Here is a 144,179-nt window from a genome sequence, read left to right as displayed (position 1 = left end):
AAATCCTGATCGCAGTCTAGGCCCCCCATAGAACAGCAGGGCCCCCACCTCCACCTCAGCCCCGTGGAAGAGGGGGACGTCTATGGTCATTCACGGACCAGGAGGGAGGACAGAGCCTCACACACTGAGATCTAGGTGGGGGTGTCTCAAAAGTTCAGGATGTACCCCAAACCAGGCTTAGGCTGGGAAAATGAGCAAGCGGAGAAAAAAGAGGAACATGATTGAGAGATACTTTGCCTGTGACCCCCAAGAAGGATCAAAATGCTTAATCTGAAGATGAGGAGGTACAAGCTCCTGCATCTAAAGACTCCAAGAAAAACAGAAATTGTTCTCAGGCCATGACAGAGCTCAAAAAAGACTGAAAAGCAAGTGAGGGAGATAGAGGAAAAATTGGGGGGAAAAATCGGGAAAAGAAATGAAAGAGATGCAGGAAAAAATGCTGAAGAAAATAACATGTTAAAAACCAGCATAGGTCAAATGGATAAAACAGTTCAAAAAGTTATTGAGGAGAAGAATGCTTTAAAAAGCAGAATTGGAGGGGTGGCTAGTTGGCGTAGTGGATAAAGCACCAGCCCTGGAGTCAGGAGTACCTGGGTTCATATCCGGTCTCAGACACTTAATAATTACCTAGCTGTGTGGCCTTGGGCAAGCCACTTAACCCCATTTGCCTTGCAAAAACCTAAAAAATAAAAAAAGCAGAATTGGCCAAATGGAAAAGGAGATAAGAAAGCTCTCTGAGGAAAACAAATCCTTAAGACAAAGAATAGAACTCAGGGAGATTGATGATTTTACTAGAAATCAGGAATCAATACTTCAAAACCAAAAGAATGAAAAATTAGAAGAAAATGTGAAACATCTCATTGAAAAAACAACTGACATGGAAAACAGATTTAGAAAAGATAATTTAAAAATTATTGGAATACCTGAAAGTCATGACCAGGAAAAGAGCCTTGACATCATTTTCAAAGAATTATTACAGGAAAATTGCCCTGATATCCTAGAAGCAGAGGGCAAAATAGAAATGGAGAGAATCCACCAAGATTCCCGAGAAAGAGATCCAAAAAAAAAAACCTCAGGAATATTATAGCCAAGTTCCAGAACTACGAAGTCAAACAGAAAATATTACAAGCAGCCAGAAGGACACAATTCAAATATCATGTAGCTGTGGTCACGATCACACAGGGCTTAGCAGCAACTACATTAAAAGCTTGTAGGGCTTGGAATATAATATACTGGAAGGCAAAAGAGCTTAGAATGCAACCAAGAATCAACTACCCAGCAAAAATGAAGATCCTCTTCCAGGGAAAAAGATGGACTTTCAATGAACCAGGGGAATTTCAAATGTTCCTGTTGGAATGGCCAGAGCTGAACAGAAGGTTTGGTCTTCAAATACAGGACTCAGGTGAAGCATAGAGATTGGAGGAGAAGGAGAGGGACTTAATGATGATGAACTGCATGTATTCCTGTATAGAAAAATGATACTGATAATACTCATATGAACCTTCTCATTTAAAAGAGCAGGTAGAAGGAGCTTTTATAGATGAAGCACAGGAGAAAACTGAATTTGAAGACATATTGTGGTATAAAAATGGAGTCAATAGAAAAAAGGGAAATGTAATGGGAGAAAGAAAAAGGAGAGGAGGAATAGGCTAGGATATTTCATATAATAAGATTTTTCTTTATTACAATGAGTTATTGCAATTACATGGAAGGGGGAAGGCAAGGGGGACTGAGGGAATCTCTGCCTTCATCAGAGGTGGCTTGCAGAGGAAACAGCATATATACTTAATGGGGTATAGACATCTGCAGTAAGAAGGAGAGAAGGGGGACAGGGGAAGGGGGGCATATGTGAGTGATGGAGGAGAGGATGGACCATGGTGGGAGAGTGGTCAGATATAACACATTTTCTTTTTTACTTCTTGCAAGGGGCTGGGATTGGATGGCCTGTCCAGGACCATAGAGCCAGGTGGATGCTGGGTAAGGGGTGGTATGTGGGTTCAGGGCCTCTTGGCCCCAGGGCTGGGGATCTGTCTGCTGCACCACTCAGCTACCCTACAGCAGAGACAAAGTGAAAGGAGAGAGAAAATATAGTTCATGGTAGTAGAGAAGTATAAATGGAAGGAGTTGCAATCAGCAATACAACAGTGAAAAAATATGGAAGTAACTTTTGTGATGGACTTATCCTAAAAAATGCGATCCACCCGCAACAGAGCTGGTAGTGTTGGAACACAGACTGTAGCACATTTTTTATTATTATTATTTTATGGGGTGTGTTGCAGGGCAAATAGGACCGGTGGCTTGCCTGGGACTGCACAGCTGGGTGATTGTTGGGTGTCTGAGGCCGGATTTGGACCCAGATGCTCCTGGCTCAAGGGTGATCTGTCTGCCACCCAGCCACCCCTACTATTATTATTACTATTTTATTTCATTTTGGATCTTTTTTTTTTGGTTTTTGTAGGGCAATGGGGTTGGGGTAGCTTGCACGGGGTCACACAGCTGGGTGATTGTTGGGTGTCTGGGGCTGGATTTGGGCTTGGATGCTCCTGGCTCAAGGGCCGGTGCTCCATCCACTGTGCCACCTGGCCATACCTACAATCATTATTATTGTTGTTGTTGTTGTTGTTATTGGTATTATTATTTTAATGTTTTTCTCTCCCCTTTATTGCATATGCAGGTCTATATTTTCTTGGGGGGAGGGAGTATTATGTTTACTCGTAAACAAGAATATTTTGATATTGTATAAAAAACATTATGTGTACAAAATAAGAATAAATAAATAAATAGATAAATAAAAAGAAATGTACATGGCTACTGATTTTGTTTATAATAAAAATGAAAAAAGTTAAAATAAAATTTAAAAAAGCTCTGTGAAGAATATAACTCCTTCAAATGTAGAATGGAGCTAAAGGAAACTGATGACTTTGTGAGAAATCAAGAAATAATAATAAAATACCAAAAGAACAAAAAATTAGAAGAAAATGCAAAATTGGAAAAATCTCATTGGAAAAACAACTGACCTAGAAAATAGATTCAGAGAGATAATTTAAAAATTATTGGGCTACCTGAAATTCATGATCAGGAAAAGAGTCTAGACTTCATTTTTCAAGAAATAATGCAGCAAAATTGCCCTGAGATCCTAGAAGCAGAGGGTAAAATAGAAATTGAGGGAATTCACTAATTATCTCCTGAAAGAGATCCAAAGAAAACTTCCAGGAATATTATAACCAAATTCCAAAACTCCCAAGTCTAAGAGAAAATACTAAAACCTGCCAGAAACAAAAATTCAACGACTGTGGCTCTATAGTCAGGATTACACAGGATTTGGCAGCGCCTACATTAAGGGCTTGTAGAGCTTGGAAGATAATATTCTAGAAGGCAAAAGAACTTGGTTTACAACTACCCAACAAAGTGAACATCCTCTTTCAGGGTAAAAGATGAATTTTAAATGAAATAGAGGACTTTCAAACTTTTCTGTTGAAACAATCAGAGCTGAACAGAAAGTTTGATCTCCAAGTACAGGACTGAGGTGAAGCATAGAGGAAGTGGATGAGAAGAACTAATTATGAGGGATTTAAGGATACTGAACTGTGTGTATTCCTGCATGGGAAGAAGATACTGATAATTCATCTGAACTTTCTCATTTATAAGAGCAGTTAGAAGGAGCATTTATAGACAAGCCATAGGAAGGAGCTGAATATAATGATATAATATAGTATAAAGATCGAGTCAATGGGTGATAAAGGAAAGTACTGGGAGGAAGGGAAAGAGAAGGAAGAAGGGTTTAAAATATTTCACATAAAAGAATCAAGAAAAAGCATTTACAATGGAGTGCAATGGGGGATGATGAAGGGGAATGAGTGAGCTTCATTCTCATTGGAAATGGCTCAGAGAGGAAATAACATACACACTTAATAGGGTATAGAAATCTATTTTATCTTAGAGAAAAATGAGAAGAAAGGGATGGGATAAGGGGAAGGGGGAGGGGAGAGGGAATAGGTGATAGAAGAGAGGGAAGATTGTGGGAGAGGGTACTCAGATACAACACACTTTTGAGCAGGGACAGGGTAAAAGGAGAGAGAGAATAGAATAAATGAGAGTGGGGAGGAATAGAGTGGAGGGAAATACAGCTAGTGATAGCAATTGTGGGAAACAATATCAAAGCAACTTCTCTGTGGACTTATGATAAAGAAGGCAACTCATCCCAGACACAGAGTCAATGGAATCTGAACACAGACTAAAGTACACTATTTTTTCCTTCTCTTACTGTTCTTGAAGTTTCTCTATCTTTTTTTTTGGCTGGGGGGGAGGGTATGTTTACTTTCACAACAAGATTATTGTAATAATATAAAATAAATAAACAAAAAACCAAAAACAATGAAACTAGTCTTTGAGCAAACCTCAATTGTAAAAGATGAATCTTATGTTTAAGAAATGAGGGCTCACCAGCTTGTCTTACAACTTACATCAAAATAGTGGCTATGACTTGGAAGAGAGAAGATTTCTTTTGCTTTATAAATGTCTTTGGAATAACACATAGGGTAGCCTTTTTTTTTTTTTAGTTTTTGCAAGGCAATGGGGTTAAGTGGCTTGCCCAAGGTCACACAGCTAGGTAATTATTAAATGTCTGAGGCTGGCTTTGAATTCAGGTACTCCTGACTCCAGGGCCGGTGCTCTATCCACTACACCACCTAGCTGCCACCTAGCCACCCCCTAGGGTAGCCCTTTTACAACAATATCTGAAGTCCAACTCCTCCACCCCATTCTAAGTTGCCTCTACTTTTTCTGGAGTTGCTCCCACCTCATCCTAAATTGGGGGCTACTCCCTTCTTTGATTGGACAAGCCAGAGGTGACTTTTCAGATCCTGCCTTTTGATAGTCAAAACTATAAAAATCTGAGTTGCATCTCTATTTGGGGGGTCTGACTCTCTGGTCAAGGTCCCCCACACATGCCTTTGTAATCAGTAAACATAAAACATACTAATAAATGTATATGTCAGCTTCATTACTGTTTTGCTCTTTCTTGAAGTCAAACTCTGGAGGTTAACATTCTCCCTTATTAGAACAAACTCTAATGAAGGTTAACAAATATTATTTTTATGGCCAAAACTCACTTCCTAATCCCTCAATTTACTAATTTCACATTGTTGTAGATGAAATTTGGGGGTAACCAGATAAATATAGAGAACAAAAGTAACTGAACAATTAAGGAATTTATATACTCCCTGGGGTTTTAAAACTGCTCGGGATTTATTACAAAGTATCCAGGTTAAAACTCTGAGAAAAGCAGTAAGCACTCAGGATGGGCTAGGTGAAGATATGAGAGAGAGAGAGAGAGAGAGAGAGAGAGAGAGAGAGAGAGAGAGAGAGAGAGAGAGAGAGAGGACAAGCAGCCATGAGGGCTGGTTTAGTCCTGCCATTATGGCATGGGGGGGGGGGGGGGCGGTGGGGGGGGGGGGGAAGAGGGTCCAATAGTGTTCCAGAGGGCCTAAGTTGGGAGCACGTTACCTAAGAGAGTGAGAGCATGGCATTCTGCAAGGTAGAAGGTAGAGTCATGAAGCAGCAAAAAGGGGCAACACTTCTTAAATACACTTCTGTAGTGGATTGGAGTGGGGGCGGTCTAGCACCTGGGTCAGGTATCCTCCAATGGTAAGCTATGTACAGGTCCTTTCTGTCCCAGGGTCCGACCTCTAAGTTAAGCCAGTAGCTTGGGTGAAAGGGGAATGAGGATAAAGTACAAATTTTACATTTAACAATGAAACAATAGGGATCAGTTTACATCTCAGGAGCAAACAGCCTTCCACAATTAACAAATTTAACAGCATAAAAGATTAAAGAATGTGTTTCTAATTATAAAATTCCTATATTCATAGTTCTCTGCATCAATGTGACCTACTCCTCCACACACAAAGTTGGTCATACCTTGATCTTGCCCTCACTTTGAAATGAATTTCTTTCATGTTCAAAAATTCCCTTCTCTATTCACAAGCTGTTGTCATTACATTTCTCCTTTTGCCTTGCAACCCAAATATTGTTCTTTATCCATTTTATGACTTCCAATCTCTCTACCCTTCAGTTCTTCCCTAGACCATCCCTGTCTAAACTCTCCTCTGTTCCTAATGTCATCACTTTAGTAAACTCATTTAACTCTACATTGTCTTCTTCTCTCAAGTCCCTTATCCCATATTCTATTGCCACTCTTGCTCTGCCAAGTCTCACTTAGATAACTTTCATCATTCACCATTCTTGCTACTATCCATTGCTTGAGAAAAAAAAATCATGAAACTGTCTGGAACTACTTCAGATTTACCATATCTCCCATGTATAAGATGCACCTTAATTTTGGGGTCTGAAATTTGAAAAAAAAATATTACATGAAGTTATTGAACTCAAGTTTTATTCGTCATAAAATTCATACTACTCCTCGTCACTGTCAAAACTCCCATAAAAAAAAAAAACTCCCATCCATAAGCTCATCCTCCTCTATGTTTGATGATGAATCACTGTCTTAGGAGAAGCTCTACTGCTCTCCTGCCCATGCTCTGATCTGGGGTTGACCACAAGCACTGCCTGGGCTGGTCTGGATGTATACTTAGTCCATTCCCTTTCATGAACCCGAAGCACCAATTGTGTCCTCCTTTGAAATCAGTCACTTCTTTTTCATCAGCAATTCTTCTTGCCTCCTGCTGAACCATCTTTGTGGACACAGGAATTCCAATGGCCCTTTGCTTTTCAGTCCATTTCTTCATTTCCCTCTCTAACTCAGGCCACTTAGCTGCCTTGCCTCTCCTGGCCTTCTTCTGCTGGGGAGTTTTCAGTAGGGTTTCTTCTTCCTGTAGCTAGTCTCAGATTTTTTTCTCAGTTGGAGGAGGACCAAACCAACATTCAGAAGTACAATTTCCATTCACTTTTACAAACTGGATTACTTTGAACTTGAATTCAGCACTGTACGAAAATCTTTTCTGAGCCATTTCTAGGCAGAAGGTGGCAAAATGTAATCTAATTTACTGGTAACAAATGTGAAACAATGAGTACAAAAGACAACAAGAGCAAAAAAAGCAGGAAATGCAAGTAAAAAAATCTATAACCACTGTATAAGATGCTCCCAGTTTTTTAGACCCCCCAAATTTTTCAAAAAAGAGTATGTCTTATAATGGGGAAACATGATAGGGTATATGGGAAAACTTTACAGAAAGGGAAGGAGAAGGAAGAGAAAGGAAGGAAAGAGAAAGAAATGCCAAATTGATACAAGTGATTTATTATATAACATGAATTGGAAATGCATTCAATTGAACTAATGCTATTTCACTGGCAAAAAATACTTGTGTTATGTTTTTAAAATTCATAATTTTTTTATGTTATTGTTAGGCTTCTATTTTTTTCTTGGCTTGTAATTGTGCCAAGTGAAATTCTGAGTATGATTTATTAGTTAGCCTAGTAATAACCAATAAATTAAGGTCATATTTACCGAAGACCATAATTGAATGTCACAGGGCCCTTAAAATCCAAGTGTTTCTTCTTTCTCATTGGCATGACAATCCTTCCTTTGCAAATGAAAGACAGACCTGATTGTGGATCGGTTGGCCTTCAGGTATGGCTAATTATGCCTTTCTCTGACTCCATGTTGCTCCATGAAAAACAGCTGCCCCTAGCAATCTTGGCAAGGAAAAACCATAAACCATCTCAATCAGGTTTTTACTGGCTGGGTCTCTCCTTTTTAATTTAGACCACTACCCCATACTTTGATTAGGAGAGGAAAAGACACAAGAGTTCTTTTACTGTGGGGGCCTTAGCTCAAGCTGGCTTCTCTTTATAAAGTAAACAAAAGCAATACCACTCTGCCTTCGAAACTGGGAGTAATTACCTTGTTCAATGATGCCCCTCAGAAGCTGCCTAACCTGCAGATGTGGGGTCTGAAAAAAAAATGAATGGATTTACTGAGAAGTATCAGAAACAGTTCATAATTATATAAGAAATGCTGTTAATTTGAAAAATGATTTCCAGAGGGTGTATCATTAGAAAAATTAACTCTACTTTAGATCAAGATTGTTGGCCCTTTTGGTTAAAAAAGAAGTCAAGAATCTAATTGAGAGAATTATGCTTTAAAATGAATAATAATAATAATTGCCTAGACTTTGGGAAAACACTTCAGACTCTGTAAATAACTGAGAAGTTCTTTAAGAACTTACCAGATTTGGACTTCTGGCCAAGATGGCAGAGAGAAGACAGGCACAGTTCTAAACTCTCCTGATCTTTCCCCATCTATCCTATGAAACAAACCTCTTAACAAAAATATGACCCACAAAATCCAGAAAGAAAAGCCAGGAGAAAGAACATGTACCTCAGGATTTGTCTTCTGTAGCTTTGGGCACAGGTGTGTGAGCAGAAGAACTAGCCCAGCTAACAATAGGAAGAAGGATGACCTCTCCCCAGGGTAAAGCCCACAATTGATTGAAGGCAAAAGAATTCAATAGCTCCAACCCCTCCCTTCAAGCTAAGGGAGAAGGACTCAATCAAGGTCATAGCCATGCCATAAAAAGCAACAAGCATCTCCTACTGACCAGCCATAGAAGTTGAACTCAGTGAGTAAAGCCTCTAGCAAGCCCAACACCAAACCCCTGTGAACCAGCCCCTCCTCAACTCAAAGGTCTTAGCAAAATGAAGAAGGGTCATTGGAAAGGTGTATCCATAGAAAAATTCTTGGAAGGAAAAGACCCTAACTCAGAGAGACCTAGAACCTTTGAGGAGAATATGATCTGGTCTCCAGTACAGAAAAACTCCCTGGAAGAATTAAGGAAGGAGTTTAAAAATCAACTGGAAAATCTGGCAAAAGAAACCCAAGAGAAGATTAATACCTTGCAACAAAAAAATAAATCCTTAGAAAATACAATTGGACAAATACAAAATGAGAATAAATCTCTCAGATCCTCAATTGGTCAAATGCAAAAAAGAAAATAATTCTCTCAAAACCTCAATTGGTCAAATGGAAAGCTCTTTCAAAAGTAGAATTGAGGGGTGGCTAGGTGACACAGTGCATAAAGCACCGGCCTTGGAGTCAGGAGTACCTGGGTTCAAATCTGGTCTCAGACACTTAATAATTACCTAGCTGTGTGGCCTTGGGAAAGCCACTTAACCCCATTTGCCTTGCAAAAAACTAAAAAAAAAGTAGAATTGACCAATTGGAAAAGGAATTGCAAAAGATTAATGAAGAAAACTCCTCCCTAAAAAAAAGAATGGAGTCTGCAGAAACTAATGACTTCATGAGACAGCAAAAGCCTGTCAAACAAAATCAAAAAATAGAAAAAAAAAAGAAGAAAATATAAAATACCTCATCAGCAAAACCACTGACCTCAAGAATAGGTCAAGAAAGGGCAACCTAAAAATTATTGGACTTCCTGAAAACATTGAAGAGAAAAAAAAAAAGCCTGGACTTAATATTACAGGATCTAGTGATGGAAAATTGCCCTGATATCATGGAACCAGAGGGCAAAGTAGTTATTGAAAGAATACATCAATCCCCTCCAGAAAGAGATCCTAAAATGAAAATACCAAGGAATGTTGTGGCCAAATTCCAGAACTATCAGATAAAAGAGAAAATCCTGCAAGCAGCTAGAAAGAAACAATTTAAATAAAAAGGAGCCACAGTAAGGATTACACAGGACCTGGATGCATCAACATTAAGGGATCCAAGGGCCTGGAATGAGATATTTTGAAAAGCAAGGGAGCTTGGAATGCAGCCAAGAATCCATTATCCCACAAAGCTGAGTCTTCTCTTCCAAGGAAAAAGATGGACATTTAACGAAATGGAAGAATTTGAAAAATTCCTGATGAAAAGAGCAGAGCTAAATAGACATCAAACAGGAGGTTCAAGAGATAACATGAAAAGGAACAAAAAGGGGGGAAGCAGTAAAAGTAAAAGAAAAAAATTGCTATCCAACAAGTTTAAATCGACTATATCCCAGCACGGGGACAAAGATTCTCATAAATCTTGAGAATTGTAACTCTAACAGAGAGAATATACCTATCCAGAAGTGATGGGCATTCGTGACCTATCCATGAGACTGCTATCCAATGGGATGTAACTGGCTTTAACCCCACTTGGGAGAAAGACCCTAATAACTCTCAAGATTTTTAACTCTATTAGATAGAATGTACTTAGCTAGAAGTGATGATACTCAGAATTTTCTATGACTCAGATAGAATGATTTTTAAAAACACTACCTCCTTAAAAAGGGGGACAGGAAGGAGACAGGAGGAGGGAGGGGATTGAATGGGGTAAATCTCATTACATTAAGAGGTACAAAATACCTAAGGTAATAGAGGAGAAGAGCGGAGGAGATGAGAAACACCTGAATCTTCTTCTCATCAGACTTGGCTTAAAGTCAACTTACACATACTTAGTTAACTCAAAAAACATCTAACCTTTCAAGTATTAAAGGGGGAAAAGTCAAGGGAGGGATGGAGAAAGGGAGGGGGAGTGGGGAAAAAAAGGGGAACTAACAAAAGGAAGGGAAGGGAAAAGGGGAAAGAAAGGTGAGGGGTGATATAGGAGGGCAAACACGCTGAAGGGGTGGTATTCAGAAACAAAATACCAGGGAATACAGATAAAGGGGGGGAGGGGGAAAAATACAGAGGGAAGAAGCATGGAAAGCAATAAAGAATTAGTAATCATAACCTTGAATGTGAATGGGATGAACTCTCCCTTAAAATGTAAGCGAATAGCAGAGTGGATTAAAAAACAGAACCCTACAATATGATTTCTCTCTCAACACACTCAGTTTGGATCAATGTACAACATGGAAACAAAATAAAGACTGACAGATTGCTTTTCATGGGGGTTAGGGGGAGGGAGGGAGGTAAGATTGGGAGAAAAATTGTAAAACTCAAATAAAATCTTTAAAAATAAAAAATAAAAAAGAACTTACCAGATTTTCAGTTCCCTGACCTTGAGCCTTATTGAAGTCATAAATTCTATTAACTCTGTGAGAAAAGTTTTTGAAAGATGATTCTGAAGTTCCAAAATAATAAAGTAGTTTAATGAGATACTAGGATCTCTCACAGTTGAAGTAAAGGGGTTTACAAGATTATTTTATAAAAATGATTTTCATCTGATAGATTATTTAGCCATTACTTATGAAAATTATTGAAATAACATGTACTGAAATTATCCAACTTAATATCAACAAGTCTCAGATTTTAAGATTTTATCCTAGGGTTAATATATAATACTTTCTTTTTTTGGGGGGGGGTGCAAGACAATGGAGTTAAGTGACTTGTCCAAGGTCACATAGCCAGGTAATTATTAAGTGTCTGAGGTCATATTTGAATTCAGGTCCTCCTGACTCCAGGGAGTCTATCCTCTGCACTACCTAGTTACTCTGCATATAATACTTTCAGATATGGATTTATGTCAGCCTGAAGGTTTTCAAATGGTGAATGTTTTTCTTGGTTTTTAAGTGAATTACCATGCATTCAGTTTATGTCTATAATCCTAGAATGGTGATGTTATTCTTAATTTATAATGGCTGCTATCTATTCCAGCATGATTTGAACTAGAAAGGATTGATAATATACAAATGTATTGTTAACTGTCATTATAACATGAGAAAAAAATTATAATAATAGCTATACCTAGACTGTGATTAGTGATTTTAGAAAAATCTCTTGGAACTATAATTTGATATTCTTTTGAGTTTTTATTTCTTGTAAGATAATTGAAATTATCATTGAGCCAATAATCTACCAAGAAAAGGAAATGCAAATGTTTCTCAAAGAGAGTACAATCTGAAAACTGATTCAGGTGGATATCTGGACCTGAAAAGATTGAGAGGATGACCTTGCAAATGTGATGATAAGTTCCTCTTGATTCGGTTTTTCTATTGTACTCTTTCCTTCTCAACTGGAAATTTTTTCACCTTATTAATTATAAGCCTGGCCATGGTACCATGTGAATGATGTGGAACCTTGCTACATGTAAAATTGCTTGCAGGTAAGCCTAAGACCTTATAGTGCCCTTAAAGAGATAGCCTTTATATACCTATGTTCCTCCTTCTGCCTTTCATAGCAAATTTCTATAACAAGGGCTAATGAATTTTTGTATATATATATATATATATATATGTATGTATGTATGTGTGTGTGTGTGTCTGTTGCTGCAATACTCACCATCTCTGAGTTACTATAATAGTACACACGTATGAAAGATCTTAGTCTTTTTAATTTTACTATTCTGAATTTGTGGCCACTAATAGTTATATTTATTCATGTATAAGATTAAGGTCCTTGAAATATCTCATTCTTTCTGAATAATTTCAAGAGAGTTTATTCAAAGAGGTGATAAGATAATAAGGATGAAAATGTGATGTGACAAAAATGTAAAAGTTTTACATTTTAGTGAAATAGAGCTAAGATATACATATAAATATATGATGAGTACATATCTACATATATGTTTGTGTTTACATATGCATAGATAATTAGCTTTCAACTGTTTCCATTACAAATTTAACTTCACAAGGTTTGAACAAATTTTCATTGCATGAACTAGTTGTTAAAAAAAACAAGTTTCAAAGCTGCCTTGGGAATGAGACCTATCCTAGAATTTCCAAGGGAAAATGGATAACAAAGTTTAGCTAAGATAAAAGATGAAATAAATTGATTAAATATAGTTTAATTTGTAATCTGACTTTATTTACCTATAGTGCCTATTTAACCAGATTTATTTCCTTAAGAGATATATGATAATATGACTCTACTTAATTAAGTTTGTTTAACTTTTGACAATGAAGAAAACTTAAGACTGTGAATTTTTATTTTAACTTCTTGTGATATTTGTGACTATATATGTTCTTTCAAGATCTGGGAAATCTCCCTATACTGTGTGTAGTGCATTTATTTCTTGATACCAATCTAAGTCCCCTAACTTATAACCCTTGATGCTTACCCAATCTGATATCCCTGACTAAAAGTCTGCCACCAATCTGCTTCCTATCATTTCTTAAAAGAATTCTATTGACCCAGGTTATTTTAAACCATAACCTAACTATAATTGTGCTTCCATTAGTATAGGAATGTTGGGCTTAAATCCAAAAAAGAGAGGAAACTGTGGGAAAACTTTATGGCATTGTTTGAACCCAACCCTGCTTGAGAAACCAGACCTGTTGCTTAGAAACCAGATTTATTTAATGCTTAACTCATGACCTAGGTTTTGCTGACCAACAATCCAATCAGATCCAAAGAAGAATGTGAGGAGTTTTCTTCCATTATATATCTCAAGACCTTTGGCCAATCATCTATTGTTTCCTTGTTTCTTTGTTTGAATCCTATATAATATGTAAACTAAAGGCACTTGTGAGGAGTGGATCACCCTTTTTTTTTTCAATTCTCCCCTCTGCTGAATGACTTAATAAACTTATTCAGAAATTATTTCAACTCGGTCATCAGTTGCACAATATGGGATCTTACTGTGACAAGGCAATATTTTTATACTTCTCTAACTGCCTCATTCTCCTACTCACCAGAGCAGCTTTTCCAAAGATCTCCACCTCTCTTCAAACCTCTCAATCTCCCTCTTTCCTCATATTTTTCAGCTGAGAATCTTGTCCATTTTTCATTGAAAAAAACTGAGAATATTTATTCATCAAGGTCATTCACTTCTTTCCTTTCCCCCATCTCATATCATTCAGATTTCTCCTGTCAACTATTTCCTGTTAAAAGAAACCTAAGGGCATTAGCAGCTATAAGTCACAATGGATAGAGCACTGGCCTGTGGAGTCAGGAAGACCTGAGTTCAAATATGATTTCCTAGCTGTGTCAAGTCACATAACCTATGTCTACCTTAGTTTCCTCAGCTATAAAATGGTGACCATACTAGTACCTAACTCTTAGGGTTGTTTGTGAGGATCAAATGAAATAATATCTGTGAAGTGTTTAGCACAGTGCTTGGCCCATAGTAGGCACTTAATAAACGTATGTTTTCACTAATTGTTCTCCATGCCTGAAGGGCTCTCTTTCCTCCTTTCTGCCTCCAGGCATAGCTGGTTTCCTTCAAAGCTCAAGTAAAATTCCAGTTTTTACAAAAAAACCTTTCCTGATCTCCTTTAATATTAATACCTGCCTCTGTTGATAATAATACTATATATTATTTGTATTTAGTTGTTTACATGTTGTTTCCTCCTTAGACTGTAAGGTCTTTGAGAATACAAATTGCTATCTTTTGCCTTTCCTTGTATCCCCAGTATTTGACATACATTTTAATAAATGCTTCACTATTCCTATCTCAAAATCCTATGGCAACAGACAAGTGACAAAGCAGTAAATGTGGATACACTGAGTGCTGTAGTCACAACCCTGTGCACAGACTGTAGGGTTATTCTCCACTGAAAGCAGCAGTGAGATTTGGCAGTCCCCTGGGTGTGTGAGTAGCCCTTTTAAGAATCGAACTGCTCACCTCCTGGTGTGAAGAAGGAGACTAGGAAAAGTGCCCTAAAAATTATCTGCTTACCCAACCCAAACCCTGATTGCTGAGGCAGGTAGGATCCCACCCTATGGTGGAAACACAAAAAAAAGATACAAAAACTTCTTCAAGGAAGATTCCACTCACCATCAGTGCACACTCATAGACAACACAAGATTCAATAGACCTGAAAGACAAACAACTTTTATTGCAAAGGAACTCAACAGATATCATATCCAAATAGCAATCCTGAGTGAAATAAGGCTGTCAAATGAAAGCCAGCTCAGTCAGAGCTGGATACATGTTTTTTCTGGATTAGCCACAGTAAAGGAGAGTGCTGGGGTTGTGAAGCTGGGGTTGGTTTTGCAATCAAAAGTACTCTATATTTGTATGCCTACAAAAAGGAGTGAACAGCATTTCCACTTGCAGAAAAAACCATGCTATCATCATCATTGCCTATGTTCCTACCATGAGGGATCTTGATGAAATCAAAGAAAAATTTTATGAATACCTAGAGACCCTTATCATCATTGTACCAAAAGAGGACAAATTTATAATTCTGGGTGACTTTAATGCTAGAGTAAGCTCAGATTACCAGAAATGGCAGGACCTTCTCATCACAAACACTGTCTTCCATTTACCTAAATGCAATAAAATTTCCTGGATACCCCCTTGCAGCAAATATGTCATCTAATAGACTATGTGATTATTAGGAGAAAAGACAGACAGGATAAGAGTGTGACAGAGGCAATGTGTGGTGCAGAATGCTGAACTGATCCCAGACTCATCCTTTCCAAGAGACAGCCCAAGGCAAAATGACTACTAGTAGAATTTAGGTTAAGAGATTGGTGTGTGTCTCTCTGAGCAGGAAGAGTTCATTACTGACTTGGAGGGAAAACTGAACCAACACAAAGTCGACAACAGTGGAGCAAAAAGAGTGGGCAGCTTTTAGAGATTTGCACTGCATCTGCTCATCTGGGTCAGAACGCTCACAAATATCAAGACTGGTTTGATGAAAATGATGGGGAGATGCAGAAACTGGTAAATGAAAAATGAGAACAGGTAATTTACCATTTCTAATAAGGGAGAATTTAATTCCATCAAAAGTAAAATACCTGTGAATCTTAGAGAGATAAAGAACTCTTGACTCAGTAAGAAGGCAAATGAAATTCAGTTTTATGGAGATAGTAACAATCCAAAGAGCTGATGGAGTCACATTGATTAATGATAAGGACATGATCCTAGGGAGATGGGATTAACATGAAGTAGTTTTTTTTTTTCCCACACAAAGGCCTGTATTGACTTAAAAAACTACAAATTAATTTTGTCTATATTTAATTATATCTTCATTTATGTTGGTAAATATTTCACAATTACATTTTAATCTGATTCAGATTACACAGACCAACACCTCTGGCGTAGTGGAGAGCTGGCCTCTGAGCCAGGTAGCCTTGGATCCGACCTCAAACATACTGGCTATGTGGCTGAAGGGAAGTCACCTGACCATTTCATTCTCTGTCAGACTACCAGTGTAGGGCAGGAGGCTCAGCTGCATGGGTTGAAGAAGCTTCCTCTACTAGGGAGATCACTGAACCTAGACCTAGAGAGGTCTAGGCTGTGAGTGAAGATCAAAAGAGATAACAATGCCTGTAAAGTGTGGTATGTGTTTCAACTATTTTTGTAATCAAATTCTGGGATTTAGAATCTGGAAAGGACCTCAGAAGTCATCAAGTCAAACCCCCTAATTTTACAAATGAAGAAAATGAGGCAAACAATGGTAAGTGTATTGCCTAGGGTCACACAGCCAGTGAATGTCCTAGGCAGAATTTAAATTCATATCTTCCTCACTCTAGCCATTCACACTTTTTCCTCCAGTATTATTTCTCCCCGCCCCCTTTAAACACTAAGTGTTCTTAACAGACCTTCATCAATCAGTGCAGAAGTCATTGATCATTTATCTCACGTTGAAGTTAATCCGTCCCTAGCTGAAGTTCCAACTGAAGAAGAGGTTTTGAATGTCATTAGACTCTTTTCATGTGACAAAGCACCTGGTGCTGATTCTATTCCAGCTGAGATTTACAAGGTGGGGGGTCCATTGTTCATCCAAAAGCTGATTGAAATTTTCCAGGTTATATGGCATGAAGTGGTTATATCCCCAGGAATTCAAAGATGCCTCCATCATCCATCTCTATAAAGGTAAAGAGAATAAAATGTCCTGTTACAATCACAGAGGTGTTTCTCTCTTAGTCATTTTTTGATAAGATTTTTGCTAGAGTCCTTTATCAGTAGACTGATCCTTCACCTAGAAAATAGTCACCTCCCTGAGAGTCAGTGTGGCTTCAGAAAAGGTCAAGGTATTTGCTGGACGACAACTCCAGAAACAATGCCAGGATCAGAACAGAGGTCTGTATGCAATATTTGTAGATCTGACCAAGACCTTTGATACTGTCAGTCATGAGAGCTTATGTAAAATTATGTCAAAATTTGGTTGCTTAGAAAAGTTCATCAGTATTGTACATCAATTTCATGACAACATGCTCGCCTGGGTTCTCGATAGGGGACAATTCTCTCAAGATTTCCCAGTCACCAATGGAGTGAAACAAAGATGTGCCCTGTTCTCCCAGAGCTGACATCTGACCTGACTCTAGGAGAATGAAAAAGATGTACAGTATTAGGTTTACAAAGAATGGCAGTAACTTCTATCATTATTTAAACTGGGGTCTAAGCACAAGCCCAGGAGTCAATTGTATGTCCCTGATGGAGAAGGGGGTGCTAAATGAATTTTTTAAGTATCAGGTTTCTCTGATTTTAATCATATTGCTTTTACCTTGTTGAGGTTCTCTCTTCTTTGTTCTGCAGATTCAGCTGTAACTGTTCATCTGGAACATAATTCCTCCTTTTTAGAGGTTTCTAGAGTTAATAAATTCTGAGGAAAGTATTCGTGTTGTTTGACTTAATGATCCAGAAGTCTCTCAAATAAGTTTTCTATTTGTAAAGTCTAGCAGAATATTGGACAAGTATTCTAAGACTAAATTCCCTGTAGGTAGAGACTAAATTCTGAACACTGGTACTTGTAGTTTTTAAAATCTGGAAGAGACTAGATGATTAAGAAGAGAAGGGTGGGGATGGGAGGAGAGGAACTTCTTTAGTAGTTAGAGCTTCTGTTCTTTAACAGGGCAGAACAAGACATTCTGAATCTGTCTGTGACCAAGGAGAGAGAAAACTGGGGGCGGGGGGGTGCTGAGCTGTAGCAGAGAAAAACAGCAACAAGGCTATGGCCCTTGAATCTCTGAGGGCAACTTGAAATATGTGCTCTGGGATTGGGAGCTAAGAATAGAAAGCTGACTTCAGCAGCCAGTCTCTGCTTTATGGAACAAAGACCTCTGAGAGTCTCTTTAAGAAGAGAACAGGCTATAGAAAGGTTTTACTGTCTCCAACTTCCTTTTATCCCAGACCTGTCTAGTAACAGGTACTCAAGGGTTTTTTTTCCTCACTATTCCATTGTAACTTTCCCCCCTGGTTTTTGTTGTATATAAAAATTAACAGTCAGTGCTTTTGTATTAAAACCTTTTTCTTTCTCACTTGATCCCTCTTCTGGCACACACTGAAACCTGGTCCCTTCCTGATGATACTGTATCACTAATCACTGTTTCTAATACTAGCTGCTCCTTGTTCTTCCCTGACATTCTGCCATAATCATTCAACAACCTTTCTTCTTGGAAAATTCACAATATCGAAATTCATTACTTACTCCAGATATGGTAATTATTATCTATAGACCCCATTCCTCAATGAGTTTAGTATCTGATTCAGTCTTTCTCTCCACCTGTGCACCTGACCTCTTAATAAAGGACTTCACCATACATAGTAAGAAGCCTTCAAATGTTCCAGTTTCCCAGTTCTTCAAGTTTCTCAGTTCCTATCTTGATCTTGCCATGATTCACATCTTCCTTGTTAATGAATTCTGAAAATACTCATAATCATTTATCATGCAACTTTCCCTTTGCCTTATGACCTCTGACCTTATTTTTCATTCTCACTGTGATCTCCAATTCTTTCCCTTAGTTTTTCCTAGGTCATTACCCCTGCATTGGATCCATTCTCCTCCACTCACTATATCAACTCCTGTCTAATCTGATTTTAAATTTTTTTTAATTTATTTAAGGCAATGGGGCTAAGTGACTTGCCCAAGGTCACACAAAGAGGCAAAAGTATCTGAGGCTGGATTTAAACTCCAATCTTCTAGACCCCAGGGCACCACCTAGCTACCCCTAATCTAACAGTCTTTAAATTGGAATTAATACTTCTGATCTACATATTTCTAATTAGAAATTAGCCTCTTAACCTTTAACTAGTTATAAAATGTCAGTCTACTATGTAGGACCCAACTTGGAACCAATAAATTCCTTACCTGATCAACAAACCTCAAGAAAAGAGAGGTCTTGGATGAGGAGAGAGAAAATGCTATTGTTATTTATAACAATGTTTATAAATATAGCCTAAGTGGGATTCTTGTCAATAGGAATTTTAAGCAAATATTATAGGATTTGAGAGAATCATATCATAAAACCATGCTATCTATGTGAAATCTCATTGGTTACTTAACTCAATTTTTACGTTTGTCTTTTCTGTATAAAATACCCCCAAAATTTTGTATCAGCATTGGCATTCAGAAGTATCCCATCCATCCATCCATGAGTTTTTGATAAGACCCTAGAGAATAAAACTTCATTTATAAAGCTAACTTTGTCATTTCATCTTTAGCCAAAGAAAAATTATGGTTAACACCCCTTAGTGAATCAGTTTGTTGGGGGGGGGGGGGCGGAAATGTAGTTTGGGTGGAGCATAAAAGAATTCCTATAAAAGACAAACTCTGACCCAGAAGAAATTTTAGGGACAAAAAAATTTATTTAAGAAATGCTGTAGGTTCTACCAAAACTAAACTACTTGTTTAGTGCCCTACCAATCAAAATTCCAAAAAAAGAATATTTTAATGCATTAGAAAAAATATAAGTAAATTCATATGGGGAGATAAAAAGTCAAGAATTTCCAGGGATTCAATGAAAAAAACGCAAAAAAAGGTGGCTTAGCCTTACCAGATCTAAAATTACATTATAAAGCATCAGTCATCAAAACTGTCTGGTATTGGCTAAGAAATAGAGTGGTGGATCGGAGGAATAGACTAGGTGCAATAGCAGGAAATGATTATAGTAATCTACTGTTTGATAAACCCAAAGAGTCCAGCTATTGGGATAAAAACACTCTCTTTGATAAAAAAAAAAAAAAACTGCTGGGAAAATTGGAAGTTAGTATGGAAGAAACTTAGATTAGACCAACACCTCACACCCTATACCAAGATAAGATCCAAATGGATACAGGATTTAGACATAAAAAACAATGCTATAAGCAAATTAGAAGATCAAGGACTAGTTTACCTGTCAGATCTATGGAAAGGGAAGCAGTTTATGACTAAGGAAGAGATGGAGAACATCACTAAAAACAAACTAGATGATTTTGATTACATTAAATTAAAAAGCTTTTGCACAGACAAAACCACTATAACCAAGATCAAAAGAAATGTAGTAAACTGGGAAACAATCTTTACAACTAATGTTTCTGACAAAGGACTCATTTCTAAAATATACAGAGAACTGAGTCATATTTTTAAAAAAAGCCATTATCCAATTGACAAATGGTCAAAGGATATGCAAAGGCAATTTACAGATGAGATCAAAGCAATCCATAGTCATATGAAAAATTACTCCAAATCATTACTTATTAGAGAAATGCAAATGAAAGCATCTCTGAGATACCACCTCACACCTCTCAGACTGGCCAATATGACCAGAAAGGACAATGATCATTGTTGGAAGGGTTGTGGAAATCTGGGACACTAATACATTGTTGGTGGAGCTGTGAACTCATCCAACCTTTTCTGGAGAGCAATTTGGGATTATACCCAAAGGGCAACAAAAATGTGCATACCCTTTGATCCAGCAATACCACTACTGGGTCTATACCCTGAAGAGATGATTTTAAAAAGGGTAAAAACATCACTTGTACAAAAATATTCATAGCAGCCCTGTTTGTAGTGACAAAAAATTGGAAATTAAGTGAATGTCCTTCAATTGGGGAATAACTTAACAAACTGTGGTATATGTATGTCATGGAACACTATTGTTCTATTAGAAACCAGGAGGGTGGGGTGGCTAGGCGGTATAGTGGATAAAGCACCAGCCTTGGAGTCAGGAATGCCTGGGTTCAAATCCGGTCTCAGACACTTAATAATTACCTAGCTGTGTGGCCTTGGGCGAGCCACTTAACCCCCCTTTGCCTTGCAAAAAAAAAAAAAAACCTAAAGAAAAAAACCCAGGAGGGATGGGAGCTCAGAGAAGCCTGGAAAGATTTGCATGAACTGATGATGAGAGAGATGAGCAGAACCAGAAAAATATTGTACACCCTAACAGCAACATGGGGGTAATGATCAACCCTGATGGACTTGCTCATCCCTTAGGTGCAACAACCAGGGACAATTTTGAGCTATCTGCAATGGAGAATACCATCTGTATCCAGAGAAAGAATTATGGACTTTGAACAAAGACCAAAGACTATTACTGTCAAATTAGAAAAAACCATTATATTATTATGTAATTTTACTGTCTCATACTTTATTTTTCTTCCTTAAGGATATGATTTCTCTGTCATCACATTCAGCTGAAATCAATATATAACATGGAACCAATGTAAACACTAACAGAATGCCTTCTGTGGGGGTGGAGGGAGGGAAGCAAAAATGGGGGGAAAATTGTAAAACTCAAAATAAATAAAAATCTTTCTTTAAAAAAAAAGAATTGCTGTAGGTTCTACCAAAGTTAAACTACTTGTTTAGTGCCCTACCAATCAAAATTCCAGAAAAATTACTTTAATAAGTTAGAAAGGGCGGCTAGGTGGCGTAGTAGATAAAGCACTGGCCCTGGAGTCAGGAGTACCTGGGTTCAAATGCGGTCTCAGACACTTAATAATTACCTAGTTGTGTGGCCTTGGACAAGCCACTTAACCCCATTTGCCTTGCAAAAACCTTAAAAAAAATAAGTTAGAAAAAATTATAAGTAAATTCATTTGGAGAAATAAAAAGTCAAGAATTTCCAGGGATTCAATTAAAAAAATGTAAAAAAGTGGTTTAGCCTTACCAGATCTAAAATTATATTATGAAGCATCAGTCATCCAAACTGTCTGGTATTGGCTAAGAAATAGAGTTGTGGGCCAGTGGAAAAGACTGAGTAGAATAGCAGGAAATGATTATAGTAATCTGCTGTTTGATAAACCCAGAGTCCAGCTACTGGGGATAAAAAACTCTCTCTTCAATAAAAAAGCTGTTGGGAAAATTGGAAGTTTGTATGGAATAAATGTTGATTAGACCAATACCTCACACTCTATACCAAGATAAGATCAAAATGGATACAGTAGGGGCAGCTAGGTGGCGTAGTAGATAAAGCACTGGCCTTGGAGTCAGGAGTACCTGGGTTCAAATCCGGTCTCAGACACTTAATGTGGCCTTGGGCAAGCCACTTAACCCCATTGCCTTGCAAAAAAAAAAAAAAATGGATACAGGATTTAGACATAAAAACAATACTATAAGCAAACTTGAAGATCAAGGAGTAGCTTATCTGTCAGATCTATGGAAATGGAAGCAGTTTATGACAAGGAAGAGATGGAGAACATCAATAAAAACAAACTAGATGATTTTGATTACATTAAATTAAAAATGTTTGGCACAGATAAAACCACTGTATATTTCAAAAGAAATATAGTAAAATATAGTAATATAGTAAGAAATATAGTAAATTGGGAAACAAGTTTTACAACTAGTATTTCTGACAAAGAACTCATTTCTAAAATATACAGAGAACTGAGTCAAATTTTTTTTAAAAAGCCATTCCTCAATTGAAAAATGGTCAAAGGATATGCAAAGATAATTTACAGATGAGGAGATCAAAGCAATCTGTAGCCATAAGAAAAAATTGCTCTAAATCGATACTTATTAGAGAAATGGAAATTAAAGCATCTCTGAGATACCACCTCACACCTCTCAGACTGGCCAATATGACTAGAAAGGACAATGATCAGTGTTGGAAGGGATGCAGGAAATCTGGAACACTAATGCATTGTTGATGGAGTTGTGAATTCATCCAACTTTTTTGGAGAGCAATTTGGAATTACCCGCAGAGAGAAACAAAAAATGTGCATAATTTGATCTAGCAATACCACTACTGGGTCCATACCCTGAAGAGATGATGAAAAAGGGTAAAAACATCACTTGTACAAAAATATTCATAGCAGCCCTGTTTGTGGTAGCAAAAAATTAGAAATTAAGTGAATGTCCTTCAATTGGGGAATGGCTTAACAAACTGTGGTATATGTATGTCATGGAACACTATTGTTCTATTAGAAACCGGATGGGAATTCAGAGAAGCCTGGAGGGATTTGCAGGAATTGATGCTGAGTGAAATGAGCAGAACCAAAAAAACACTGTACACCCTAACAGCAACATGGGGGTGATGATCAACCCTGATGGACTTGCTCATCCCTTCAATGCAACAACCAGAGACAATTTTGAGCTATCTGCAATGGAGAATACCATCTGTATCCAGAGAAAGAATTGTGGGATTTGAACAAAGACTATTACCTTTAATTTAAAAAAAAAAAACGTTATCTTATTATGTAATCTCACTATCTCTTATACTTTATTTTTCTTCCTTAAGGATACGATCTCTCATCACATTCAGCTTAGATCAATGTATACCATGGAAACAATGTAAAGACTAACAGACTGTCTTCTGTGGGGGATGGGGGAGGGAATCAAGAATTAGGGGGAAAATTGTAAAATTCAAAATAAATAGAATCTTTATAAAGGTAAAAAAAAGACTTCTACCACTTTCAGACTCTCTTTGTGGGTTTCCAGTTTGCCTCATTATTACTTCATCTTCCATCAATTCCTCCCCATCACCACCTTTTCTCTCTTCAACTGATAGCAACAACAAAAAAGGATATTACAATTGCTCCTTCTTTCTTAAAATCCAGAAGATATTTCTGCTTTTATTGGTAGGCATGTATAGAGGGATGATATAGAGAGGAAGAAATTATAGACTATCCTGTGGTCTATAACAAAATAATATAATTATTTTGTAAATAATTCATTGTAAATAAATGATTAATTATTATACAGTATAGAAAAATGTTATATTCAGGAAATTTTAACTATATATATATATATTTTTTTAATTGCTGTAGGGGCAGCTAGATGGTGGAGAGGATAGAGCACTGGTCCTGGAGTCAAGAGAATCTGAGTTCAAAGCCAGTGTCAGACACTTAATAATTACCTAATTATATGAGTTGATGAGGGGCAGTAGCTCAAAGATGTGATCCTTTCAGACTAGGGGAGGGATCCGTTGTTTTGTTGTTGGGGTTTCAGGAATCAGATACTTTCCTAAAAACTGACTGATCTCACCTCAGTAGCTTGAACAATGGGATGGAGGTAGGGGCATATAGTGAGTGCCTTGAGCAATATTAAATGTAAGATACAAGCTCAATGCAGAAGGAACAGATTAATTATATAAAACATATTTCTTTGTGTAATATTTCTTCTATTCTAACTTGAATCATTTGCCCCCTTTACCTTTTTCTGATAATATCTTGCCAAATCCCAATTTTGGATTATTCCCACCATCTACTTCCTTTATTCTTCTTCTTCTTCTTGTTGTACAACAGAACAGAGCTAGAGTAAACTTACCTCCACTAAGTGAAACCACAACAAATTTGTGTTATATAATCTCAGTGGGGTTCTCACTGCAGCAAAGCAATTCTTTGACACTTTCTTAATTGATTTATAGTAGATGAGATGTAGGGTCTCCAATAGAGATTGAGGATTATTTGAAAAGTGAATGAATTCACAGAACCCCTGGAATTTTAACTGCTTAGGATTTATTATAAATGGCTGCAAAATAGACAGGTTAAAACTTTTTCTCCTCCCTGAGGAAGTGTCAGACACTTTGAGAACAGAAGTAAATAACAAAAGGCTAGGCTAGGTTGTTTGGGAGAGTCATTCAGAGAAAGATAAGGAGAGAGAGAGAGATAGTCAGGAAGAATTGACTGGATCCAGTAGTGGGGTGGCCCTTAGGGGAGCCCAAGTCAGGTTTTTATAGCTTTGTCCATTATCTGGGCACTGAGGACAAAGGGGAAATCCTCCCCACCCCCACATGACCAAAACTAGTAGAAGGTTGGAAGCTAGGGGTTAGGAATGAGGAGATGTATACAGATTTTACATTGAACAATAGAGCAATAGGAATCAATTTACATTTCTGGAGCAGATAGCATTCTACACTTAAACAAAATTTAACAGCATAAAAGACTACACTATCTATAACCTACCACAAATCTCCCACATGCACAATTCTCTGCTTGAGATTCACTCTCCCATTCACTACAACAGCTTTTCCAAATCTTTTCATTCTTCCCCTGGCAACTCCCAGTCAACTTGCACTTCAATTTAAAAAAAAAATTGAAGCTACTCTCTCAGAGCTACTTTTTTTCTCCTATCCATTCATCCCATTCTGATGTCTTCCTCAACTATGTCCTTCCTCACTCCATCTCACATGGAGATGGAGTAAAGAAGAATTGGGCATTCTCCTTTACAATATACCCTTAATACTATACCATTATTGGGGACAGCTAGGTGGCATAGTGGATAAAGCACCGGCCTTGGAGTCAGGAGTACCTGGGTTCAAATCTAGTCTCAGACACTTAATAATTACTTAGCTGTGTGGCCTTGGGCAAGCCACTTAACCCCATCAGCCTTGCAAAAAAAACCTAAAAAAAATACTATCCCATTATGTCTTCCTTAGCAGATTTCTGCTTCTAATATTCCCACTATCTTTACAATCTTCACTCTCTCCCTATATCCACTATCTCCTTCCCAGTTTTCTACCAAAAAAACTCTCTTATCTTAAAAAAAACTGACTAGATCCTACCATTCTCTTCTCTCCTTTAGGGTAAAGTCCTTGAGAAATCATTTCATTCACCACCTTCATTTCCTCTTCTTCAATGGCTTCTAAATATTCTCTTCATTCTGGCTTCCAATTTCATCATTAATTTGAAACTGGTATCTCCAAAGTTAGCAGTAATCTCTTGTCGATTTTTTTTTCTTTTATCAGCCCTCATCCTTCTTGACCTATCTATAGTCTTTCTCACTGTCAATAATCTTCTTCTACTGTTAGGGTCTGAGAATTCCCTCATCTCCGAACAGAGACACAATGGAGATGCAATAGCAAGGGTTTATTAAACTAGCTCAAGCTAGGGTCCATCCTAGGGCAGGGCTAGGATCCTGGAACCCCAAGTAAAGTGAGGAGAGTCCTTATATATGGTTCAGTAGGGGATTTCCAAGCATCTGCTGGTTGTCTTGAGATGGTGCGGTGTGTTCTCATTGGATGCAGGTCCTCGGGGATCTGGTTTATAGGAAATGAACAGGCTCTTAGGAAACAGAAACTTAGGAGGGATATTTAAGCAAGAGGTTGGAATTTAGGCAAGAGTTCATAGGTTTCGACACTCAGGGTCCTCCTCTTCTTCTTCAATCCAGGAGCACTCATGCTCCTCAAAGGGATGCACAGAACCCACAGGTAGACAGTTATAAGACTGCCTGAGTACCATTAGTTGGATAGTGTTGAACCTGTTCTTAATGAAAGCAACCAATTGTTTTAATATGCAGGGCCCGAAGGTGAGGAGTAAAAGCAGTATCAGGGGGCCAATCAAGGTAGCAATCAATGTGGTGAGCCACAGGGATTGGTTGAACCATGCTTCAAATCATCCTTCTTGATGTTCTCTTCTTGTTCTCTTCTTGCTGTGCTCACTCTTCTCCCAGAGCAGCGCACAAACCCCCCCCACCCCCCCACCCCCCTGCTGTAGGAAGATCAAGTCTAAGCCTCTCCTGTTCTTGTAACTACTTCCGAAAGAGAGGTAAGGGACTTCTCCAGGTGTGAGATTGATTCTTCTATTCTGCTAATATCCTCATCTACTGCTGCTCTGAGGGAGTCGAATCCTTTCTGATGGAGGGTGAGAGAGGAAATCCCTGTACCTGCTCCCACCAGTCCTATTCCAAACAGGGTGGCTATGGTTAGGGTGGTGAGGGGCTCCCTTCTTATTCTGGAAAGGGGTGTTCTCATTATCAAGGGGAGGTTACAAAAACAGATCCCTGGACTATACAATGTAAACATTGGTGAGAAATAGTAGAGATGAACTGGTCTAGTGTCTCTTCTTTCTTCTCTTCTCTCCTGGAGACCTCCAATGTCCTTCTGCATCTTCTGAATCTGTTCCAAAAAGTCCTCTCCAGCTCAGGTGACTAGTTGAAACTTTGTCTTCTGGTAAAGAATCTGCTTAACATTTTACTTAGATCAAAACATGTGTTTTCTTCACAAGACAATGAGATTTTGGGGCTTATTGCAATTTATATTTTGCCTTATTTCCATATTGATGCACATACTTAATTTTAACACAATAAACTTTCATTAGTGTTTTACTATATGAGCAAACTCCCAATGAGAATTGTCATACTGTCTTAAACTTGCAACATACATTCAACAATCATCTTAGTTCAGAGTACCCAGCATATGGTTTAAAAATAAAACAATCTTAGCTTTTGCTCTTATTACAATAATGTCTCAAACATCCTTAACCAAAATGAAATTTTTCAAAATATTCTCAAATATACCATTGATTTTCCTTTTCCTGATATACTTATCTGACTCACTTTCCTTAAGCTAGACCTTAAAACTATAATTATCCTAAGAATTTCCCATTCTTCTTCTTACCTAAATATCCCTTCTAAAAATTAAAGAAACTTAATTCCTATCTTAACATGTAGCTGTTAGCAGGTGTCAGAGCCACACACCTAACACACATAACCTATCTCTGGTTATTAGATCCAATTCACCTAAAATTTTTTTATTCTAGTTTGCTTAGTAACTATAAAGATCCAGGACATTAAAGGAAAATTCCTTTTATAGATATAAGTATTGCATGTCAGTGTCCAGGCAGAGGTCATGTGGGTAAGTCAAATGTCTTAGGTCAGATTTATTCTTCCAGGTGAGATATTATCCAAATGTCATTTTGGGGAAATTAAGTCAAAGGGGTCCAACCTCAGCCATACTGAGAAGTCGCCCCTTTGGCTTCCCAACACAGTCACTTGACATCTAGGCTCCCATGACTGCAAGAACATGACATTTACCCAGTGGCATTTCCTTTTAGTTGACGATCCTGGTATCTGACATAAGAGAAAAATTAATTAAAAGTCCCGTGATCTAAAATGGTTGTTTTACCTAGTTAGAACTTCCAGTGAATACAATTTACTAAATTCCAATTATAATCTTAATGGGGTCCCAATTAATGAAACCCCCTACCTAAAGCTCAAATTATCCTTCCTGGGTCTTTGCCTAAAACCAAGTATTCTAACTATGACTGGCCCTACAGGCCTATCCCCTACCTCTTACTAGAGACATCCCTTTGTCTGAAATCATATCTACTCTTTATGTATATAAAGATGGTATATCAGATTCCCCTTGGCTAGAGAAACTTCCTTCTAGCCTGTTGTATCTTACCTCCTTTGTCCAGGAGATTGCACAGAGAAATATCAAACTATCTTGTGTTTATCTTTCCTATATTATATAGTGCTTATTTAAACATCTCATTTCCCTTAGAACAAAGGCAAAATGAATATCCCATGTCCTTTACATTTTTGTCTCTACCCAAATTCTCAGAATCCAATCTCATACATATGACACATTTAAAACCCCAATGTAATTACAATTCAACTAACTTCCCAACAGCTTAGTTTGATAAAAACTTTAGAGTACCTTATACAGAGAATCCAGCACTCACATTCCAAAAGCTCTAACCAAAATAAAAATACAATTGTTAGCATTATTAAACTTAACATTAAAACCAATTAAAGCTTTTCCCCAAAAGATATCAGTAAACATCCCTGATAACCTAGGTATTTCTCTTCTTAGTAACCCAATACCACTTTTCTTTAACCCAAAGGTGTTATAATAGTTTAAAATCCCAAACCACATAACTCCTTGCAAAAGTTACAATAGTGTTAAAATAGCTTAATCCCAAACTAATCTAACAATCTAGGTAATTTAATTCCTCCCATTCTGTACAATCTTTGTCAGAATGTTTCAACACTAGTATCCCTCTTTTAAAACCCTCAGTGTGCTTCCCAAAACTCTAGTTCACAAATTTTAGAAACAACGAGAGTCATTACTCAGGCCACATGGCCAGCAGATAGTCATTAAACGTGATCAGTGGACAGATCATGGGCCCTTCGCTTGACCTCCTTAAAGTGGTCTAGGAGGAGGCTCAGAGGAGTGGTCTGGGTCTGTCCCATCTCAGCTGGAATTTTGATTAAATGATTAAGAGAAATAAACAAAGCAGAAGCAAAGCAAAAGAAGCAGAGGTGATAACCAGTCAACATCCGGCCCTTTCAGCGGGACTAAGTATTGCTTGCCAGGTCCTAAAGGAAAATTAGGTTAATCTTGTTCCCTTCTATCATTCCCAAACCGACCTTCAGAAGGATTGGGGAACATCTTCCACCACACCCAGCCAGCAACCCACCGGTGTGTCCACCTAGGTCCTAAGCTGGCTAGTCCGAATACAGAGCTGCGTGGGCTTGGTTAGTTCAGATCCCCTCCAAGTACATCTTGCGACCTCTGGTCAGAGACACTGGGGATCCCAAACAAGCTCCCAAATGTTACTGTCTGAGAATTCCCCAATCTCCCAACAGAGACACTCAACACAATGGAGATGCAATAGCAAGGGTTTATTAAACTAGCTCAAGCTAGGGTTCCATCCTAGGGCAGGGCTAGGATCCTGGAAACCCAAGTAAAGCAAGGAGAGTCCTTATATATGGTTCAGTAGGGGATTTCTAAGCATCTGCTGGTTGTCTTGAGATGGTGCGGCATGTTCTCATTGGATGCAGGTCCTCAGGGAGGTTCTTCTGTCGCATGGTTTACAGGAAATGAACAGGCTCTTAGGAAACAGAAAGTTAGGAGGGAAATTTAAGCAAGAGGTTGGAATTCAGGCAAGAGTTCATAGGTTTCAACACTCAGGGTCTTACACTACTTACTCTCTCCTCTCTCACTCCTTAGCTCCATTCTCACATTCACTTTTATTCATCATTGGAAACTAAATATCCCAGAGCCAAATTCTGCAGGTCCAAAACAGAATTCATTATCTTTCCTAATAAGCTCGACTCTCTTCCAAATTTATTTATTCATTTCCAAGAAACCTCCAGCCTTTCAAGATCTCAGTTTTGCTGAAGAAATTGGTGTTGCCAATTGAGGACTTTTGTGAAAGTAAAAGAATTCACTACTAGACCCAGAGTTGAAATAGCTCAGGATTTATTTCCTAAGCCTGCAAAATTTGCAAATTAAAACAAAGGACTAGGTGAGGTGACTGAGGGAAAGAGTAAAAAGGAAGCAGTCAGGAGAGTTGGCTGGGTTGAGAATCAAGTGAGACCTGCACCATGTATATGCACACTATAAGGGTGGTTCTCCAAGGAGTGGCCAAGTACTCACTGCACATGGGTGACCCATGAGTGACAGTCTATGCATTAGCCTTTCCTATCCCAAAAGGCATGATCTTTAGGTCAAAAATGAAAGTCAAAAGGAAGTGTTTTTAACAGTATAGAGCATACAAAAATCCGCAAGATTACAGGACTTTAATAGTGCAAAAAGAATACAAAATTTATTTCCAGTATTTCCTATGCCCACAATTCCCTGCTTCATCAGGTTAACAATTTTAATTTCATCTTCCACTCACTTCATATTTTGTTGCTATGATTCAGTTGATTTCATTAACATCCTATCACCCCATTTGAGATTTTCCTGGCAAAGTGATTTGCCAATTCATTTTCTAGCTCAATTTATAGATGAGGACCTGAGGCAAACAGGGTCATACAGTTAGTAAGTGTCCTAGTGGGACAGTGGGAAAGGCACCCTTCCTAGTCCTTGAACTCAGAAAGATGAATCTTGCATTCAATCCATTATGCCACACTGTAGAGGGAGAAATATCTATCTGGTTTTTAATATTAAAAATGTTATTTGTGCCTTTCAGATGTAAATTCTCTCCTATTGTTCAATGTAACTTCATTGTTAATGTAAATTCACTAAGCTATGAGTAATCTCAGTTCATTCCTTTACCCCTCCTCCAACTTTCTGCCTTTCAGAATGGGTTCCTGACTTCAATCATATAGAGGGGTAGGATTTCCTTTTGCCCACCTTTTTCCTGACTTTTGCTCACTTTTTCCAGACTCTTCCCTGCACAGGAAGTGGGCAAAACCATAAAAGTCTGACCTAAACTCTCCTCATGGCCAGACATTGGAGTTTTAACCAAGCCAACTCTTTTTTTTCTTATATTTTATGATTTAGCTATTTTATATTACAATAATCTTGTTGTGAAAGTAAACATAAGCCCCCTCCCCTGAAAAAAGATGAGAAACCTCAAGAATAGTGAGAGAGAAAAAAAAATGTACTTCAGTCTGTGTTCAGATTCCATAGGTTCTGTACTTGGGATGAGTTGCCTTCTTTATCATAAGTCCACCAGAAAAGTTGCTTCTATATCTTTTCCTGCAGTCACTATTACTAACCATATTTCCTTCGTTCTATTCCTTCCCTCTCATTTATTCTGTTCTCTCTCTCTCTCTTTTCACCTGTGCCTGCTCAGAAGTGTGCTGTATCTTAGTACCCACTCCTACTCTCTTCCCTCTCTTCTATCACCTATTCCTCCTCCCCTCCCCCATCATCTTATCCCATTCCATCTCATTTTTGTCTAGGTTAAGATAGATTTCTATACCCTATTAAGTGTGTATGTTATTTCTTCACTCAGCCATTTCTGATGAGAATGAAGGCTCACTCATTCCCCCTCATCTTCCCCTGTTCCACTCCATTACAAAACCTTTTTCTTGACTCTTTTATGTGAAATATTTTAAACCCTTCTTCCTCTCCTTTCCCTTCCTCCCAGTACTTTCCTTTATCACCCATTGACTCCATCTTTATACTATATTATACCATTATATTCAATTCCCTCCTCTGCCTTATATATGCTCCTTCTAACTGCTCTTAATAAATGAGAAAGTTCATATGAGTTATCAGTATCTTCTTCCCATGCAGAAATACACACAGTTCAGCATCCTTAACTCCTTTATAATTAGTCCTTCTCATCCACTTTCTCTATGCTTCACCTAAGTCCTATACTTGGAGATCAAACTTTCTGTTCAGCTCTGATTGTTTCAACAGGAAAGTTTGAAAGTCCTCTATTTCATTTAAAATTCATCTTTTCCCCTGAAAGAGGATGTTCACTTTTGTTGGGTAGTTGATTCTTGACAGTAAACCAAGCTCTTTTGCCTTCTAGAATATCATATTCCAAACCCTACAAGTCCTTAATGTAGGCACTGCCAAATCCTGTGTGATCCTGACTATAGAGTCACAGTGGTTGAACTGTTTGTTTCTGGCAGGCTTTAATATTTTCTCTTACACTTGGGAGTTTTGGAATTTGGCTAAAATATTCCTGGAAGTTTTTCTTTGGATCTCTTTCAGGAGGTGATCAGTGAATCCCTTCAATTTCTATTTTACCCTCTGCTTCTAGGATCTCAGGGCAATTTTACTGCTGCATTATTCCTTGCAAAATGAAGTCTAGGCTCTTTTCCTGGTCATGACTTTTAGGTAGCCTAATAATTTTTAAATTATTCCCTTCTATATCTGTTTTCTAGGTCAGTTGTTTTTCCAATGAGATTTTTCCAATTTCACATTTTCTTCTAATGTTTCATTCTTTTAGTATTGTTTTATTGTTTCTTGACTTCTCACAAAGTCATCAGCTTCCTTTAGCTCCATTCTACATTTGAAGGAGTTATTTTGTTCAGAGAGTTTTTTTAATCTCCTTTTCCAGATGACTAATTCTACTTTATAAGGCATTCTTCTCCTCATTTGCTTTTGGGGTTGTTTTTTTCTATTTGCCCTAAACTTGTTTTTAACATGTTATTTTCTTTCTTTTTTTTTTAGTTTTTTTTTTGTAAGGCAATGGGGTTAAGTGGCTTGCCCAAGGCCACACAGCTAAGTAATTATTAAGTGTCTGAAGTGTCTGAGGCTGGATTTGAACTCAGGTACTCCTGACTCCAAGGCCAGTGCTCTATCCACTGCGCCACCTAGCCACCCTAACATGTTATTTTCTTCAGTATTTTTTGTATTTCTTTCACCAAGCTGCTGACTTGGTTTTCATGATTTACCTGCATCGCTCTCATTTCTCTTCCCAATTTTTCCTCTATCTCCCTTACTTGTTTTTCAAAGTCTTTTTTTGAGTTCTTCTATTGCCTAAGCCCATTTCCTATTTCTCTTGGAGGCTTTGGATACAGAAGCTTTGACTTTGTCATCTGAGTGTGTTTTGATCCTCCATGGGACCAAAGTAATTTTCTATGGTCAGATTCTTATTTTTCTGTTTTTTACTCATTTCCCCAACCTATGACTGATTAACCACACTTCTAAGGCTTTGGGGGGTTCTGGGGACACCCCACAAGGACCTTAATTCCTCCAAGGTCTTATGAGAGGCTCTGACTGTTCTCTTGACTGTACTCTGGTGTGGGGATGACCACAGGCTCTCCCCTCTGCCCTGGAACTGTGAGGAGGATCCTTGCTCAGCTAAGGTAGTATGGGGACTCAAACTACAACCTGAATATGAGCGTGGGCAAACAGCAGAGTCCTGCCCCAGGGAGAGCAAAGGGAACTCTTCATTCCCCCCCAACCCCCTTACCATCTGTGGGCTGGGAGCTCTTAAAATGTTGGGTGGCTCTGCCAATTCCCACTACAGGTTCCTACCACAGAGCAGTGCTGAGGTTAGCTCTCTGCACTTACTCTGGTGCTGCAGAGTTTTCCTCCCACCCCTACAAACTGTTCCCAGTGATCCCTGGGCCAAGAATCTGGAAAGCAGCCCCTCTCCCACAGACCCAGGAGCCCCCAGAGACCCAGGGCTGTTCTTCATGGACTGGAACAGGTTTGCTCCAGCCCTGCTGCAATGCTGCTGCAGTGTGACTCTTTCTAACCCTGGCCCCGGTGAAACAGACCTTTCCAGCAGATCTTCCAAGTTATCTTGGACCAGGAAATTGTATCACTCAGTCTTTCTGTGGGGTCTGCCCTTTTAAATTTTGGCTAGAGTCATAATTTGATGGCTTTTATAGTCTTTTGAGAGTATGAGTTTACAGGAATTCCTACCTTCACACCATCTTGGCTCTGCCCCCAACCAACTTTTATGATTGCTTTTCTTTCTCTCTTTCCCTCAGGTACTCTCATCTAAAACTTTGTTATTCAGCCTGTCCTCAAGCAGCTTATTGCCTCTCCAGGAAAAGGTTTGATCTGTGAAATTTGCAGACTGGTGAAATAGAAATCCTGAACTTTTCCACCTCCAGGGCAACTCTGTGAGTTTTCATTTTAAGGCCTCTTAAGTTTATGATGACACCACCAATTTCTCCCATATCAGTAACACCTAGCTACCCTTTCATTTCACATCTCTATTGTTAGATCTTATCATTTTTACCTTCATAATTTCCCTCATATAATTGCTTTCTCTCCTCTTATATAGTTACCCCACTACCATAAATTCTAATAATCTCATACACAGATTATTAGTATAATCTTCAACTTTAAGTCTCTCACCCCTCCAACCCAAACTGTATTCAGCTATCAAAGTTATTTTCCTAAAATGCAGATCATCCCCCTAACTCAGTCACAATGACACCTTATTAACTCTAAGATCAAGCATAACAACCTAGTCCTTTCTTAACTTTCTGATCCTTTAAATCCCCTTGATCTATTCTGGAAGTCAACAATACTGTACTTCTGTTCTTCTCACATGACGCACTACCTCCCAATTCTCTTATTCCTGGAATGTTCTCCTGGCTTCTCTAGTTTCCTTTAAGATTTAACTCAGTTTCCACTTTCTGCAGCCTGGTCTTTCCGAGTTTTTCTCCCTCTCAACCTTTTCCTCTGAAATTACCTTCCATTTGCACTTATATTTTTTCCTCTACAAGACAGTAAAAATAGATTTGAGCTGCATAGAATTCTGGGATTTTGAACTTATTGTTCAACTTTTGAGGCAAGGAAATATTACATAGTAAATTTCTGAATGGATCTAAAAGCAGAAGAAGAGACTCATCAAGATGGGAATGGAAAAGACAAAATTACTAGAGCACAATGTTATGTCAAATATTATTTCCTTCCCACTGTTATCTAAATAGCTCAACTTGTGGGCCATCTGGAGCCTGATAGCTCTCCTTTCCTGAACTCACCCCAAGAGCTATCCCAATAAAAGGGTCCTGAGATATAAATATCTCAACTCCTTCCCCAAACTCATCCTAAAGGCAATCCCATTAAAAGAGATACTGAGATGTAAATCCACTGAAATATAAGTTACCTTAACTCATTTCCCTAACTTTTTCTTTACCTCTTTCTTATCATATACACTATCAGCCCAATTTCAGTGTCCTTGTAATTATTCTTAATTTCTCTCCTATGCTGTTGTGGTTAATGCTTATGCCCTGATGGTTACTGCTGATCTTCTCTATTTGCTTAACTAAATTTCCATTACTGTTTAATATCTCTACTTCATTTTTTTTAACAAAATAAACCTTTTTTCCCCCCTAAATATTTCTGGGTCAAGACTTTCTTTCATGAATTCATTCAGTCATTCTTGAACTTGAAACTTAACCACACCCCCCAAAATAGATAGATAGATAGATAGATAGATAGATAGATAGATAGATAGATATAGATGTATAGATATATATTATATAGTTATTAACAATTCAAGGGCAAGGTCTGTCTTTTGACCTCATTTGTATCCCCAATGTTTTGCACATTAACTAGCACACAGTAAGTTTTTAATAAACTGATGCCTAACCTCTATTTTTCTATTGGTAGCATATGAAAGGAGCTTTTGAAAGATGAAAGTAGTTATTGGAAATACTCAAAGCTAAAAATTAGTCCAGGGAACTAAACTCTCTTGTGGGCATTTGTCAGCTATGGGTGGGGGAAGATTTTCTGATGTTTTTTTTTAATAACTTGTATCTATCAGCTCCCTAAAACTGGGATGGGAAACATCTAACCTACAGGCCATATAAGCCTGAGATCTAGAGGGACCACAGGTAGGGATTGGAAATTCAGTAAATCTAGAGGTTTTTTAGGGTCAAATTGATTAAATGTTTAACCAAATTTAGCTGGCAAATGATGTTAGAAATATCCAAATGGTCCTTGGCAGAAAAAAGGTTTCCTACCTAAAAGAACAGAGAGGTCCAGGTGGATGCAGGCAAATTTACCCCACCTAGGCAAAAGCTTCCAGAGACATCTGTAGGAGCCAGAGCCAGGTTGCTATGATCTTGGAGAACAAACCAGATTCAAAACTATAGTGGAGGGAAGAGTTAGAACTAGGGCACCCTATGCACTCCAATAGGAAGAAAATGATGTTAAAGTACTAATAGAAAGTATTGAGTTTTTTTTTTTCTGAGGGAGAGGGTAGTAAAATGAGCAAGAGCCAGTTCAAAACTCTGCCTCCACAGCAACATCTGCTGGCTACAAAAATATATGCAACATATCAAATGTCGGCTTTCTGTAGTTCTGTATGGTTTCTATAGTATAATTGTATTTCCTTTTCTAGGTCTCAGATATCAAATCTTTGCATATCTTGGCAAAATGGTCAAAAAACATTTCAAATGCTTCCTCTCCTTTCAGGACAATATTTCCCAAGAATCATAGCAGCTTCCTACCAGGTCTTTCCCAAGTACCCCACATGATACTCTAGTGCAGGTCCCCAAATTGTTGTGTGTTCACTGATATGCACCAGTTTTCTAGGAACTGAGAAGTCATTTATGCAGTCCCACTTTATACATTGTAGTAATATAATGCCCACTAAACTTTAGTATTGGAAGAGGTATCTTAGAGGCAAATATATATGATTCATTGGATAATCCTAATGAATCCCTAAAATACTATCCCTGTGTTATTCTGTAGTGATCTGAAACATCTGGATACATTCAGGGGATTCTCCCATTTTCTTAACACATAGCCCCCATCAAAGGAATATGAGTCAATATATGCATGTTATTTCCCCAGTATAATGAAACTAATTTGACTCAGCAGTCCTAAGAATCTCCTAGAGAAATTCTTCCTACCTTGACCCATATGACTGGATATTACTCAATCAAAAGACAAGTCTAGAAGATGAAAACTTTAAGTAGCATCAGCTTAAAAGTATTTGCCTAGTGGATAGCAATTCCAAGAAACAAAGGGAGATACACACATATATTGAATTTTACACAGGTTTAGGGTTATGTGGCGGCAAAAGAAGCATATCAAATGAAACTGCTCAACCACTTTTCTTATTTGTGAGTTGAGTGATAAAAACAGGTTATCAAGTGATTTGGCAGAGAATCTTGTTAACCTTTGCATCTCAGGAGTTGCTACATTTGTTCCATTGTGGATGTTTTCACTATAGTTAATCCTAGAAGAACCTCCAGGTAGAGCCTGGGATTTCTATTTAATCTCATAAAAATATCCTGGTAGGCTACAAGTAGAGCTCTCTAAGATATCTCCAAGAAAGAAGCAGGAGGCTTATCCGGTTATTGAATAAAATATAGACTACGGTTCTTTCTCTATTTAAACAATCTTATAAGTTACTTTTTTCCTGGATAGAAAATGTCTCTTCCCTTTCCCTCTACCCTCCCCCCTCCAACCCCCATCCCAGTCATAGTATTTCTTCCACAGAGCATCAAAGTTTTTATATTGCAGAATTTTTTTTCAAAAGGAAGAAAACAAAACAGAAATTTTAAATGAATCATTTATCATATATATAATGCATGTATGTATGTATATATGTATGTGTATATGTATTTATGTATGTTTGCACAATTATTTACAATCCCCACTAAGATGACTTCTTTTGTGAAAATTTTTCCCATACCTCTAAGAGCTCACTTGGCCAATTCATTCCTGTCATTCAAAGGATAAGAATAGTGTTTCTCTCTCATTCTTTGTCTCTCCCTCTCCCCTTTCTATCACCCTTCTCCACCTATCACCATCCCTAATTTTTTATTTGACAAATATTTTTCTAGCCTTTTGTGGGAAAACTGTTAATTACTTGAAGAAAATCTAGCTTTGGCTAATGTTACAGTTGAGATAATAAGCCTGGAAATATCATTGAAATGTTCTCCTTAGCTGAATGGAGAAAAAAACTTTACCTGTAAAATTAAATTTAAATTTGTTATTGTTGTCTTTTGTTTTTACTCCATTTTTCCTTAGCTGCCCACTTTACCCTAAGAACCTGCTGCTATAGAACTCTTCCTTATATCAAAGGAAAATGTTTAAACAAAGTCAACCAAATGTAGTAATACAGACTGGCAATATATTTTTTATTCTACATTCATAGTCCCCCCATTTCTACTAGAGAGAAAAAACTCTTTCCTTTTCATTCCTATAAGATTGAGATTGTTCATTATACAATTCATCACATTCTACTTATTTTTAATATTTTCATTTATATTACCATATTCATTATAACTTTTGTTCTCCTGGCTTTGTTGGATCATTCTGTTGCATTTCATGCAAGACTTTCCTCTTCTTTGAAATTCTGTTTGTCATTTCTTGCAATGAAAGGATTTTTTCATTACATTCATTTCACACTCTCCAAAAAAATGGGTGTTCATTTTGTTTCCAGTTTTTCCTACCACAAAGGATATTACAGTTTGTTTCATATAAGACTTTTATTTCTTTCATTGATCTCCTTTGGGATATGTCCAGTAGTCAGATTTGAGACTAATGAGAAGTCCAAGAACCTTGGGTGATTAATAATCAATTTATTAATTAGGCTAGCAAATAATGAAGTAAAGGTCAGTGTGAGGCTGGGAGAAATGGGGTTTTGGAAAGGGGCTTAAAGATTGATGTAGGTTTATTTGATAAAGAATTCACTAGTCCATCTGACTCAAGGAGGTGAGAAAAGACTTAAATTTTAATTCACAGGTTGCTCAAAAGTTTATAGGTTACTACAAAAAGTTCATAAGTTAAGTTCTTTGGAGAAACAGCATGACAGTGAGTTTCAGTAGAAGTAGTGAGGAGGATGGAAGAGTTTAGAATTGCTATGAACTAAGGGGCAGCTAGGTGGTGCAGTGGATAAAGCATTAGTCCTGGAGTCAGGAGACACTTGGGTTCAAATCTGGTCTCAGACACTTAATAATTACCTAGCTGTGTGGCCTTGGGCAAGCCACTTAACCCCATTTGCCTTGCAAAAAAAAAAAAGAATTGCTGTGAACTAAAGGGAAAAAGACAGGAAACCATTGATTCCTAAATAACCCAAATATCCAAAGCCATCTTGAAAGGTTGAGCAGTAAGAAAGCAAGAAAGGGATGAGTAGTAGAGAAAAATAAATGAGCAGGGGATCATGCTCTCTGTAGTGGACTCCTCCAAAGGAGGACAAGCAGCTCAACTAAGGAGAGAGCTGAACTTTTAAGGAGGAGATAGGGAGACATAGGTGGATGGGAGTAAATATATTGATGAAGAGCAGTAATTCAAAAAGCAGAGATGAGGTATTTAGTACTTTGCAAATAAGAAATAGTTCAAAAACTTAATCCCTTCAGGCTAAGGAGGGATACACAGTTTTGTTGATGGGGGTTCTTAGATCTGGGGGCAGGGATTTACCAGGATTTCTTGCCTGTGAGGGTCAAGGTATTATAACTAAAAGTTCATTAAACTCACCTCATCATCACTTGGATAATGGGATGGGGGGGGTGGAAGGGGGGGCGGAATCAGTGTTAATGAAAGATACATGGTCAGTGCAGAGGGAGTAGATAAGTTATAAAACATTTTTTGCCCAATTTTTCCTCTACTTTAAGTTTCTCAGGAAACAAAGACAAAACCAAGGAACTTCCTGAATGCTTAAATACCTTTGGGAAAGGATGTACCCCTGACAGGTGAAAACCAACCCTGATTGCTGAACAATTAATGAGGGTGTATTACTAATGAGGTGGTGGGCTAAAAGTCTTTAGATCCTTCAGATCCACCAATCCAATGAAAAAATTTAATGGAGTTTTTCTTTAATAAAAGACAAACAGGGCCATGTTAACCACATATGTTTATTATTCATCCAGGTCTGAAGTCAATCATGCATGAAAAGAGAGCTCAGTGAAACTGAACTCCTTGAAGTTTAGTTATAAACTGGCACAATCAGAAGGCTGGGTCTTCAGTAGGTGGGATTTTGGATACTTGTCCATCAAAGCAATTCCCAAAGGTATTTCCAGTCATGACCACAAAATACTGAAGAATTGTTACCAATAATTTCACTAATTCAGGAAAGCCCTCTCCTCACTCCAGACCTTGGAGCTTAATTAGTTATTCTAAAAGACCTTCACAAAACATAGATAGAAATCTTTCACCTTCCAAGGTGGAGGTCTTATCTTGATGGGATCTAGAGAGACAAAAAGGCTAGCTTAAAGACAAGCTTCACCTTTTACAATTGAGGTTTTCTGAAGGACAAGTTTCACCTTTTACAATTGCTAATCTTATCTGATTAAAAGGAGACTTTATAAGAAACCACTTCTGTTCTTAAAGGCACAGAAAAATAAGTCATATATATATATATATGACACTTTACAAGAAAGTGAGGTCTTTTGGCTGGGTGGAGTCTTGCCCAGGATTTAGGAGCATGTACCCCAAGAATTTGAAAATCTCATCTATCAACAATGTCCATCAGAGACTCACTGATTGATCTGAAAGTCTGGTCCCTAAATGAGAAAATAGAAAGGAACAACCTCAATCCTAATTGAATAGTTGACTATTGATATAATAGAAAAATAATCATTTCTCTCAGATCTTTTGGTAAGGAGTGAAGTAGAGGAAATTTTAAGAGAAATATGTTCTAAAACTAATCTTTTCCCTCTGCACTGACCTCCATCCCATTGCTCAAGGTCATTGACTCACTTATACACCCCTACTCCCATCCCATTGTCCAAGCTATGGATATGAACTTTTTACTAAAATACCTTGTCCCTCCCTGGCAAGGACTTGGCACAAGACAAGCCCCTATCAACAGGATCCCTGCTCTAGACTGAAAGGATTAAGTCTTTTGAGCTATTTACTGTCTCCCATCTATATAACTCCATTATCTCACTGAGCTATCCATCTTTAATACCTCATTTTCTCTAACCCTTTAAAAATTATATTACAGTTGAGCTGAGGTTTCCCTTTGGGAAACCAGCTGCCCTTGCCCAGTGTGATTCTCCCAAATAAACTCTCAAACTCCTATTCCCTCTTTATGCTTATTCCCTAATGGCTGCTGCTACTGCTAATCCCCTATTCTCACTCTCTTAATTTATGCTAACTACAGTAATACATAAATAAACTTTTTTGTCCCTAAACACTTCCCAGTCAGAGTCAAGTCTTTTGTGAATTCATCACACATTTGAACCTGAAACTACAGTAAAATCTTTTTACCCTTCATTAAGGGTATGAAAAGTTTAATGACTTTACTCAAATAATTCCAAATACTTTCCCACAGTGGTTGTTTAATTTTCACATTTCTCCTATTGATGATTTGAAGCAATTATTCACCTAGTTGGTGATCATTTGCATTTTTTCTACTTTAATCTACTGGGGATAACCTTTGGTCTAATATACCAGAGTCAATTTCTCTGACATTGAATATCAGATTTTTGGCAAAGATATTTAATGCAAAGACTTTTTCCTCACTTGATACTTTATCTTTGTATTCTCCCTCCATTGATTTTTTGTTTTTGCAAAAAACTTTTTAATATTATGTTACAATTATTGTCAACTTTATCTTTTATGATCATCTCTATCCCTTGAATTTATTTGTATTGCCGATGCTTAGCAAAGTTCCTGACACATATTAAGTGCTTGTTGGCTTACTGACTAAAAATTTTCCTCCCAACTTTAGTTCCAAAAGGTTCTTCCTTCTATTTCATATATAAACATATATGTGTGTGTATATGTGTATTCTAAACTTAATTTCTGCCAAATTCTCTTAGTTTTTTCCAGAAGTTTTTGTTTCATAGGGAGTTCTTTCCATCATACTTTGCAGTACAAAGCAAAAAGTCATCAATCTTTTTGGTCTTTCTAACCAGCCCAGTCCAAATGATTTCCATAGAACTGAAGCACATGAAAGGGAGAGATTAAAAAAGTTACTTTATCATAGTTGCACCTTAACCTTTTTCCATTTCAGGAAGTGTAGCCCTGGAATGTTACACTTGTCCAGGCAGGAGAATAAGAACCAAAGTGAAATTTTCTAAATTCAGCAAGTCAGCTGTAAATTGAATTGGAGGCATCAGAGGAAAGAATAGTTCAAAGAATAGATGCTTTCTTTGCCTGGGCACTCTCTTTATTCTGGGAGTCATTGGCTGAGAGAATTCCTTGAGAATTTTAACCAATCCCCTCCCTTGGTCTACAATGGACAAAGTATCTGGGTAGAAGAATAACAATTAAAACTGAGATGTGAGACCCAACAAGAAGCAGAAGAAACATGATGACACTAAATAAGACGGTTTAGCATATAGAGATGCAATGACACTACCAGAAGATATAGGCAGTTTTCCAGCATCAGAGGCATGAGTATTCCTTCAACATCTGTGCCTTAACTACAAATGTTTGATGTATGAATGATACTTCTTATAGGTGCCCTGGCTGTATTTTTATATATTTAATCTCCTATTTCTTCTTTACATAGTAGTGTAATGTAAGCTCATAGGATTAGAGTATTATGGATCTAGGACTGGGAGTGTCTTAAAAACCATCTAGTATAACCCCCTCCCATTTTATAGATGAGGAAACTGAGGAATAGGGAAATAAAATTACTTGCACAAGGACACACAACTAATCAGTGTTAAAGGGAAGTTTGAACTCTTATGATTCTAGAATAGATACTCTTTCCCCTTATCAGTTCAAGATTTAAGAGAGTCATTTCAAGATTTAAAATGTACAACTCACTGTTATTACTATATATTACTGTTCTACTTTCATCAGATATTCCATTAAGTCCTACTCTGTTATCTCTACATAGTATGGAAGTCATCTTGGATTCTCCAAGGTTTTTCCGGTCAACACAATAGGTTGTATGATGCAGGTAAAGTTTTGAATACGGTCACTTAATATAGAGAGGCTATTCACCAGTGGGCTGGCCACTAGGAAACAAATTTTTTGTCCATGGTAGCCCAAGAAAGAATAAAAAAAAATGATACTCAGTCCTATGAGACCTCTTTTTGTTTCTTGTAGTGAGTAGGTCAGAATGACAGAAAAAACATGTAGAAGACAGGAAAAAAAAAGCAGTAAAATGTCAAATGACAATATTTTAGATTATCTATAAACTTAAATTTGAATTTAAATGCAAGATCCTCATCCAGTGACTGACATACATACTACTGGAAGAGCTATATCTCATGAGTCTTGATCTTACTATATATTGTTACTGTTTTGTTTTGTTTTTTAGGCTTTTTTTTTGCAAGGCAAATGGGGTTAAGTGGCTTGCCCAAGGCCACACAGCTAGGTAATTATTAGGTGTCTGAGATCAGATTTGAACCCAGGTACTTCTGACTCCAGGGCCGGTGCTTTATCCACCATGCCACCTAGCCACCCCCTATATTGTTATTGTTGTCCTTTATTCTGAAAGAAGACCATGACATCAGGAAGGTGATGCCATGACATGCAAGTGAATTGATTTAAGTGAGAGGGTGTTCTGCAAAGTGTCAGACCCCATAATAAGATTTTCACAACTATATCCCTGGATAAAGGTTGATTTTCTTAACTATTTGTGAGAAATAGAATGTATCTTCCTCTCCACTTAAAAAAGAATACTTGTTCTGCCATGTTTGTTCTTCAATCCAGGAAAGGAATTGTTCTTCAGTCCTCTCTTAGACAATATAGTATTTATATGGATGGTGAAGTTAAAAGAATAACCTCCAGGGAGATTTAACCATTTGTCTGTTGTTTGTCCTTCCTTGTCAAAGATTATGACATCAGGGATGGCTAGGTGGTGCAGTGGATAGAGCACCAGCCCTGGAGTCAGGAGTATCTGAGTTCAAATCCAGCCTCAGACACCTAATAATTACCTAGCTTTGTGGCCCTGGGCAAGCCACTTAACCCCATTGCCTTACAAAAAAAAAAATTTTAATTAAAAAAAAGATTATGACATCAGGTAGGTGATGTCATAACAAGCACATGAATTGGATTTGAGTGAGAGAGGGTTGTGCTAAATCACCAACCTCACCTTCTCTTCCAGAGTCATCTGAGTTCAATGGCCAGATATGAAGCAGGACAACTGGAGGTTGTCCTGGTTGTGAGGCAATTGGGGTTAAATGCCCAAGATCACATAGCTAATTAAATATCAATGTTGGATTTGAACTTTCCTTGTGCTCTATCCATCAAGTTATCTATTTCTGTTTATGTACTGTATTTCCCTATGTATAAGACACACCCTTTGTCAAAAAATTTGGAGTCTAAAAACTGGGAGCATCTTATACAGTGGTTATAGATTTTTTACTTGCATTTCCTATGTTTTTGTCCTTGTTGTCTTTGCATTCATTGTTTTGCATTTGTTAACGATATAATAGGTTACATTTTGCCACGTTCTGCACAGAAATGACTCAGAAAAGATTTTTGTACAGTGCTGAATTCAAGTTCAAAGTGATCCAGTTTGCAAAAGTGAATGAAAATTGTGCTGCTGAACATCAGTTTGGTCCTCCTCCAACTGAGAAAACAATCTGAGACTGACTACAGGAAGAAGAAACTACTGAAAATTCCCTAGCAGCAGAAGGCCAAGAGAGGTAAGTCAGCCAAATGAACTGAGTTAGAGAGGAATTGAAGAGATAGATTGAAGATTAAAGGGCAAGTGGAATCCCTGTGTCCACAAAGAAGGTTCTGCTGGAGGCCAGAAGAATTGCTGATGAAAAAGAAGATACAATTGGTGCTTCAAGTTCATGAAAGGGAATGGACTAAGCATGCATCCATGCACCAGACTCACCCAGGGAGTGCTTGTGGTCAACCACAGACCAGAGCACAGGCAGAAGAGCAGTCAGAACCTCTCCTAATTGATTTGTCATCAAACACAGATGAGGACGAGCTCATGGATGGGAGTTTTGACAGTGATGAGTTGTATGAATTTTATGATGAAAAAAACTTGAGTTCAATAACTTTCTGTAGTTTTTTTTTTTCAAATCTCAGGCCCCAAAATTAAGGTACATCTTACACTTGGGAGCATACAGCATATCCTAGTTCTCCACCCCCACCTCCCTTTGCTGCTATATAAATATCCTGATCTCCCTCTGTTCATTGTGGTCATTACCAAAATGGCCTCTAACTATAGGTTTATGATAATTCCCACAAAATAAAATGTCTAACCTATATTTTCTGTCATTTTATTTTAGCTCTATATTATTAAAGTTTACAGTTTTTGTGCCCCAGATATGGGTGGCAATTTGGAGTCCTCCTTTTCACCCAGTCATGGGTCTTTCCTCAGAAGGAAAGAGGTCTAGAACTTTTCAAATTCCCAACTCTGTTCTGAATCCATTTTGTAGTTAACAGATATGAAATTTTGACTTGGAAAGGGGGTGGACTCCCTTTTAACAATGTTGAATATGGGATCCATATTTTGGATATCCATATGGGATCCAGATTTTGAACCTAGCCAAAGCTGGCCTTGTAATGAGTTAAGCCCATCACTTTTTTGACTCATTCCATTTTTGAATGCTTGCTTTGTTTGAAATTGAAATATTCTCTGGAATTTACCTCAGAGTATAATGGGAATGCTTGCTTCTTTTGGGGGGTAGGAATTTTCTCTGTTTTGATTTTGGGGTACCCAAAGAGCTTCAGGCACCCCTCTAAAGTGAGAATTTATTTAGGAATACTATTTGTGTGTCTTCAGGGGCCCGCAAGGGTGAAAGAGTTTTCTCTTGTCTTTTGTTGTTTTGAAGGTTGTGCCTTTGGCCCCCAATACGTGAGACTTTGTTTGGATAACCCTCCCTTTTGTTTGTGTCTATGTCTGTTCAGGTACATATGTGTTTTTATTCATACTGGAATTTCTGCTATTAACTAATTTTAAGTAAATTTAGATAAGATGTTAGAGATGGAATTTCTTCACATGGATTTCAGATACTTGCCTCCCTTTTCCCTTCACCTCGGGCAAACTTTAATTCATACCAACCTTAACAAGGCAGGGAGCCCCTAGGAAAGCTCAAAGGAACTCTAACTTTTTTTCCCTTGGTGATATTTATTTTTTTTAAATGTTTTCTGTGCTTTCTTAAAAATCTGTTTTTATCTGTGTTTTTCCTGTGCCTTGATAGCTTATATTAGTTGTTTATTGCATTTACTCTGTCCTGATTGGCCAAATCTCCTCCCCTGCCAGAAAAGTAGCTGCTAGTCACCTGTTATTTCTCTCTCCTATGATTTTTTCAGCTGGAAAAAAAAGGAGAAATTGGAATTCATCTCTCAAAATTGCAATTTTGGCATGCCCTGGAAAATTTTTAATCCTAAATTTCAGTTTGGGGGAGGGAAAGGTTGTTTTTCCTATTTCTAACTCCTGAAATTTGGGTCAAACTCTCCTGGCTCATTAATTTCTTACACCTTGCTCTAGAAGTCCAGCTATGCAACACTCTCTTTATCTTACTTCATCTGTGTTGGAGGCTTTTCTCCTCACTCCCTCACCTCTATCTCTCTGTAAATTAAAAAAAAAAAAGGAAAAACTAGCTACTATTTTGAAACTTTGAAGTTTGTTTTAAGAAAATGGGCTAAAAAATAGGAATGTATTTGATTTTAGTGGGGTATTTTAAAGATTATACAAGTTAAATTAATATAAAATGAAAAGACATAGTTAGGAAATTTGGAATTTTGTCTTCTATCCACTTTAAAAATTGTATCTTGGGTAGTAGCTAGGTGGTACTGTAGGTAGAGCACCAACCCTGTAGTTGTGTGACCTTGGGCAAGTCATTTAACCCCATTGCTTTACCAAAAAAAGTCACCAATAACTGCATTTTAGAAAATGTTTTGGTTCTCATCAAACAAGACAAGAAGTGCCTTGAAAATGTTGTGTTGCTGTTTTTATAAATAATTTGAATAAATTCTGAAAGCCTTTATAATTTGATTTTTAAGGTAACTTCTTGTATGTGTAGGCATATGTGGATTAGAATTATAAATCAGAAGATAAATTATGAAATCTTTCTGAAACTATGGAACCCAGATTTGAAGTAGTTTAGATTAAATAGTAGTTTAGTGCTCATATTTGAAGTAAATTGAATCCTAATGTCATGAAAGTGAGCATAGTGTAGGAAACTTAAAATGTTAAATTATTCATCTAAGATTTTTTTTTATAACAATAGAGGAAAAATAAGATCCATGGACAACTGACTTCATTTCTAGCCCATCTAAGTGAAATAAAAGTTCTAAAATAATGAATTATTCCTTTTATTTGTTTGAGTTTGGGATTTAATTGTTTACAAAAGACTAATTTAAAATTAATAAGCAATAGTAGATTATCATCTAATTTGGATTGCCATCATTTTCAAGATTTCAGGGTCTAGCTCCTTGCTAGAGTATTTTAATATTATAAGTGATTTGGATTCAGCTAAAAATTGCAAAGATAAGATTTCCCTTTAGAAAGTTGTTTATTGGGTAGCTAGGTGGCACAGTGGATAGAGCACCAGCTCTGGAGTCAGGAGGACCTGAGTTCAGATAAGGCCTCAGACATTTAATAATTGCCTAGCTATGTGACCTTGGACAAGTCACTCTTAATCCCATTGTCTCAAATTAAAAAAAATAGAAATTAGTTCATAAATTGGGTTTAAACTAGGAGCAAGGGTTCAGGATAAATATCTATAGGAAGTTTTTTGAAGTTAGTCACACCTTGCTAGGAGCAAAGCAACTTCCTAGTTTGCCGTGTACTATCAAACCAGAGTTGGTTTGATTTCAGAAAGTACAAAAGTGTAGTCCTGAATGAAAAAGGAACAGGAAGAAATTTTTAATTTTAAGATACTTAATTGTGATTGGGATATTTTGAGAATCCTAAATGTTCTAATATTAAAAAAAATATTGGTAAATATAACAGAATTATTAGCAAAGACAGATTTTCTCATAAACTAAACATTTGAAAATGGAATTGTTATAGACCACAGACTGAATCACTTACAGAATACTTGCAATGTTGTATGTTTTTTGTGATCCCATTGTAACTAGGGTGGTGACTATACCTGGTTCTGAAGTTGTGGCCCTTGTTGGTTTTTTCTAGCTGGTCCTAATTGGCTTGTTCTCAAAGGAGTTTAAACTATGGACATCTAGTTCCTCATGGTGGCCACCCAAGTGTTTCTGCAGTAGCATAGACCACTTCATGTCTCCTGGAGGTTTTTATAATTACTGAAAATGGGGGGAATCAGGGATCTGGATTTCTTTGAAGGGAAAATCCCCTGGGTTTTTAAAAAAAATAGATATTTAGTAAAACAATGTTTTGAAAAAGTAGAGTGTGGAATTCTTCCATTAAAAATGCGAATAAGGGGCAGCTAGGTGGCACAGTAGATAGAGCACTGGCCTAGGAGTCAGGCACACCTGAGCTCAAATCCAACCTCAGACACTTAATATTTACCTAGCTGTGTAGCCTTTGGCAAGCCACTTAACCCCATTTGCCTCAAAAAACCTAAAAAAAAAGTGCAAATAAGAAAAGTCAAAATAATGAAATCAGCTTGTAAACTGGTAAGTCACCCCATAGAGACAGGAGCCCAGCATTTTAAGAATTCATAGTGGAGGTCACCACTGGAGACAGGATCTTAGAGTTAAGGAGGTAAAACGGAGGTAGCCAAGTGTTCAAACTCTTGCTATAGTCATTCAAATAACTCTTGTGCAAAAAAGAAAATACTAAATAATTGAAATTATAATACCTGTGAAATCTAGGAGTAATTTATTTTGGTTTTATTTTTAGTATGGAAGGAAACATCCCAGTTTTTAAGTGGTTTTAAGTCAAATCTGATTTGTAAAAAAGAAATCAGGAGAACCATCCTTCTGGTGTTAGTGAAGGTCACTTGACCTGTAACACTTACTTCTTATAAGGCAAATGCTATTTTTTTAATTAAATAAAATTACTTATAACTCCACTTGGTTTGGTTTTGTTTTTTTAATGAAAAATGATTTTGGGGGTGGCTAGGTGGTACAGTGGATAAAGCACTGACCCTGGAGTCAGGAGGACCTGAGTTCAAACCCAGTCTTAATTTCTACACTTAATAATTACCTAGCTGTGTGGCCTTGGGCAAGCCAGTTAACCCCATTTGCCTTGCAAAAAATACTAAAAAAAAAAAGTTTTTGAGACAATTTTCTGTAAGGACATTTAAAAATATTTAAGCCACTTAATTTGAAAATTTTAAGTAATGTAAATGTTAATGAATGGGTTAAACATGTGATTTATCTCTCTTAAAGTCTATAATTGAAAGAAATTTGAATTAAGTTTTATTTGTCTATTATAAAAATTATGAAACTGTTATTTATTAGGGAATATAGTATAAATATTGGACAGGAAAGTATTTTTATAATTATTTAAATTGTTCCCTCATTGGAAAAGGTTGGGAAAGCAATTGTTCAACAAATTCTGAGATTGGGTTTTCCTAACTCAGTTTTCCAAACATGACAATTTGGAAATGTTTCACCTGGCAGATTTAAAATCTGGCTTGAGGTATTTGGTTATCCACAAAACCTTACCTGGAAACTGACATCTAAATAAAAAAGGAAAGTTTCCTTTCTTATATCCCTGGTTCTTGTGGCAATTCCTATAATCAAGACAAGCGATCAGTATAAAAATAACATTATTAATTCCATTTTTATTTACAGTTATCTAATTCTAATAGCCAACTAGGCTAGTATATAGCTTTGACATCTGTTATTGCCTATGTTCCTGTGGGAACTAAGATCCCTATAGTTTTTCAAATGCTAAGGAGATATTTAAGAAAAGATATGATTCTCTATCATAACTATCTTAAGGGACATCTAGGTGGTACAGTGAATGAGCACTGGCCCTGGAATCAGGAGGACCTGAATTCAAACTCTGCCTCAGACACTTAATAATTACCATGTGACCTTGAGCAAGTCACTTAACCCCATTGCCTTGCAAAAAACCTCACAAAAAATAAATAACCATCTCAAGTTCTGGTTTAAGGAAGGGATGTTAGTCCAATAAATATATCAGAGGAAGCAAGACATTGTATTCTATTTGGGGGGGGGGGGCTTTTGTGAGGCAATTGGGTTATGTGACTTGCCCAAGGTCATGCAGCTGTTCAGTATCAAATGTCTGAGACCAGGTTGAATTCAGGTCCTCCTAACTCCAGTTGCTGCATTATTCACTGCACCGCCTGTGGTCTATTTTTTTAAAATTTGTTTCAAGAAATCCATTTTCTGGGATTTCAGAGAAGCCTGGAAAGACTTGCAGGAACTGATGTTGGGCAAAAGGAGCAGAGCCAGAAGAATATTGTACACCCTAAAAGCAACATGGGGGTGATGATCATTCTTAATAGACTTGCTCGTTTCATCAGTGCAATAAGCAGGGGTAATTTTAGACTACTTTGTGACAGAGAATACCATCTATATCCAGAGAAAGAACTGTGGAGTTTAAACAAAGACCAAAGTCTATTACCTTCAATTAAAAAAAAAAAGTCTTATGTACTACATAATTTTGCTATCTCTAATATTTTATTTTTCTCCTCAGAGATATGATTTCAGTCTCAACACATTCAATTTAGATCAATGTATAGCATGGAAACAATGTAAAGATTATCAGACATCTTCTGTGGGGAGGGGTGAGAGGTGGGGGGAGTGTAAAATTCAAAACCTTACAAAAAATGATAGGTAGAAACTACTACTGTATAGTATATAATTAGAAAACATAATAATTTTTTTCTTTTTTTTTGCAAGGCAAATGGGGTTAAATGGCTTGCCCAAGGCCATACGGCTAGGTAATTATTAAGTGTCTGAGATCGGATTTGAACCCAGGTACTCCTGACTCCAGGGCCGGTGCTTTATCCATCATGCCACCTAGCCGCCCCCATAATATTTTTTAAAAAAGGAAAGCAATCCATTTTCGATCAAGACTCTTTGATTCTTTTTAAACATTGGAAAAAAATTAAAACTATTTTATTGATAAATCCCTTTCTGTATATGTATATATATATATGTATATATATGTATATATATACTGTTCTAAAATGATTATCAAATGTATATGTCACAAACTCAAGTTCATTTGGCAATCTTTTTTTTTTAGGTTTTTGCCAGGCAAATGGGATTAAGTGGCTTGCCCAAGGCCACACAGCTAGGTAATTGTTAAGTGTCTGAGACCGGATTTGAACCCAGGTACTCCTGACTCCAAGGCTGGTGCTTTATCCACTGTGCCACCTAGCCGCCCTCATTTGGCAATCTTAAATGAATTCACTTTTGTAGTAGAATCTTTTTCCTATTTATGACCAAGTTCTCTAAATACCAATTGGGAATCAAATTGTATTTTTTATGATCAAAAAAGTTTTAAATTTCTTTAATGAAAAAATAAGATTTGACCTGACAAAAATTGTATTTGCGATATTTCTCTTACAAGAAAGTAAGATATCTATAAGCAAGCTGAATTTTATATGGAAGATCCTGGAATCTGGAGATACAGAAGCACATTAGATGGCTCCAGAAGAAAAAGAAAAAGAAATTATATTACTTACTTTCTCCCTTCATGTTTCTTATTTGTTCAGGTTGTTTTAGCAAAATGGGCTGCCCTCTTTTGATCTCTTTAACTTGCCTCTTTGACTGTAAATGCATCATCCATCCTTGTGCCCCTCATAGATCTTATGTTGTCTGCCCATATCTTAGCTACCTTAAGTTTTCAAGATATGCTAATTCCCCCTCCTATATGCCCCTCATTTTTCCTTCTCTTTGGTTGGTCTGTAGATGAAGTAATATTGTCATCTTTGATCAAAATAGGGGAATGTCAGGATATATAATAAGTTTTTTTAAAGCTAGATTCCTTATCAAAAGGTTGATTTTCTTAGCTATTGTGAAGAGTAGAATGTGTCCTCCTCTAGACTTAGAAATACTAATTCTTACGCCCAAAGGACAACAAAAATGTTCATACCCTTTGATCCAGCAATACCACTACTGGGCTTATACCCTGAAGAGATGATGAAAAAAGGGTAAAAACATCACTTGTCCAAAAATATTCATAGCAGCCCTGTTTGTGGTAGCAAAGGTGAATGTCCTTCAATTGGGGAATGGCTTAACAAACTATGGTGTATGTACGTCATGGAACACTATTGTTCTATTAGAAACCAGGAGGGATGGGAATTCAGGGAAGCCTGGAGGGATTTGCATGAACTGATGCTGAGCAAGATGAGCAGAACCAGAAAAATATTGTACACCCTAACAGCAACATGGAGTTAATGATCAACCTTGATGGACTTGCTCATCCCTTTAATGCAACAACCAAATTTTGGGCTATCTGCAATGGAGAATACCATCTGTATCCAGAGAAATAATTATAGACTTTGAACAAAGACCAAAGACTATTACCATCAAATTAGGGAAAAAGTCATTATATTATTATGTAATTTTACTATCTCATACTTTATTTTTCTTCCTTAAGGATATGATTTCTCTGTCATCACATTCAACTGAGATCAATGTATAACATGAGACCAATGTAAAGACTAACAGAATGCCTTCTGTTGGGGGTAGGGGAGGGAAGTAAGAATGGGGGGGGGGGAATTGTAAAACTCAAAATAAATAAAATCTTTCTTAAAAAAAATTAAAGAAAAGAAAAACCAGATGAAAAAATTCTCCAAATTACTAATAATTAGGGAAATGTAAATCAAAAAAATTTGGGTACAACCGCACACCCATCATATTGGCTAAGATGATAAAGAAGGAAATGCTGGAGAAACTGTAGGAAAACAGATACACTAAAGTACTATTGGTAGATTATGAACTAGTTCTAAGTTTTTTTTAAGTAATTTGGAACTATTTCAAAAAAAGAAACCTATTAAACTGGGTATATCTTTTGACCCAGGAAGACCACTAAAAGGTCTATATCCCAGAGAAATTTTTTTAAAATCCTATATGTACAAAAATATGGCAATATGGCAAAATTAGAAACTGAGAGGATACCCATCAATTGTAGCATGTCTAAATAAGTTATCATATATGAATATAATGGAATATTATTATGCTGTGAAAATGATAAAAGTGATTTCCTCTAACATATATTTATATATGTATACACACACCTATGTATGAGAGACAATAAAAATGTACAAGGAAATGTGTATAAAAATAAAAAGAGAAGAATGTGTTGTATTTCCTTTGGGAAATTGCAAAGCTCTTCATTAACCACAACCTTCTTCCAAAACCAGATCCTTCTTTTTAATACCAGGATTCTTCCATTATTTTTGGTATGGCTGCAAGTAAAATAAAGCTTTTTTAAAAAGATTCTCAAAGGGTAACCAAGGATATGATGGGTCTGAGTAAACTGCAATATATACATAAAGGAACTTTGATCAACCTTGATGGACTAAAATTATCATCAGTATATATATATATATATATATATATATATATATATATATATATAAATATATATATATATATGATCAGTGAAAAGGGTATTTTGGTTTACATGATAAGAACAAGGGAGATTTCAGGATAAAAAGGCATATGACCTTAGTCTTCCATTGGTATCCTCACAATTTCAAGAGAAAGCCAGGAACAATCCTTATATCTGTAATGACTTTAAGGGATATGGGCAAGAGCATGGATAAGTATGAATTGTTTGTGATCTGCATCACAGTTCAATTCTACTTTATCATCTACTTTGATTCCTTTCCTCAGTCTTTCCTAACCCTACTAATTCCTCACCAAAACCCTAGACCTAGACAGCTCCTACTATCTGAATTCTCCATTCCTACTCACAAGCTATCAAATATAGCTGAAAGCAGCTAACTGGTTTCATTATATATTCACATGATCCAATTTCAAATGGGTCTTCATTGTAGACAATCCTCTTATTACTCCTTAATTCATTTCCTATCTCAGTCCTCACAGACTGTTTCAAACCCCTTCTCTCTACTTGCCTCCCACATGTCTTCCTCTATCCTCTCTCAGCTAAAAGTTTTATTTTATACTTTACTGAGAAAGTTGAAGCTATTTGGCATGGCCTCCCCTTTTTTTAAAATTTCAAAACCCCTTGACATCAATACCCACCAAATTCTTTCCTTTCCAACCTTTGATAAACTTTTTATTTGCCAAGACAACTCCTACATGTGCCCTTGATCACATCCCCTCTCATCTTTTCCAACAAATTGCAATCTCAATCACTTAACCATTCCCTTTCTATCTTTAACTGTTACCTATCAATTAGGCAACTAGGTGATGAAGTGAACTAACCTTCATGAGTTCAAATCTGGCCTCAAATCACTTACTAGCAGTGTGAGCTTGGACAAGTCACTTAACTGTTTGCCTTAATTCTTCACTGGTAGAATGAGCTGGAGAAGGAAATGGCAAACCACAACAGTATCTCTGCCAACAAAACCCCAAATGGGGTCCTGAATATTTGAACACAACTGAAAAGCTGAACAAAATCCATGTCTTCAAATACCATCACCATCTCACATGTTTTAGAAAAACTTTCACTAGACCCAGCTATCCCCTCAATCTTTCTTCCCATATTTCTCATCTTTCTCCTCTAAACTCCTAGGAAAAGGTGTCTTCTAATAGTAATTACCTCCATTTCCTTTCCTCTCTTTTGAACTTTATAGTCTAACTTCTGACTTCATCACTCAGCTGAAACTAGTGTCTCCAACTCTTACCAAATCTGATTCTTTTTTCTCAATCTTGATCCTTCTTGATCTGGTGCATTTGACAGCTACTGACCACTACTGACCACTCTTTACTTCTGGACACTCTTTTCCTCTGTTTTCATGGTATTATTTCTCCTTGTGCCTCATTGCTCTTTAATCACATTTTTCCTTTGGGGCTCGGAATGAACCTAATTGTGGACATTTCCCAAAGCTCTCCTTGAACCTTCTCTTTTTATCATTCTCTCTTTTGATCACTTCACCAGCTCCCATAAGTTTAATTATCATCTCTATGTATGTGACTCACAGATATATGTGTGTATGTGTATGCATATAGATATATACAGTTATCAATCTTGCTTTTTTTAATTCAATTTAATTTTTAATTTTTATTTTTTCCCATTACACACATAGTTTTCAACATTCATTCTTTTTAAGATTTATTATAAACCATTTTTTCTCCCAACTTCCTGCCTCCCCATGACAACAAATAATCTAATGTAGGGTTATATATGTTCAAACATATTAAACATTTCCATATTTGCCATGTTGTTGAAAGAAGAATCAGAACAAATAGAAAAAAAAATAAGGAAAAAACCCCATAAATTTTAAAACAAAAATAGTATGCTTTGGTCTATGTTCAGCCTGCATAGTTCTTTCTTTGGAAGTGGGTGATAATTTTCCATTCCAAGTCTTTTAGAATTGTCCTTGATCACTGTATTGCTGAGAAGAGCTAAGTCTAACATAGCTGACCATCATATAATGGTGCTGTTTAGATGTACAGTGATCTGGTTCTGTTGACTCCACTCACTTGGTTAACTCCACAGCATCAGTTAATGTAAATCTTTTCAAGTTTTTCTGAAATTTGCCTGTTCACTACTTCTTAGAGAACAATAGTATTCCAGCACATTCATATGCCACACTTTGTTCAGGCATTCCCCAAATGATGAGGATTCCCTCAATTCCAATTCTTTGCCAGTATAAAAAGAGCTGCCATAAATATTTTTGTACATGTGTCCTCTTCCCTTTTTCATGATCACATTAGGATATAGACCAAGAAATGATATTGCTGGATCAAAGGTTATGCACAATTTCATTGCTCTGTGACTATAATTCCATATTGTTCTCTAGAATGGTTGGATCAGTTCATAAGTCCACCAACAGTGTGTTAGTCTTCCAGTATTCCTACATCCTCTCCAACATTAATCAGTTCCTTTTTCTGTCATGTTAGCAGACCTGATTGCTGTGAATTAGTACCTCAAGAGTAGTATTCATTTGCATGTCTAATCAATAATGTAAATCTTGTTCTATCTCCATAACACCACTTATTGGGAACATCAAGGAAGACTTAATGTAGAAGGTAGTGTTTGAGTTGTATGTTGAATGAAGAGAGTGATTCTATGAAATTAATATAAAGAGGAAATACATTTTGGGTCCAGGAGATAGAGCACTCACACTTCTTCCATTTAGGTTCAGGTTCTTGTTAACTTTTGCCTGAGATTATTATAATTGCCTCCTACTTCTCTCCCTACTTTAGTCCATACTCTACTGATTTGATATTCCTTAAATGCCAATCTGATCATATCATTCCTTTGTTCTATAAACTCAAGTGCCTACCTACTGCCTCTAGGATAAAATCTAAACTGTCCATTTAGTTTTCTAAATTTCTTTACAATCTGGGCTTAACCTGTCTGCTTTTTCCATTACTCCCCTTCTCACAATCAGCAATCCAGCAAATTTAGCCGTCTTTCTGTTTTGTTTTGTTTTGCTTTTTTTTACACAGGACACTTTATCTCTCATTTCTCTGCATTTGCACTGACCATCTCCTGTACTTGAAATATATTTCCTCTTCACATCCATTTCTAGACCAAATTCAGTCCTGGGGAATGAGAAAGGAGTCCATTAAATCCCACCCTGGGAGCCTAAGGAAAAAATATAGCTAAGGTCATGGCTCGTGTCTCAAATTTTCCCCAAAAGAAGGGGTATCCAATGTATACTATGAATAGATAATTTATTCCTACACAAAAGAAATACTAGGCATAAAAGATTTTCAAGTATTTATCTGACAAAAATAAACTTAAAACAGAATTTAATAACTTGTAATTATAATTACAATCTTCTGGAAAGCTAAAGTTCCATTCAAGCCCAAATTGATATGTTTATCCCACCCACTTAAAAGTAATTTAGCTTTGTTGGACAAGAAAACTTTGATTCAATCATAATCACTGCTTAGTGCTGGGTTGGCTATAATAGTAAGCTAATTCAAAATCGGAGATTCTAAGTGCTAAAACCATCTAGGAAGGAGCAAGCCTTGGCAGTTCAGCACCCCTTTGAGAAGACAAAAGTATTGAGCTGAAAAGGAAATTGTAGAGGAATTATTGGCTGTACGAGCCTCAGCCTCTCACATCAGAAGACCCAGCCAAAGATAAGGGGGAGAAAAGTCAGTCAGCACTTTCCCCAACTTTCCCTCCTGTCTGTCCAAAGATACTATAATATGATATGCTATTTTGTTACTCCAATGTTTCCAGTGAAATGAATTGTGCCGAGACCACAGAGGGCAGTGATTTACTAGAAATACAGAGGTAGAAGTAGGTAGAAGGGCGATTTCTATCTAAAATGTGTTTTATATATATATATATATATATATATATATATATATATATATATATATATATATATATATAATATAATATATTCCTAAATATCTATCATATATATTCCTAAGTAGAGGCTTAATGATTTTGACTGAACTTAGAACTTTTGTAAAAATCTAAGATAAACTTCTTCAATCAGAAGAGGGAAACCTCCTTCAGGTTCATCACCGTTGCCCTCGCATTTAGTGATCGTAGGCGCATGTCCTAATACAGTGTCCTTTTGAAATAATGAGCCCTTTTTCTTGTCTGGATTATCTTCACCAAGTTTCGGGTTTAGGATGGGGCCAAGAACTGTCCTTGCCCGAGATGCCGAAGCATTAAAGACAGGAGGACCGGTTGCTTTGTCTTTGTCCAGCCCTCGAATTTAATCCACGGAGGGGCCTCTTTCGCGGGTGGACGGTGCAGAACTCATTCTCCAGTTCAATGACTAGCACAGATTTAGGTTCCAAGGCTGGTTTTGAATCCAGGTCTTTGGAGACGGGGTTTGAACCCGGCGGTGAAGCTTCAGTTTTTGGGTGAAAACTAGGGCTCGGAGAACTTTAGGGTCAGGCCCAGTGCCAGCTCCAGGCCCAGCCTTCCCTCGGCCCCCGGCCCGGCGCACTTTCTGCTTGGGGAGAAAGATGGAGGGGAGTTGGGGGAGGGGCAGGAGACGCCTCGGGCGCCGCGCAGCTTTGTGCCTGCGGGGGAGGGGGCGGCGGCCAGCGCAGGCCCCAGGCTCTGGGCCCGGCCCGCCCCCCGGCCCTCGGCGCCTTTCGAGGGAGGAACGGTTGGGCGCGGAGGGGGCGGCTCGCTCTCGGGGAACTCTCCCCCCCCCCCCGCGGCGCGCGCTCTCGGCCTCCTCGCTGGGGGCGGGGCGCGCGGAGGCCTGGGCCGGAAGGAGGGGTCTCGCGGGCCCGGGGCGCCCCTCCCCCTCGCCTCGCCGGTTCTCCGATCCCTCCACGTACAGCCCCGAACGCGCGGACGTACGCACGCGGTACGGCCCCGGGCTGGGGGGCGAGCGGGCCTCGGCCCGGGGAGGCCTCCGCGGGCGTCGCGAGCGCGGGTGTGTGAGGAAGCCTGCGCGTGCGCCGGCGCCTCTGCGTGTGTGCGCGCGAGTCTGTGAGCGGCCGCGCGCGTACGCGTGCGGGGCCGACAGCGAGGCAGGAGGACGCGCGGGGGGGAGGGGCCGCGCCGGAGGCGGCGGGGCATGGCCGGCTGGGAGCGCGCGTGTGGCCGCGGGGGAGCGCGCGCGCGCGCGGCGCCAGAGTCTGAGTGAGAGGGCAGGGGCTCTGCTGCCGGAGCCGCCGTTGCGGGAGGCGGAGGAGCCGGAGCAGGAGGCGGCGGCGCGGCGGCGGCGGCTCCCCCGCGCCCAGCATCCCCGGGGCCCCCTCCGGCCCTTCCCTTCCCCGGCCCTCGCCCGACCGTCCGAGCTCCCCCCGGCCCGGCCCTCGCTGGCTGGGAAGGGAGGGCGGAGCTGCCCGAGCCAGGTGGGTGACCCCACCCCCACCGCGGAGGTGCCAAGGGGCGAGCGAGCGCGAGCCGACAACTGATGGACCCGGTGAATGGAGGGGGGGGGCTGACAGCCGCCGCCTCCCGTGGCCGTGGGCGCGCGCGTCGAGGTGGGGGACGCCCGTGGCCGGTAATGAGGGGGCCGAGGGGGAGCCCGGAGTGGGGAGGCGACGGGCCGGGCTCCTGCCTCCCCGGACTGGCGAGGGGGGTGTGGTGAGGCGGCGCGGAAGGCGGGGAGCCCCCCCCCCACGGAGGCCCCTGCCCAACTGCCCCCCCCCGCGCCTCGGAGGAGCCCCCCGAGAAAGCGCGGCCGAGGGGGGCGCGGCCGAGGACCCCTTGTCCCCCCCCGCGGACGTGCCCGGTCCAGCCCGGACCCGAGCCTTGCTTGGTTGTGACACGCAGACCCTCCTCTCCTTCAGCCCCGACCCCCAAACAGAAGCGGACGCGGTGAGGAGATGCCCCCCGCCTCCAGGTTTTCCCCAGAAAATGATCTTTGCTCTCGGATAGCCCGGATCGCTGCGGCGGACTGGATTCCCTCCTTCCATTTGTGTCTGTGAATACCAATGAGGCTATTTTTTCCCTTTGTAAGAGTCTTTGGGAATATGACACGCTTCTTGCTGGGTCTAGAACTTTGATGCGAATTCCTCCGCATTCTCTCTTAATTTCACAAAGTATTCCCACTTTTGCTGGAGTTGGTCTTTTCACAAGAGATTTCTCTCTGGAGGCTTGGATTGCTTTCTTGTGTTTGTGTTTAAAAACTGACTTAAGGATGGTGTTTTCTGATTAAAATTTCACAGAAACAATGTAATGCCACCAGAAAGGCTTTAGTTTTCTTTTGTCAAGACTTTAAAAGACTTAAAGACCCTCCGTTGAATTTAAATGTGACTTTAAAGTCATTGGCATTCCCGTGGGCCTTAATTTCCTTATCTACAAAATTATGAGATACTTTGAGGTACTCTTCACCTTGAAATCTAAATATGTTATCTTGCTTTATATGTCACCTCCGTTTGTAAATCTATAATTAAATAAATAGGAATAATTGATTTCCTTTTCTGGATCTCTAATGCTAGCTATTATTGGAGGATGACTAGTTGAATTGGGGGGTCATGTATGTGAATTTATTCCTTTCACCTTGACTAGTTCAGTAAAATAGCTTCTTTCTTTGATGGAGTTGTGGGTCTGAGCAACATGGCTGTTGACGTTTATCTTTTGTTGTTTCTTTTTCTTTCATCTTTTTTTTTTTCACTCCCATCAAGTATTGAATGAACCCTGCTTGCTTGGGTAGGAGGCTGTTGGATTCTGAGGAAGGGGCCAGAGAGGGGAACGGCGTAGTCAATCACTCACAAATGTGCACACACAGTCTGTCTAGAGCCTCCTTTCCCTTTCATCCTTTCCCCCTGCAGGAAGGGAGGAGCTGAGCCTATAACTACTAGGTTGTGGGGCTCCTGGCTAGCATCCACCCATTTTAATTTCTAAGTGGACAGTGCTATTTTCCTCTTCTGCCTCCCCCTTGTTACTTACCTCTATGAAAACTTCAGGGTGTGAGCATGAAGAAGCGACCCCGTTTTTCTGTTCTTTCTTTCCTTTCCACAGCTGACTGTCTCAGATTTTTTTTACACCTTCACAATCTCGTGGCTGGTGTTCATCGTTTTCCTAGTTGTATTAATACCCAAAGTAAGACTGAATTATAGGGTACTCTGCTAAATAATGACCTTTTAAAATTTCTTGCTGCTGAGCTAAATCACTAGATTCAGTCATCTAAATATTTCCCCTCCCCCTCAGCTGAAAGACAGAAAGACTTGCATACAAGAAAGGGATGGGGGAGGGGAACAGAATGGAACTAAACAGAGAGTTGTCACACTGTTTGGGAAGCTGCTAGTAGATTCTATCATTTGCCCCTAGGGATCAGGAGTAAAAGATCTAATCTGTGAAAAAAGGTGGCATAATATGAAGTATGAGAGAAGTATAAAGTAAGAGTATATTATGTTTTATGTTACCTATTGATAACTCCTGGGAAACTTTAGTGATGAGACTTGAGCAAAGTACTATGTATGAGACAAGTCATTTATAAAGAATTTTGAAAGATTTGTCAGTGTACTAGAAGATAGATGAAAAAAAATTAAAGTTTTTTTATTAAATGGTAACAGGAATTCACAAAGAACAATCTATTTACAACTTTAACCCAAAACAGTGAAGTTGACTTCTTTCTGAAGGAGCTGAAGTTCACAAGATCTTGATTTAGAGTTGGCAGGGAGCTTAGAATCCCATAGAAAGTAACAGAGCTGGAAGTTGAACCTCTGACTCCAAATTCATGTTTTTACACTAGTTTAGAAAATTGGAGACAGATTGGTTTGGGGTTTTTGAGGTTAGAGGCCCATTTCATAATTTTTGTGAATTTTTTTCTTATTTGTTGGTCAGACTTTCTTAGTCCTGTCTGACTCTTTCATGACCTCATTTGAGGATTTCTTTAGCAAAAGCTCTCAGGTGGTTTTCCTTTTCTTCTCCAGTTCATTTTACAGATGAGGAACTGAGGCAAACAGGGTTAAGTGACTTACCCAAGGTCACACAACTAGTGTTTTGAGACCAAACTTGAACTCAGGAACAAGGAGTCTTTTCTGACTTCAGGTCTGATGCTCTATCCACTGTGAAATCTAGCTCCCAAGAAAGAATATAAGACATCACAAATAAAGATTGTCCCTCTTAAACTTGATTTATAGACCATAATATCTGCCAGGTTTGCACAGAACCCATATGTATATATATATTTTTTTCTCTTTGAATTTATGGCTGTTTTCATCTTTCATATTCAAAAATTGTCAGTTGACTTAACTTTTTCTGACCTTAAAAAGAAACATTAGGAGACCAAAAAAACCTTGTTAGATGTCACTGAAAATTGCCAAAACCTTAAGGGAACATACATTTCTTTTCCTAGTTTCAAAATTTTAGAATAGCCATAAAATTATTATTTATAATGAATTCAATAGTTTCCTTAACTCATTTTATTGCCCTGTAGCTTTCATTTAACAAAAAGTTGGAGAGTTCTACCCTATTTTCATGTAATTTGGAGAATATGAGTTGATGTTACAGTTGAATACCATATTTTTTATTGACTTGTTCACAATATAAAGATCTATTGATGAATAGGTTTGTTAGCATGTAGTACTTTTCTCCCCAAAATATTCCTTGTTTCACCTAGGCATGTTGATAAAAATACTGTTTTAATGCAAAATTATCTTTGCAAAGTTGTTGGCATTTTTCTTTTTCCTCTGTATTTTGAATTTCAATTTCATTCCTGAGATCTTTCTCCTTAAATAGTAAATAGAAGTTCATTTATTTTGACTTGAATAATATTATTCTCAAAGTTATTAAGATATAAGATATTATTTACAAGACAAAGTTTAGGTGCTACTTCTGATTCCTCCAAGTTATGAAAATTACTATATATATAAATAATATATATATTACATATATTATATTTCCTTAGTTGTAGCTGAACTTTTCTGCCCCCACACTCAACATAAACTTCTTGAGAGCAGGGCCTTTAAATTTTTGTCTTTGTATCTCCAGGGTTTAGCATATTGCCAGACATGTTTTTCTTGAATGTAGAGTTTAGATGTATGATTTTATTGGTACCTGGACCCACAAGTTAGGAAACTCCTTTTACCAATCCAGTTAGTCTTAGAGACAATTGTCTGAGGCAAATGAGCTGCCCCAGGCTTTATAGAGCTGGTGTATTCAGAAGCTAGACTTGAACCTAGGCTTTTCTGATTATGAAGTTGACTTTTTTGTCCACTATGCAACATTGCCTTTCTTGTACTTTTCCTGTTAAAGATTCAGTAGCATTGTTTAGGAAGAATGTAGTACTTATATTTGTTCAATAATGTATTTATGCTTAGGAATTGTATGTATCTATGTATATTATTATATATACTGAGTCTCCACATTGATTTTCATTATAACTAGTATTAGCTTTAATATTTTGTTTTAACTTTCTTAACAAATATTTTGAACATACTGGACTCCTAATAGATGTTTGTAGAATTGATTTGAAAATAGGAATGTGGGAGTTGTTATGCTAGATAAACTACAAGTGTTTTTATTACATTGGTGTTTCTACCTTTGGCAGCGTTTCTGATTTTGATGCTTTATTGGAAAGCCAGACTGTATTTTGCCTAATTGTTCATTTTCCCACAACAGCCTTGGATCTCTTTCCTTGTGTTTCCTGGTCCTTAGTTGTAAGCTTATTCCTTTGACATATAATTAAGTTAGTAGAATTCTATAAAAGCCCTGAGCAACAGTAATCGAAAAGCTATCCAACTCAAAGAGCCATGACCAGGTATAATGTAATGGTTTTTTGTTTTGGGGTTTTTTGTTTTTGTTTTTTAGGTTTTTGCAAGACAAATGGAGTTAAGTGGCTTGCCCAAGGCCACACAGCTAGGTAATTATTAAGTGTCTGAGACTGGATTTGAATCCAGGTACTCCTGACTCCAGGGCTGGCGCTCTATCCACTGCGCCACCTAGCCACCCCTATAATGTAATGTTTTACTGAACATTTCCAGTTTGTTAGGCATTTACAACTCTAGGAATGTGTTTCAAACTTTGCCATATACCAGAGAAGGTTTTTTTTGCATCACTTTCCTCAATAAAATGGTTGAAAATATCTTAAATTTCAGCCAGTATTTAGAGGTAGAAACTTTGCTTTAGTTGATTCGGGTTTTTTTTTGTGTGTGTGTGAGTGTCTATGGGGGGGGGTGTTAGCTACTGTGTTCATTAGAAAATATCACTTGTTTATTACTCAGATGGGAATGTGTAAAAGTTATTTGTCCATGAATGATAGTTTTGTATCTTTAGACCATTTCTTAATTTTCTATAATAACTATTTATCAAAAGTCTTTTCTGTGAAAGACAACTAGGCTCGGGGACTGCAGAATTTGAGTGTGTACTAAAACTTACATTATATTATTTTTTAGTTTTTGGTTTTTTTGCAGGGCAATGGGCTTGCCTAAGGTCTCACAGCTAGGTAATTATTAAGTGTCTGAGATCAAATTTTAACTCAGGTACTCCTGACTCCAGGACTGGTGCTCTATCCACTGTGCCACCTAGATGCCCCTTACATTATATTTTTTACTTTGCTTCTATACTTTAAACTATTTTGAGGGTTAGTTATCCTACATTCTTAGTCCTCTTTTTATGTGTAACTTTTGACTTTGAAAATGGTGCTTGGCTTATTATTAAAGATCAAGTAGTTAACTGTTAATCTTCCTAGGGATTAATAGGTTGTGTTGTATATATTGTAAAGGAGGTATATATTGTATAAGTGTCTATTAATAAATTATGCAAAAGGTTGATTAATGTTAATCAGTATTTCCTAAGTGTCTTGACAATTCTTAAAAATATTTTTATGTAGAAGTAGTTAGAGTAATAATGAAAATATTGTTCAAGAAAGTGTTTGTCTTTTAAAAAACTTATAGGATCCCTGCTGAAAAAAATCTCACTTCTCTATTTATTAGAACTTGTAACCCCACCTTGTCACTGGTTTTCTTTGATCTGTCTTTGCCTTAATGCTATCTTTATCTTACTCTTTTCTACTTGGCCTCCTGTTGAGAACTGAGGCCTATTGTGTCTTAAGTTGAAGAACCTTTTTAACAAATATTGTATTGATGAATGTGGGACATTGGTTCCGCTTATTTCACACTTCCTGAAGACCATGGACATACATACACCCCCCCCCCAATTGACTTTCTTGAGACAAAGAAAAACAATTAAACAGTAATATTCAAAACAATGGCTGCCTTCTGACAAATGTGTATCATAGTTTATTCTAATGGTTCCCCATCTCTTATCAAGATGGAAGCTTGATTTTATTCTTGGGTTTTGCTTATTCTTATTCATTGATTCATATAGCTTACTATCTTTCTAAGTGTTTCTTAATTACTCAATTTATTATTTCTACTCATCAGTGATGTTCCATTATATTAAAATATTATGGTTTTTTAAAAGACATTCCCCATTTACAGGCATGCCTTTGACTTTTCATTGTTCTTTTATTCTTACCTATGAAAGTGATTCTATGAAGATTTTAGAATGTATGGAAACCTTTGTTTTCATTTTTTATTTCCTTGGGTTATCCCCAAAATTGTCATGTCAAATGGTGTGAATAAATTAGTCACTTTTCCTGCATAATTTAACTATTAATACTTTGTATCTGGTTTTCATATAGACATTTATAGCTTGCAGTTCTTTTAAGAACTGCTCGTATGCTTTGGCCATTTATAAACTGGGAAGTAATTCTTGGTACCATATATTTATGTCACTTCCTTATATATTTTGAATAGTAAACATCCATAATGTTTGATGCAAATATTTTAATTACCACTCTGTTTTTTGAATTCTGTTGTAACGTAATTTATTTTTTAAACAATTTTCAAATTTTATGTAGTCTTATGATATCAGTGGTTTCTTGCGAAGTCAAAATAGAAGTTATCAGAGCAAAGTTATGCTTGTGGTATAAGTTGCTTTTATGAGGATAAGGTTGGATCTGCTAGGGAAATTGGTTTACTGCTCAGAAGAATCCCACAAGTTTGAAAACATTGACAATTTACCTCCTGTAAGAATACCCATAAGTTTAAGAAGAGTTGAACTTTATGCCCTCTTTGCTCAGCAGTTCTCAGTCCCTACTTCCATGCCATCTTCTCACTAACCACTTTTTTGATTTTGACCAGAGACCCTGTCTTGGAGGTTTAACCTTTTTTTTTAAATCTCCTGAACATCTGTCTTGAGAGTCTACTTTCAAAACATTGTCCAAATCATCCTTACTGTTGCTACTACAAGAGCATTGTCAGTCTTTATCCCCACTAACAATCAGTGTAATTCTACCAGAATGCCCCTCAGTGACCACTGCTCCCTATATGTTTATCTCACCCTACTAAAAGTTATGTGAAGTAAATATGAGCTAGCTTCTTGGAGGGCAAAGTCCTAACTGTTGGAAAGATTTAATGTAAGAGGTTGCATTTAAAGGAAGTTGAGGATTTTAAGAGGTAGAGGTAAGAAGACAGTATATTGCAGGCATGGAGAAAGTTCAAAGGCAGAGGAATGATAGAATTTGTCTGAGGAAAAGCAAAAAGACCAGTTTATCTAGACCAGGAGCAGGAAACTTCTGGTCCTCCAGCCTCATAAGGCTTGTGAAATTATTTGGTCTAGTGAGGCAGGGAGGGACTCAAAATTCAATTAATCTAGGATCTTTTTAGGGCTGAATTAATTCAATGTTTAACCAAATGTAGCATGTCAATTTGTAAGTTGATTTTTTGTATGGCCACAAATGTTATAAATTTGCAAATGACCATTGGCACAAAAAAAAAGTTCCCCACCTCTGAGCTAGACACATTATATGAAGGGGACTAAGCTGAGGAAAATCTTGAAATAATTCCAAATAAAGGGGTTTGTATTTGTACAGAGAGAATAGGGAAACACACTGAAGTTTGAGTAATAAAAGTGACAAGATCAGACTTCTGGTTTAGGAATGAGACTTGGGCATCTGGTTGCATAGAAGGTGAACAGAAAAGGTAAGAACTTAAGACAGAGGAACCATTTTAGGAGGCTATTGCAGTAATCTATTATGAGGGATGAGAAGGCCTGAACTGTGGTGGTAGCTGTGTGAGTAGAAGAAAAAGAACAGATGAAAAAGAGATTAGAATTGACAGTTGGTTGATGTATATCTGTGTGGGTTGAAGATTTAAGAATGACTAAAGTTGTAAGAATGGTCTTGCTCTTGAAATTGGGAACTTTGCAAAGAATGAATTTTGAGGAAGATGATGAGTTCGAACAAGATCATGTTGAATTTGAGATGCTTCTGAGATGTCTAGCTTGAAATAGACAATAGACTTTTGGTGATATGGGACTGGAGCTCAGGAGAAAGATTAGAGTTGGATATTTAGATATGTGAGTCATCTGAATAGAGATGGTAATTGAATCCATGGCAACCAATGAGGTCACTAAGAGAGAGAGTGTATAGAGAGAAGGCGGCTCAGGACAGAGACTTCCCAATACATCCACAGTTAGGGGCTGGGATATGCATGATGATCCAGCAAAGGAACCGTGAGACAGGTAGGAGGAGAGCCAAGAGAGAGCTGTATCACAAAAACCCAGAGAGGAGAGAGTATTCAAGAGGAAAGGGTAGTCAACAATGCCAATTACTTCATCGAGGTCATAAAAGGATGAGGATTGAAAAAAGCCATTGGTTTTGGTGATTATTCTCCCCTTAGTCACATTTTGAAAAGTACCTGATCTTGTCTCCTAAAATTTTTACGGTGTGAATTTTTATATTGAGGACACATAACCATTATAAATTTACTGTGGCATATTAAGATGATGGTCTAATTCTAATTTCTGCCAAAGTGCTTTTTAGTTTTCCCAGCAGTACTTGTCAAAAAGAGAGACATATCAAAAATCTAAAACTGGAAGGAATCTCTATTTTACAAATGAAGAAAGTCTCAGGAAGAGTAAAGGACTTGATTAGCTTCACCCACCATTAATTGATAATCTTTGACTTTCTCTAACACTAGGCTACAGCTTTCAGTTTTTATTTGTTTCTTGCTTATTTGGCTTGTTCCATTAATTTATTTTTCTCTTTTTAATCAGTGCCAAATAGCTTTTGATGACTACAACTTTATAATAAAGTTTGAAATCTGATAATATTCTGAAGCTTTTAAGTTTCTTCCTCATACTACTCACCCTGCCTTTCTTTTATGTCTTCCCTATTTTCTTTTTCCTTAATCATTCCAGAGATTCTTGGAGTTGCTCCTTTTTTATTTCATTATTTCATTTAAATTTTTATTTTATTTCACTTGCTCCCAGAATTTATTATGCTATCTTTACCCTCTTCAAGGAGATATTGATTCTTTTTCCTTAATTCAAAGAACTTGACCACTGAGATGGATTTTTTTTTAATTTCTCCTCAGTAAGCTTTTGTCTTAGTCAATCATACTATGTTTTTAATGTGATATCCTTGGTGAAAACATACTCTTTGTCAATCTTTTTCCTCTCAGAATTACCCTTCTCCCTGGAATTGAATGAGATCTGTTTCCCCCAGAAGTAACATCCCATGAGCTGGGAGGGTAATCGTAAAAATTTTTTCAGAGTATCATGGATCATAAGATCATGTATTTAGACCTAGAAGGAACCTTAGAAACATCTAGTTCAAGCTCCTCATTTTGTAGGTGAGGAAAGTTGACTTCTCTTTGACCTGTCTTTAGGTTAATTATTTTATATCAGATTTTGTTCCATCATTTCTTGCTGTCTCACAGGATATTGATTTCTTTAGACTATTTTAGTTTTTAGAAGCTTCTATTTTGGTGGAGGTTTAATACTTTCTCTTCTAAGTTACTTTCTTTTATATATGTTACTTATTCTCCTTTCGCTAATTTTCTTCAGATTTTTAAATTCCCTTTTTATCTCTTGCTTCATTTCTTAGGTATTCATATAGTTTGTAGCAAAACTATTTCCTTTTTTTGTCTCTGCAATTATCATGAAATTATTTCCCACTTCTAGGCTAAATTTTGTTATCACTAGAAAATTTTTATATTGGTTAAGGTCATCTGTCCAATTTAGTTCCTGAGTTGGGGCTTTATGCCAGGGCTAGGTACTACTTCCTGCTGCTCTTTGAATGGGATGGTCAGCCTGCTTTATGCACAAGAACCAAGGTTCCTTTGCTTACTTTCAATACCAGGAGTTAGTCCAGAGTGGGTCTTTAGGACATCTGACATCTCAAACCAGAGCTCTGGGGACCTCAGAGCCCTGAATATCTGAATTATCCTGGTCAATAATTATTGAGCTTGAACTGGATGTTTCTGAGGTTCCTCCTGGGTCTAAATATATGATCCTATAATCCATGATGCTCCAAAAAAATCTTCACAACTCCATGGAATGTTACTTCTGGGGGGAAACAGATCTTATCCAGGCCCAGGGAGAAGGGTAATTCTTTGAAAGCCAAGGATTGGCAATAAGCTTTCAAAGGTCCCCTTTTGTGGGTTTTTGTCCACCCTGAAATTTATTTAGTCCTCCACTCTTGCTGACTACAATTACACAGACTTCACGTGTATCCTATCCGACTGTGATTATTGGGAGGCTGGTGGCTTATTTGCTGTCCTCATGTTGATTGTGCTAATACCTATTGTTCTTGAGCCCCTCTGACTGAATTTTTTATTTTTTATAGTTCTGGGTGGAAGAAGTCATTATTAATATTTTTCATTGGCACTAGACCAAATAATGATATTGAAAGTCAATTTCAGATTTTTCATTATAGATATCTGGGATCTGAACAGTTTTGTTTCTCTTTAGGTAGCCGTATTAGCTGGAATTTCTCATTTAATTCAATTTAGCAAACATTCTCCCTTTGATTTTTTTGACTTTGCTTTTACTAGGAGTCCTATTTATCTGTTTACTCTTTCATTTTCTTTGCCACATCTTAATGTTATTAGCAACCCTTTTACTCTTTCATGATTGATTCTATTACATCCCTTTAGTCATTTTTTTCTCAACTTCTCTTTTCTCTTGAACCTCCATTGCCCCCTCATCTTCATCAGATCTTTCATCTTTCTTGGCCGAAAAAAATGTCTAACTATTTGAGTTCTCTGATTTCATCAGAATCAATTTAAAACCCTTTCACATCTCTTAATCTTTACTTTCTCCAGTCCTTGAGGATGAGGTGTGTCTTCTGTTTGACAAAATTAATCTTCTGTATTTGTGCTTTTGATAGAACTTCTACCTATGAATGAAGAATTAGTAGTCATTCTTAAGAAGACATTGTCAAATTTTTGTTACTATTTCTTATCTTTCTGGTGATAGAAAAATTTCCTTAATTATTTGCATAGCTGGGATCATCAAGACACTATATTATATTTGTATGTATAAAGAGAAACTCCCGTTAAAATTTTTGACTTATTTATATTTTTCTCGTCCTCTAGGTAGAGCATAAATTATAGAGAAAATAATTCAGAAGGAGGAAGACCATATCAAGATGTGTAGCTCTGTTGCTGCCAGATTGTGGTTCTTGACGGATCGTCGAATCAGAGAAGACTACCCTCAACAGGAGATACTACGAGCTCTAAAGGCCAAATGTTGTGAGGAGGAGCTAGACTTTAGAGCTGTGGTGATGGATGAAGTTGTGTTAACAGTCGAGCAGGGGAATTTGGGTAAGAATATGCCAAAAGAAAGTGTAATGATTTTGGTTTCTTTGTGTTAGAGTAATTATTAAGATTATTTAACATTCTTAAAAAAACATTTCAGATTTCCTAATGATAGTTTGTCAACCTTTGAAATAGGCCTCTTTTAAGAACCTTATTAAAAAAAAAACTATTGGAGAGGGGAAGACCCTCAAGGGCTTCTGGCCTGGACTGAAACCTTTGCTATTTTCATTCATGTAAGCCAATCTGGGTCCAAACTGAGACTTAGGAAGGAAAGAATGAGCAATGTTGCCTAGCTGGTCAGCATTGGGGCAGTTCCTACAGTGTACTCACATAGACTGTTTGTTCTTCCATTCTTGAAAAGGACCATGACATCAGGGATGTGATGTCATGACATGCAAGTGAATTTTAAGACTGCAAAATCACCAGCCTCACTTTCTTCTCCAGAGTCATCTAGGTTCAATGACCAGATATAGATCAGGACGACTGGAGATGGTGCTCAAATGGAATGAGCAAATGTTTACTTACTAGAGATTCAAAATAGATTCCTTAAAATAGGGTAGGAAATAATCTGATAATTTTGGAGGAAAATCTAAAATAATATATAAGTTTCTTTTACTTTCTGTCTTTTCCTTTAGTAAATATTCTGCAGGATATTTTTGATCTTTTGACAAAAAGATCAAAAAATTCCAGGACTGAATAGAATCTGCTTGTGTATGTGGACATAGCTTTATCTTTTACTGTTGTTATATTTATTTCCAATGAGTAGAAATTATGAATGCCATGAGTTGATTCATAAGGATTCTTTGCTAGATAATACGTTTCTTTATTCTACATAAGGAGAAGATATATGGAATAGATTTCATACCTTTATGCTTCTCCCATAAGTCAGTTCTTATTAGTTGCCTTTTGAATTTCTGCTTTACCAAAATGTGATTTCCTTTTTGACTTTATTACTAATTTTGTGGATTTTACTTGAGGTAGAGAGTATTGTGTGATGACCAAATGTATTTGAAATTTCTGATAGTTTGTCACAAGCCCTTAGTTTAATGACTAGGATATTAGATAAGTACTTATTTAGGATATTTTTCAAGCCACTGTTGTTTTATGATTTTAGACTTAAAAATGGGAATTTATGGTTCAATACTCACTTCAGTAAAATGGGAAGAGAAACATTATTGAGAATTAATGATATGAAAATTAACATTCTATTTTTGAGAATACTTTTTAATTTTAATTTTGTTTTTAAATTTTTAACCCAGCTACATGCAAAAGCAAATTTCAACATTTACCTCCAGAAGCTTGAGTTTCAAATATTCTCCCTCCCTCCCACCCCACTGCCCCGCATTGAGAAAGCAAGTTACAAAAATGTGTAACCATGAAGCACAATTGAGAATACTTTTAAATTTAGGTATCAATTTACATTTCTTTGTAGACTATTGTATTAAATGACTCATTATCATATAACACTGGTATTAAAGAGATAAGATTTTTGTCTCCATGGAGTATATCAAAAGAACTTTGTAGTTGTCTTTCACTAGAGATATTTAACAATGAAACAAATCCTTACCATTTCACAATTAATTGAAAGATCTCAATAATTCAATATCCCACCATGCTCATTTTACGTTAATTATGGAGTTTGTGTTGTAAAGAGTAACTTTCATATCTCTTGTCTGTATATTGAAATTATCTAAGATTCCTTGAATATAAACAAGATTTTCTCTAACCTTATAAAGAAATTCTTTATTCTTAATATTTTAAGTTCTCATAATTTTCTGTTGTCCTCTTTATAAGATCTTATAAACAGTTCTTTAAATATTTTAATTTTTGATAAATTTTAACATTGATTATATCCCAATGAACAGAGCCAATTTGTGCTTTTTCATTAGAAAAATTTAAGCAAAAGCATTTTACTCTAAAGATTGTTATCAACAGTAGGCATATATATTACTTTCTAACTTTATATAATTTACCATGGTTTTTTAAAAGAAAGGAAGTGTGTTTTAAGCCTAATCATTTGGAACTAACATTGTCAATTTTACTTGACCTGAATTCTGTTTTATAGTGTTGTCTTTATTTATACCAGGGAGGCAGAACATTTTTCTTGCCAAGGACTATTTGAATATTTGTAACATCATTTTTGGTCTATATTAGTCAAACATTTAATTAATTTATCCCTAAAAAGCTACTAAATTTATTGAATTTCAAGTCTTTCCTGTGCCTGTGGTTGCCTTGGTAATACCAGACTAATACAGACTAAGTTCCCTGCCCGGAATTATATGTTTATAGCCATGTTTTGTCATTTTGATCAGCTTTTTTCCCTTTCTGCAGCAGATCATACAAGCTGACATTTTTTTATAATTCTTTGTTTTTGTCATTTCTTTTGGCACAATAACATTACATTTCTCTAACATAATTTGTTTAGCCATTTCTGAATTGAAAGCACATACTTGGTTTCCAGCTTTTTGTCATTACAAATACTATTAATACTTTTTCTGACTTTAACAATTTAGAATTCATATGATATAACGTGAAGAATGATATTCTTTTTTTTTAGGTTTTTTTTTTTTTTTGCAAGGCAAATGGGGTTAAGTGGCTTGCCCAAGGCCACACAGCTAGGTAATTATTAAGTGTCTGAGACCAGATTTGAACCCAGGTACTCCGGACTCCAAGGCTGGTGCTTTATCCACTACACCACCTTAGCTGCCCCGATATCATTCTTATTAATAATTTGGAGCATCTTTTTCTTATGTTATCAATGGTTTTAAAACGATCCTTTTCTTTTTACTGGTTACTTGTTGATGAATAACTTATTCATTTTTAAATTTATATCAATTTCCTATACAGATTTTAGGTATTAGATTCAAAGATTTTTTTCCCCTCTTCATATTTATCTTAGTTTCATTGATTCTGTTTATGTAAAACCCTTTTAGTTTTATATAATCAGAATTGTCTGTTTTCTTTTATTTCTTGCCTAGTTGTGGATTCTTTCCCAACTGCAGTTGTAAAGGACAGAAATTTCTTTTCTTTTCTATTTTTTTAAATAATGTGGCCTATTATGTTTAATTCATTTAACAAATCAGTTTATAGTCTAAACCCAATGTTGCTTTTGGCTGCCATTGCATCCTTTGGCAAGGAGAGAAAATGTTTGCTGATTCAAGTGGTTTCTGGATTCTTCTGATCTCCTTTTGTGGTAATTCATTTATATTGGTTAAACTTTCTTAGGAAATGGTTATAATCTGTCAATATTTTTAAATCTATCCCTTTTTTGGTTTTGTCATTATTTAAATAGTTCAGGATGGAGTTATCTCAAAACAAAGCAATGTCTTTTTCTCAGATTTTTATTCTGAATAGGTATAGTTTAATAATTCCTCAAAAAAGGTTGATACTCTGACTATATGTGTACAACTGATTCAGAAATGACTCCTGCAGACATAACCATTTTTTCCTTCTGTTAGAATATAGATCATAATGATTCCTATATAGTCGTTTCTAGAACTCTAGTGCTTGATAATTCTGTCCCAAGTCTCAATTCTTCTGCAAAATAGACATTCAGATATTTGTAATTGGCTATTGTGTCCTGTTCCCCCCATCATTAGTTTTTCAAATTAAACATCCCCATTTTCTTCTACTGATCCTTGTAGCATCATATAATCATCCTTCACTAACCTGACTTCCCATTTCTAGATGCTTCCAGTTAATCAGTCCTTGATAAAATGTGGTTCCACCCTCTCCTGTTTTCTTCAGCAAATTGCCTTGATATTTATCTCTTCTTTTAATCTTTCCATCATCAAATGGTTCCTTCCTGTTGGCTACAAACATGGTCATCTCTCCACTGCCTTTAAGAAACCTTGCCATCCATTTTAATCCATCTCTCTCTTCTCTTTTTCATAATGAACATCCACAAAAATGGCTAAATTAGGGCCAAATAAAAACTTTTCTAGATTTTTATATCCTTTACAACGTGATCCTACCTTTCCAAGCTTATATATATATATATGTATATATATATATATATATATATATATATATATATATATATATATTACTATTCTGCTTTGTGGCTCATTACACTGGCTGTTGTATCTGTGATGTATTCCCTTAATTTTACCTTTAGAATGGATACCAAGTTTCTTTCTTTCTTTTTTTTTTTTTGCAAGGCAAATGGGGTTAAGTGGCTTGCCCAAGGCCACACAGCTAGGTAATTATTAAGTGTCTGAGACCGGATTTGAACCCAGGTACTCCTGACTCCAGGGCCGGTGCTTTATCCACTGCGCTACCTAGCTGCCCCCCAAGTTTCTTTCAAAACAAAGCTTGACAGAACCAGAAAAACACTGTACACCCTAACAGCAACATGGGGGCGATGATCAACCTTGATGGACTCGCTCATTCCACCAGTGCAACAGTCAGGGACAATTTGGGGCTGTCTGCATTGGAGAATACCATCTGTATCCAGAGAAAGAACTATGGAGTTTGAACAAAGACGAAGGACTATTAACTTTAATTTGGAAAAAAAAACTTATACCTTATTGTGTGATCTTGCTATCTCTTATACTTTATGTTTTCTTCCTTAAGGATGACTATGGAAACAATGTAAAGACTGGCAAATTGCCTTCTGTGGGGGGGGATAAGATTAAGGGAAAAATTGTAAAACTCAAAATAAATAAAATCTTTAAAAAAAACAAAGCTTGAGTCACCTTTACATAAAAATTTTGTTGAACCTCACAGCTGCCTCATGTGCCAACTTCATTATCTTTTATATTTTTTATGTACTTAGTATATATTGTCTCTTCTAGTAGAATACAAGGTTCTTGGAGGCAGTGAATATTATTATTTGGTTTTTTTTCTTTGCTTTGATTTGATTTTTCCTTTGCTTCTACCACAGGGTCTGACACAGCAAATATTTGTTGATTGGTTGATTGGATTCAATGGTTCTTAGCATCTTTTTCCTTTTTTTGATATTCTTCTATCCTTTATTTTTTTGACACAAATCAGAATTCTTCTATCCTTTTTCAGATCCTTTTTGCCCCCTTTGTTTTTCCCCTCCATTCTTTTATAAATAAACTTCATTTTCCAGATAACCTGAAGACGAGGACATATCTTTACTTTCCCTTTTGGAGGGAGACCAGTCTGCACTTTTAAGCATTGATAAAATTCACTTGGCAGAGTAAGAAAGCAGAACATTTTATATTCTAAGCCCTGCTTTCCATACTTGCTGGATTCAGTGTTGTGAACCTTGTTCTTCCTGCTATTTCCTGGGATGATTTCAGTAAAATTGCCTGTGCATTCTTTAACTCAGGAGGTGTTGCTGTCTTCCAACACCTGGATAGCCACACCTACCTCTTGTCTTGGCTAATATTTTATCATTAGCTTATTAAACCTGCCTGATTTTGTCTTACCAATTTCCTTCTGAAATCTTAAGTTGATTATTTTTAAATGATATTTTTTCTTCTCTGGGCTTCAACTTGAGTCCCTCCCTTTTTCCTTCATCTCCTCTAGTTGTACTCTCTTCTTTCTTTTCAGGTTCTTTTCCAGTCATACTCTCCTGTTCTTTTTTTTGTCTTTTCAGCTTTTTAAGCCCATTTCCTCCTTATCTCTAATTTTTTTCCCTTCAACTCTAATGTTTCATTCTTTCCTTAAATCCTACTGAAATCCTCCTCAAATTTAGTCCTTGATCTCCTTTACAATTCTAAATCTTCCAAATTTCCTTTAATTTATTCTTCTCTTCTCTCCTCATGCATGCTTTTCATATAAAAACTTATAATTTAATCTTCTGACAAAGTAATTCATATTAATATTGATTAAAGAAAGCCTAGATTTATCTCAGATATTTTATACTTGGCAAAATAAAAAGAAGTAAAATTAATGAACAAGATAAAGAAAGAACAGTTAAAGAAGAAAATAAAGTCTATATTATAGACTACAAGAGAAGAGAGTCAAGTAGGAGTAGCAGCTTATAACTCTATTCACAGTGTATTAATGTATCTGTTTTCCTATAGCACCACCGATACTTGCCATTTTTCTTTTTTTTGCCAATCATGATAGTGCTTTAATTTGAAATTCTCTGAATAATTTGAAGCACTTTTTCCATGATGATTATGGCTAGCTGGAATGTCTTTTGAGTATTGCCTCTTTATGTTCTTTGGCCATTTATCATATATTATGAATTATTATTAATATCTTATGAATTATGGATAATTAAACAAGGAAACCGATGAGCTCTGAAAGAGCATGTGGAAAAGAGGGAACCTAGGAATAGATGTGACAAGATGATAATTCAATCAACTTAAATCTTAAGAATTGGAGAAGTCATTAGGAGGAGAGAACCGAGAGAACTGTGTTCCTAAAGCTCCAAGAGGAAAGAGTTTCTAGAAGATGATCATTGTTCGTTGCAGCAGATAAGTTGCAAATGGTGATGCCTGAAAAAGAATCTCATCAAATATGACATTTAGGGATAACTGGTAAATTTAGAGAGAGACATTTCAGTTGAATTATGGAGTCAGAACTCCAATTACAAAAGATTGGAGAATGAATGAGAGGAGAAGAAATGGAGTTAATTTTTCCAGGAGTTTGACTGAGTAAATATTACAACTTTCCCCTTTGTGATATTGATAAATTATAGGTTGACATAAGAAATTTAAGCGGGAATTTTGGAGAAGTTTTGCAGAAGTCACAGATAACATGCAAAGGGCAGCAGAAGAAATGCATAAAATATTTGTATAGTATTATGTAATATCAATCCAAATTCTACAGTAGAGCACTGTAAAATACCCATAAAAGAAAAAAATTCAGGCTTCTTCTCTGATAGGAAGAGAGGTAGAAAAAATTTTACACAGATTTTCCAACCTCTGGGGGCACTGCACAGGATGAAAGCTTGAGGGGATGATAGTCTAGTGAAGACTTTAAGCATGAGGAAGACTATTTATGGAGGCATTGGGAACAAATCAGGTTTAAAATTTGATTGGTAGAGGGGGTGAGTGAGGATGCAGGTTACTGAAGAGGATGTTCCATATGGGATCAAGGACACATGTAGAGGGATTGGCCTTGATAAGCCAAAGGACCCTGTGCCTTTTCAGAATTTTGTAGAAAGGTGAGGAATGAGTGGAACTATTAAGTTATTTTGATATTGAGATGAGAAGTAGGGTCTTATGGCCTCACTTGTTTAAATGCTACACATGTTGTTGAGATGTTTGGACATAGCCTGTTCTTTGTGACCCTGTGGGTCATATCACCCCAAAACTGTGCATAGGATTTTCTTGGCAAAGCTGATAGTGGTTTGCAGTGGATTTCAGTGTATTAAGGGAAATAGAGGTTAACTAACTTGCCCAGGATCACCCAGGTAGTGTTTGAACTCAGATCTTCCAGACTCCAGGTCCAGTACTTTATAATGACTAAAGAAGAAATAAAAAAATGTACCATAAAAATAAAAATGATGTAGATCATGGATTACTTTTTTACTTTTATTTTTTCAATTACATGCAAGGAAAAATTTTCTATCTCCCTCCTTCCCCTCCCTCCCCATCCTCCCTATAGTAGAGAATAATCTAGTATAGTTTATTCATGTACAATCATGTTTAACATATTTCCATTTAGTCATGTTGTGAAGAAGAATCAGTGAAAAAGGAACACATTGGATGAGAAAAAGAAAAAAATTTAAGTTTTAAATAGTGAATATAGTATGCTTTGGTCTCACTCAGACTCTATAGTTCTTTCTCTGGATGTGGATGGTATTTTCCATCTCGAGTTTTTTAGAGTTGTCCTTGTGATATAAGCAAACATTTAGTGCTTACTATATGCTAGATGCTGTGTTTGTTGCTTGAAAATTATGGAGGCAGATGCTATTACTATCCCCATTTTACAGATGAGGATACTGAGGCAAAAAAGAGGTAAGTGATTTGCCCAGACTCAAAATTAGTGTGAGGTCAGATTTGAACTCCAGTCTTCCTGATTCTAGAATTGATACTCTATACACTTGTACCACCTAAGTCACTCCCCTCCCCCCTTTGCACTCCTTCACTATTGAGTATAGAATAATGCCTATACTGTTGGAATTGGTTGTTGCATTGGTTAGTTTTGCTAAACTTTTTTCTGTAGGTTTTCCATTTCAATTCTTTTGTTATAAGAGATGACTCTCTTGGGAGGTGTGAAAAAGTAAGAGTTTTTTTAAAATTTAAAAACAAAATAAAACATTGTTTACTTGGGAGCATTTTCATTTGAGTAATTGAGTTGGCAGTCACATTGTAAGGAGTTGGATTGAAGAGAGAGGACCAAGTGTAGGAAATTAGTTAAAACAGCTTTTTCTAGGAGTATATTCTATTTAAGAGCAATAGCATAGATAGTATAAAAACCATGTGCACATAATGTAATAAAAATGATAGTTATTATAGCACTTTAATTTTTACAAAGCACTTTATTCATATTGATTTATTTTATTCTTATAGGAAAGCATAGATATTCTCATTTTACAAATTACCAATTTAGGGTTGATGAAATAAAGTGCTTTCTCATAGGTATATATAACTTAGAGATATCTGAAGCTGATTTAAAGTTCAACTTTTTTGTTTTTAATCTTTGCACATTGCATCTTCAGTTAATAAATAAACATTTATTAAGCACTTTTGTGTGGCAGGTACTAAGCACTGCAAGATACAAAAGAGTCAAAAGACAGCCCCTGCTCTCAGGGAACTCACAGTTTAATGAGGGAGACCAGGAGCAAGCTGTGGATAGGATCAGAAGCAAATATCTAAAAGAGACCAGGCATTGGAATTAAGAAGAGTTAGTTAGGGAAGGCTTCCTCTAAAAGAGAGGTTAGGAAGGTCAGGAATCAAGCAGAGGCAGCATGCAGGAGATGAAGCAGCCAGGAGATCATGGCCACTAGACTGCACTTGTTGGAAAATAAGGGGTAAGAAAACTAGGGAAGAGAAGGCTGGATTCTGAAGGACAAACAGGTGCCAAGTAGTCCATTTTGGATTTGTTTCTGGAGGTGGCAGGAAAATCACTTTAGTGACTGTGACAGAGTATGGATTGGAAAGGAGAGTTATGAGATACTGAGTCTGCAGCCCTGTCAGAAGAGGGTAGCTGCCTGGGAAAGGTATGTGTAATGGTAAAGAGGACAGACTTGGATGTGGGGGGAAAGGAAGAGAGGAGAGGTAGTGAGGAAGCCAGAGTGGCTCCTGAGTTAAGAGCCTGGAAGGAGGAGGTACTAAAAACCTACCCTGTGCTGGGCACTGGGGAAAGAAAGAAAAAACTCTAATCTGAAGGAAATTACATTCTTTTGAGGAAAAACAATTTATACATTTACATAAGCATTCAGGAAACGCCTGTCTAGATTTCTCCTTCCCACTCTCCTGAGTACTGACTTCCTTCCAGGAAGGTCTCAGTCATAATTCATATCATTCAAGGATAGACTCTGGCTTTCTTATCTTATTTTTCCTGACCAACCTCTTGACCATTCTTTTATGGGCATTCTCTCTTTGCGTCCCTCCTCTTCTAGTTTCCCTTTATTTGTTGTCTTGTCCTATTACTCCTTGAAGGTAAGGACTCTTGATTGCTTGTATATTTGTATTATCTCCTGTGCTTAGTATAGTGCCAGGCATGTAACAAGAGTTTAATAAATGCCCATCAAAAATAAATACTGGGTGGTTAAATATCAGGTGGTTTGCAAGGGAGAGTCCTAGGAATTAGGAGGATCAGGAATGGTACTTGGAAGGTGGTGCTTGAGATGCATCTTGAAGGAAATAAGGATTACTATGAAGTGGAGCTAAGGGAGAGGGGAATATATTCCAGGGGAGAGACAGTCATGTGAAGACAGGAAGAGAGGAGATGGATTGTGATATGTGGAAACAGCTGAAGAGTATTAGTCTGTCTAGATTATAAAGTTTAAAAAAAGTGGATTGTTTAGTGAAATTGTAAATGTGGGTTTGGACCATGTGAGGAAGGGGTTTAAAAGTCAGACAAAGGAGTTAATATTTTATTTGAGCGGGAGCCACTGGAATATCTGAAAAGGAGAATGATTGGTCAGATTTGTGCTCAAGAAAAAATCTCTTTGGCAGATGTGTACAAATAGATTGAAATGGATAGACTTGACAGGGAGACCAGTTGGAAGCCAGTTGAAAGAAGTACATTGAGAGCCTGTACCAGAATGGCTAACTATGTGAGTAAAGAGGTATCAGATGTGAGAGATGTTGTGGACAAAAATGGCAAGACCTGGCAACTGATTAGCTTTATGGAATGTGATAGAAATAGAAAGGAGGTGAGAATAATGCCAAAATTATGAAATTGAAAGGTTAAAGAATCCTGGTGCCTGCATCAGAAATAGAGAAATTCAGCAAAGGAATAAATTCATAATTTTGAAAGGGACCATCTAGCCCAAACCATATACAAAAGTAAATCCACTGTAGGGTACAGAACAAATGGTTTTCCTATATCTGCTGGAAAAATCTGTCCAAGGAAATTTTTCTCTCTTTTAGACATGTTGAAATGATCAGTAGACAGTTGATGAAGTTGGACCTCCACAGAGAGACTGGGACTGGATAGATCTGAGTAATGTGTTGATTGTTCTTTTTACCTCGAAGACAAAAAGAGCATGTTGGCTGATCAGACCAAAATGAACTCAGAAGACAGATCAGGCATAAATAACTCATATGAACATTTAAAATGGAGATTTCTCTAAATTTATATTTGTTTCTTTCTTTTGAGTTACTGCTTCTGCTTTACTCATATAGCACAGCACCTTCTTTGATGTTGACATGCCATGCTATGACCATATGTCACTGTTCCCATGTGTCAGTGGATTTCAAAAGTTTTTCAGGTCTGGGTTGTAGTAGTTGGCTAATTAGGGGCTCTTAAACTTTATTTTGTGATTCTTTGATACTACTTTTGTGCCTGAGTAAATTATTTTTACACCTGAACATTTTTTTTCACATGTCTAAAATGATGGTATTAAACTGTCTGCTGAACTCTAAAATCTCTTTATTGAATTCTGTGATGTAATTTTACATGTTTTGATAAATAACTTTCATACATTGCTGTGATCAAAAAAATATCATCTGGTAACTAATTTTGTGGGGAAGAGCCATTGGTTGTGGACAAAAAAAAAGACAGGATCTGCAAGTTTTTTCAGTGTGATGGCACCGTTACTGAATAAATCTCATGCTCTACTATAATAGTCTTTGAGAAATACAGGGTCATTCTATGCTCAAATGAAATGATGGATTTGAAATTTATTGAATTTTATTGTTTTTCCTTATGTTGTCTCTGCTCACTTCTTCCTGTCCATGTACTATTTCTTTCTAATTTTTTTCTAAAGATTTCATGTTTTGTAGGAGCAGAAGACTTTTTTTTAGGGTTTTTTTTTTTTTTGTAAGGCAAACGGGGTTAAGTGGTTTGCCCAAGGCCACACAGCTAGGTAATTATTAAGTATCTGAGACCAGATTTGAACCCAGGTACTCCTGACTCCAGTGCTGGTGCTTTATCCACTATGCCACCTAGCCGCCCTAGCAGAAGACTTTTTAAAGAAAATGATAAGCATAAGCTCTTTTTATTAGTTCAACCTAGGTTGGTTAATAGACCAAATACATTTTGTTAACTGTTTTAGAATTCTACTTAAACTCCTATGATTTGAGTGGATTGGCCTTAAAGAAAAGCTGAGAGGCTGGGGCTTTTGATAATTGCAACCTTTTAGGGAGTGAAATTAAGTACATAAAATTTGCCCAAAACTTTTATACTCACTTTTTAAAAGAATGTGGTATTGTAGAGTTTTATAAATGTGCTAAGGAGCAGAATGTTATAGTGATTGCAAAACATATTTTTACTTTAAATTCATTTTCTATCTTATATTTGCATATTTTGTCTGCTTTATTTTTGATCCTGAAAAGATTTCATCTAGTCTGGCCCCTTCATTTTGTAGGTAATAAAACTTATACTTTGAAAAATCAAGATTTATTGGGCAACAGTCTTCTATAGGGGTGGGGAAGTTTTTTCTGTCAAAAGACCATTTGCATAATTATAGCATCATTCACCAGCTATATTTGGTCAAATATTTAATTAGTTCACCTGTTAAAAATTCCTAGATTTATTGATTTTTGCATCCTGCCTGCACTTGCTATGGCAGTGCCAGACCAAATGACTTTATACCTCCTTCCCTGCCCTCCACCCCAGCCCTTGTTCTGTGTTGTGGCAGAGTTCATTAAAACCCCCCTCTCATGACTATTCTAGGTTTTCTTGATGGCTACTCATTATCAACTTTGTCCTATTTTTCATGTGCCATTTCTTTGAGGTTGCTTTCAACTTTTTTCCTGACGTCTGAGAGTTGTTAGTAATTTTGTTTAGTTGTCTAGTACTGAAATTCTCAATTCTCCATGTTATTGGGGGAAAAAACTATTAGATATTAGGAATGTACCTCAAATAAAGGCATTACCTATATGTAAAGTTTTCTCTTTTAGAGCTAGGATAATGGGAATAATTGAATATTACAAATGTTTCATTTTATTTAGAATTTTAGGGTTTGGGAAGAAGAGATTAACTCTGTTAATTCAGAGGTACTACCTAGTGAATTTGGGCATTCAGATGGCACAGTAGTTAGAGCCTGGAGTGAGAAGACTTGAGTTCAAATGCATCTTCAAATACTTACTTGCTTTGTTACCCTGTGCAAGTCACTTTTCTTTTTTTGCTTGTTTCCTCAAAAGTCTGTAAAATGAGCTGGGGAAGGAAATTTCAAATCATTTCAGTATATTTGCCAAGAAAAACCCAAATGGGGTCATGAAGAATCAACACAACTGAATAACATCACCTATTAACATTTTTTTAAAAGTTTTGTTTAAGCAATCAAACTGCTATTAGAGATTTCTTATTTCATTGAACAGGCCAGATTTGTTAGAATCACTTATGGTTTTACAATTTTAGGTTTATTTATTTATTTAGTTAGTTAGTTTTTGCAAGTCAGTGGGATCAAGTGGCTAGCCCAAGGCCACATAGTTAGGTAATAAGTGTCTGAGGCCAGATTTGAATTCAGGTACTCCTGACTCCAGGGCCAGTGCTCTATCCACTGCACCACCTAGCTGCCCCAAGAATTACTTGTGTTTTTAAAAGACCCTATTTATCCTAATAGCAATATATATATAATGGTGTTTGACTTCACCTGTACTGCAATTGTAAATATGCTGAGACATTCTCTCCAAAGCTCAACCAGCTACAAGCTGACTGTGGAACTTTTAGTTAACTGTTTCTTTTTTTTTTTTTTTTTTTGGCACATGGGGTTAAGTGGCTTGCCTAAAGGCCACACAGCTAGGTAATTATTAAGTGTCTGAGGTCAGATTTGAACTCAGGTACACCTGACTCCAGGGCCAGTGCTCTATCCACTGCGCCACCTAGCCGCCCCTAGTTAACCATTTCAAGTTTAACAGTTATGAAGGACTTAAGTTTAACTTGGAATGATTTAAAAACAAAATGTGATTTAAAAAATTAGACATAACAGGTAATGCTTAGTTGTTGTTTTTTTAACTCTAGTTAGAAAGCTACAGATATTGGGAATAATCTAATCTGTTACTCTCCATAAATATAGCCTATTAACTAGCTTTTTTATTAATTAGATTAAAAAATAAAAATTTCAAGGAGCTTATACTTAGAGTAAAAGAGAAAGTGTGTATATATAACTTGCTTTTGATGTATTGTAGGGAAAATATTCAGTGTTGTTACCAATATTTTATTTTCCTAAATAATTATTGAAAAATTATTTCTACTCATCATAACATGCTATACTATTCTACTGATCTGTCCTTTTTAAATTTTCACTTATTTTAGAAGGAAAAAACAATGCACGGAACAGTTAACCATTCTATTAATGATACTTCTATTCCTAGTTACTATAAAATGATGGATTTCCATGAAACTGATTTTTTTTTCTTGCCATGAGTGGCATTGTTTTCTTCTTTTAATTTCTTCAACTTTTTATTTTGCCTTAGCTTCAAGTTTTGCCTATAAGATTGCTAATACCATTCAGGAGGAGGAAAGCAGTAATTGGTTAGAGTAATAACATTTGTTCTTCTGGGGGTAATGTAGGAAGTATAAATCCAAGGAGAGACCAGGACTCTGGGTTGGTCTTCAGAAACTTAGTATTGTACTGTGGTAGAAATGATTGTGGAAAGAATCATCAGGTAAGTCTTGAGATTCTTACTATTTGAGTAGCTTCCTGTGTGTATGTCTTTGTTATTGTTTTCCTTTGGGGTGTGTGTTTATTGTAGGTATAAATTTTGTGATTGCCTGAAATCTTTAGATAAATTGTATATCTAGAGAGTTTGTATGATGATTGTTGCAAGGCCAATGTTAACCTTAATAACATTACTTGAAGTCTCCCCTCTGTCAGAGTTTGGGGGATATTGGTAATCAGATGTCTTAAGAGCTTGACTGTGTGTGTGTGTCTGTGTGTCTGTGTGTCTGTGTCTGTGTGTGTACAAACATACTGACATACTGGCCTTTTGGGATATTAGAAGCTCAGGATATGAGGTGAATATTTTTTCTGTTTCAAAAGCAACAAGAGGTTTCTGCTACCATAGTATTTGTTTATTTGTTTTAGAGCAATAGGGTTAAGGGAATTGCCCAAGGTCATACAGCTAGGCAATTATTAACTGTATGAGGTCAGATTTGAACTCAGGTCTTCCTGACACCAGGGTTGGTGCTCTATGCACTGTGCCACATAGTTGCCCCTACCATAGTCTTTTAAAATAAGATGTTTAAGGCTCTATTTCCCCCCCTAACTAATATGATCTGCAGATTCCCAGTGGTCTCCAAGATCCTTCCAGTGGGTCTTTGAGGTCAGATCTGTTTCATAATAATATCAAGAAGTTATTTGCTTATTGAAATATTGTTCACTTTTCCAATTAAATAATTGTGTGAGGCTGGATTTTCTTCTTATTCTTCAACCAAAAATATTGCAGCATATTGAATGTAGAAGCAGATATGAGAATCCAGCTGTCTTATATTAAGCTAAACATTAAAGAGATTTGCAAAAATATGTAAACCAATGCCATTCTTCTCAATTTTTTTTATTTTTGGAAAGTAGATATTTTTCATAAAAATATTTCATTTATGTTTAACATATAGTAAATTATTACTTTTTCAAAAATAAATGTTTTTAAATAAATTTTAATTTGTAATGTGGTCAATATCAATAGATATAATTTATGTAAAACAGGGTCTTTGAACTCGGGTCCTCCTGACTCCAGGGCTGGTACTCTATCTACTGCACCACCTAACTGCCCATATGGGTCTCTATAGCCAAACAGCTGATGATCAGAATTCTTTTAACCTCAATATTACTATATTTGTAGTTTTTATTATGAAGGGATTTATTTTTGAGAGCACTGGGTTTTGGGGGTTTTGTTTTAAATTTTGTCAGTTTTTCAGTAAAAGTCTTTGTCTACTGCCTGATAATGGCATGGAGATTAGTTTAGGTTTTGGAAAACTGAGCAGAATGCAAACTCTTGACAGCTTTTGAATTTAGGCCAAGTGACAAGGCTTAAATTTGTTGTACAAAGACTAAACAGGTACAAGAAGCTTATCAACAGATATGAGAGTGACTCATATTTGTTTGGGTTTTTTTTTTTTTACCAAAATGGGCTCTTTTACCATATTAAAATGCACAATAGCCCTTAGTCCCATGCAACCTTTTTTGGCTTTCACAGTGACAGTAGTAGAAAAAATATTTATAATTGGAAGGAACCCTAAACGTCATTGATTTCAACCCTTCATTTAAGGAAAATGAGAAGCAGAAATGTTAAGTGAATTGACTAAGATCATACAGGTTGTAAATAGAGCAGTAATTTGAACCAAAGTCTTAATTCCAGATTTTTCTACTATTTTGTGCTACATTTCATTCAACAGGGGAAATATAATTGGATATACTGAACTCCTGAATTCTGGATAATTTGAACCCATTGGGGACTTTTCAATGATTCAGTTATTTCTGACTTTTTGTGACCCCATTTGAAGTTTTCTTGAAATGATTTACCATTTTTTCTGCTCATTTTACAGATGAAGAAACTGAGTAACACTGGGTTAAGTGATTTGTCCAGGGTCACATACCTTATAAGTGTCTGAGGCCAGATTTAAACTTGGGAAGGTGAATCTTCCCAATTCCAGGCCTGGTTCTCTATATAGCCAACACCTAGTTGCCTCACTTGGGAACTTTCATTCTCAAAATATTCTAGATTCTAATTGACTGAGGTCCATGGTTGTACTAAGCTGAGCCTGACAACTGCCTACTCCTTCCTTACACCCTAAATGTGTGTGTGTCTATCTGCCTTATTGTTTATTCCTTTTCTTCTACTGAACTGCTTGCACCTTGTTGCTTAGCATTACAGTTTTAAACTCTTATAATGTGCCATTTTATGCTTCAAAAACTAACAAGGTACAGTGAAATAATAATCATATTAACATTTTTGCTGTGATTAAAATAAGAAAAAGCAAAAGTTATAGGTAAATAAACGAACAATGTTGTATGCTCCTCATGGAGAGCTACACTAAACATAATTTCATGGGAGTTTTTTTTTTTAGGTTTTTTTTTTTGCAAGGCAAATGGGGTTAAGTGGCTTGCCCAAGGCCACACAGCTAGGTAATTATTAAGTGTCTGATACCGGATTTGAACCCAGGTACTCCTGACTCCAGGCCGATGCTTCATCCACTGTGCCACCTAGCTGCCCCTCATGGGAGTTTTGATATCTCATTTCAAAGTGTTCATAATGAACAAGCAGAATATTAGTAATCTAGTAGTAATTTAAATGTTATCTTCTGCAGAAAGTAGAGGAATTCTGTAAAGAATTTATAAGGTTACCCAAGGCTTTCTTAGTCTTTTTTTTTTTTTTTGCAGGGCAATAGGGTTAAGTAACTTGCCCAAGGCCACACAGCTAGATAATTATTAAGTGTCTGAGGCCAGATTTGAACCCAGGTACTCCTGACTCCAGGGCTGGTGTTCTATCCACTGTGACACCTAGCTGCCCCATGGCTTTGTTAGTCAACTCAGTGTCTTCAATGAAAGGAACATGTGGGAAGACAGAGAAAATCATGCTGGAAAATATGATTTGGAGTTAACAATAACTTCTTAAAAACAATTTAGAATATGCAGTGTGTAGCAAGCAAAAAAACAAAAATGAAGTGTATGCTTTCTTATGAAAACATAAGAATTGGGAGACTAGAAGTTATTTCAGAATCAGCTATTTTAGTGCACTCTGATCATTAATTGGTTAAAGCAAAGATCAAAGCAAGCACCAGTTGGAACAAAGCATAAAGACAATGTGTGAGATAAACCCATCAACATAACCTCTTATATCAATCTGTTGACTTGGAAAAAAAGTCATTAAACAAAAAATAAAGACAAGGATTCTTATTTTTTACTGAAGTTTAATACTAGACAAGCATGAAGAATGTTAAGAACCTGTGTTGTTTGTTGATTTTTAAAATGTTAATTTTTTAAATTTTTATTTTTATCATAGACTTTTTCTCTCATAAATACCTCTCAAGCTCCAAATTTTGTTTCAAACAAATTTAAAGAGAAATACTGGACAAAGTAATCAAATCTCATTCTGATGATATACATGACATTCCCACATTTTCCCATCTCTGTTGTTCTATTTTCATAGATTTTTTTGAAACCAAGATTGTGCATTAGAATTAATGTTTTTGTTTACAATGTTGCCTTTTGGTGTTGTTTTTGTTTACATTATTGAAGTTGTATGTACTCCCAACATTTCCCTCTGTATCATTTTGTACAAATCTTTCCAGGTTTCTCTGTACTGTTTTTGTTTTTTTTAACTAGGTGCTTTGCTAAGCACTTTATAACTATCATCTCATTTGATACTCAGCATAACCCAGCAAGGTAGGTAATATTATTATCCCCATTTTGCAATTAGGAAACTGATGCAAAGAAGTTTAAAAAGTGGCTTGCTTTTTTCAAGGATCACACAGCTGCTAAGTGGCTTAGGCTAGATTTGAATCCAGGTCTTTTTGACTCCAGGTCTAGACTTCTATTCACTGCACCACCTAGCTATCCAATTATCTTTAAAAAAAAAAAAAGGGTAGCAACAAGAATGATAGTTTAGTTAGTGTGCGATGAAAATCTGTTGAATTAAACTGGTATATTGAAGTAGCTTAAAGCTGACAAAAGCAGAGAACCATACATTTTCCAGCAATGGAAGTATGAGACCAAGAACAAAACCTTGTTTCTCTTCCTTGAGAAAAATAATAATAATAATGAAGATGATGATAATAATAATAATAGTGATAATTATACTAATTTTCATGATTTGGAGAAATTGTTCTATATAATTACTGATCATTTAGAATTATCCATCTCCTTTAACCATTTGTTTACGAATCTTGGTTTTATATTTGTGTCTCTATATCTTAGACATCAGGCTTTTATGATATTTAATGCAAAGATATTTTCCCTCACCATACTATTTTTACCACTTAATTCTAGCTATATTGGTTTTATATGTGAAAAAGCTTTTTCAGTTTTATATATATAGGGATAGGTTTTTTGTCTTTTGCAATAGTCTTTATTTCTTGCTTGGTCATGAATTTTTATCTTAACCATAGTTATACTTTATTTTTTCCCCTCCTGAAGTCATCTTTTATTTTTTTGGTTCATTTAGAACAAACATATTGTGTTGGTATATATTTTAAGGTGCTTTTCTAAACTGAAATAATGGCAAACTGCAAGTTTTTTCATTATTCTCTGTTTTTTCCTAAATTAATTATTGTATTATCCATAAATAATTAAAATTTTACTTTATTTTTGCCAGTGTTTATATGTTAAATTTTTCTCTCTTGCCTTATTAGTAATATTTTGAAAACAGCAATGGGAAGAGGTATCCTTTGCTTTATCGTCATAATGAGAAAATTAATTTTTTTTAACATTTCAGATACTACTATTTGTTATATACCAAGGGAAGTTAGTTGCTATTAAATACAATTCCCACATTTCACAGATGAGAAAATTGAGAGACTTAGAAAGGTTAAGTGACTTTCCTAGGTCCATACAAACTAGTTAAAAATGTATTTGAGGAGGCCAGAGCCAAGATGGCGACAGGATAAGAGCCTTTCTTAGGTGCTCACTCTCTCTAATATTTCAAAACTCTCATAAAATAATAATTCTAACTAAATTTTTGAGAGACAGAACCCACAGAAAGCTCCAGTGAGGTAATTCTCCAGACCAAGGCAACCTGGAAAATAGTGGAAAGGCTCCACTCCAAGGGGTTAGAGGAGTGGCTCACCAGAGTGAAGGAACTTCAGCCTCCCAGAGGCAGCCCCAGGGTGCCTGGCAGCCATGGCTCACGGCAGCAGGGACAGTTTCCTGGTCTATACCCCAGGGAGCACTGGGCACAACTTGGAAGATCAGCAGGGGGACCTCTGCCAGAGCAAGTTAGTGAAGCCCAGTCCTCAGGGCACTCAGCGAGCAGCTTGGCCATGGCAGCCCAGGCCCAGATCCAGGAAACAGAAGCAGGAGGAGCCGGTAAGCAGGAACCCCCAGGCAACTGAGCCTTGAGTGCTGAGCGCACCAAAGGTAGGGGAGTGGAGAGAGACCTCCAAGGTCTGTCCTATGCACCTGGAACAGGACTCTGGGACTCTGACCACATTCAGATCCTGATCGCAGTCTGGACCCTACATAGAACAGCAGGGCCCCCACCCACCCACCTCAGTCCTGTGACAAAGGGGTGTACTTGTGGTCATTCACAGACCATGAGGGAAGACAGAGCCTCACACACACTGAGATCCCTGTTTGGGGGGGTGCCCCAATAATACTCAAAAGCTCAGGAAGCACCCCAAGACCAGGCACAGACTGGGGAAATGAGTAAACAGAGAAAAAAGAGGAACACCATTGAGAAATACATTGTCTATGATCCCAAGAAGGGTTAAAATACTTAATCTGAAGATGAGGAAGTACAAGCTCCTGCATCTAAAGACTGCAAAAAAAAAATGGAAATTGGGCTCAGGCTATTACAGAGCTCAAAAAAGATTTTGAAAATCAAGTAAGGGAGATAGAAGAAAAATTGGGGAAAGAAATGAGAGATGCAGTAAAATACATGAAAACAAAGTCAGCAGCTTAGTCAAGGAGATCCCAAAAAATGCTGAAGAAAATAACATGTTAAAAACCAGCATAAGTCAAATGGATAAAATAGTTCAAAAAGTTATTAAGGAGAAGAATGCTTTTAAAAAGTAGAATTGACTAGATGGAAAAAGAGATAAGAAAGCTCCCTGAGGAAAACAAATCCTTCAGATGCAGAATGGAGCTAAAGGAAACTGCTGGCTTTATGAGAAGTCAAGATACAATACTTCAAAACCAAAAGAATGAAAAATTAGAAGAAAATGTGAAACATCTCATTGAAAAAATAACTGATCTGGAAAACAGATTCAGGAAAGGTAATTTGAAAATTATTGGGATACCTGAAAGTCATGATCAGGAAAAGAGCCTTGACATTTTTTTCCAGTTGTTTTTTAAGTTTTTTTTGCAAGGCAATGGGGTTAAGTGGCTTGCCCAAGGCCACACAGCTCGGTAATTATTAAGTGTGAGGCTGGATTTGAACTCAGGTACTCCTGACTCCAGGGCCGGTACTCTATCCACTGCACCTCCTAGCCACCCTCACCTTGACATCATTTTTATTATTAAAGATTTTGAGTTTTACAATTTTCCACCCAGTCTTATTTCCTTACCCCCCCCCCCCCACGGAAAATAATCTGTCAGTCTTTACTTTGTTTCCGTATTGTATATTGATCCAAATTGAGTCTGAGGAGAGAGAAATCATATCCTTAAAGAAGAAACAAAATAGTATAAGAGATAACAAGATCAGACAATAAGATATCAGGTTTTTTTCTAAATTAAAGGGACTAGTCCTGGAACTTTGTTCAAACTCCATAGCTCTTTATCTGGATACAGATGGTATTCTCCATTGCAGACAGCCCAAAATTATCCCCGATTGTTGTACTGATTTAATGAGCAAGTCCATGTTGCCCATGTTGCTGTTAGGATGTACAGTGTTTTTCTGGTTCTGCTCATCTCACTCAGCATTAGTTCATGCAAGTCCTTTCAGACTTCCCTGAAATTCCATCCCTCCTGGTTTCTAATAGAACAATAGTGTTCCATGACATACATATACCACAGTTTGTTAAGCCATTCCTCAATTGAAGGACATTTACTTGATTTCCAATTCTTTGCCACCATAAACAGGGCTGCTATGAATATTTTTGCACAAGTGATGTTTTTACCCTTTTTCATCATCTCTTCAGGTGCATATAGACCCAGTAGTGGTATTGCTGGATCAAAGGGTATGCTCATTTTTGTTGCCCTTTGGGTATAGTTCCAAATTTCTCTCCAGAACGGTTGGGTGAGTTCACAGCTCCACCAACAGTGCAACAGTGTCCCTGATTTCCTACAACCCTTCCAACAATGATCATTATCCTTTCTTGTCATATTGGCCAATCTGAGAGGTGTGAGGTGTGAGGTGGTACCTCAAAGAAGCTTTAATTTGCATTTCTCTAATAATTAATCATTTAGAGAAATTTTTTCATATGGCTATGGATTGCTTTGATCTCCTTATCTATAAATTGCCTTTGCATATCCTTTGACCATTTGTCAATTGGGGAATGACTTTTTTTTTTAAAAAATATGACTCAGTTCTCTGTATATTTTAGAAATGAGTCCTTTGCCTTGACATCATTTTTAAAGAATTCCTACAGGAATTGCCTAGAAGCAGAGGGCAAAATAGAAATTGAGGGAATCCATCGATCTCCCCTGGAAAGAGATCCAGAAATAAACAACCCCCAGGAATATTATAGTCAAGATCCAGAACTTCCAAGTCAAAGAGAAAATATTGCAAGCAGCCAGACGGACAAAATTCAAATATCATGGAGCTGCAGTCAGGATCACACAGGACTTAGCAGCAACTACATTAAGGGCTCATAAGGCTTGGAATATAATATTCCAGAAGGCAAAAGAGCTTGGAATTCAACCGAGAATCAAACACTCAGCAAAACTTGATGTCCTCTTCCAGGGAAAAAGATGGACTTTCAGTGAACCGGGGGATTTCAGATGTTCTTGTTAAAATGGCCAGAGCTGAACAAAAAGTTTGATCTTCAAATACAGGACTCAGGTGAAGCATAGAGAGTAGAGGAGAAGGGTAAAATATGAGGGACTTAATGATGATGAACTACATAAATTCCTGTATAGAAAAACGATACTGTTAATTCTCATAAGAAACATCTCATTTAATAGAGCAGGTAGAATAAGCTTTTATGGATGAAGCACAGGAGAGAGCTGAATTAGAAGATATATTGTAAAAATGGAGTCAGTGGCTAAAAGGGAAATGTAATAAGAATAAGAGAAACAAGAGGTGGAATAGTCTAAGATATTTCATATAATAAGTTTTTTTTATTACAATGAGCTATTGCAATGATATGGAAGGGGGGAAGATGAGAGGGAATGAGGGAACCTTCGCTCTCATCAGAGGTTGCTAGGAGAAGAAATAGCATATATACTCAATGGGTTATAGACATCTACAGTAAAAGGGAAAGAAGGATGATGGGGGAGGGGGGGATGTGAGTGATGGAGGAGAGGGTGGACTGTGGGGGAGAGTGGCCAGAAATAACATATTTTCTTTTTCTACTTCTTGCAAGGGGCTGGGATTGGATGGCCTGTCTGGGAACACAGGGCCGGTTGGTTGCTGGGCCTTAGGGGTGGTATGTGGGCTCTGGGCCTCTTGGCCCCAGGGCTGGTGATCAGTCTGCTGCACCACTCAGCTAGCCTACAGTACATTGAAGAAGAGGGACAGAGTGAAAGGATAGAGAAAATGTAGTATATGGTAGTGGGGAAGTATGAATGGAGGGAGTTGCAATCAGCAATGGCAACAGTGGAAAAATATGGAAGTAGCTTTTGTGATGGACTTATCCTAAAGAATATGATCCACTGGTGATAGAGCTGGTGGTGTTGGAACACAGACTGAAGCACATTTTTTATTGCTGTTATTTTTTTTCTACTTTTTTTGATTTTTGCAGGGCAATGGGGTTGGGGTGACTTGCCCAGGGTCACACAGCTGGGTGATTGTTGGATGTCTGAGGCCAGATTTGAGTTTGGGTGCTCCCAACTGCAGGGCTGGTGCTCTGTCCACTGTGCTACCTAGCTGCACCTATCATTATTATTATTATTATTTATTTTAATTTTAATTTTTTTCTTTCCTTTATTGCTCATGCGTTTTGGGGGGGAGGGGGTATTATGTTTACTCTTAAACAAAAATATTTTAGTAATGTATAACAAACATCATTTGTACAAAAATAAAAATAAATATAATGAAAATGTATTTGAGACAGGAATTTAAACTGGGTCTTCTTGACTCCAAGCCCAGCATTCTATACTCTGAGCCATACAGCTGTCACCTAGCTCCTGAAGTAACAGTGGAGGAATTGAGAAAAGAATCCCTTTAGCTCTAATCCCTTCAGCTCTAATTTGATACTACAATACTAACCCCATAAGTCTGTTTTGAGTTTTGTTCGGTGACTCAGAAGTGATCCATTTTTGACTTTCACCCATACTCATGTGATATGTTTTTTTTTTTAATTTTTATTTATTTTTTTGGATTTTTCAAGGCAATGGGGTTAAGTGGCTTGCCCAAGGCCACACGGCTAGGTAATTATCAAGTGTCTGAGGTCACATTTGAACCCAGGTACTCCTGACTCCAAGACCGGTGCTCTATTCACTGCGCCACCTAGCCGCCCTGTGATATATGTTTTTGACAAGAAAACATCACACCAAACCCATGACTGAAGAAGATGGGTAACTAAAGGGAAGGAAACCCAGCATTGTTCCTCCATCTTCCCACCCCCAATTTAGAAGAACACTTCTAAATCAATAATCATTGCTTGGAGGTGTCTCTCATATTCCCTTGTGCAATTTTAATTAGCGTATATTTGACATATTCCTTTGTTGATTCAGGTTGTTGGAGTTTGGTAATTATGCTTTAAGGCAATTTATTCCATTTTATGTTAGTCATATATACTTTTGAACTAAAGAATATGTGTTTGACTCATTAAAACAAAATACAACTTCAAAACTTCTAGTCTCATTTCTCCCCCAGTTTATCCTAATATCTCTATTTCTTTCATTCCAGCTAAATTGACATATAGTAAGTAGCCTATATTATCTAGACAGGCTCATCAGCATCACTGAAGGCAATAAATTTCTTTCATAGTATGAACTCTGTGAAATTTTCAAATTTGGTCAGCAAGGAGGCTGTCTGTAGATGTGTTGAAGGATGGTTGTGTCTTAACACATAACTAAACTTGGAGACACATTCTGACCTTATTTGAAGAAAAAATCTGGTATGGTGTAGGTGAAGCCTTCATCACTCTTACATTCATTTGATACCTTCCTTCCATGAAAGAAGTTACCATGTTTGCTTGACTTTTCTTCTTTAAGGATTAATGTGCCCAGTTTCTTTAGCTAATTCTCATGTGAGCTGGACTAAAGGACTAGTTGCTTTTCTTTTGGACATTCAAACTTATTATTAAGATATATAACAAATGGGAGGGAAGGGAAAGAGGCAGTGATAAATAACAACAATACCGTGTCATTGTCTGGAGGTTTTTATTAAAAAAAACTTATTATTTCAAACAATTTGAACAGACCATTGATAAGCAACCCATTGAGATAATCTATGTCTTTGGGGTGTGTGTGCGTGTGTGTGTGTGTGTGTGTGTGTGTGTGTGTGTGTGTGTGTGTGTATAGAGTGTGTTGAATGTGTTTTTGGTTAACGTTGAATTTCTTGCTGCTATAAATATCTGTCTCTTTAGTGCCAGTCTTCTGGTGTTGGCATAGTTTTTTTCAGCTCAGGTTCAAGTGACTTGCCCAGTGTCTGAGTAAGTATCTGAGGCTAGTAAATGTCTGAGGCAGGTTCTTGATTTCTGTCCACTGTACCACCTGGTTACCCCAGAGTACAGTTTTGAATCACAGAATACCATGATGTTAGGCAGATAAAAATTGTATTTCACACAGTGGATAATGGAAAAACATGTGGCAAGATGGAAGTAGCTTGAAGAGCTGTTCTTTTCTTTGTATCTCTAGCATCCATTACTTTACATGTAACAGACACTTTTTAAGTTTTATTGAAGTGAATGGTGGATGTATGCAAACTGAGCTTACTACTCATGATATGTGCAAGAATTTCCATGCTAAGACATTATTAAGAATATTTACTACTAGAAAGGAAATGGATTGAGTTAGTGATACTGACAGATTTTTAAAAAGCATGTGTCCAATTCTGTAACCACAAATTTTACTTTGGCTTTATAGAACTGAAGTATGAAACTTTTTTTGGTAATTTTTCAGTAGTCATTTTTAGATTGGTTTGAATGGTCATTTGGATATGATGAATCAGTATGAGGAGACAAGTTTTTTTTCAAACACTGTGTCTCAGCATAGAGAAATCACTGATAATAGAGGTTCAATTTTTGTTGTCTCCAGTGTTTAATTCATAGAAAAATATACTTCTGGAATTGATTGAATAAACTATATATTGATTCTAAAATTTCTTGCTTTAACCTCATCCTTTTGATTTTCTTGAAGAGTACAGATTGTCGGGGGCCGGAGCCAAGATGGCGACAAGAGAGCAATGTCTCTTAGAAGCTCTCTCATAAAACTTTGAAACTAAGGACTCTAACTAAACTTTTGAGAGACAGAACCTACAGAGGGACCCAGGGAGGCAGTTCTACTCAAGGTAACCTGGAAAAGAGCAGAAAGGCTCTGCGTCCCGGGGTTGGAGGGGCAGCCGCCAAAGCAAAAGAACTTCAGCCTCCCGGAGGCAGCCCCAGAGTGCTGTGGGGGCCGTGGCTCACAGCAGCTGGGGAGTTTCCTGAGCTATGCCCTGGGGAGCACCGGGCACAAATTGGGGGTACTGTGGGGGACCTCTGCCACAGTGAGCAAATGAAGCCCAGCCCTCAGGGCACAGAGCTAGCAACTTGGTCTTTCGGCAGCCCAGATCCAGGAACAGAAGCAGGCCCAACCGGTAAGCAGGAGGAACCGGTAAGCAGGAGCCCCAGGGCATGGGCCCATTGACCTCAGGGAGGGGAGTGAAACGAGAGAGACTGCCAAGCTCTGTCTTCTGCCCCTGGAACAGGACTCTGGGGCTCTGAACACATGCAGATACTGATCACAGTCTAGCCCCCCCCCCCATAGAACAGCAGGCCCCCCCCACCTCAGCCCCATGGCAGAGGAGTGCGCTTGTGGTCATTCACAGACCAGGAGGGAGGACAGAGGGTCACACACTGAGATCCTTGTGGGAGTGTCCCAAAAGCTCAGGAAGCACCCCCAAAACAGGCTAAGGCTGGGAAAATGAGCAAGCAAAGAAACAAGAGGAAGACCATTGAGAAATATTTTGCATATGAGCCCAAGAAGGATCAAAATACTCAGTCTGAAGATGAGGAAGCACAAGCTCCTGCATCTAAAGACTCCAAGAAAAACAAATTGGGCTCAGGCTATGACAGAGCTCAAAAAAGACTTTGAAGATCAAATGAGGGAGTTAGAAGAAAAACTGGGAAAAGAAAGGAGAGAGATGAAGGAAAAACATGAAAACGAAGTCAGCAGCCTAGTCAAGGAAATCCAAAAAAAAAAATGCTGAAGAAAATAGCATGCTAAAAACCAGCTTAGATCAAATGGATAAAACAGTTCAAAAAAGTTATTGAGGAGAAGAATGCTTTAAAAAGCAAAATTGGCCAGATGGACAAAGTGATAAGAAAACTCTCTGAGGAGAACAAATCCTTCAGACAAAGAATGGAACTCAGGGAGATTGATGAATTTACGAGAAACCAGGATTCATTACTTCAAAACCCAAAAAATGAAAAATTAGAAGAAAATGTGAAACATCTCATTGAAAAAACAACTGATATGGAAAACAGACTTAGGAAAGATAATTTGAAAATTATTGGAATACCTGAAAGTCATGATCAGGAAAAGAGCCTTGACATCATTTTCAAAGAATTACTACAGGAAAATTGCCCTGATATTCTAGAAGCAGAGGGCAAAATAGAAATGGAGAGAATCCACCGAGATCCCCAAAAACCAACCCCTAGGAATATTTATAGCCAAATTCCAGAACTCCCAAGTCAAAGAGAAAATATTACAAACAGCCAGAAGGACACAGTTCAGATATCATGGAGCTGCAGTCAGGATCACACAGGACTTAGCAGCAACTATATTGGAAGCTCATAGGGCTTGGAATATAATGTAGCAGAAGGCAAAAGGGCTTAGAATGCAACTGAGAATCAACTACCCAGCAAGGCTGAATATCCTCTTCCAGGGAAAAAGATGGACTTTCAATGAACCAGGGGAATTTCAAATGTTCCTGTTGGAATGGCCAGAGCTGAACAGAAGGTTTGATCTTCAAATACAGGACTCAGGTGAAGCATGGAGATTGAAGGAGAAGGGGAAAATACGAGGGACTTCATGATGAACTGCATGTATTCCTGCATAGAAAAATGACACTGATAATACTCATATGAACCTTCTCAGTTAATAGAGCAGGTAGAGGGAGCTTTTATAGTTGAAGCACAGGAGAAAGCTGAATTAGAAGATAAAATATGGTGTAAAAATGGAGTCAATAGGAAAAAAAGGGAAATGGAATGGGAGAAAGAAAAAGGAGAGGGGGAATAGGCGAAGATATCTCATATAAGAAGTTTTTTCTTTATTACAATGAGCTATTACAATGATATGGAAGGGGGAAGGCAAGGGGGAATGAGGGGTCTTCGCTCTCATCAGAGGTGGCTAGGAGAGGAAACAGCATATATACTCAGTGGGGTATAGACATCTGGAGTAAGAAGAAAAGGGGGGGACAGGGGGGAAGGAGGGGATGTGAGTGATGGAGGAAAGGATGGACCATGGGGGGAAAGTGGTCAGATATAACACATTTTCCTTTTCACTTCTAGCAAGGGGCTGGGATTAGATGGCCTGTCTAGGACCATAGGGCCAGGTGGATGCTGGGCCTAAGGGGTGGTAGGGGGGCTCAAGGCCTCTTGGCCCCAAGACCAGGGATCTGTCTGCTGCACCACTCAGCTACCCTACAGCAGAGTCAGAGTGAAAGGAGAGAGAAAATATAGTACGTGGTAGTGGAGAAATACGAAAGGAGGGAGTTGCGATCAGCAATGGCAGTGGTAGAAAAATATGGAAGTAACTTTTGCCATGAACTTACAATAAAGAATGTGATCCATCCACAACAGTTGTTGGTATTGGAACAAAGACTGAAGCACATTTTTTATTATGATTATTTGGGGGGGGGCAAATGGGGCTGGGTGGGCTGCCTGGAGCCGCATAGCAGGGTGATCTTTGGGTGTCTGAGGCCGGAATCAGACCCGGGTGCTCCTGGCTCAAGGGCCAGTGCTCTGTCTGCCACCCAGCCACCCCTACTATTATTACTATTTTATTTTGGGTCTTTTTTTTTCTTTTTTTGGTTTTTGCAGGGCATTGGGGTTGGGGTGGCTTGCAGGTCACCCAGCTGGGTGATTGTTGGGTGTATGGGGCCAGATATGGGCTTGGATGCTCTTGGTTCCAGGGCTGGAGCTCCGTCCATTGTGCCACCTGGCCATACCTACAATTATTACTATTATTTTTTTAATTTTCATTTTTTTCTCTCCCCTTTATTGCTCAAGCAAGTCTATATTTTGTGGGGGGAGAGGGTATTCTGTTTACTCTTAAGAATATTTTATTAATGTATAAAAATATTTGTACAAAAAGAGAATAAATATAAAATAAAAAGAGTACAGATTGTCCACAGCCATTTTCCTCCCACCCCCCCATGCATTTTCCCTTTCTGTGAATGATCACATTAAAAAGAATTGGATGAGAAATCAAAAGAGCTTGATTCAAATCTTAACTCTGCTACTCTTCATGCCTCTGACTTTTAAAAAAAAATTATATAGTATTAATCCAATAGTTAAGGTTCCATCTAAGATAAAATCGGATTAGCACCTTAGGGCTTAGGAGAAATTGACTTCTTCATTCTGTGGAATTAGGTATTATTAAACATCTAATCTTGAATTTTTGCTTGATTTTCAAGTAACTGGGACTTGTGATGTAATTTTTTTTAAACAATTGATATTACTGAATTAACTGAACTCTTGAGTGCCACTACCTTGATACAGACCCTTATCACCTCACATTTGGGCTTTTCTGACTATAGTCCATTCCTCTACTCAGCTATCCAAGTGATCTTCATAAGGCATTTTTATGATCGTGCCATCATCCCCCTCCCTTTCCTTCCTCACTTAAACTCTGGTAGTTTCCTATTACCTCATGGGTCATATATAAAATCCTTTCTCTGTCTTTTAAAGCCCCCCATAACCTGTCCCTTTCCAAACTTTTCAATATTTTTGGTGATCCAATCATGTTGACCTCCTTACTGTTCCTTGCACACGATACACTTATTACCCAATTCCAAGGTTTTTTTATTGGCTTGTTTCCTCCTCCCCCACCCCCAAGAATGTTCATACTCATTTTCTCTCTCTTGACTTTCTTGCTTTCCAGAAAGTCTCAAAATCCTATCTTCTGCAGAGAGCTTTTCCTAATCTCTTTTAATGCTGGTGCCTTTCATGGAGATTACCTTCAAAATTTCACATTATCTCCCTTTAGAACATGAGCTCCTTGAAGTCAGTGACTAGTTTTGTCTTTCTTTATACCCCAGAGTTAGCCCAGTGCCTTGCAATGGAGTGTTAAATAAATGCTTCTTGGCTCAACTACCTTGAAGTCACATTACTACTTACTGGGGAGTCGAAAGAACTGTAAGACTTGGCCTTTCATCTTAAGGAGCATATTAAACTTTAGCTGGTCAGATAAGATATAAATAATGCATAACAATAATAGGTTCATTTATATAGCACCTTATGCTTTGGAAAAAATTCATATCATAGATATGTGAAGTTTGCAGTTAAAAAAGACTCAGAGAGGTGTAAGTGATTTTCCCCTGTGTCACTTAACTATTCAACAAGAAAATCTTTACAGGAACCTAGATCTGTTTGCTCCAAATTTGATATGCTTTTCATTTGAGTAAAAGTATAAATAACAGTATCAAGCAAGATATTCTAAGTACTAAGTGAATGACATAGATTAGTGGTCTCAGCAGGTTCCATATAAGGAGGGGTATTGTGTAAAGAGAATCCATTGGTTGCATTGTAAGAAATTATTATACTTTTTATTTCTATTTTTAATCAAAATCCAAGAAAAACATTCAACTTGACTAATTTTTGATTTATGTATTGACATTTTTTATATTTGAGATTACCCCATGGGTAGACAGAATTCAACACTTTATATAAAATCAGTTGTGTCCTCGTTTTTTTACTCCTTTCAGTCTATCACAGTTTATGTGAACCTATTTAAGTGGAATTATTAATAATTATATTACCTCACAAAATGGGCAAGTGACTTAAATTCCTTGTAAAGGAACCATATTTTGATGATAATGATAATAATGTGAGAACAAGTAAATAACCTAACAATGACAATGACTCTTCTTCAGTCACAGTAGGAGGCTAAAAATACTGATCTAAATCATTTCTGGCAAGATTTCAGCTCCCTCCTCAAAAATGGATACTTTCATCAAGAAGATTATTTGAAATAATGGATTTACATTCACTCCAGTAAGGATAAATCTCCCCCAAAGTTTATATTATACCCTTATTCCTCAGTGATAGTAAGAAATCATTAAAATTTGTAAGATTTAAAAACTAAGCTTCTTTTGCTGAAAATAATGCACCACCTATTTAAAAACCCCTATCTGCTATTTAAAATTATTTGGTAACAGTTTTCTGACCTATTTACAATCTTCCAAACAGTTTCAGTGGATTTTTGAACAATTTGTTAAAATTATCTAAATGTAGCATCTTCTGATTAGTTTGCAAGAACATCAAGGAGGGTGGAAATTTGCTGGCTGAATTTCAACAAAAATTTTTGCTCAGTTGGTGAATGAGATTGAAAGATTTTATTCTGATTTTTTTTAGATTTTTTTCCCAATTATATATAAGAAAATTTTAACATTTTTTAAAATTTTGTGTTCCAAATTCTCTGCTTCCCTTTCTCCTTTCTCTTCTCCCTGAAGCTAATCTTTTTTGCAACTACCCATATTCAATTTATCCTCATAAAATCTTTGTTCAGAGAGCAGGACAACCACTATTCTCAATCTCCAAAAGATGCCTAAGCACTAATGTCGAATTCAAATATTGTGACTATTATCTTTGTCTTTTTCCCCCTTTGACACCAGGGAAGAAGGTGTCCCTTGCCATCCAGCACACTTTAGGAAATAGCAAAGATTTTCAATTTCTTAATACCATGGCTCAAAAAAATCTCTCTGAACTAGCTAGGTGGGTGATCCACTTTAGCTTTTACCTACCATACTAAAGTGGAGGTGATAAATGAAGTAGTCATTCCAGTTCCTCTTTCATATGCTCCTTTATGTATGGAACTTGACTTATTAATACAGGTGCAGATCAGAAAGTAAAAACAATGACCAAAGATTGACTGAATTCCTCTTCCTAGTCAAAAAGTATGTAAAGCCTACAAATTATATGAGTATCCTATATAATCTTCATATAAAATACATACACACTCTGTACTTGATAATTCCTTGTTTATACACAATAAATTCCAGCATAAATCTTACATGTGCTATATACAGTCACCATCTTCCTTGGAATATATTGCATATTGCCCTAGTAACTCCATATTGCCATTAGGCCAGCTACTGAGTAGATAATATCTAATCTGAGCATTAACTGCTTTGTGTCTTTATGCCATTTATGATTGCTGTTTTATCCTTAAACGGAATTAAATTTCTGCCTCCATAGGCAACTGAGGATCACAATACTTGTCTGTGTACAGTATTTACACCCCAGTAAGACGTCTCAAAGATGGATCAGGTGTGAAAACTCAAAAGATTTAGGTTCTTTCCTCTTCCTCTATTAGGTGAATATCTTGATGGTATTGCAAATTTAATCTCACTTAATCTCATTCTCATCTAAGTGCCTCAATCATTTCCACATTATTTATCCTCTGAAGATAATCACTGTTAGAAGTAATAATAATACTATACTCAGCATTCCAGGGATTCAAGAAAATTCCAAAACATTCATGATAGAAGTATCGCCTGAGAAAGAATTGACAAGAGTCTGAATGCAGAGTGAAGTATATATACTATTTTCACTTCTGGATTTTTTGTGTTTTATTTTCCTTTTTATTCTGTTTTTCTCAACATGTCTAATGTAGAAATATGTCTTACATTATTGCACATGTATGAATTAACAGATTGCTTGCCATCCTAGAAAGCGAGGAGGGGAGTGAGTGAGAGAGGGAGAAAGATTTGGAACTCAAATCTTTTGAAAAATGAATATTGAAAAATGTCTTTACATAGATTTGGAAAAAATACTATTAAAGAAAAAAAGTTTATCACTGGTTCAAACTATGAATGGGGCCTTTAGAATGCATTGTTTCTTGACTTAGGCTCTTTTTCACTGAATTATACAACCAATTTCCCTAACTGCATCCAGTGATTATGATGGCTTTTCTTTGCAGAGCCGTTACTTTTCTAGAGTTAGATGCCTTAGTCTTTCACTTCTTTGATAGTGTATCAAGCTATATGGTGGCAGGTATCTCATAGGGAGTTTCTGACAGCTAAAGAAGTATAAAACTCACTTGCTTTAGGTAATCTAAGGTGTTAAAAACCAAAGAAAAAGTAAACCTCTCTAATTACCTGTCATACTGGTCATGGTTCTCTCCATCTTCTGAAATACCTAGGTAACTAAGATTATTTTCCAAATATCAGCATAACCAAGCAAATATTAAGGCATCAGTAACAGATCTACAGAATCATAAAATTAGTGCATCTTGCTGGTCACATAGTCATAACTAGTACATAAAAGAAATCCTTAATACTTTAAATATTTAGTCACCCATCACTTTTTTTTTTAGGTTTTTTTGTAAGGCAAATCGGGTTAAGTGGCTTGCCCAAGGCCACGCGGCTAGATAATTATTAAATGTCTGAGGCCAGATTTGAACTCAGGTACTCCTGACTCCAGGGCTGGTGCTCTATCCACTGTGCCACCTAGTCGTGCCTCCCCCTCACTTTTTTTTAAGGGAGTTTCTTTTTTTAAATTTTTTTCCCAATTACATGTTATGAAAGTTTTTCAATATTCATCCATTCACATATTTATAAATTACACATTTTTTTCCTACCACTCTTCCTTCCTCCTTCCCTTCCCTCAACTACTAATAGTTGAGTATATACATTTGTGTTTAACATTTACATCTTAGTCATTTTCTGTATTATAAGGAATTAGGACTAAGGGAAAAGAAAGAAAACTATGGGATAGGAAGGAAAAATATAAGATCAGTTTTTAAAAAGTGAACCTGGAATCCATTCCAATTCTGTGGGAGGTTTTTATTTGGTTCCCCCCCCACACACACACGCTGGATGTGGATGGCATTGTCCATAACAGGTCTTCCAGGGTTTCCTGGCTCTTCGAACTGCTGAGAGGAGCTACATCCATCATGGTTGATCAACTCATAAGGTTAATGTGTACAATGATTTTTTTGGTTCTGCTCCCTTCACTTAGCATCAATTCATGTAATTCTTTCCATGCTTGACCATTCATGGTTTCTTATAAAACAATAGTTCTATATTCATCTACCATAACTTGTTCAAACAATTCCCAATTGAAGGGTACCCCCTCAATTTTCAATTCTTTGCCATGACAAAAAGTTGCTATAAGAATTTATGAACATTACCCCCTTAAGGAATTTCATTCTTTAATTAAATAAATATGGATTAATAAATATGAATTTTTTTCTGACATCAAAACTAATATGGCCTCATTGAAACCTTCATTCATTACTTCTGGTTTCAGCCTTTGGGGCCAAACTAGTCCAGTCCCTCCTTTGCATGATAACCTTTCACATACTTGAATAGAGCCATCTTGTTCCCATTGAGCTTTCTCTCTAGGCTAATTTTGCCCAGATCCTTCCACCCATCTTCATGTAGCACATAGATTCATGACCATTCTGTTTGCCATTCTTTTGGTCATTCTCCATTTTATCAATATCCATCTTAAACTGATCATAATACTTTTGATAAAATCTGAAAAAGACAGTAGAGTAGGACTAACATTTCCCTATTTTTGTAATCTGTGGCCTCCTATTGAAGCCCAGACTCAACTTAACTTTTTTTGGTGCCACATCATAATGCTTACTCATTGAATTTTCAGTCCACTTACACTTCTAGATCAGTTGCTTTTTAATCATATATAACTGCCCCTTCTTGTGCTTGTGAATTAGTTTTTTTGTATCTAAGTGTAAAGATTTTAAATTTATCCCTATTACATTTCATCTTATTAAATTCAACACATTGCTCTAGTCTGTCGATCTGTGTGTGTGTGTGTGTGTGTGTGTGTGTATGCTAAAAATGTCATATGCTGCCTCCATTAATCATTTTTCTCTGGCCTGATGAATGTTCTCCACATTTAATCATATTGAAACATTGTGACTGGAGATTTCCTTGAGGAGAGGTAAAACATAGTTCTAGATTTCTTAAGTGTTCTCTACCCCCATTAAAGCACATTCTCCTTGAAAATAGGATTTGTCTTGCATTTTCTGGTTGAATTCTGAGTTCTTAAGAAATATGCTAGGTATAGGATAAGCACTTAATAAATGGTTTAGGGTTTTTTTTTCCATTCAGGCAAATACTTATCTGAAAATGCTTCTCAGAATCTCATTTTTAACTAAAGTGGATCTTGTCAGGGAAGTTACTGAAAAAAATCATTTTCCTGAAAGACTTAGGTAATTTGAAGGTTTGGGATTGGGTAAATTATGCAATATCAATTTATCTGGTCAATCATTAGTAGGGATACAAACATAAAGAAGCTTATGGTTCTAAATAATGGAGACCACTAACAGTAGTGGACAGAAGAATGATGACATGATCCATTGGATACTCAATTGACCTGCCCTATACAGTAATAGTAATAGTATTGTTTTGGTATCTTTCCAGACTAAGATGTAGAAAGGCAGCTGTCGGACAGCCATAGGTAAGGTAGTCAGGGTGGATTGCTGGTTGGTATGTGAGTATGGCCTGATAAGTCTGGTCCAGGGCTTAAGACCAATTAACTTGGCTTATTTGAGTTCTTTCTCAGTCACAAGCAAAACAGTTTAAGACAAGGTATTCCAAAATTGAGTGGATTAAATTCCTTAGGGATTAGTAAGGAGAAACTGATTTCTGTTCAAATCAGAGGTGTCCAGAGATAGTTCAGATACAGGGCAGAAATTTCTTTGTTTTTCCAGTCTCCTACCTCTTCCAAGAACATCACCAAATATAAAGGTATTCTACTTGTTAGACCTCCCAGATGATCAGATAGAATTTACAGTAACTTCCTTTGAACATATGCGGAACAAGGCTTTTATTTCTTAAATGCATTTATCATCATTCAGGGCTTATTCCATCTCAGATTTTAGGTTATAGGGTTTGTTTTGATCTTGGTTTCCAAAGTCATCAAGGAGAACTCTAATAAATATTGATTAATAGGCTTTAGGAGTATTTACTGCCTTTGTATACCTCAGATGGAATCTCTTACATATCTGATATGTTACTAAATTTAAACTTCTGTCAAAACAGTATTTTGAATTCAAGTGAGATTAGATTTTTGATGTCTTTACTCCTTGGCCAGCACTATAACCCATGTCATTTTGCAGCAGGGGGCCTACTCTCCATCATCCCCTTTTTTAACTTTTGTGTTCAAAAAATATTGCTTTTGGACACAAGGTATCTAATTTGACATTCATTTAAATATGGTCAGTCTATTCAAATGTACAACTGCAATTACAAAACGTTGAATGATAGTCTTAAAATTTCATCCTCTAAATCAAATAAAATGTGTCCAGCTAACAAATAACATACAGTAGCTTCCATTTTTCCTGTTATAAAATTGTTTCTAGGCCATTCTGACTGAATGTTGTTGTTGACTCTGACTCTGTGTTGTTCAAGGTACTTTCTTGGATTGACAAAAGTCTATCATACCCTTAAGGTATTTAATTAGACTTATTCACATTTCTCCTTAAATTTATCAAGAGACTTATCTCCTTGAGCAGGACAATATTTCTAAAGTTTCCCTACTTCTGCATGAGATTCTAGCTAACAAGATATTGACAGGTGAAATCATTTCTGATTCCTCTTGCATTTAGCTGGAATAAGCTTATTGTTCCTTTCATCAACTTGTTTTACTTTTTAGGCACTTATAATACTATATTCCTTTAACTCCCGGCAGCATTGATGAAATAAAGTGCTTAAGATGGAGTCATTGAGTTCTTACTTTCAGTACTTCTTCCAGTCACTTAACTTTTTTCAGGTTCATCATCTGTAAAGTAGAGATAATAGCTGTAGAGCCTGGTTGTTTTTTAGCTCAAACAAAATAGGTATGCAAAGTGCTTTGCAGGCTTTAATAGATATATAAACATCATTTGTTGTTATAATGGAGAGTTTGACATTATATATTTCCATTCATTTAACAAATATTTAGTAAGCCCATATTGTTCAGTAAAGAACTTATATTTGTCACCAGAGGAAATGCAAAATTTATATAAAATGTTCACTGCAAAACAATTTTCAAATTACTATCTGATGTTTTTTTATTTTTGTATTGCCTACCTTTCTGAATATATTTCTCTATTTTTCTTACTGAATGAGCCATAACTTGTAAGAAAAACCTTTTAGGAGAGAAAAAAAATTTGACCCTAATCAAATAATATGTCAACTGAATCTAACAATTTATGCAGTATTCCATATCCCTTAATCCTCCCCATACCTCTGTAAATAGAGGAGGTACAAATATTTTCTCCATTCTTTTCTCAGGTAGTCTTTGGTTATTATAACATGGTGTTGAAGTTATTTCTACTAATATTGGTATCTGTTGTTTTCTTGGTTTCACTTCATTGTGAATCATTTTATGTCCTATCAAACTTCTTTTGAATTCTTGATACTTATTTTATCTATTCTAGCATAGCAATTTTCTATCACAATTTGTTTAGTCATTTCCCAGTTGATGGATATCCCTTTTTTTTTTTAGAATTTTTTTTCTTTTTAGGTTTTTTTGGCAAGGCAAATGGGGTTAAGTGGCTTGCCCAAGGCCACATAGCTAGGTAATTATTAAGTGTCTGAGCCCGGATTTGAACCCAGGTACTCCTGACTCCAGGGCCGGTGCTTTATCCACTGTGCCACCTAGCTGCCCCTGGATATCCCTTTTGTTCTGATTCTTTGTTACCAACAAAAATTGCTGCTGTGAATTGTATATATAAAATCCTTTTAAAAAATTTGACCTTCATGGAGTTTATGCTTAGGAGTGAACTCTTTGGGTTGAAGGATTTCATTTTAATTTTAATCTTAATCATAAGTTTAGAAATACCTTCCTATTTCAGATTTGAGAAATCTCTTTTGTTGGCAAAGCTGTTTATGAACTAATTGATATAAATGTCTTATGGTAACTTGGGGTTGCTATTATATGAAAATTTAGCCCTTTTCAAAATGATCAAATTAGCATTTCTTTGTTTATCCAACAGAGATGGTTTTCATTCTCCTTCCCCTCTTTGCTGTACTGTTGCTGGGAAATTTCTGCTAATTTTTATGACTTAACTTTAGTTTTAGCATCTTAAATTATACATTTCACCATTCCTCTCTTTGTGGCTTTTGAAAATTTCTTTTTTATAAATTTACTATCAATGAAAAATACTCTGGTATTGGGTGGGGTGGAGAGGAGAGAATCAACTTTTTCATAGGCTCCTGTCTAATCAAATAGAAATAATTTGATTTTAAAAAGTACAAAAGCTTTTCTTTACAATTTAGTTCATGCCTCAAATAATGTTTTTTGTTATTTAGTTGTTTCAGGTGTGTTCAACTCTTTGTGACTCCGGTTTATCTTTTCTTGGCAAAGGGCAAAGATGGAATGCTTGCCATTTCCTTCTCCACCTCAATTTACAGATGAGAAAACTGAGGCAATAAGTTAAGTGACTTTGCCCAGGGTCACAGCTAATATAAAGTGCTTGAGATGGAGTGAAGACTTGGGTCTTTTCAACATTCATTGTTTGTAAAGTTTTTTATCCCTCTCACCCTGCCCCCACTCTAGGATAGCAAGTAATCTGTTAAAGGTTATACATGTACAAGCATATTACCCATTTCCATACTACTACTAATAATAATGTTTGTCATTCATTCTTGAAGGAGACCACAACATCAGTGGACTGATGCCATAACAAGCACGTGAATTTGAGTGGATTTGAATGAGGGAGTACTGTGCTGAGATCAGCCTCACTTTCTCCTCCAGAACCATTTGAGTCCAGTGGCCAGATATGATTCAGGACAACTAGAGATGGCCCTGGATGTGAAGCAATCAGGGTTAAGTGACTTGCCCAAGGCCACAAAGCTAGTTAGTATGTTTGAGGATGGATTCAAACTCCTGTTCTCCTGACTCATGTGCTTCATCCACTGTATCACCTAACTGCCCCATTTCCGTACTAGTCATATTGTAAAAGAAGAATTAGAACAAAAGAAGGGAAAAACCACAAGAAGGAAAAAGGGGAAAAAAATTTTTAAAAATTTAATCTGCTTTCAGATTCTATCTGGATGGAGATAGCATTTATCCATCACAGGTCTTTTAAAATTGTCTTTAATGGGGCAGCTAGGTGGCACAATGGATAGAACACCAGCCCTGGAGTCAGGAGTACCTGAGTTCAAATCCAGCCTCAGACACTTAATAATTACCTAACTGTGTGGCCTTGGGCAAATCACTTAACCCCATTGCATTGCAAAACCCTAAAAAAAAAATTGCCTTTAATGGATTTATCATTTTCTGCAGCTTAATGATTTCAGGGTTCTGTCCTCACAAAGTTCAGTGGCCATAGTGGTATCATGAAGTATTTGTTCTGTTGGAAATTTTGTAGGTCTTTTAGAATTATCTTTGATTGTATTACTGAAAAAAGCTAAGGGTGTCATAATTGAACATCACACAGTGTCATTGATGTGTTCTCCTGGTTCTGCTCACTTTACTCGGCATCGGTCCTATAAAGCTTTCCAGGCTTTTCTGAAATCTGCTTGCTCATTATTTCTTATGAAGACATTATATTCATATATCACAGCTTGTTCATCCATCCCCTAAATTTCCAATTCTTTGTCACCACAAAAAAAGTTATAAATATTTTTGTACATGTGGATTCTTTTCCCTTTTTTAATGTGCTCTTGGTATACAGACTTATTGTTAGATCAAAAGATATGAGCAGTTTTATAGCCCTTTGGGCATAGTTTCAAATTGTTGTCCAGAATGAAAAAGTTTACAATCTCACTAATAGTGTATACATTAGTGTCCCAATTTTCCCACCTCCCCTCCAACCTTTATCACTTCCCTTTTCTGTCATATTAGCCAGTATTATTAAGTATGAGGTTGTACCTCCGTAACTCAAGTCGTTCTGACTCCAAACTCAGCGCTTTATCCACTCTTTAGGTATTAATAAACAAATACTCCTTCATTTAAGTCCTTCTATATATGATGTGTTAAATTTTCATACCAAATTAGTTTCTCTGTTTGCTGTTAATAAAAGTAGTCTATTATATCACTTTAAGAATAATTTCCCTATTTTTCTGGTTATGAGAACAGATTCATCATGTTTTAAGCTCTGGATCTATTTGTCTTAGGCCTTAGTGCCTTATCTCGATGAACATAAGGGCAATTATATTATTTAGGGTAAAAGGCTTTAATTGAATTGTTACTTGGATTTTACATACTCAATTGAATTTGTTTTATCTGATCCTCTGCCAATCATTGGTTTGGAAGTGGAGTATAGTGGGGTTATAACATATGAATTCTTTTTATTTTAGTAATAGCTAGCCTGTCACATTACTATGACCTCAACACTGATTTTAAAATGGAGCAGCAGTTGCCTGCTTTCTTTTTTTCCCAAACACATGACTGTGTCAGCTGCAATGCGGCATAGCTTCATGATAATGAGGTGAGCTGCCAGAGCAGCCTCCCTCTAGTCCCTGAGTTATGAAGAGAAATCAACAAAATGAATGAATTGTAGATTACTCTTCATATCAACTATACATCAGAAAATAAAATTTGGCTATAGGTGATGGAGATAAAAGGAGAGAAAACTTGGAAATAAGAATTTTAGGAAATTAAGGAGGAGGATTTAGGAAAGATATACAGAGATATGTTTACAAAGACATTGTAGTAGAAAACAAGAATTACAACATAGACTTCAAAATTTTATTTCTCCTTTAAAAAACTAGTTCTCATTATTTAGTGATGCTTACCAATTAAAACTTAGACCAGCCTTCATTAACTCATTATTATGTCTGATATATCACTCTAGAGAGTTATCTGAACTTTTGTTCCACTTCTTTGACCACCATTGTTGGGGTCTAGTGATTTGAAAGTTGGGGAAACAATTTTGGTGGGCAAAAATGTAACTACTTAGAAGGCCAAATAAGAGTTCAATGTAATTTAAAGCTTTTTGTTGAAATCTTAAAGCAGCTGGCAACTTTCAGTGTCACTGGGAAAACATTCTTGTGTTTACATAGCTAAAATTCAAAAATTACTTGGTAATTTTCTGATTTGACATATCTAAATTCAGTTTACTTATTTAAAATAGTATTTTACGTTTTCTCATTGAACTTCACAGTTCACCAAAAACCTCAGGTCTTTTTCATACAACCTTTTGTGTAATAATTCCCTCATTTTTTGTTTATGTAATTATTCTAATTCTAATACTTTACATTTATTCCTATAAAAAAGTTTTAAATTTAATTTATTGTTACTTTAACCTGTTTTGGGGGTACAGACTCTTGATGTATAGTATTTTGCCTATTCTTGCCCAGTGTATGTCATCTGCAAATTTATATGAGCATACCCTTTATTCCTTTATTTAAATCAGTTAGGGAAAATGCACATTATTTGCAGATAATAAGAAGGTAGGGTTCATTTAATATTTTAAATGGCGAAATTGGTATCTCAGCATATATTTCATAAGTTGAAATAGTGGAATGAAGTTTAACAAGATGAAATTTGATAAAGATTAATGCAAATAATTTTATGAGAGTTAAAAAAAAATTAAAACCAGGGGCGGCTAGGTGGTGCAGTGAATAGAGCACTGGCCTTGGAGTCAAGAGTACCTGAGTTCAAATTCGGCCTCAGACATTTAATAATTACTTAGCTGTGTGGCCTTGGGCAAGCCACTTAACCCCATTACCTTGAAAAATCTTCTAATTTTTCTTTTTTTTTGGTTTTGAAGTATTCCTGATTTCTGGTAAATTCATCAATCTCCCTGAATTCTATTCTTTGTCTGAAGGATTTGTTCTCCTCAGAGAGTTTTCTTATCTCTTTTTCCATCTGGCCAATTTTACTTTTTAAGGCATTCTTCTCCTCAATAACTTTTTTGAACTGTTTTATCCATTTGACCTAAACTGGTTTTTAGCATGCTATTTTCTTCAGCATTTTTTTGGATTTCCTTGACTAGGCTTCTGACTTCATTTTCATGTTTTTCCTGCATCTCTCTCCTTTCTTTTCCCAGTTTTTCTTCCAACTCCCTCATTTGATTTTCAAAGTCTTTTTTGAGCTCTGTCATAGCCTGAGCCCAATTTCTGTTTTTCTTGGAGTCTTTAGATGCAGGAGCTTGTGCTTCCTCATCTTCAGACTGGGTGTTTTGCTCCTTCTTGTGCTCATATGCAAAATATTTCTCAGTGGTTTTCCTCTTATTTCTCTGCTTGCTCATTTTCCCAGCCTAGGCCTGGTTTGGGGGTGCTTCCTGAGCTTTTGGGACACTCCCACAAGGGTCACAGTGTATGAGGCTCTGTCCTCCCTCCTGGTCTGTGAATGACCATAAGCGCCCCCCCCTCTGCCACGGGGCTAAGGTGGGGGGGGGGGCTGCTGTTCTGTGGGGGGCCTAGACTGCTATCAGGATCTGAATGTGGTCAGAGCCCCAGAGTCCTGTTCCAGGGGCAGAGGACAGAGCTAGGCAGTCTCTCTTCACTCCCCTCCCTCAGCTCAATGGGCTCATGCCCTGGGGCTCCTGCTTACCAGCTCCACCTGCTTCTGTTTCCGGATCTGGAATGCAGTGGCCACACTACTTGCTGCATGCCCTGAGGGCTAGGCTCCATGTGCTCTCTCTCTGGCAGAGGTGCCCTGCTGTTTCCCCACTTTGTGCCCGGTGCTCCCCGGGGTACAGCTCAGGAGACTCCCCCGCTGCTGTGAGCCAGGGCTCTCAGCACCCTGGGGCTGCCCCTGGGAGGCTGAAGTTCTTTTGCTCTGGTGGGCCGCCCCTCTGTCCCCAGGGAGCAAAGCCTTTCTGCTCTTTTCCAGGTTACCTTGAGTAGGAGAACTGCCTCACTGGGTCCCTTTGTGGGTTCTGTCTCTCGAAAGTTTAGTTAGAGTCCTTAGTTTCAAGTTTTATCAGAGAGCACCTAAGACTCGACCCCTTCTTTTCGCCATCTTGTCTCCCTTGAAAAAAATCTTTAAAAAAAAAAACTAAAACCAACTGCATAACAGGATGGGGAAGATACTGATTGAAAACAACTGGAAAAGAAAAAGTGACCTACAGGCTCAATATGAGTCAAAAATTTACTGTTGCATTCCAAAGAGCTCAATGACTGGATAACCTACTTATCCAATTATCATAGGAGAAATGAAGTATGAATTTTAAAGAAAATTGATACTTCCTTACTCCAGATTATTTTTTTTTTTTAGTTTTTTTGCAAGGCAAATAGGGTTAAGTGGCTTGCCCAAGGTCACACAGCTAGGTAATTATTAAGTGTCTGAGACCAGATTTGAACCCAGGTACTCCTGACTCCAGGGCCAGTGCTTTACCCACTACACCACCTAGCTGCCCCTCTTCCAGATTATTTTTTTAAATTTAATCATTTTAACCTTGGGAAATTTTCCAGAGGGTAAGTTATTTTCTAAAGACTCTTCATGCATTCAGAAAAATCTGAATCATTCATTGACCATCTTCTCCAGTGGTTACAAGTTTAGTTCCTCTGGGTCATGGGGAAGAATCAACCTATGCTTCACTCCCAATTATAACTTCTAGGCCTGCCATCTATAGCTGTCATTCAGCAATCTATCTTTTGAGGTTCATTCATTTATACATTTATTTCACCTAATCTAGTTTCATGTGGCTATATTCAACCAAATTCTAAGTCATATTCCCTTTAATAACAAGGATTTCAGTATTTAACTGACTGTCTACCTCTCCATTTGAAACCCTGCCCTCAGACTTGGAGATTTCAGTGTGCCCGTTTGTGTCCCTCAGAATACCTTGACAGCAATCTCCTTACATTTCAGGAATTACTTCTTTACTCATCAAGATAATATCAACTGTAACTCATCACCTTCATCATCTTAAAATTATCTTTCCTCATAGGCTTGTCTTTTTTCTTCTACCTTACTCCTTTCCAATCCTTGCTTATAGCTTTCTTAGACTATTAATTCTACTATGCTGTCTTTCACCTTTGACTTCTTTGTACCCTTCCTTGTACCCTGGTGCCCTTCACAATCTTCAGCCTTGGATTATCCTTCAAACCTTGCTGCCAAATTTGCCTAGAGAAATTCATGTGCCTCTGCAGTGTCCCTTACAAAATTTTATTTCAACTGGCCCCTCACTGAAATCTTTTTATTCCTTCATGATTGACTATTTCAATCTTTTCAAGTACTCTTTTTACCTACATTTCTCAAAATCTCTATACCACCTTCAACTCCTCAGAAAATAATTTCATCTCCTAGGAAATTGAAGTTATCTAACATGAGCTTCCTCCTTAGGCCCTACTCCAAAATTCAAAATTACACATCTCTGCAGGTTCTCAGATCTTTATGCCTAATCCTATTTAATCTCCTGAATTCTACATTTAATTAAGCCACTATTGCAGGAGACTTTCCCTGATTCCTCTTGCCCCAAATTATTAGTACATTCTCCTTCTTGAAATTACTTCTTATAATTTTATATACATTCTAATAATGTATGTCCTTCCTTCTACATGAAGACCATGAAATCAGGAAAGTGATTCCATGACAAGTTACTTGAATTGGATTTGAGTGAGGGGGTGCTGTGCTAAGTCACCATTCTCCCATTTTCCTCCAGAATGATCTGAATCCAATGGCCAGAAATGAATTAGGTTGACAAGGGAAATGAGCCTGGATGTCAGGCAATTAGGGTTAAGTGACTTGCTCAAGGTCACACAACTAGTGTCACGTGTCTGAGGCTGAATTTGAACTTCCATGCTCATAACTCCAAGACCAATGCTCTATCCACTGCACCACCTAGCTACCTCTGCTGTGTCCCTTACATGTATATATTCTATATATACATGAGGTATCCTCATTGCTCTTTGAGAGCAAACTATTTTGGTGTTTTTTAAATATTCACAATGCATAGTATATTGTCTTCTCTAGGTAAGCTGCTCTATCATCCCCATTCTTTTATCTTCAGTATTTGCTTCACTTCTGGCTGCAATTAAACCCTTGTTTCCCTCATCCTCGAAAACCCTCATTGAATCCTTCTATCCCTACTAGCTATTTATTGTCCTTTATCTGGATTCTTATATATGGCTCAACTTCTAAAGAATGCCATCTACAATAAGTGCCTTTATTTCCTTTCCTCATATTCTCTTCTTTACTCTCTGTAGGCTCATTTCTGATCATTTTTTTCTTGGATATTCTCTTCTCCAGAATTTTGTGGAATCCTCTCTTGATTCTCCTTATCTGTTGAACTTCTCCTCAGTTTCCTTTGCTAGATCTTTATCCAAGTCACTCTCACTAATGGTGGGTGTCTTTCTAGGGTCTGTCCTAGTCTGTCCTCCTCTTTCTATATACTGTTTTATTTGATTTTATCAGCTCTCACTGGATTCAGTTATATCATATTTATGCAGATAATTCACATGTACTCATCTAATCCTAACCAACTTCTTAAGCTCCACATGTCCAAAACTGAACTCACCTTTTTTCCCCAATCTATTCTCTCTTCCTCATGTCACTGTCAGTGGTAGCACCATCTTCCCAATCACACAGGCTTAAATAGATGTCCTATTTAATTCCTCACCCTCCACATCCAGTTAGTCAAGTCTTATTTCTATCTTTGCAATATGTCTTGTATATACTCCAATTCACACGCCAGTTCACCATACATTCAGCTGTCAAATTGATCTTCCTATATCATTTTCCTCCTTCTCCCCCACCTTCAATAAACTCCATTAATGCCTCATTACTTAGGGTTTTTTAAAGCTGTTCCCATTTTTCTAGTCTTTGTATTGAAATTACTTCCTCCCCACACCCCATCTCACTAAAATCCTACCCTTTCAGGAGCCCGCCCAATGCTAATACCTTCCCTCTGAGATTATCTCAACTTCATCATATATATCCATACATACATATCTTGTTTGTTGAAAGTTTCTTACATGTTGTCTTCTCCAAGCAGAGACTTTTTTTGCCTTTCTTTTTTGATGTTTTCCCTCCAATATTCCAGTGAGAGTTATTGTAGGATAAGTGTTTCTATAAAGATGAATTACAGTATCCAGAGAAAGAACTGTAGAGTTTGAGCAAAGACCAAGGACTATTAAATTTAATTTAGGGAAAAAACTGCTCTTATTGTCTCATCTTACTATCTTATTGTCTGATCTTGCTATGTCTTTTACTTTATATTTCTTCCTTAAGGATATGATTTCTTTCTCATCACATTCAATTTGGATCAATGTATACCGTAGAAACAATGTAAAGACTGGCAAATTGCTTTCGGGGGGTGGGTAAGATTGAGGGAAAAATTGTAAAACTCAAAATAAATAAAATCTTTAAAAATAAATAAATTTATCTACTAAAAAAATTTAAAAATCCTCATGGTGAAATATCTAATGGTGAAATATCTAATGATGCCTACAGTCCTTTCTTCAGATACTAGAAGAATTATGTTTAATCTATTTAAAGGAACAACGAAACGGTCAAAAATTCAAACCCCTACATTTTACAGAAGGGGCATTATTTTCATATTATTGTTTTATATTTACATTTGTTTACATGAAAGAAAAGTTGATAGGCTCACAGTTCTAGAGCTGGAAGGAAACTCAGGTGGTCATCTAATCTAATCCCTCAATTTTACAGAAGCAAAAGCCTAGCAAGCAGTAAGCATTGCAATTACAGGCATAATTTGAACCAAGGTCCTTTGACTCTACTACTCTTTCCATTGTACCATATTGTCTTATGATTTGCAACAAGATCAAATTAGAGAAGGTTGTACTTCAATCTTTAAAACTATGTCTTTTTTACTATAACTTTATTAAATATGATTCTTAGTAAAATGTACTATTTTTCTCAAAAAAAAAGACTGGCAAATTGCCTTCTGTGGGGGGGGAGAAGTAAGATTGGGGGGAAAATTGTAAAACTCTAAATAAAATCTTTAAGACAAAAAAGATGAATTACATCCTGTTAGATCTCTGAATAACAAGTGCTAGAAGAATGAATGCTGCCCATGATTCTGGATCTTGGGGACTTCTTAAAAGAAGGGTATATTCTTCTGGACTTAGTTTCTTTTGATCTTCTGACCTTCTTCATGTTGATATAAATGCCAGTATGAATTTAAGAAGTGAAGGATTAGTCTTTGACAATAATGGGATTTGAGCCTGGATTGCTCATGAAAAAACTCCATGTCTGTGAACTTGGGCTTGAATGGCATTTGCCTTTACTGATTTCTTGAAACTGTTTTTAAGAACACTAATTGGTTAAATGATGCTTGGGTGCATATTGGCCAAGCCATATGACTATTCACTCTCTTCCACACTTTTCATTGATTTTTGAGGTAATTCAACTTGTGTGCATGTTCAAGTCTCAGAGTCCTTAGATGTAAGTATCTGTTGTCTGGGCATGGTTGAGATGAATGAGAGAATTGATGGGCTGATGTTCTTAATTAACCTAAAGATATTAGAAAGTCTGTGGTACTGGGAGATAGTAATTATCTCAGAATTGAGGCAGTCTCCTCTGCTTGGATACTGATATCTTGCAAATAACTTTGATTAGCCTGTACTCTTTTTTGCAGAAATTAGAAGGAAAAAGAAATCACTGTTAAAGTTTGGAAAAGCAAATTTATGAGACTTCAAATGATTGCTGCAAGGAAAACTTAATTCTTGATACATAGAATCAAGGATTACAATAGATTATGCTTAATTCAAAAGTTTCCATGAAGAGAATATCTCAAAATGGTGGTTCAACTTGCAGTCATAATTAATAACAATAGTAACAAAACTCAATCCATCAGTTAGCCTCACTTGGAAAAATTAGTAGCACCTCAAATTTTGAGCTGGTTTACTGAGATCAATATAAGACAAATGACTAATGAAAAGGTCCACTCCGAATATTAATTCAGTCTTCTTTTCTATTCCAGCTCCTATCTCCCTCCCTCCAAAAGTTTACCATGACCTCTTCTTATCCTAAACTGATATCATCACCCCAATATCCCCCTTTACTTTAGTTTTCTGATGAAAAATTGAGTATTTTTCCTAGTCAAGGGCAGGCTCTCTAAATGTACTCTTGATCCTATGCAATAATATGCTTTACTTATTTTATATTCTGTCTCTCTCCTAGCTCCTCTTCTGTAACCAATTGTTGAGGTTTGTTTCTTTCCTTCTCAGCTAAATTCCCTAAAAAGAAATAAACAGTTATCCCTTCCTCTTCATGAGGGTTAGAGGCATGATGGCTCCTGCCATCTAAAAAATCAACGTAAAATTTTTTGGCTCTCCTTTCATACCAGAGAAGAAGTTGAATTATTACGATATTAAAATACAAAACTTGTTGATTATTATATAATGCTATACATATATTTTATACAATTCTGAGTTTCTAAACATTTTCTTTGCCATATGATGATGCCATACGCTGACCTTGGTATGTCATCTGTGGCTTCCACAAAATTCCCATTTAACTTCTTATGCTGACTGCAATATAGTAAAACGGATGGAGAGAGTCGTGATGTGGAAGAAATAACTGTACAATGCCTCTACTTGTAGTCCTTTGTCTTCTATAACCTCTAAAATCTGGCTTTTGATCTCATTAGACAATTGAAACTGTTCTCTCCAAAGTTATGGTGATCTTTTAATTGTCATATCTAAGGGTCTTTTCTTAGTCTTTATTTTTCTTCATCTCTCAGCAGCACTTAATACTGTTAACCACTGATTTCTCCTCAGTTACTCTATCCTCTCTGATTTAAAATAAAGATCCTTTGATTCATATGTTTTGTTTTTACTTTGCTTATTTACATATTAGCACTACTACATAAGAAGTGTTTTATACTTAAGTAAAATAATTAAACAAAAAAATGTATGCAACATTTCACATTGTTTTGTTTTGGGGTTTGTTTTTTTTTAATAGAATATTATTTCCTTGTAGGGCAGCTACATAGAACAGTGGATAGAATGCCAGGCCTAGAGTCAGGAAGACACTTACTAGCTTGTGTGACCCTGGGCAAGTCATTTAATCATATTTGCCTTGGTTTCCTCGTTTATAAAAATGAACTGGAGAAGGAAACGGCACACAACTTCAATATATTTGTCAAGAAAAACCCCAAATGGGGTCACAAAGAGTTGAACACAGCTGAAAAAAATAACATAATAATAGACTTCCTGATGCTCTCAAGGTGTCCAAAATGTTGCCCAAAACTACTGTGAAAGGAATCAACAGAACATTTCCTTCTAATATACATTGTTTTTTGTTTTTTTTTTTTCATTTTGTTTTGGTTTTTTTTAGGTTTTTGCAAGGCAATGGGGTTAAGTGGCTTGTCCAAGGCCACACAGCTAGGTAATTATTAAGTGTCTGAGACCAGATTTGAACCCAGGTACTCCTGACTCCAGGGCCAATGCTTTATCCACTGTACCACCTAGCCATCCCCTAATGTACATCGTTAAGGAAAACAAATTCCTTTATTGATTATATGCAAAATACACTTGTTTTATTCTCCTCCCTACATCTCTCATATCTCTGTCAAGATCTGGATAGTATGTTTCATTATTCCTCTGGAAATATAGATGGTTATTGTATCCATCTTAAAATTTTCAAAGTTGTCTTTATGCTATAGTTGTTATTGTATAAATTATTCTTCTAGCTCTGTTCATTTCATCACTAGTTTATATGTCTTCAATTTTGTAATATTTATGTGGTATAAATTGTTCTTCTAATTCTGCTTATTTTACCCTATGTTTCATCTTTCAGTCTTTACATGTCTCTTTGAAGTCATCTATTTCTTCTTCTCATGGCACAGTAACATTCCATCACATTCATATACCACATCTTATTCAGTCATTCTTCAGTTCATGAAAATTCCTTTAGTTTTCAGTTTGGGCCTTCCTTTGTATTCCAAACTCTTAGCATAGTATCTGTCACTTAATAAACAATTGTTGGTTTAACTTGACTTATACATAATAGGTAGTTAATAAGAATTGATTTAATGATTTGTGGCATCTCTTCTTGACTGTCCTGTCAGCTTTTTAGTATCATACAATCTCAGAATTAGAGGAGACTTAAGAGAAATCTAATCTACCTTACTCCTGAACAAAAACCCCTTTAACATAACTATATACTCTTTTGCCTAAACACCATTAGTAAAATGAAATCCATTTATTCCCAAGAAATGGAGTTTACTTCTTCTCTTCTCAATCTTAGCATGTCAAAAATGGAACTAATTATTTACCCAAGTGTTAAATATTCCTTTTCAAATGTTGCTATTTCTTTTGAGGGTACTCTCATTTCTCCCTATAACCTCAGTTCACAATTTTAGAATTTTCCTTGAGTCTTCACTTCCTCACTTCCATGTTGCCTTAATTATTTGACCTTGGCAGTTAATATCTTTTGACATCTGGCTCTTACCCTTCAGTTGTTCCACCCTTGTTCCAAATATTCTCCCTACAAAGTTGCCTAAATAATCTTCCTAAGATGTGGTCTGATCATGCTATTCTTCTTCTCCTCAAAAACGTTCTTGAGCTCCTCATTGCTTGTAGAATAAATTACTATTTTTCAGCCAGGATTGAAGACCCTCCATAATCTGAATCTTTTTTCCTTTCTAAAGCCTTAGTTCGCACCACTTCATATATTATAGAAATACACACTAAATTCCAAGTCAAATTATGCCACATACCAGCTTTTCTCTGAATTCAATATACTTTATTCTGAATCTATACATTTGTAAGATTTATCTACTGTGCCTAACATGAAGTCTCTTATGACTCTTGAGAATCTTTCTCTTCCCTCAAGCCTCACAGTAAATTTCTCAACATGATTTTCTTGGCATCTCTTTTTGCCTCACCACACCCTATCTTAATTATATGTACTTTATTTTGTATATATTTTGTTTAATGCATTGTATTCCTCCCCCTGAAATTAGGATCTTAAAAAATTTTGTAGCTATAGGGTCTATCACATATCTATTTGTATTTCAGAAATATTTTTTGTGGTTTTTTTATGTATATTGTAGATCTGCTCCTATCAAGTGAAAACAATAAAGGCCATACTGGATTAGAAAAGTATTTAAAGCCCCTTCCTGTCATTTTCTTCTAGGATAAAACATTTGACAAGTGATTGTTTTATTCTTTAAAAAATAAAGTAACCCCAGGGGGCAATTAGGTGGTACAGTGAATAGAGCATGGGTCCTGGAGTCAGGAGGACCTGAGTTCAAATTTGACCTTAAACACTTAATAATTACTTAACTGTGTGATCTTGGGCAAATCACTTAAACCCCTTGCCTTGAATAAAATTTTAAAAAAAGAAAGAAAAAAGAAAGTAAACTCCTTCCTTACAGTAGGAGAATAGAGATGTTACTAGAACAGAAATTTTATATATTGTTAGTCAAGATTTTTGTATCACATGTTTTTGTCTCCAAGAGAAGGATTTGGTGGGGAGGATTATGATGTAAAAAGAAAATATCAAAGGATTAATAAAAATACATGTACATAGGAGATTCTCTTCCTAAAACAAAAATATATTTAATTATCTACTATGGTCAGGGCATGTAACTAGTTTGATTGGAATGTAGTTATTTAAAGGGGGAGTATTATGAAATAGGATCATCTAGTAGGTGAAAGAAAAGTTTGTATTTTATCCTAAAGGAAAACAAAACCCCTTAAAGATTTTTGAATGGGGTTGACATGTTCCTCCAAAGATCAGAGGCAAGTAGGTTAGTAACTGTGTGAATGGAGGGAAATGTCTATAGACAGTTATTGCTTTATATAAATTCACATTTCTCAAATTCAGCTTTACCCAAAATAAATTCTGAAAGAAAACCACATTCCCAAAAAACACATATGTTAACTTTACAGTACAGTACACCAAGGGGAAAAAAAATTACCCTCCAAGTGAAATCAGAACACATATACAAAGAGACCACTGCCCCCTCCAGTTTGGGGACTTCCAGATTAGGACCTCCAGAGTCAAGAGAAACCTTTGCCCCATTTTACTTTCCTTATGTGCTTGGGAACATCACTAAGCAAACTGTCTGGCAAGAGATGCTAAAAAGGAAGAAAAATCAGCACTTGACATTGTTTGAATATGATATTTGAAGACAGGGAAGAATGAAGGATCACTTCAAGATTGGGGACTTGAAAGACTAGAGAAATAGTGGTGCTGTCACTTGAAATGGGAAGCTTTGGAAAGGAATGATGTCCTTGGGGTTAAATATGATGAGTTTATAAACAAGTCCACAAACTCAGTGGAACATCTAGTAGGAGTCTTACTAACAATTTTTATAAAGTCCTAGAGTTCAGGATTGAGGATTTAATAAAAAGATTTGGAGTCATCTTCATAGAGATAGAGAATCCATAGAAATTAATGAGATCACTAATAGAAGATTTTAAAGAAGAGAAGCAACTCAAGGATAGAACATTTCAGGGTTATTCACACTTAGCGGTTAAAGGAGTAATGTTGATCCAGCAAAGGAGAAGATATCCAAGAGAAAGCAATCTTATGGAAGCTGAGGAAAGAGCAATTAACAGTCAAATCTGTAAAAGGAGATCAAATAGATTAAAGATTGAAGAAAGACCATTGAATTTAGTAGTGAAATAAGATTAAGCAATATTAAACTTCAGGTTACAGAACTCAGTCTAGATTTTTTTCTTTTTTAAATCGAGTTTATTTTCCTTTTCAGTGTTCATCTAATTTCTTAGATTTAATATTTAAAAAAATTAAAACTATTTAGCATTTTAAATACTGCAGTCTTAATTTGAGACTGGTCATTCAGTATCTTCTTACTTAGAGCTAAATGACCCAAAAGAGGAAAGAAATTTTATAAATCGAGGCAACTAGGTAACACAGTAGATAGAGGCACCAGCTTTGGATTCAGGAGGACCTGAGTTCAAATGTGGACTCAGACACCTAATAATTATCTAGTTGTGTGACCTTGGACAAATCACTTAACCCTATTGTCTTGCAAAAAAAGAAATTTTATAAATCCTTGAGATGAGAAATAAATCCATATTCTAAGAATAATAAAACATAGAAATGTTTACCACAGGAGACCATGGAATCTTGCTCAGAGTCAAATGACTACCCATTTTCATAGTATAATAAAGTGTGTCATATTACTATAATATGAATTCTTTCAGAGCAGTAACTATTACATATATATATAAATATATATATACATAATGTCTAACACATCTCTTCATATAGTAAACACTTAGAAATTGTCATTAAATCAACAAAGTTGGATTGGTTGGTCTCAAGAATTCTCTCTGGCTCCAGGATATGTGTATTGACCTATAAAAGTAAACCCACATTCATTAAAAGAACCACCTTGAAGAAAACCATTCAAGATGAGTTTGGGATTTTAATACAGTTCTGTGGTTCTTACCAAAAAAAAAAGTGTGTGTTAAAGTTTCCTTCTCCATTCCAGTGTAATATGACATTTAGTCTGGTCTCTTGCAGATAAAATAACTATGGAGATTGCCATAGTTTTGAAGGTTTTGTTTGGTCATCATGGGTCTTAAATGATCAATAACAATGCAAAGTACTAAATTATATGTGCTTTGGAATATCTGTATTAATGTTTTGTTGTATCTTTTCTACCATCTCCTTTGAATCTTTTAAAATTAATGCTTTCATTTTTCTTTCCTCTGTTTTCAGGTCTCCGAATCAATGGGGAGTTGATCACTGCCTATCCCCAGGTGGTGGTAGTAAGGGTACCAACACCTTGGGTACAGAGTGATAGTGATATCACCGTATTACGTCACCTAGAGAAGATGGGATGCCGGCTGATGAACCGGCCTCAAGCTATTCTGAATTGTGTCAATAAGTTCTGGACCTTCCAAGAGTTAGCTGGTCATGGTGTTCCTCTTCCAGATACCTTCTCTTATGGTGAGGCCATCAGTAGAAAAATATAGTATAAAACTAGAATCAATGACAGTTGTTAAAGGAATGAACAAGTGCTTAAGTTAAATATAGTAATGTGGGACTTTATAGAGATAAACTTAAAAGATCTGAGATTTTTAACAATTTGAGTAAGGTAGTTAGGGAATCCTGGTTTCTCCTTTTACTCCATACTGTAACATAGGAAATAATAGAATTTCATTACCATTCAATTCAACAGACTTTTATTAAAAGCACTCACCAAATTCAAGGCACTCTACTAGAAAGACAAGCCTTAGCTTCCAAGGAACTTAGAGTCTATTGGAAGATAAAATTTTTTTCTTTATTGTTCAGTTGTTTCGAACTGTCCATAAGTTTGTTTTTTTTAAGTCACATCCAACTCTCCATGACCCTTTTTGGGATTTTCTTGGTGAAGAATACCAGAGTGGTGTGCCATTGCCTTCTCCATATCATTTCACAGTTGAGGAACTGTGGCAAACAGAGTTAAGTGTCTTGCCTGGGGTCATACAGTGTCTGAAGCTGTAATTGAACTCATAAGTATGAATCTTCCTGATTCCAAGTCCAGTTTCTGTCTTCAAAAAAAAAAAAATAAATGTAAGCTAGAGGTACCTGGAAAGCTTCCTATAAGCTTAGCATAAGTTGATCCTTAAAGGAAACTAGGATGCTAAAAGGTATAGTCAAAGAGAGAATGTTGGCTAGGTCTAAGCAGCAACATGTTCAAAGTTATGGAGGCAGAAATTGAGTTGTTAGGTCCTGGTCATGACATATAGACCAGTCTGACTAGAGTGTAGCATTCATAAGGGAGAATATTAGTGTGTACTGAGTCTAAAAATTAAGTTGGAACTCTTAACATGCAAATTCTAGCTACCAAGCTGAGGAATTTGTATTTTATACTAAGGCAATAGGGAACTACTAGACATATTGAGCCAGGACAGTTTAGACATGTTCTTCAGGAAAATTGTTTCGGCAGGCATGTGGAAGATTGAAAAAAGTGACCAAAAGTGTTAAGATGTTGAACTTGATTGGTATTCCTATGAGCAAAGAGAAGTGGATAGATATGAACTGTTAAAAGTAGACTTATCAAAACTTGGTACCTGAGTGGATATGGAAAATAAAAAAATTGAGAATAGTTGAGTTTATGTAACTTGGTAACTGAAAGGTTTATGTTTGGCCTCAACAAAAATAGGGGAATTAGGAAATTCAGGGATAAGAGAATGAATTTTACATAACATCAATTCTATATGTCCCACTGAGAGTTAATGGTCCAAGACTATAGAGATCAGAATACAGATTAAAAAATAGATTGGAAGACATCTGCAGAAAGAGAATACAACAAAAATATTTGAGTTTCAATTAGGACTTTGTCCTTCCTTTCTCTGATTATCTTCATTCTGATAAGATTATGAAACCAAAAAAAGTTCATAGATAGGGCTGCATGTAGATTTAACATTGAATAGCTATTAGTGGAACATAATTTTACAGTAATCTTCCCCTTTTACATACCTGTAGTGCAAGAAATTTAAAAAACCTTGTATTTATTTTTTTCAATCTTGAATTCCAAATTCTCTCCCTCCTCTCTTCCCTCTCCCTGAGACAGTAAGAAATTTAATATAGGTTATACACTTACAATCCAAGGCATGTTTCCATATTTTTCATATGAAAGAAAATACATTAAAAAACATGAAAAAAATAAAATGAAAAATATTATACTTTGATATGTATTCAGAATCCATCACTTCTTTCTCTGGAATTGTATAGCATTTTTTATCATGATCCCTTTGGTATTTTCTTAGAGCATTGTACTACTGAGATTAGCTAAGTCATGCACAGTTGATCAGTTGTACTGCTGTTATTGTATACAGTGTTCTCCTGATTCTGCTCACTCAGCATCAGTTCATGTAAATCTTTTTAGGTTTTTCTAGTATCAGTTCACTTCCTAGAGAGCAGCCCAGACCCCAACCAACTAAATAGCAGACCAGCAGGGAGGGTCCCGACCTCAGACTAAGTCTGAACCCTGGGAACTCTGGGGCAACAGATAGGACTAGGTCAAGAACAAACCACTACATGGACAAAGCCTGACCAAAAAGGAGGAAACAAATTTTGGCATAGGCAATGCCTGGGCTACAGTACAGGCAACACCTTGGCAAGTGATAAACCAGAGATCAAATCTCAGCCCCAGCACAAAAAACTTGGGCCTATATTCCCTGTATACTAAAGGCAGAGTTCTTTTATCAAAATGAGCAAAAACAAAAAAGTGCTAATCACATTAAGCTACTGTTCAGATAGAGATAAAAATGCCATCTCAGAAGAAAGTAGTGATAGATTACCTACATAGGAAGTCTCAGAGGAGTTAATGAATTGGTTTCAAATCCAAAACCTTATGAAAGAGTTTTTTTAAAAAGATACTAAAAACCGGGGTGGCTAGGTGGCGCAGTGGATAGAGCCACCGGCCCTGGAGTCAGGAGTACCTGAGTTCAAATTCTGCCTCAGACTTAATAATTACCTAGTTGTATGACCTTGGGCAAGCCACTTAACCCCATTTGCCTTGCAAAAACCTTAAAAAAAGGATACTAAAAACCAAAGAAGAGAGAAAGAAAGAAATGAGAGCTATTCAGAAGAGTTATGAAAAATTTAACTGAAGAAATCGGCTCCTTTCAAAGTAAAAATGACCAACAGAAAAAAGAATATAACTCATCAAAAAGTAAAATTAGCCAACTGGAAAAGGAAACCTGAAAGCTGACTGAAGAAAACAAAGCCCTAAAAATTAGAATTGGGCAACTAATGCCTCTATGAAACACCAAGATGCCATCAAATAAAATCAAAAGGCTGAAAAAAATAGAAATGTAAAATGCCTTTTAGAATAAAAGACTTGGAAAACAGATCCAAGAGAGATAATTTATGAAGTATTAGTCTATCTGAAAACCTAGATCAAAAAAGAAAAAAGCCTGGAAAATATCTTTCAGGAAATTATCATGGAAAACTGTCTTAATATCTTAGATAAAGAATTTTGTCTAAGAATACACAGAAGTTGGGGTGGCTAGGTGATGTAGTGGATAGAGCACCTGCCCTGGAGTCAGGAGTACCTGAGTTCAAATCTGGCCTCAGACACTTAATAATTACCTAGCTGTGTGGCCTTGGGCACGCCACTTAACCCCATTTGCCTTCCAAAAAAAAAAAAATCTAAAAACAAATAAAGTGATAGGAAGACCAAAATGTATATGTTTAGGTAGCTGAGAACCAAAAGATAATGATGTTGAGAAAGAAATAATTGTTACATTATATTTTGCTCTTAGCATAACATTTTAGGAAGGATTAATATACTTGAATATACTAAAGAGTGATTAGAATGATGAAGAATCTTAAATATCATGTCATATGAGCATAAGTTAAAGAACCTGAGAATGTTTAACCTAGAGAAGAGTTTTAGAAGAGACTTGGTAGCTATCTTCAGGTATTTGATTGTTCATTGTGGAACAGCAATCTAACTTAGCCTATTTGACCCCAGAAGGCAGAATTAAGAACAATGTGTTAGAAGTTAAAAAGATCAGTTTAGGCTTAATCTAGGGGAAACTTCTAACACTTGGCTCTGTGCAAAAGTACAAGAGCAATCTTGAATTATAGTGACTTCTCTCTCAATGGGGGATAGAATTCAAACAATCTGAATCACATCTTGTAGGGGAGCTTCTTGTTCAGATGGGGTAAGACTGCCTGTGGTACAGTACAAATAGTTCTGGATTTGTAGTGAGTTCCTGGTTTTGAATCCTGATTCTTCTGTTTTTAATACCAATGTGACCTTGGGCTATTCACAAACTTCAGTCTCCTCATCTTTAAAATGAACTTGGACTAAATGATTTCTTTTTTAGGTTTTTGCAAGGCATTGAGGTTAAAGTTGGCTTGCTCACTTGTAGGTCTAAACCTCTAATTTTCTGATCCTGTGAAGCTCTTCCAACTCTTTATTTTCTGTGATGCCCAAGATAAACAAGGAGATGTTAAAATAATGCCTAATTAATGGGTTTGAGTCAGTATAGTTAAATGTACACTATACTGATTTCCAATTTTAGTTTTGCATTTCTCTGGTTTGTAATCTTGAGTAAGTAATTTTCATCTCTGAGCCTTAGTTTCTCATATGTAAAATGAGGGTGAGGTTGAGAATTGGACTAATTTATCTGTACAGTGACTTTTAGATTAAAAATCTGTGAATATAGGACTCCTGGCTTCCATAAAATCTAGAGCTTTTTCCCTCCTGAATTGTATGTAAATTTATAAACTTTCATGCTAGTTATTTTTATTATTCTTTTCAGCTTTAAGAAATGATGTTAGGTCAGTTTTGTTGGAAAGTTCAACTTTTTCACATGGGTGAAAAGACATAAGAACCTCAACTTCAGTAACCACTTCAAATTATACCTGGAATGAAAATAGAAGTATTTTTGTTTTAAAGAAACTAGTAGAATGAAAGCAACAGTCTGAGTCCGGAGAACTGTCAGTTTTCATTAGTAAAAGGAAGAGGTTGAACTAAGTATAATTAAGTTTTCTTTGAGCTCTGACATTCTTTGGTTCTAGAGAAGAAATAACCTTTTAGCAAAAACCTTCCTGGTCTACATTCAGACCACTAGTAAGACAGTTCTGAATGCCTTGTTATATAGTAAAGTACCATTTGAAATGAGATAACATGAATTTTTAATGGACACAGATAACACAGTTGCTAATCATTTCTTCCAATGATATTTGTCATGAAAGAATAATGATAGTGGGGGATATCCTATCTTACAGTTAACAGAGCTGAATGGTGACATGATAAGGGAGCAAATAATTAATGGATGGAGTAAAATATACAATTAAACTGGTTAGCTATAAGTATAGTTATACAAGAATATACAAAGAGGAAAGTGAGGCTAGATCTAATTTATGGTCTGGGAAAAGAAGGAAAAATGAAAGGATAAGAAGTTATGATAATTTTGGAGTTGGAAAATTTTGGAAGTGGCATAGTTATGGGTGATGAGAGAATTTTAAAAATGTGGCATCCTATGGAAACCTGAGAGCAGAGATAGAGATTGTAGGTATTCAGTAGTTTGTCGAAATGTCCATACTCCAGGAAAGGTATTGATAAGTATGTAGGGGACTTAAGATTTCTCATCTAGCCTAAAATATATAAGTAGTTTGGAACTAAAATTAATCTTTACTTCTCCAGAGTTTATTTTCTTCCTAAAAATTTGTTCTAGGCCTTTGATTGTCCAAGTAGATTTTCTCTTTGATCTTTTGCTTCTGTGGTATAGAAGAAAACAATCATGAAACATTTCTTTTTATATTTTTTCTTTCTTTTATTAAACAGGTGGTCATGAAAATTTTGCTAAAATGATTGATGAAGCAGAAGTATTGGAATTCCCAATGGTCGTGAAGAATACACGGGGTCATAGAGGTGTGTATAACTGGGACACAGACACAAATGGTTCACAAAGGGAAAGTAAAGAGGATGGGTTTTTAGAACAGATTTTTTTTCTTGCTCAAATGGAAGAAGTAATATTTTCTTTATGGATCTGAATGTTCCTGGATACTGATTAGATCATATTAGTAAGAAATCTTTGAATCAAGTCAAGAAGGGAACAGTTGGAAATTGGAATATCCATTAGACAGCCATAATAGCAATAGGTACTATGATGATTATTTTCATGGAACTACTTTGAAACAGGAATGAGGTATACAGAGCTCAGGTCTAGAGGAAGGAGAAACATTCATTTATCCTAGTACTTTCAAATCTAATATTAAAGTCAAAAATTAGATGAGAAGAAGAATATTTATTCAGCCTTTACTGTGTATTAGGTACTGTGCAAAAGCACTAGGGATACAAATAAAATAGGTAAAACAATCCCTGCCTTCAAGCTACCTATGCTTTCTAAAGGGAAGATACTTGGAGAACTGGAAAGTGGAGGGGGGGGGGGTGAGACAGTGGTGAGACTTCCATAGACAGCCAGTTGTCCTGGTATTTTTCCTTCATTTTCCTCTCAGAATCATTCCCTACTTTTATTCCCAGTGTTGTTACACTAATTCAAATTCACGTTGCTTTTCCTGGACTACTCTGGTAGCCTGCCTGCTTCCACTCTATCTTTTCCTGCTTCTGTCTCTCACACTCAGTCTTTCTTAATGCACAGATCTAATGACAAAAAGCTCATTTCTCAGATAACTTCATAGGAAAAGTCAGTCTGAGCTCCCCAGTCTGATTCAACTTCTAGTCATATGATCCTCAAATCAATCTGGGGAGGGAGTTGCTATTATTATTATTATTATTATTATTATTATTACTACTACTACTACTATTATTATTATTATTATTATTATTATTATTATTATTATTATCCCCTCTTTCCATTTGGGAAGACTGAGACAACCTATGTTAAATGACTTATCCAAGGTTCTATAGCTAGTGTCAGAGATGGTATTTAAGTCTTCCTGGAGTTTTCCTGTCTTGAAGCCCAGTATTTTATCCAACAGTTCACCATCTGCTCCTTGCTTTTAGATTAGATCTTCTCTACTAGATTACAAGCTCTAAATATTCCCACATCTAGCTTACTTTCTGTCATATAGTGTATCCTTAATGACATTTATTAGAATTGAGTAAGATTTAAACTTACTCTTTAAAAAATTAGCTGATAACACATGCATACCCTGTCTAAATCTAACTGGTACTGGGAATGCAATGTTAAGAAAAAAGTTTTAATGGGCAGTTAGGTTTTTAAGAGTTTCACTTGTTCTGTAAACAGTACATATGGTGGTGGTTAACAGATTGAAGTTCAGGTGTGCCTCTAGAGCTACCACATTAATTTAAATCATCTCATACAATCCACTTTAGGCCTTGAATGACTGACTTAAGTGATGTTGCAGTGAAGCTTGCTTACATTTAATCAAGGTGCTTGAAAAACAAAATTGATCAGAAAAATATTTTATAGTATATACATATAATAGATAAAATTTTAAAAGTATTCTTTTTGTTTTTGCCTGTTAGTCATTTGATAAAAGAAATTGTCAAGAACAGACTTTGGTTTGTTATAAAAAGTCTTATCCTGTACACAGATACCAAAATAATCTAAAGCATAACTTATTTATCTTCCTACTCAGTAACTTTCTGTGACAGCCTATTTAAGATGAAATTTAAATTCTTCAGCTTGGCATCTAAAAACCTTCAGAGTCTGGCCTTGTCCAGGCTTATGTCATGTTTTTGTCTTTTACTCAGTTAATTGATGTCATAGTCTGTTGGTTCCTAATGTTTTGGGGGTTTGTTCCAATGTTCCCCTTTAACAAAAACAACATGTAATTTATTATGATGGTCATAATAATTTTTTGGATTCATTAATTTGTTTCAATAACTCTGGTGGAATTTTTGGCTCAGACTCTAAAATGTTTTAAATTAAAATTTATATTATAATCTTATAATTTAAAATTATATTTTGCTTATTAAACTTGAAAAATTAAAACTTAACATGATTGCTAGAAATATTTTATTGTAACATTGTGAAATAATCCAGCAAGATCTTATATACTCACATTATCTGTAGGACTTCATATTAATTTTTTTTGTTCTACAAGTTTTAGCAATAAGTTAACATCTTAGAAAGTGCTTAATTTAATAATCATATAGCAATTTAATTTTGATGTTAAACTTTTTTATTTGAACAAAAATTTGCAATATTTGACTCAGTAGCTGGTAAACATAGTCCTACATTTTGTTCCACATCAAGTTATTTCTACATTTTGATTTAAAACAAGAATAAAATGAAAATGCTTTCTCACACAAATTTGTAGTGGACTTATGATAGGAGTCTTTTGCAACCTCTCTTGCAAATGAGGATATGTGAATGCCAGTCAGTTTGCACTGATTCCTTCTGGCAGTTTGGAAATAATATGATGACAGATTGAGAATCTACAAGAGCTTCTGCTTAGTCAGATTTTGATCTGATAAAAGTAAAGCACTAAATTGAATGTACTTAAGATCATGACATTTTCAAATGTCTATAGAAATAAACGAGGAATGCTTCAAAAATGCCCATGCTTACTGTCATAGAGAAAAGTATGTTTCTAACATAATAGTGCAAATTATTAACTGTTTTAAGGTGCCATTAAAGAATTTTTAGTGTGAATTCCTTGGGCCTTTGTTACAAATCCCCCAGAGATTCATTGATCACTAGGTAAGAATCACTGTTTCAGTCAAATTAGTTCAAATAGTCAGAATTTAGCATTACAACTCCTGCCTTCGGGTCTCTTATTAGTTTTCCCTCATGCCTAAAATATTCTCCCTTCTTCTTTCTCTTAGAATCTTTAGTTTTCTTCAAGGTTTGGGTCAGATGCCATGATCCATGCTAAGGGTTTACAAAAACTATATATATCCCTTGCCTTTCAATAAACATCATCATACTTCATATTCAACATGAAAGGAACCTAATTCTAGGGTATAGCATGCCATATGCATGTAAGAAATAAAATAGATTAATTTCTTCCTTAAATAAAATTCTGTTTAATAAATGACTTCTCAGGGCGACTAGGTGGTGCATTGGATCAGCACCGGCCCTGGAGTCAGGAGTACCTGGGTTCAAATCCAGTCTCAGACACTTAATAATTACCTAGCTGTGTGGCCTTGGGCAAGCCACTTAACCCCATTTGCCTCGCAAAAAAATAAAATAAATGACTTCTTCCATATCCCCAAAAGAGCCTCAGAAACCCACCCAATTCTTCATTTCCTGCCAGCTACACTGTTAAGGTTTGTATTCCCTCTTATCCCTGTATCCCCACTTTGTTTCCTGTTGTGTGTTGTCTCCCCATTAGATTGTATCTTGTATCTCCTTGAGAGCCAAGCCTTCTTGTATTTACAGTACTTAGCACAGTGCCAGACACATAGTAAGTGCTTAATAAATGTTTATTGTACTAGAGAATATATTTTCTTACCATATAAAATTTTTAAATGTTTATCAGAACACAAATCAATTGAGCCCTTAATTCTGCTTCTTATCCCTATCAAGTTTATTCTTTGTAGTTTTAAAAAGAGATACCTGGGGGCAGCTAGGTGGCATAGTGGATGCCCTGGAGTCAGGAGTACCTGGGTTCAAATCTGGTCTCAGACACTTAATAATTACCTAGCTGTGTGGCCTTGGGCAAGCCACTTAACCCCATTTGCCTTGTAAAAACCTTAAAAAATAAAATAAAATAAAAAGAGATACCTGCATAATATGTTTAGCTTCCATTTTGTTTCTGATTTCACAAAGATAAGTTATTATAAATAGAATTTTCACAAAAATTGTTGGGAATAGAATTAAGGCACATTTGGTAAGGATGGGATATGTTTCTTCAGTAGTACACCAAAGATTTTGTAACTTCACTAATTGGAAATCAATTCAGAGTTTCTGGTTATTGCAAAGATAATTAGCCCGACCTTCACTGAATATTGGTCACTGATTTTTTTTTCCCCTAGCTTGTTATGGAAAGGGTTTTGAATCCCAGACTCATTGACTTAGTACTGTAACACTCCTACCTTTTTCACTTTACCCTGTTCTTTTTTCTTTTTTTCACAACTACTACTTTCGTAATATTTCAGTAGGATAATTTGTATAATATTTACCAAATAATCCCCATACAAAGAAGTTTGTCCCCTTGACAAGCATGCCTAACCCAAAGTAAACCTATTCTGATCCTTCTAGTTATTAATATGCTTGATCTCCTCCCTCCATTATCATAGATATTATCTATTTAACTTAGTGTAATTTCAACACTTTGTCAATATCCCTAATGCCTTATACATAGTAGATGCTTCCAAATACAGGTTGGATTGGAATTCACTGCTTTTCATAATGATAATTACCAGCCAGTCTTTATGCAGACTGACCCCATTACAAATGCTTTTAAGTTATCTTTAGAGTGTTAAAGAATTTAAGTAGTGAAAGTACTGATCCAAATGGAACTTAATTCTCATGAAGAAAAGAGTCCTTTGTCTTGCTTATTCAATGCGCTCTGATATATGTCCTTTTATGTTTTGAGTTAGGTTAAGTAAAGCCTGTCTGGGAGTTGATCTACCTTGTCAATTCAGCCGTTTACATGAACCTGAGGCTCTTTTCACATTCTATTCTGCAACAAGCTAAATGTTTTATATTTCATAAATTAACTTAAACCATTTATTTATATTACTAATATGGAAAATTGCATTTATAGTTCTAAATAGCCATTTTATAAATAAAATTTTGGAGCACAATCTTTTGTAAATTAGGAAGTGGCTAAATGGAATTAGAGTAAGGGAGATAGCTATAGAGGTAAACCTGCCAAGTTAATCAGGTCTTTTCTCTGAAGGCTAAAAGCTATGATAGCTAAAAGCTATCGTAACAGTTATTTTGATTGTATTATTGAAGGAATCAAAATATACCTTTTTGAGAGATCATGTTATCCCTGATTGTTTTTAGTAAAGAAACCTATACTTACCAAACCTTCTGCCTACCAAAGATACCAAAAAATGTGAAATGAAGGCTGTTGTGACAGAAATGTTTTCAGATGGCTTTGAAGCAGTAGTGGAGGAGGAAAGGATAGGATCCAAAATAGAAACCTAGGATAGGAAGCATCTCATAGTCTCTTTTTAGAAGTTAGGTTTCAAAGAAAGCAAATTCTGCAAGATCATCTGGAATCCTTAGATCATTATTTTTTAAAACTAAGACTCAAGTGTTTTCCTTCTTTAAAAATAATAAATAAAATGTAAGCCAATTTTTATTATCATCATTACTCTCAGACAATTTGCTAACATAGTCAAAGTGAAATGGAAATGTATCCTTTATCTTTTCCTGATATCCTATTAAGCAGAGTATTACTTATCAGATTTTAAATTATCATAATGCATTGTGAAAAAATTCAAGATATTCATTTAAATATTATGGTGTTTTAAAACTTAGGTATTGGAGAGGAGGGTGTCAAAATAAAGAGACAAAAGTAATTATCAGTTGTCCACAATACAATTACTTTTAGCACCTCTCTTTTTTCCTTATCTAAAGGTAAAGCTGTTTTCCTGGCTCGAGATAAGCATCACTTGGCTGACCTAAGCCATCTTATTCGCCATGAAGCTCCATACCTATTCCAGAAGTATGTAAAGGAATCCCATGGCCGAGATGTGCGTGTAATTGTGGTGGGAGGCCGCGTAGTCGGCACTATGCTGCGCTGCTCAACTGATGGAAGGATGCAAAGTAACTGCTCACTAGGTATAAGCATGCATGACACATCAGTGGGTAGTATAACTGGTCCAATGGGCCCTTGTTCAAAGCAATATTTTTTTCCCTGTAAGGTATAAATAATAATGTTGTTAGTTAGAAAGACTACATGATATAGATTCAGAGGACCTGGGCTCACATCCTGCTTTAATAGCTATGTAACCTTGGACAAGTACTCAACCCCATTGAGTCTCAGCTTCTTCATTTGTAAGTAAGGGAGTTGGATTCGATGATACCTTTTTTTTCCTTTTGTTTTTTTAGATTTTTGCAAGGCAAATGGGGTTAAGTGGCTTGCCCAAGGCCACACAGCTAGGTAATTATTAAGTGTCTGAGACCGGATTTGAACCCAGGTACTCCTGACTCCAAGGCCAGTACTTTATCCACTATGCCACCTAGCCGCCCCCCATGATACCTTTAATATCTTTCAACTTAGCTATAGATTCTAGGATCTAGGATCCTAAATATGAAGGTGGTACTATAAACCTGCTATTAAGTAGGGTATTTCTTTCCAATTATTTTTGGAGCAGTGGAAATGTTCACTCAACAAGTTCTCTTTCCATTTCCAATTTGTAAACAATATCACAAATATTTCAACTAGACTTTTCAACCTTTCCTTCAAGTCAAACATTACAGTGGAGCTGACAAGCTCCAATATTTTTTATAGCATAGTAACAATCTATTGTATTCATAGATTTTTTTTATTTGATCAGCCATTTCTCAACTGAGAGTAAATACCCTCCTTAATTTCCAGTTCTTTGTTACCACCAAGAACTACTATATGTTCAGTGTGTCCCAAAAGGCTTCAGTGAATTAAATTTTATCTTTAGTCCCTAACTCATTCACCTTAATAGGTGTGTTGTCTTATGGATTCATAGGAAGGAGGAAGAGTGAGGGGAGGCAACTCTGCAACTTTGCCCTGATCAGGAGCATTTGGGGGAAAAGTATTTTTTGTGCCCCATATATATGAGTACATCACTTACATAATGGATTTTATATATATATATATATATATATATTTATATATTTATATATTATATATTATATATTGGATTTATAGTTCAAAATGACCTTAGAGATTACATGATCAAAATCCTTCATTTTTATCAGGATGTATCTGAGTTTACACAAGCAGAGAAATGCTGAATTGAAATTTGGATCTAGCTCCTCGAGATTGCAAATTCAGAGTTCTTTCTATTATACATGCTCGTGTAGATTATTCTGAAGTAGAGGGCATTCATTTTTAATGTCAAGGCTATATGTTCAATTACAAAAAAACAGAGTATTAAAATTAGATTTTGAACTCCTTGAGGGTAGGGACTGTTTTTTTTTTTTTCTTTTTGTATCCCCAGCACTACAACATAATGCCTGGCAAATAGTATGTACTTCAGAAATGTTTACTGACTGACTAGAGAATTTGTCTCAGAATGAGGAAGACCTGAGTTCAAGTCCTGTTAGTGATACATCCTTGCTGTGCATGACTCTGAGTCAACATTGTACCTCTCAGTGCTCTGTGCAGTTCTCAAACTAGGAGTTCAAAAGAAGTAGCTTATCTGCATTGGTATCCATACCAATAAAATCACAGCTCATGCCATAAATTTAAATTATACCTGGGTGTTTTGTAGATAACTATATTTGTTGAACATTATGTATACATACTAATCTTGGCTAGATTAAGCTTTTGTTTTTGGAATAGGATCATAGGCTTTAGATTTAGAATTGGCTGGGGCAGTCATTTAACTCAGCCTCCTTTTTTTTTTTTCCAAGGCATTGGGGTTAAGTGACTTGTCCCAGGTCTCACAGCTAGGGAATTATTAAATGTCTGAGGCCAATTTTGAATTCAGGTCCTTCTGACTCTGCCACCTAAGCTGCTCTTTTTTTTTTCCTGAGGAAAATATGACTCACATTTGCATATCTGGTGCCTTTTTTCTGGGGCAGTAGACAGATATCACCATGCTTCTGCTACTATATCATACCATACCTTCTCCTACTATACATACAAATTGAACATATCCAAAAGGGAATCCATTATACTTTTTTTATTTTTATTTTTCAATTAGCAAAAATTTATTTTCTCTCTGTTGCACCTTCCCCCATTAAAAAATAGAAAAGAATATGTGTAGTGAAGGAAAATGAATTCTTATATTGGCCATATCCAAAATATAACTTGACTCCATCACCACTTTTTCAGGAGATTGAGTTGCTTGTTTCATCATCAGTCCTCTGAAATTGTGGTTGATCATTATATTATGTTGATCATTTTAAAAATCTTTCAAAGTTATTTGTCTTTATAATGTTGTATTATTATATAAACTGTTCTCCTGATTTTGTTCACTTCAGTCTGCATCAGTTCACACAAATCTTTCAGGTTTTTCTGAATCAGTCCTGCTCATTATTTTTTATAGCATAGTAATAATCTATTATATTCATAGATTTTTTATTTGATCAGCCATTTCTCAACTGAGAGTAAATACCCCCCCTTAATTTCCAGTTCTTTGTTACCACCAAGAACTACTATATGTTCAATGTGTCCCAAAAGTCTTCAGTGAATTAAATTTTATTAACTGACTCATTTTTTTTTTTTAGTTTTTTTGCAAGGCAATGGGGTTAAGTGGCTTGCCCAAGGCCACACAACTAGGTAATTATTAAGTGTCTGAGGTCAGATTTGAACTCAGGTCCTCCTGACTCCAGGGCCAGTGCTCTATCCACTGCACCACTTAGCCGCCCCGACTCATATTTTTTAATGTAGGTTTACTTATCTTTTTCATTAAACATGTCCTACTCCAAACTTCCCTACTTCTGTTGGGAGTACCTTATTACTTCTAGTTATCCAGGTTTCCAAATTTGACTTTTCTAATCACCAAATCCAGTCAGTTTCATCTGTCTGTCTCTACAACATCCCTTTTATCTGCCCCTTCTCTCTATCCACATTGTTGCCACCCTAGCCCCATGCTCACACATATCATCTTTATCCTAGACTTTCTAATTAATTTCCTATCTTTTCCCTTCTTCAGTCATATTTTACATAGCTGCCAAATTGATAGTTCTTTATGTAAATTTACATTTGTGAATTCAACTTTACATAAAGATTTCTGAAAGAAATTTGCATTCCCCAAAAAACCCCGTTTAACTTTACTGTGCCCTCTTGCTCTCTCTCTCTGCCCATTGGCTTGGCACCTCTACTGCCTCTCACCCCTCCTACCAAAAAAAATCCCAAAAACCATTTAAGTGAAAGCAGAAGAATTGACACATGGAGAGACTGATGCTGCTAGTTTGGGGATGGGGCTTGATTCACTTTGTCCATGCACAGTATCACATATCTGTCTCCAGGTCCCAGGTTCCAAGGGTTGCCTCTCCTTTCATGTGTCTGTCTATGTCTGACTCCAAATGTCTTTCCCCCTTGTTCTTCCTTTTGGTTCCAGTCAAGTCCTTGAGTGTTCCTCCTCTTCTGTCTCTAGTCCCCACATGTCTTCAAACCATATCCTAGTCCCCTCAATGGGCAGGCAGTTCTCTTCATTCTTCCTTTTTCCCCTCCTGTTTCCATGCCTACAACCAAATTCACAGTACATAAAAATCACTTTATGTACAGATTACAGAATGGTCTACTTAAATGAAGAACCAGCTGTATTCTGAAAATGGAGATTTGCCCTTGTCATTGCCAGTTGAGAAGCTTCATTCTTCCTATTTTACCACTAATATAAAAATAAAAGTTTTTTCATTTAGTATATAAAGTCCTATACAATATGGTTCTAGCTTTGGTCAAAACATTATTCTGTCTTAAAACTCTTCATATTCCAAATTCTTCATATTCCAGCCAAAATGTTGTGCTTATTTTTCCCTATACATGACTTTCCATCCCTAAGGTAGCTAAATCATGGAGGGGATAATGTCAGAAAGTTCTGACTTCAAATCCATCCTTAAGATACTTATATTAGTTCCATGACCCTAGACAATTTATTTCACTCCTATCTGTTTCAATTTCTTTATCTGTAAAATGGGGATAATAACAGCACCTAATGAGATAATTGTAAAATGTTTAGCATATAGTAAACATTATGTAAATGTTAATTATTTAATTATTTTTGTTGTTATTGTTATCTTTATTATAGTGCTTATATGAACAAAAGCGTAACTACATTCAATATTTAAAATGGTGGCTCATTCCTCGAATAGACATCTATATTTCAATCAAGAGACAGTAAAACAGTACTTAGAAGATATAGATATCAATAGAATTTCCTGCTGAGCTATCAAGTATGATTTGCTATGTGACAAAAGAAAGGATTTAAAAATAAAATAGAACACAATGTGACTTTTGGGGGGCTTCACTCCTTTGTTCTAGAAGATTGGGCTAGGTGATCATTCCCAGTTTTCTGTCTTTTGAAAATAAAAAAGGGGAAGCTAGGTGGCACAGTGGATATGGTACCAGCCCAGCCCTTGAGTCAGGAGGACCTGAGTTTAATCCAACTTCAGACACAGTAGTTGAGTGACCCTAGGCATGTCACTTAAAAAAAAAAGAATGGGAGCTAGGACCCATTTGGCTTAATTTGACTGTAAAGAATCAAGAAGACTAGTAATATCAAGAAATATAGAAATTCTGTAAGTAATCTATTCTATTTATTTGAGAAAATTAAATCATGTTATATCTACCTATGTGACTTTGCCTTTCTTAGGTGGTGTGGGAATGATGTGCTCACTGAGTGAACAAGGAAAACAGCTTGCCATTCAGGTGTCAAACATCTTGGGAATGGATGTGTGCGGCATTGACCTACTGATGAAAGATGACGGCTCATTCTGCGTCTGCGAGGCCAATGCAAATGTAGGTTTCATCGCCTTTGATAAGGCTTGTAATCTAGACGTAGCTGGTATGATAGCGGACTATGCCACCTCCCTCCTGCCCCCTGGCCGGCTCACACGGCGCATGTCCCTGCTCTCCGTGGTGTCCACGGCCAGCGAGACTAGTGAGCCAGAGCTGGGCCCCCCAGCCAGCACTGCTGTCGACAACATGAGCGCAAGCTCCAGCTCTGTCGACAGCGACCCTGAAACCACGGAGAGGGAGCTACTCACCAAGCTCCCAGGGGGCCTGTTCAACATGAACCAGCTGCTAGCCAATGAAATAAAACTCCTGGTGGAGTGACTCCACCTGTAAATAATTAACGAACAAAGCCCTTGTAAATCTTTCTCTCTCTTTCTCTTTTTTTTTCCTTTTTTTCCTTCCTTTTTTGAAACCAACTTGCAATGCTGTTTATGAGAGAAGCTCAGGGAGCTGGAGGGGAAACTGAGCCAAGTTAGATAAGAGAACAGAGAGAAAAGGAAAAACCTATGTTTTTTGGTCACTGCTATCCTCCATTTTTTAATACGGCAGAACCATTAAATGGAATTTTACTATATGAATAAGGCAGAAAGGTGGGTGTAAGATCTCAGGCTCAAATAGATAATTTCTTTACTATTGTTACCTTTTAAAATAACCTTCTAAATGAATGTACTTTAGAGCCACAGAAGAGGGGATATACGATTCTTGCATAGCTCCTTATATCTTTTGTGTTTAAAAAGTCAACACTACTGCAAATCATAATTCCCCTCTCTTGAGATCATTTATTAGAAATGGGTGAGAGGAAACATCCAAAATTAAACCTTTTAATATACAAAGCTGAAATTTCTGCCATTTCAGTATCAAATTATTTGCCTTTACAAATCTTTCAGAACAGTCTTAATATGGGTGCTTTATATTTTATGGTTGCATTTTGTCTTTCATATTGAATGGAAGGGCAAGATAGATGTGATCTGTAAAAACATTTCTTAATGACAGAAGTGGCATGTTTGCATAATGGTAGATGAACAGCGTTGCAATGTTTGGTGTACAAAGTAACATTTAATCGAATGTGGAAAAACTTACACTAGTTTAAAAATATGTGCATTGCCTTGTATTTGTTAGTGTTTTAGTCTTTTGGAAGATATATACTATGTTAATGTTGCATTTTTTTAATACATGCTAGTCCAATATTCCCTGCTCTATGCCTGCATCTTTAACAATGGCCAAAGTGAAGAAAACGCTACCTTTTGTTAACAAGACACTGAATTGAAGCCTGTGCATCTTTATTATCTTTTTTTTCCCTTTCCTTTTTCCCCCCTTTGTTTTGTCTTTCAATGGTGGTTGGGTATATTAAGGTGAGAACAGAAAAATAATTTGAATTTGGGAAAATTAGAGCTGCTTTAAACTCTTGAGTATATTTTGATGCCGGTATTATATACTTGCATTCACATTTTAGAAAGAGGCATGTATGTGTGTATGTGTGTGTTTGTGTGTGTGTTTGTGGAGGGGGTGGCTAGTGAGGTTGTTTTCTTTTACCTTGACATTGAGATATGTAGCTTTTGATTTCAAGGGACAAAATATAAGTTGTTTTAAGAACTAGACTTATAAGAGGGTTGGGAGGGAACAACCACTTGAAGCCACAATGAGGAATAGATTCTTCCCAGGTCTGTGCATATGTTATTTTGTGTCAGTTGATTTCTTTCCTTAGTTATTGACTTTTCAGGGTATGTTTATTCAAGGCCACATGCTTTTTGTCCACTCTCTTGGCCAGGCATTTTCCCCCTTCTACTCATGGGGTTTGGAGGGAAGAGTGGGAGGGAAGAAGAAAAATGAAGACTGCAGCATTGGGTCAGTTATAATTGGGTCTCTTTATAACATGATCAACTTTCCCTGCTATTTTTTCTCCCTTGCCCACTAAATCTGTAAAGCCCTGAAACTAAAAGTGGTGTCAGCACACATAAACACACATATACACAAACATCAACAACAATAATGAACAGGGATACAGGTATCCCAAAAAGGTGTTGGAGTATGTATGAGAGAGAAATGGAAATGCTGCCAATCTCCGCAGGATTCTTAAAAGAGCAAGTACCATCTCCCCTACAGTCCTCTGCAATTTTTCTTTGAGCCAGTTCTTTGCTTCTCCAGTGCTGTGGACTTTAAACATAGTCTCGTGGATACTACTAGAGAGACTTCAAGGCAATAAAAAAGAAAGATCAGTATTAACCTGTTGTAACAGAGGCTTGATCATGCTTATTTGTATAGGATTTTTTCTTTCATTTTAAAAAAGAATGTAATAAAAATGGATTTTTAAATAGAATTAAATAATATTAAAATTCAATAGAAGGTTAATTGTTGATAAATAGAATAGTAACTCTTACCTGTGCCAGTGTCTGACTTCATAGTAGAGGGTGCTATCTTTAGGTTTATTATGGAACTTAGGATATGCTAAATCACATTCAAATAATTTGGCTTGTAGGCAAAGTAATCATTATATATCTTCATAACCTTTTGAGCCATAAACAGAAAATAATCACATGTCAGATGGTACTCTAAATTGAATTCTGTTACCTTGTTGGTTCCAATACATTGTTTGCTCAAGAGAAGTAAGAAAAAAAATCAAGAAAAGAGGAAGCATGCACTTAGTTGCATTTACCACAAATGTTTTCATGAAGAGAACATCTCTATATGACAGATACACTTGGAATGTGTCTTTATGCACATGCACACGCGAGTGTGTGTATGTGTTTGTGTGTGTGTACACAGATGTGTACAAGTAAGCTTTTTCTCCCTTTGACAATAAAGGGAAAGAACCTTAGGATTAATGGTGTTGGCAAGGGAGGGAATAGGGGAAATTAATGTCATTTGCACTTAAAACACTTATAGCAAATCATCTACATGCAAAGTAAGAAGAGATATCTGAGTCATTTCATAACTAGTTTATTCATACTTTGATAAATTTAATTTTACAGAATTTCATTGTTCTAAACTCTATATAGATTCAACAATCTTGTTATAATTTGGAAGTTCACATATTAGAGTGAAAAGAGCAGTAAAGTCTAGCTATTTTCCTCTATTTCTTCATTAAATAGAGGTAAGAGAAAAGTTAAGTCCAACTAAAAGAGCCAAATGAGACTTGCAAATATTTATGTTTAAGTTACAACTAAGTTTATTTTTGTATTTGTAATACCTTTTGTATAAACCTCTTTATTGTTTGGAGAGATAGAACTGTATCTGTCAATATATGTGTAACTTATAATCATGTCAAAGTTTGAATTGTTTGTAAAGCTTTGTAGCTTGTCACACTTGTACCTTTTTTTAATACTGTATTTTTTTTTAATTATTTTCTGGATCGTTTCCTCATCTTGCACATGATGGAAGTTGGACTATACATATGCACACATGTTATGGACAGTTCCATTTTATTTTTTCCCCATTTTTAAAAAATTTTTTGATGCTTACAAGCTGCTTAATCATTTCTGCTGGCTTTTCCTCCACCCAACTTTGAAATCTTTGTGTGCATGCTATCTGCTCAAGAAACAGCTTTGGAACATTTGAGTCTTTGGGGAAAAAAATCCAGAGACATGCTTTCATCAAGCACTCCATCAGACTTTGAGAAGGCATCGTGTGAAATCACTGACTTTCCAAATCAACTCCCCTACTCTTCCCAATGAAAAAAAAAAGGAAAAAAAAAGGGTAAACAAAAAGTTGTTTTACTCAATTAAGAGTAAAACCCCAGTTTTGGGCTATGGGAGGGCGTAGGGAGACTGTAAAATCAAATCTCGTGTTACATTATTTTTTTCCTGGCTCACTCTTTTTGAGAAGGTTTATGGGCTATGTGGCTGGTGAGACACGATCCCCTCCTCCCTAAGGAAATGTAGGTGCTCAGACAGGTAACCTCTGCTGCTACTGTTTTTTATTTTATTTAAAATTTGTTTTCATTGTTCTAGGATTTTAAGAAGTAATATATTGCAGGATTTATAACCAAATTCACTCCTTTTTCTTTCTTTCTTTTAAAAAAATAAATGTTTTATTTAAAGTATGTTAAGCGTCTTTGAAGCTTGGATTTTGGAGTGTCTCAGTAGTAGACAAAAATCTGCTGTTGGAATCTCCTAGTCCTTTTCCAGATTTGACTTGAAATGCTTTTAATTTTGTTTTGGGCTTTTTTGTGTGGTATTTTATTTCTTTTACCAAAGTCCTGTTGGTATACTGTTTTGGGGAGGGTGCCTAACTTTAGTGTTAAACTTTCTTAATATTAATGAAAACTTGGCTTTTTTATTTCTTTAATGTTTTATTTTTTGTTTTTGTTTTGTTTTTAAAGAAACATTCTAACTGTTTGTACTGTTACTGTTCTTTGCCAGCCTTTTCCGGAGCCAAAAAAAAAAAAAAAACCCAGAGAAAAAAATTTCCTCCTTCCCCCTTCCTGATGATGAGTGAGAAGTTTTGAGAACTTTCGGGGTCAATGCCTTTTTAAACTTCCCTTCCCCCAATAATGCAGCTCGTATAATGGTAAATGCAGCAGCCTGGATCCATGCAGAGCCCCAGCCTGCTGGCAGGTAATTTGACTCTTTCTGCTTGCTTCTGATCACCAGCCTGTATTATAACTTGCCCTTTTCCCCTTTTCCCTTCTCTTCTTCCCTTCCCCATTTCATTTTAAGAAAAATTTTGGTTTATAGATACTCTGATCTGATTTAGGGAAAAAAAGTACATAAACATACTTCTAAAATTTCTTATTTAATTTCCCCATTTGGGTGAGCTTTGAAACTGGTTGGGATGAGCACATAGCATTCTTGGGGGAGGTTGTTTAGAGGCATAGATAAATTTCTATTCTTTGCATATGTGTCTGTATTTGGGTATTTTAGAATGTGGGGGGGGAAATTTTTTGGCTTTGTTTTTGTTTTGGGTTTGTTTGTTTCTTCCATTGTGCTACTCTGGCTTAAGCTTTTGCAGGGGTTGGTGTTCCAAGTACACAGTGAGCTCACAGTATAAAGACATCA

The 144,179-nt window shown here is 36.6% G+C and overlaps 1 protein-coding gene across 8 annotated transcripts; it reads left to right on the top strand.

The window, feature by feature from the left end:
* Positions 1–57,993: 57,993 nt before the first annotated feature.
* On the top strand, positions 57,994–143,575 carry RIMKLB (ribosomal modification protein rimK like family member B). 8 transcript variants are annotated; one of them, XR_012470171.1, is made up of 7 exons: positions 58,238–58,509; positions 69,493–69,720; positions 122,905–123,135; positions 128,477–128,563; positions 134,160–134,363; positions 139,043–143,075; positions 143,544–143,575. XR_012470171.1 is itself a non-coding variant. In XM_074194411.1 (6 exons), the coding sequence occupies exons 2-6, from the start codon at positions 69,546–69,548 to the stop codon at positions 139,504–139,506; spliced, it is 1,161 nt and encodes a 386-aa protein (XP_074050512.1). In that variant the 5' UTR covers positions 57,994–58,016; positions 69,493–69,545; the 3' UTR covers positions 139,507–143,575. The 8 variants fall into 8 exon arrangements, 7 of the variants coding, with proteins under 7 accessions (XP_074050512.1, XP_074050507.1, XP_074050510.1 ...); XM_074194411.1 differs by lacking the exon at positions 58,238–58,509 and adding an exon at positions 57,994–58,016 and having other exon boundaries at positions 139,043–143,575; XM_074194406.1 differs by having other exon boundaries at positions 139,043–143,575.
* The last annotated feature ends 604 nt before the right edge of the window (positions 143,576–144,179 follow it).

The sequence above is a fragment of the Macrotis lagotis genome, chromosome 7 (genome assembly GCF_037893015.1).
Source record: "Macrotis lagotis isolate mMagLag1 chromosome 7, bilby.v1.9.chrom.fasta, whole genome shotgun sequence".
Classification (NCBI taxonomy): Eukaryota; Metazoa; Chordata; class Mammalia; order Peramelemorphia; family Peramelidae; genus Macrotis; species Macrotis lagotis.
Note: the sequence above shows the minus strand (reverse complement) of the source record. Positions and strands in the feature narration are given on the sequence as shown.

Coding starts and splice junctions, on each gene's coding strand:
- RIMKLB (XM_074194411.1), top strand. CDS start 69,546: ATGTGTAGCTCTGTTGCTGCCAGATTGTGGTTCTTGACGGATCGTCGA. Junction 128,564..134,159: donor GAATACACGGGGTCATAGAG/GTGTGTATAACT, acceptor CCTTATCTAAAG/GTAAAGCTGTTTTCCTGGCT. Junction 134,364..139,042: donor GCAAAGTAACTGCTCACTAG/GTATAAGCATGC, acceptor TGCCTTTCTTAG/GTGGTGTGGGAATGATGTGC.